This window comes from Taudactylus pleione, unplaced genomic scaffold, assembly GCF_031769625.1.
Source record: "Taudactylus pleione unplaced genomic scaffold, aTauple2 ptg000400l, whole genome shotgun sequence".
NCBI classification, from domain to species: Eukaryota; Metazoa; Chordata; class Amphibia; order Anura; family Myobatrachidae; genus Taudactylus; species Taudactylus pleione.
The window spans coordinates 6,541,838-6,660,510 of record NW_028284802.1 but is presented as its reverse complement, the minus strand read 5'-3'; the positions used below and the strand labels follow the sequence as shown (position 1 = coordinate 6,660,510).

The 118,673-nt window shown below is 43.9% G+C and overlaps 2 protein-coding genes across 4 annotated transcripts; one reads left to right on the top strand and one right to left on the bottom strand.

The window, feature by feature from the left end:
• The first annotated feature begins 7,140 nt into the window (after positions 1-7,140).
• NELFE (negative elongation factor complex member E) lies at positions 7,141-21,311 on the top strand. Of its 2 annotated transcripts, none has more exons than XM_088446700.1 (17): positions 7,141-7,245; positions 8,218-8,314; positions 8,624-8,693; positions 8,809-8,954; positions 9,077-9,151; positions 9,235-9,272; positions 9,424-9,599; positions 9,750-9,894; positions 9,986-10,040; positions 12,200-12,302; positions 12,597-12,735; positions 12,817-12,871; positions 14,090-14,192; positions 16,585-16,723; positions 16,809-16,863; positions 19,521-19,623; positions 20,940-21,311. In XM_088446700.1, the coding sequence occupies exons 2-17, from the start codon at positions 8,240-8,242 to the stop codon at positions 21,047-21,049; spliced, it is 1,587 nt and encodes a 528-aa protein (XP_088302826.1). In that variant the 5' UTR covers positions 7,141-7,245; positions 8,218-8,239; the 3' UTR covers positions 21,050-21,311. The 2 variants fall into 2 exon arrangements, with proteins under 2 accessions (XP_088302826.1, XP_088302825.1); XM_088446699.1 differs by lacking the exon at positions 7,141-7,245 and adding an exon at positions 7,260-7,346.
• A 3,618-nt stretch (positions 21,312-24,929) lies between these two features.
• LOC148506615 (complement C2-like) lies at positions 24,930-98,252 on the bottom strand. Of its 2 annotated transcripts, none has more exons than XM_088446579.1 (18): positions 98,152-98,252; positions 76,261-76,476; positions 68,193-68,375; positions 63,572-63,745; positions 63,037-63,123; positions 61,172-61,311; positions 59,767-59,908; positions 57,413-57,550; positions 49,125-49,214; positions 48,081-48,218; positions 41,570-41,661; positions 39,384-39,495; positions 38,581-38,728; positions 38,084-38,160; positions 33,817-33,926; positions 27,648-27,759; positions 25,794-25,849; positions 24,930-25,354 (listed from the first exon to the last, which is right to left on the bottom strand). In XM_088446579.1, the coding sequence occupies exons 1-18, from the start codon at positions 98,249-98,251 to the stop codon at positions 25,166-25,168; spliced, it is 2,304 nt and encodes a 767-aa protein (XP_088302705.1). In that variant the 5' UTR covers position 98,252; the 3' UTR covers positions 24,930-25,165. The 2 variants fall into 2 exon arrangements, with proteins under 2 accessions (XP_088302705.1, XP_088302706.1); XM_088446580.1 differs by having other exon boundaries at positions 76,261-76,473.
• Between the last annotated feature and the right edge of the window lie 20,421 nt (positions 98,253-118,673).

Here is a 118,673-nt window from a genome sequence, read left to right as displayed (position 1 = left end):
TTTTTAGCCTTAAAAAACTCTTTGGTTGCTTTTGCAGTATGCTTCGGGTCATTGTCCATCTGCACTGTGAAGCGCCGTCTAATGAGTTCTGAAGCATTTGACTGAATATGAGTATATAATATTGCCCGAAACACTTCAGAATTCATTATGCTGCTTTTGTCAGCAGTCACATCAATAAATACAAGGAAACCAGTTTCATTGGCAGCCATACATGCCCACGCCATGACACTACCACCACCATGCTTCACTGATGAGGTGGTATGTTTTGGATCATGAGCAGTTCCTTTCCTTCTCCATACTCTTCTCTTCCCATCACTCTGGTACAAGTTGATCTTTGTCTCATCTGTCCATAGGATGTTGTTCCAGAACTGTAATAGATTTTTTAGATGTTGTTTGGCAAACTCTAATCTGGTCTTCCTGTTTTTGAGGCTCACCAATGGTTTACATCTTGTGGTGAACCCTCTATATTCACTCTTGTGAAGTCTTCTCTTGATTGTTGACTTTGACACATATACACCTACCTCCTGGAGAGTGTTCTCGATTTGGCCAACTGTTGTGAAGGGGTTTTTCTTCACCAGGGAAATAATTCTTCTGTCATCCACCACAGTTATTTTCCGTGGTCTTCTGGGTCTTTTGGTGTTGCTGAGCTTTCCGGTGCGTTCTTGCTTTTTAAGAATGTTCCAAACAGTTGATTTGGCCACACCTAATGTTTTTGCTATCTCTCTGATGGGTTTGTTTTGATTTTTCAGCCTAATGATGGCTTGCTTCACTGATAGTGACAGCTCTTTGGATCTCATATTGAGAGTCGACAGCAACTGATTCCAAATGCAAATGTCACACCTAGAATCAACTCCAGACCTTTTACCTGCTTAATTGATAATGAAATAACGAGGGAATAGCCCACACCTGTCCATGAAATAGCTTTTGAGTTGATAGTCCCATTACTTTTGGCCCCTTCAAAAGTGGGAGGCACATATAGAAACCGTTGTAATTCCTACACCGTTCACCTGATTTGGATGTAATTACCTTCAAATTAAATTTGAAAGTCTGCAGTTAAAGCACATGTTGTTTGTTTCATTTCAAAGCCATTGTGGTGGTGAATAGAGGCCAAAATACGAAAATTATGTCAATGTCCCAATATTTATGCACCTGACTGTATCTGTAATGGGTGCAGGGTGTGCAGTACCCAGACCCCTGGGTCCAGGGGGGCCCACATCGTGTATCATGTCACTGCGGTTTTGTAGATTCTGATCAGGACCCTTGGGATTAGCTTTAATATTAGGAAAGTAGACAAAGCTTGAGGCCTTGATTAAGCTCTTTCTTATGCTACTAGTAGATGTATGGATGATTGTGAAAGAACAGATATGGATATAGACTATCCAGAGTGGAGACTGACACAGATATAGTATGTACAATTATACTGAATGGAGTGCCGGAAGCACTATGAGTACAGTATATGGATAATGCTGATCTAAGGACTGTAGTAGATTAGCAAATTGAATAACCGTGAAGTGCCTACAGTACTTGTGGAAGCCTGCAGAAGATGTTGACACTTGAGTGCTGCACACAACTGATAGCATGATCAGTTTTTATGATGGCAATTTGCATATACTCCAAAATGTCATGAAGAGTGATCAGATGAATTGCAATTAATTGCAAAGTCCCTCTTTGCCATGACAATGAACTTAATCCCAAAAACAACATTTCCACTGCATTTCAGCCCTGCCACAAAAGGACCAGCTGATACCATGTCCGTGATTCTCTCGTTAACACAGGTGAGAGTGTTGACGAGGACAAGGCTGGAGATCACTCTGTCATGCGGATTGAGTTAGAATAACAGACTGGAAGCTTTAAAAGGAGGGTGGAGCTTGAAATCATTGTTTTTCCTCTGTTAACCATGGTTACCTGCAAGGAAACACGTGCAGTCATTATTGCTTTGCACAAAAAGGGCTTCACAGGCAAGGATATTGCTGCTAGTAAGATTGCACCTAAATCAACCATTTATCGGATCAAGAACTTCAAGGAGATCGGTTCAATAGTTGTGAAGAAGGCTTCAGGGCGCCCAAGAACGTACAGCAAGCGACAGGACCGTCTCCTAAAGTTGATTCAGCTGCGTGATCGGGGCACCACCAGGGCAGAGCTTGCTCAGGAATGGCAGCAGGCAGGTGTGGGTGCATCTTCACGCACAGTGAGGCGAAGACTTTTGGAGCTCGTGTCAAGAAGGGCAACAAAGAATCCACTCCTCTCCAGGAAAAACATCAGGAACAGACTGATATTCTGCAAAAGGTACAGGGATTGGACTGCTAAGGACTGGGGTAAAGTTATTCTCTCTGATGAATCCCCTTTCGGATTGTTTGGGACATCTGGAAAAACGTTTGTCCAGAGAAGGAAAGGTGAGTGCTACCATCAGTCCTGTGTCATGCCATTAGTAAAGCATCCTGAGACCACTCGTGTGGGGTTGCTTCTCAGCCAAGGGAGTGGGATCACTCACAATTTTGTCTAAGAACACAGCCATGAATAAAGAATGGTACCAAAACATCCTCCAAGAGCAACTTCTCCCATCCATCCAAGAACAGTTTGGTGATGAACAATGCCTCTTCCAGCATGATGGAGCACCTTGCCATAAGGCAAAAGTGATAACTAAGTGGCTCGGGGAACAAAACATCTACATTTTGGGTCCATGGCCAGGAAACTCCCCAGACCTTAATCCCATTGAGAACTTGTGGTCAATCCTCAAAAGGCGGGTGGACAAACATAAACCCACAAATTCTGACAAACTCCAAGCATTGATTAGGCAAGAATGGGCGGCCATCAGTCAGTATGTGGCCCAGAAGTTGATTGACAGCATGCCAGGGCGAATTGCAGAGGTCTTGAAAAAGAAGGGTCAACACTGCAAATATTGACTCTTTGCATAAACGTAATGTAATTGTCAATAAAAGCCTTTGACACTTATGAAATGCTTAGTAGAAAAAGGAGGGGGATTTAACCCCCTATTGTACCTCAGCACACTGAATAATACCTGCAACAATATATGAAGACTATATGGTCATAGAAATTCAGAGATATTAGTTGCATGCATTTGCAAATACATGGGAGGCTGCTGGGCCACGTCACGGCTTCTCTGTTACCAGCAGTCCCTAACACTAAGGGGTTCACGTCCGGGGCGCAGTGCACCCCAAAAACTTATGAAATGCTTATGAAAGCCTGCAGAGCAGACTTTGTGAATACCAATACTTGTGTCATTCTCAAAACTTTTGGCCGTGGCTGTAGATAGATGCCCCTGCATGTAGTGCGACACTACTGGAATAGGTGCAAAGTGCAAAACAGCTCTGATGATAGATAACTGCCAGCACAGGTCGCAGGGATACCAGACGCGGCCAGGAGGGGTACCGATGGTGTGACACCGCCGGACCTGGTAACCTTGGTGTGTGACACCTTGTACTCGTTTAGTATACTTGCCTCTCCAGAGTCCCTTGTCGGTGCTGCAGAAATCACCAAGAAAATGGCACTGGTGCCATTTTCCCAGAGATTAGTGCATGCACACAGTACAGATATCACCGGGAACATGGAGGGAGCAGTAGAGTCTACGTGCAACCCTACACACAGGCCCGCTCCTTTCTTAATCATCCTATATCCACAAAGTTCATAAACTGCTAGTATACAGGTAATATAACTGAAATGTTTCAGGCAACATAGTTATGGGGTATAAATCTCACTGAAAAAAACCCCAAATGTTTAATTGTGTCTCATCCAAATTTTGAGGTTTATTTAGGGTTGAAAGCAGGATGGATGTAATTACACCGGTATCGCATGTGGATTTTCACCTGTATGCTGATCTGCAATTATCTATACACTTGCACCGCCCCAATCCATACGTTTGCTTAATTAGCTATGTACATTATCAGACTTATCTCGGCATATGCACAATTCTGCATAGCTCTCAATCCCATCAACTTGCCCTCACCAATATTCGCCTACATACGAATGCACCACTACCACCCTGTTGCACCTCTTCAGCTGTATGATGTGATGCGACTGAACGGCATGCTGTGCTCAGATCTGGAACACCAGATCAGTCCGCAAAGCTGACGTGCCTTCACTTCTGCGTCAGCCCATCTTTGGCACGCATGGCGTTGTTGGTATTTACTGCTCAAGTCTTTCTGTAACCTTTCAACTAGGTCTCGCAGTTATTTCTATACTTTGGCCAATTTACACGTACATGAACCTGTCAAGTTCATCTCCTAACCAGTCTGGAGACTGGAGAAGCCATGGCATGCTGGTCTTCTTGGACTCCCAATAGTTTCTGCTGGGTGCAGAAACCTTAAGGTTATAGTTACTAAAGTGCGGGTTTTTACTAAAGTGTGGGTTTTTAGAAGTGGAGACCAATCAGATTCTAGCTATTATCTTCTAGATCACTGTTGTCAAGCTCGGGTCATCCAGTTGCATTGGAACTATACATCCCAGCATGCCCTGCAACAGATTTAGCATGCCCTAAGAGCAAAACTGTGGCAGTGCATGCTGGGATGTGAAGTTCCACTGCAGCTGGATGGCCCGAGTTTGACACGATTGTTCTAGATGGTGCTAGATAAATGATTGATATAATCTGGTTGCTCTGGGCAACGATCCATTTCCTAAAACCAGCACTTTAGTAAATATACACCTTTCCTTACTTGGAGAGTGCAGCATTGTCTCTGCAGAATGCTGTATATCCTCCTTCTTGCAGAATCCGATCAAATATTCACAATCTCCAACCAGTCCCATCAAGTGGTAGCTCCAGAGCAGCCTCACCAACTGCCAGTGAGTCCCGGACGGCGATGTTTGGCAGTGTTTGGGATGACAGTTTGTGTGGCTCCCTTATTTGAATTTTGGACTTCGCAGCCCCCCCTCTGGAGCCGCCACTGGTCCCATTACACTCTGCTAGGAACTTCAAAATGGAGTCAGGGGCTGAGATTTTCGTGCTGTAGATCCCGTTCCAACGTTCTGAGGCCTTGTGAGAGGTTTTCTATGGACTCTACTTCTGATCATTCATGTTTCTTTAGTGATGTGCTGTAAGTCTTCTTTATACAGCATAGAGTTTTGAAGTATGTAACGGTAACAAAATGGGGATGGGAGCCCGTCACTCGGGATGCCGGCTGTCAAAAGACCGACAAGCGGCATCCCGATGCCGAGAATCCCGACAGGGGACACGTAAGTACCCTAACCCTCCCCTTTCGTGCCTAACCCCCCCTCCCCCTGTCCATAGCCTAACCCTAACCTCCCCCCTCCTGCAGCCTAACCCTAACCTCTCCCCTCCTGCAGCCTAACCCTAACCTCCCCCCTCCTGCAGCCTAACCCTAAACCCCACGGGTGTCTAAACCTAACTCCCCCCCCCCTCTTGGCTAGCCGCTAAGGGCGCCCACTGTACTTACCATCGTGGTGCCGGCTGTCGGGATCCCGGCATCTGCATCTCCCCTCATATCGGGATTCCGGTGCTGGTGTCCTGTCCGCGGTTTGGGAGTCCAGCGCTGGGATTTCATCAGTCGACGTCCCGATGGACGGCAATTTAATTACATCCCAACAGAATGGCCTGAGTGAAATCCTAATTATAATGTACAGGCCGTGACTTACAGAAGAAACAGGTAGCTAGAGACTGAGTCAAATGCAGAATGCACTTGGCAGTACAGGTACTGGAGAATGGAACAGAAGCTGGAAGCCACCGCAACCAGGATACTGATCTTTAATAACATATAGAAGATTAACTGAATAGGGCCTAATTCAGAGATGGATGTAAATGGAACAGCTGCAGCATTCTTGTATGCAGCAGGAGTGCGAAAATATGCAAGTACCACAGCTGCAGGGATATGTAGTGAGACGCACACCTGCGTCATCTCCGATACGCCGCTTGGGAACAAAAACATTGCTCATCACTTCTGAATAACCCAATGGCTGTCGCAACTGAGACGCCAGAGCCCCCACCTACGGAATCACAGTCGCAGGCTGAGACACGCCCCGAAAGCGGACGCAACAAGCCTACGTTTGAGTCCCAACCCCTCGTTGCCATCCACAAACAGTCCCTGCCTGGTAGGACCTTGGCGGCATGTGCAGAGTGTGACTTATACGCAGTGTCGGACTGGGGCATGAAGGGCCCACCGGGGGAATGCAGTGGTAGGGGCCCATGCTTAAGAGGTGTGGCTAGCCACCACAGATGCTTAGCTAACCAATAGGCAAGTCTTGGTGTAGTTCCTATAGAAAGGAACCAAGCACCCATATTGATCAGTGGTACTACTCCACCAGGTAACTGACCATCTAATAGAGTATCAATATATGATTGGATGTCTGGAACCTGACACCTAAAGGAGGGAGGTGGGCCCTCAGGCAGTGGGGCCCACCGGGGATTTCCCCTGTTTCCCTGTGGGCCAATCCAACCCTGCTTATACGCATATTCACTAGAAATAAAAATTGTCCATTTGTGAACACATCTGTATTGCGTCCGTCCCTGAATCTGGCCGATTGTTTGAAGTGTAACATCTGGGCAACGCAGTACTACAGAAAGGTCAGTGTTCTGCCTCCACTACTGCAGGACCTGGCTATCACTTTTCTATACGCTCGCCTCTTCAATCACCATAACCATTTTTTTCATCGCACATTCTCTTTACTTAGTATAATAACCTTCTTAAAAGTGCCCTGACCGCTGCAATGTCACACCGCCTGTGCTTACTGGAGTCACAGGTTGTCAGTTCTGCAGATAAAACAGCTGTTTGTTGCATTTGGTGAATACACCTAACACATTATTACTGTCAATACTGTGTATTGGTGGGCTGTCGGGTTTTTATGTTTCTGTTTGACTTTTGCAATACATGGATTAATCCTTTTAAGAGTCTAATCCATACTGCAGAGCTTTAGCAGGTATAAAGTGTGGGTACATGCTATGGTGCACTGTAAAGCAATGAGACTGAGAAAATACAGCACTGAGCATACACGGGTTCAGTCACAACACCACCAGCCAGGAGTCGTCGGTCACTACTACCTCTCAGCTAGCGACTGCTGATTGGTCAGGGGACATGAAGTGTGGCGGAAGTAACTCTTCTAGTTTGTAAGTAGAGACACGTGTGTCGGAGGTATGTGCCGGGAGAGTCATCGGGATTGGCTGTGCGGTTGCGGTGACGTCAGTGATTGGCAAACCCGGGATGAGTCCCGGCGCAGCTGGTTGGTAATGTAGGATCATTGCTGGTGACGTATTAAAAGCGCGACCAACATTTAAGAGAGGTAAATACTGCACCTTAGTTTGTTACAGTAGCATTTAGTGTGTATGACAGTTACATAAACCTTTCTATATGCGTGCACTGTGTCCGGCAGATCATGTTCCTGTAGGTATTAGCCTGCTTTTTATAGTGTGTTAGTGTTACTGTTCATCTACTGGCTTTATATCAGTATCATTATACATTATTCTACGTTAGATTATGTTGTAATTCTTCTGTGTGCCCGAAGAGATGCACATGTACAGTATGTGCACCTGCCAGGCTGATCCCCTTTCACTATGTGATGCAACTCTCTCTGCTTTCCCCACTTGTTTCCCAGGTATGGTAATGTGGGGGAGATGTACTAAGCCTTGGAGATAAAGTAGCAAACATTCAAACACAGCCTGTAACTTGACAGTTAGGAGCTGATTGGTTGGTACTTTATCTCTCCCCAAGGCTTTAGTACATCTCCCCCCTGTGCCCTGATGACTGCATTGAGGATAAATATACCTTTAGGTTTAGTATGGTCAGGCCCATATTATGGAACTGCAGAAACTGTATTATCAGACTAAAAGGGCTCCTATTGGCAGATATTATGCTGGTACGGGATCTACAATTTCTATGTATCGTGTTCAGTCATCTATTATATAATTATCATTAGCTATAAAATACCCTAATGCAGCATCCAGAATGCTAAAACAAGATACATTTTTATGTAGGCTTTCCATGTTGTAAAATATTTATAATGTTATGCAGGCATATACTGCTCTTGAACTGCCATTGATATGGATACAGCTATGCATAGGTAACAAAAGTATTAAAATGAGTAATATAATTATAAGAAAATAATATGTTATTATAAATGTTAATTCTCAGATTGTATGCGTGTGTGTGTGTGTTGTTTGTGTGTGTGTGTATGTATGTATATGTGTGTGTGTGTATATATATATATATATATATAAATATATATCTCTACCATCTCATGCCTCTTCTTTTTTAGGTGTCCACCTGCCTTTGGCATCATGGTCTTGCTACCCACCAGCTTGACAGAGGAAGAGGAAGCTCTGCAGAGGAAGTTTGCCAAGCTGAAGAAGAAGGTTGATTTAAGATTAGCGTGGGGTCATGAACCTACAATTGGGTCAAACCATACGTTTTCTCGACTGAATTGTTGTGCCAAATATTAAAAAGAAGCCTATAGAGGGCTATTTAAAAATGAATGGGTCAGTCAGGAGTGCGCAAGTTGTAAATTTCACAAAATCGTAGCCTCCTTTTGGTACTTAACAGATTTCAGCACATAATTCTGTTACTGATTATTGTATCACTAGCTGGCCGGAGTCCTCTCTGCAGATCTTCGGTTGCCATGTTGTAGAGTGTCCCTTAGTGTTTTCCCATCTGTCCCATTACAGAAGAAAGCGCTGCTTGCTCTGAAGAAGCAGACATCCACTAACCAGACCAGCCAGACTGGCATCAAGAGATGTGAGTGTTCCCTCCGACATCTCTCTTGTTGTATCTGACTTGGTTTACTGGGACTTGTGGTAATTGTAGAACTAACAGGAAACAATTTCCAATATTGTCTGTCTCCTCCTTCCAGCTCTCTCAGACCAGCCTATCGTAGACACCGCCACAGCTACAGAACAGGCCAAGATGCTGGTGAAGACTGGTGCTATTAGTGCTATTAAGTCTGGGACCAAAAACAGTGGATTCAAGCGCTCTCGGACACTAGAGGGCAAACTGAAGGTGCTCGCATAAATCACCCTGTGCGCCGCCATCACTGAGCCACATTCCAGTTTGTTGTACATCTAATTACATATGTATTCTATGGAGGGACTATGTTAAAACCTTTTTTCTCTTATTTTCAGGACCCAGACAAAGGGCCGGCACCTACTTTCCAACCTTTCCAGCGTAGTTTCTCTGTGGATGAGGACCAAGCCGAGGTAAAACATTTGGGTGAACGCTTGGATGGCACTTTAGGGTCAGAGCTAGCAGTCCAAACCGTTTCTTCTCTCACCCCTTCCAGGGCTCAAGGCGCACTCAAAGAAAGTCTCTTAATGAATGGTAATGTGGAGTTGTCCTGCCGTACTATTGTATATGTATCCTCTCCATTATGCCCTGTTTATCCCTCTTTCCGTGATCTTTTAGTGTTTTTTTCTTTTCCCCACTTGATTGTCCATGTAACTTCTTCCCGCTCATAGAATTACTCTCTCAGCTTTGTCAGCTCCAGTGACCGTATGCGGGATGCGGATAGAGACAACGATGATCGAGAGAGTGACAGAGAACCGCGTCGTGGAGGGGATAGGGAGCCTTATGACAGAGAGCGGGGGAGAGAGCGAGACCGCGACAGGGATAGAGAAAGGGAGCGAGATCGAAGCGACAGAGATCGAAGTGGGTGTTACCCTGATATATAGGCTAAGTCTTTCCTGGGTGACCCTGCAGAGATAGACGGGACATGAGTGGTCCTTATTGGCCAGAATTCCATGTAATGCTGTCTATCGATGAGCGAATACCCTGCTGACCTATACTTATTTTACTTAGAGTCCTCCTCTTTCTCTGACCGCCGCAAGCCCAGGAAAGGGAACACGTTGTACGTTCACGGCGTGGGCATGAAGAAGCCGTTGCTTAATGATGCCTTCGCCAAATTTGGGAAGATCATTGATCTTTCGACGGACCCATCACGGAAGTAAGAACTCACAGAGTGGATATTTGTATGTTTGGACGGTTCGTCAGTTAATTGGGTAAACCACGTGACCGTTGCATTTTTGTGCCTCCAGTTGCGCCTTTGTCACCTTTGAGAAGCTGGAAGCTGCTGACCAGGCAATTCAGGAGGTGAGATCTGTCACTCGTTTACCAACCAGCAAAGTGGCTGCATATGGAGATGACGCAAAGGATAAGTGAGCTTACAACGACTGTGTTTGTGTTGCCATTGATGGTACAGAGCTCACCAATGGTTTTTTTTTTTTTTTTCTTTCTACTTGGAGCCGGGACATTGAGCCTAACTCCACCCTCCGATGCAACCCACAAAGCCCCACCTCCACCTTTGATTGGCCCGATGATTATAGAGCAGGGATGACCATTGGTGGGTGAAACCATTGATGGTTTCCATGTTGATGGTTTTATACCATCGAGGTTAACTACCAATAGTACAATCAATGGTTAACCCACCAATGGCCATCTCTACTCCAAACCTGGAGCTGGTATAAGTAGAACCAGGGAATAAAGGTCACCAAATAAACTCTGGTATAATGGCGGAAACAGCAATGTGTGATCCAAATGGCTATATCCAGGCCTTACGCGTTTCATAGGTATTCAAAACTGCATCAGAGGTAATTGGCGCATAAGGCCTGGATATACCCATTTGGACTTCACGCTGCTGTTTGCCGTAACCAATTCCACATTCGGACTCGTGTTTATCTGGCAGACTTTGGGCCTAGCTCGGAGATGTACGCAATGCCGATATTTACGCAGACTAAACGACGGTTAGCTTATGTGTATGCGCCAATGCCGCACTGCGCATGTGCAGCATGTTGATTTGCGGTAATACATCCGTACAGAACATCCACTTACAAAGGGAGTACAGGTAGTCAGCGTTTGGTGGTGGTTTGAATAACGCAGGCGTGTCTGACCGTTTAAACGCAGTTTCATGGGCGTGCATAAATTAGCCATGGCGAACTTCTTCGCAGGATGAGAGCGCTCTGTGTGTCAAGAGAGACACCGTGTTTGAGACAGGTCAAACCTGCCGCAAGAGCTGAATGTATACATTAGTAATATTTAACATTCATGTATTCAGATTTTACATTCACTATTAAATAAATGTACGTTTGTTTTTTTTTCCATACTCAGTAGTTCTAATATTTTTGCATATGAATAGTTTGTAAGCTCACTTATCCTTTGTGCTAATCCTGTAGGTTTGTGTTGTTTCTGGGCAGGTTTATACCCTGTTGTTGACAGCTGCCTATATGTGTTGCTAATCTATAAACTGATACTTGACTCCTCTTAGAGGCACTGATAGGTGCTCCTATTTTTGATTTCTGTACCCCACCTTAATGCTATATGCATAGGAGAGGCTGTTAACTTTGGGAGGCTGGTCCCTGAGTCCATACAGGGAGGGCTTATGATTGCATAGGGGGAGTCTATTATTACAGTACCCAGACTCCTGTTGGTGAATCTTAACTATGGACTAACTTCTGTGCCCCCTGTTAAACTTCAGAGAATAGGAATCTGGTAAATTATTATGATGCTGGGTACAAACTCTGCAATATATTGCATGTTCTATTTGTGAACAATATATCACGAGTGCATCAGCGGGTGTTTAGCCCCAATATGTCTGTAGACGACATCATTCACAGACACATCGGGTCGGCCCTGCAGCACAGCCGATACTGATGTATCGGTGCATGTGTGTACAGGCGACCCAAGGACCGCTGTACACTGGCTACAGGGACCGCCGACACTGACATCACAACTGTGAGGGAAAATTTTAAATGCCCGCCCAGCTGTGATGTCGGCCCAGACACATCGAGCAGCCGATTGGTAAGTGTGTGTATAGCTTACTCCTTCTGTGTACCCAGCATGTGCTGTGTCCCCCATTATTATCCACTACCCTATTCAGCTCCGCTCAAAGTGAAGTGACAGGGAGTGAACAGCGCTTCTTTCGCTTCTAAATGGCAAGCATGCGACGGAGCTGGATGTTAGCGTATCTGAAGTATTACGGGTATTACACTTGGCGGCGAGAGCTGATTATGGTGAATATGTAAGAACTGAGGACCAGCTAATTCTGTTCTCATGAGCTGTAATTAGAGTGCGGTGAGGAGAAAATTCATTTTTAATGGAAGTTGCCCTGTAACTGAAGATTAAACGTGACCAGTGCTCCTGATGTGTACAATACTTCTGGTGTCTTTTTGTGCTTTGAGTTTAGTTTGCAGTCGTTCTCCTTTGTTCCTAGTAGACTTCAGTCTCTCCTCTGTCTGCCTTCTGTGTATTTCCAGCTTAATAACACGGCGATAGAGGATGTTACGGTGAAGGTCAGCATGGCTCGGAAGCAGCCCATGCTGGATGCTGCCTTAGAAAAATCAGCGTGGGGACAGCAGGGTGAGTTACTGGTGTCGATGTGCCGCCCAGTCTCTGGGCCTAATTCTGAATTGGGAGCAAAATGAGAAAAAAGTAAATAACTTTTTGCCTTGGTAAAACCATGTTGCACGACGGTAGTGGTGGTAAGGGGTGGGGGCTTTGAGTCACTAAATCTCTGAACCACTGTGTAATTATTGGGAAATGTATTTATTATAAATAGAACATATGAAATATATGAAGTTCTCAGTCATCCTCCTATTATTAATTGTCATTAATAGATTGAATTTTATGTCTCTCTTTTACTTGTACGGTCAGGTTCCTTCTCTGACCGCCGCGAGCCCAGGAAGGGGAACACGTTGTATGTTCACGGCGTGGGCATGAAGAAGCCGATGCTTAACGAGGCCTTCTCCAAATTTGGGAAGATTATTGACCTAGCGACGGACACATCCCGAAAGTAAGTGCTCACCGCGAGGGAACATTTTATTTGAGGGGTAAGTTGGGGAAATCACGTGACCGTTGCGTTTTGTGCCTCCAGTTGCGCCTTTATCACCTTTGAGAAGATGGAATCCGCTGACCAGGCAATTCAGGAGGTGAGATCTGTCCCTCGTTTACCGCCCGGCAAACTGGCCGCATGCATGTCGGTGGCCGGAAACTAGGGGGGTATTCTAATATTACCCACTTCAATAACATTATTCCATAATTGCACCCATATGATAATGTTTAGCTAATGGGTATTTTAATTCATATAAAGTTATTTTTAATTTTTCTTTCTTTTATTTTGGTTTAAGAAATCACTTTTCCAGTTATTTATTAATGAAAAACTTTTATTTTCTCATTTCCACAATTTTGCATCCTGTTGTACTAAATTTATTTTCTCACTCCTTCATAGTCTTTTATAGATCATTCTTAATGAAATTTACTCTTTAATATCTTTGCTCCTGCTCCCCCGTTCGCTTCTATTTAATTATGTTACTGTGGTGCCGCCTGGCTGTGATATCACACGGTGTTATAGTACAGTATTATATTATGTGACGTGTTATAGTACAGTCTTATAGTATGTGTTATAGTACAGTCTTATAGTATGTGTTTTAGTACGGTATTATAGTATGTGTTATAGTATGGTATTATAGTATGTGTTATAGTACGGTATTATAGTATGTGTTCTAGTACAGTCTTATAGTACAGTATTATAGTATGTGTTATAGTATGGTATTATAGTATGTGTTATAGTTCAGTCTTATAGTATGTGTTATAGTTCAGTATTATAGTATGTGTTATAGTTCAGTATTATAGTATGTGTTATAGTACAGTATTATAGTGTGTTATAGTACAGTCTTATAGTATGTTATAGTATGTCTTATAGTACAGTATTATATTATTGCTGTCAGTTGTAGCACATGATATTGACACAGGGACAGCTGGGCAGCACCTTGGAGGCACAAGCACCCGCACCCATGAATTGCTTGATAGGCAGAAGAGAGCCTTGTGCACTAAGCCTATAAAAAGAATCAATTGTAAATGCTAATCTGCTGGGAGAACATTTGTTTTTAATGGGAGTTACCCTTAACTGGAGACGAGAAGTCATAATAAATACTGGGAAAGATTAAATGTGCGCAGTGATTGAAACCTGGCAAATAGACCTCATTATTTTGTTTTGAATGTTCCTAATTCTGTTACACTCAGGGGTTGGGGGTGTGGGGTCCATAATCTGCTAATTTATACAAAGTTGTTTCTCTCTCTGCTTTTATGCATTTTTCTACTACTGAGTTTCAGTCGCTGTTGTGCCTGCTCTCTCTGTGTTCCCCCAGCTTAATAACACGATGATAGAGGACATTGCAGTGAAGGTCAGCATGGCATGGAAGCAGCCCATGCTGGACGCAGCCGTAGAAAAATCGGTGTGGAGTCCGCTGGGTGAGTTATCATTTCCTGTATGCCATGTGCCATGCAGTCTGTACGAATGGCTCTTAGTAATTATGTAGAGGAGACATGACATGTGATAGGACTGGGCACTGCTTTATAGATCGTACAGACGTAAAGGCCTACAACACCTACACAACCGTAATTTCACCTAGGCTAAACTGACACCCCCCCCCCCACCCTATATTTATTACTAGTTACAGCTATCTCCATGTAGCTGTAAAAGCCTGCAGAGATGCAGGTGGCTTTCCTGTCCTTGGTAGAAGAACCCTTCTCTCCTGAGTACAGCTAAGAATATGTGACCTTCAGCCCCTGCAAATTATATCCACAGAGTAGCGGTTATAGAAAAGTGAAGCAAGTAAATGGGGAGGGGTTTTATTTGGGGGATAAACCGATCCTGTTGAATCCAGTGCTAATGACTCAGTTCCTGTTTGGTGCTTGGGTCATGGTTCCACTTTTTTACATTTTTTTCCTCTTCTTTTATTTTTGCTTTTTTAAATGCATGGAGAACGTATAACCTTTCTGTACGGCTCAGCTCACTCTTGTCATGTGCTCAAGGTGCATCGCAGCACAACCTCCCCAGACCTGAACGTGTTTGACAGATTGTTTCGAAACCTGATTCAACTCTCATCCTTAAAAGTTAATTCCATGTAAAACTCGCCCCCGCCCAGTCGTCTTTTCCAGGAGTAAACAGCGGGACAGCGTAGGGATTGGCAATGTTGGCTCGCACACAAAAGCTGCCCACATGCCCTGCAATAGCCCTAATGATTCCGGGCATTTGACCCCCCCATGACAGAGTATGTGACCCAATTACGGCTGTGATGACCGATATCTGGTTCCATTTTAACTTATTTTTGTCTCTTTTGAGTCGCTGTGTGCTGACTACTCGCTCAGTTACTTGGATATAATCTAGATATGTATTATTTTATTTTTACAAGTATTATTTACTTTAATATTTTAGTCCCCAGTGTTCCGTTTTCTTTATCCCCTGGTAGACCGAGTTCTATACCATGGTGAAAACAGATTAGTGGTGGGTCCCTGAGCGCACACCCTATAAGCAGCTGGTGGTCACTAAGAGAGGGGTATCCCTTACCCCAAGGTATAAGGTCAAAATTAGAATATAGTGACACTAGCGCTTACGGGTATAATTGATCAAAACTTTCTCCAGTGTTCAGTGGTTTGCAGAGAGTAATTCAGTAAAAATAAAACAATATACATATATATCATAACAGTAGCATAGAACACAGGGCCTGATTCAGAGCCGGACGCTCTGAACGAGCGCCCGCTCTGTATCAGGGCGTTTTTTTGTTTGTTTGTTTTTTGCGGCCTCTTGGCCACTCGCACAGCTTATGCGAGCGTCGATGATGATGGTCGCGATGGTCAAGATCATCGCGACCATCGGGCCTGCGACGAGACCCTTGCGGTAGGGTCTCGTTGCCGCAAGCCCTGGAGTGCTTTTGGCTCTATCAGAGCCAAAAGCACTCCCAGTGACATCACTAGTGATGTCAGTGGGGCCGGCCCCAGATGGTAGGCGTTCCCATGGGAACGCCTCTGTCTGGGCAGACACGCCCCCGGCACGCCCACCGAAGGGGGCGTGCTGTCACTCAACATCGGCGGCACGCCCCCTTTGGTGCGAGACCTGGAGCGACGGCTTGCCCGTCGCAATCCGGGTCTCGCGCATGCGCACAACAGAGCCGGCTCCATTGTGCGCATGCGCACTGGGCAACCATCGACCCGCTGGCGAGCGCTCAGCGCTCGCGAGTGGGTCTGAATTAGGCCCACAGTTCCATAAAGTGCATACAGTATAGCAGCAAATAGCACTAGTTTAAAGTGCGTACATAGATAAAGCTGCAAAGTGCATGAAGTAAACCATAAATACAGTTACCATGGGACACCAGTACCATGGACAGATATGGTGCAATAAGTTCAAATTGTTTTTTTTTTTATATCATATAGGGTAAATAAGCCAATAGTCCATATTATATAATGGTGGTGAGTGTCAGTTTGGGTTAAGGAACAGTGGTTCTGGGTATCACCCTGGTCCAGACACTCACACGCTTAAAAGTTAGGTAGTGGTTAGTAAATATTGCACAACAGCGCCAAAAAAGCCAATAGTCCATACCATATAATGGAGGTGGGTGTCACTAGTGCTATTTGCTGCTATACTGTATGCACTTTATGGAACCGTGCTCTATGCTACTGTTATGATATAAATGTATATTGTTTTACTTTTATTGAATTACTCTTTGCAATAAATTAAAGTTTGCCACTGATCACTGGAGAACGTTTTGATCAGTTATAACCCGTAGGGCTAGTGTCACTATATTTTTATTTTGAGAGTCCCATACAATCCTGTCTTATGTTTCTCTTTTACTTGTACACTCAGGTGCTTTTTCTGACCACCGCGAGCCCAGGAAAGGTAACACGTTGTATGTTCATGGCGTGGGCTTGAAGAAGCAGATGCTTAATGACGCTTTCGCCAAATTTGGGAAAATTATTGATCTTTCAATGGACCCGTCACGAAAGTAAGGACTCACAGAGAGGAGATATTTATTGGGTTTTGGTAATTATTTGGGTAAATCGTGTGACCATTGTATCTTGTGCCTCTAGTTGCGCCTTTGTGACCTTTGAGAAGCTGGAATCTGCTGACCAGGCAATTCAGGAGGTGAGATCTTTTGTGTTTACCAATCGGCAAACTAGCCGCATGCATGTCGGTGGCTGGAAACTTGGGGGTTGGGGGGGGATCTTCAGTACTGTGCAAAAGTTTTAGGCAGGTGTGGGGGAAAAATGCTGGAAAGTAAGAATGCCTTCAAAAATAGAAGTGTTAATAGTTTTTATCAATTAACCGAATGGAAAGTGAATGAACAGAAGAGAAATCGAAATCAAATCAAAACAGCATCAATTCTTCTAGGTACACTTGCACACAGTTTTTGAAGGAACTCTGCAGGAAGGTTGTTCCCAACATCTTGGAGACCTAACCATAGTTCTTCTGTGGATGTGGGCTTGCTCCAATCCTTCTAGATGTTGGGAACAACCTCCCTGCTGAGTTCCTTCAAAAACTCTGTGCAAGTGTACCTAGAAGAATTGATGCCGTTTTGAAGGCAAAGGGTGGTCACACCAAATATTGATTTGATTTAGATTTCTCTTCTGTTCATTTACTTTGCATTTTGTTAATTGATACAATTAAACTTTTAACACTTCTATTTTTTGAAAGCATTCTTACTTTGCAGCATTTTTCCACACCTGCGTAACACTTTTGCACAGTATTGGATGCCCCATCTAACTAGCTAATTTTCATTAACATTATCCTGTAATGTAACTGATTGTAAATGTGTATTACTGTGACTTTTCTTCTTCAGTTATTTATAAGATTTTAAAAAAATAATAATAATCATATTTACAGCTATTTAACAATGAAACACTGTTGTTTTCTCATTTCCATATCTACGCATCCTTCCCCCTATAGTCACCTGCATTGTCCCCAACAAGTGTCATCCTACCACCTTATATAGGGGCAGATGTATGAAGCTCTAGGAAGTGATAAAGTGGAGAGTGATAAACGACCAACCAATCGGCTCCCAACTGTCATTTTTCAAACACAGCCTGTAACATGACAGTTAGGAGCTGAGTGGTTGGTCATTTATCACTCTGCACTTTATCACTTCCCAGAGCTTCATACATCTGCCCCTGTGTTTCATGTGTTTCCCTCGCCTACTAGATTGTAAGCTCATTTGGTAAAGGGACCTCTTTACCTTCTATGTCATGTCTATGTACAGCGCTGCGTAGTATAGCAATGCTTATCATTAAAAAAATAACTTATATAGTAGTACTTGTGCCCCCATATATACCTGTTCCAGCTGCCCGCCATGGAAAATATCAGGGGCGAGGGCATCCGTCCTACTTCTGCCTCACAACTAGTTCATGGCCCTGAACACTTATGTCTCCAAAGTGCTGCTCAGCTGCTCCTGCTTCAATATAAAGTGATATATGCTAAAACATGACGGTATAGTACAGTACATCGATCAACGCCTTACAGCCAATGGGTGACATTAGTGTTCTAGTATATCAAGGTGGTTAGGTGTAGGAGGACCGGATATGCTGCTGTCTACCCTGTTTGTTACATCACCACCAACGCTGGATATTTTGTAGATAGGTAATGGTGGGCACGGTTCATTATAGAATGAATTAAAGAATATGGGACGTGAAGAAATTAAATGTTACATAGCTAAATAAAATTGCTGCCAGTTACACAAATTTTACTAATAGATACTATAAGGGCTTTTAGTGTTCATTCTGGCACCCTGCACCTGTCACAGCCCGTGCAGTTCCTATTACCTGCCTGGGGGTGTCGCTCTGGTGCTGTTAGCGCGCTCTGGTCTGTATCTCTGCAGTTTGTTGCATCAGCTGAGTGTGCTAGAAGCACCAGAGCAGAGTCTCTTCAGGCAGGAAAGAAGAACTGCACGAGTTGTGACAGGTGCAGGGTACTAGAATGAATACTAAGCCTTTATTTACGAAGCAGCGTCGTGTTTAAGCTGCTTCTTTCTGACGGGCAGCATTCAGTGTAAAGCACGCCGGGCTTTACGCCGACTGCGGGTGCCGCTTTACACTTTGACCTGCAACCTACGGGGAACCGCCACTGCCTCGTAAATGAACCCCGAAGTGAATGCACTAAATGAAGGCCGGATGTATTTTACTTTACTTTCTTGTGTGCTCTGATTCCTCTCCGCCAATTTACTGTGCCCCAGTGGGGCTCTCAATCGCTGATGATCTGCAGATCACGTGTCACCTTAGTAGGATACGGAGGTCCACTTTATAGAATGTAGTCCCGTCGTGTCTGTCTATATGTGTTTTTAAGGTCAGCCTTTTTCTTTCAAGAGTATGTGAACACAGCCCAGAATGTTCATATAGAGTAAAGGACCAAGGACGGGTTACTTCTTGATAAGAGTGACTGTTTCTCAGTAAAATAAATAAAAGATTTCGAAAATCGTAAACGTTTTGGAGAACCATAAAAGAGATGAGATGTGGTGAGGGAATTGGACGATGTTCATAGAGCCAAAGGTCATGTCGTCACATAATATTGATTTAGTGCTTTGCATAGATCAATGCAGGGAAATGTATTGAAATAAGATCAGCTCGATGCTGCATAAAAAAAAATATACCATACATGTAATATAGGATACAGGCTGTGTTTTGAATAAAAGTTTCTTTTGAAGGTATTTACATATTCACGTCTCTGCTTCGCTTTGAGTATATTATGCCTTCTCCCTCCTTTTTCCTACTACGTTTTAGTCTCTCTTGTGTCTTTTCTCTCTTTTTCCCCAGCTTAATAACACGGTGATAGAGGACGTGACGGTGAAGGTCAGCATGGCTCGGAAACAGCCCATGCTGGATGCAGCCTTAGAGAAATCGTTGTGGGGCCAGCTGGGTGAGTTACCGGTGCCTGCGAGCCGGGCAGTCCCTGTACTGGCGCACCGCTGCACATTACTATAGATATGGTACAGCGAGGAATGCGCAAGAGAGAGTGAGCACTAGTACCCAGTCACGCCTAGTTACTGGACGGGGTTGGGTATGGCATTTCGGCAATCAGAATGTCGGCAGCGGGTTCCCGACAGTGAAAATGCCGGCAAATTTTGGTAAGAAACTCTCAGGCTAACCTTACCCTAACCCTCCCCTCCTGCAGCCTAACCCTTATACTTACCGTTACAAGTCGCTGGCATTCTAAGCTGTCGGGATCTCGCCGCCAAGATTCTGAATGCCGGGATGTCGACTTCATCCCACTGGACCATCACCGCTGTTGCTCGTGTCTAAGAGAGGATTTTGACATTTCCTTTTCTAGACAAGTCCAGTACAGGTTGAGTCTCCCATATCCAAGATGCTTGGGACCAGGGGTATTTTGGATATCGGAATATTCTGTATTTTGGAATATGTGCATACCATGTTATCTTGGGAAAGGGACCCAAATCTAAACACAGAATGCATTTATGTTTTATATACACCTTATACACACAGCCTGCAGGTAACTTATACAATAATTTTAATAATTTTGTGCCTTTTTAAATAAAGTTTGTGTACTTTGAACCACCAAAAAGCAAAGGTTTCGCTATCTAAGTCATACTAAAAACATTCCGTGTTTCGGGATATTTGGATGTGGGAGACTCAACCTGTAGTTTCAATTCTATAGACTTCAGGTCTTCTCTTCCAGAAAGGCTTTGACTTTAGTAAACCCCATTTACACTCCTTAAATTACTATAGTTGTCTTCCCCCTGGTAAATCACCAGGCGGAGGCGAATGGCATCAGTGCGGAAGGATATAACTCCTCCTGTGTATGCGACTGCTAGAATTGGGATGCGCGCATTTAATTACAGGTTTCATTACAGTCAGGGCCTACTCTCACTTCATACGTTCCATCCAGGTAATTTGAATCTCCAGCCCAGAGATGTATCAAGCTATGTAAAGTAGCAACAGCAACCAAACATTTTATATAGTGTATGTGATAAAGTAGCTGGTTGCTATGGACAACCTCTCCCCTCCTTTAGACGGTTTGATACATATCCCCATTAAAGAGAGATTTTGGGGTATGTTTACTAAACCCCAGTTTTACAAGCCGCCAGTTTTTCCACATATTTTGTGGCGGTTTGGCCGGCAGGACTGAAATCCCGTCAGCTCTCCTCATTTCTGTTTTACTGCTAGGAATACAGCCTGATATGCAGTAATGTAATATATACTCTCCCCTCTCTGCAGCTTTAGAGAACAACATGACGGGACCCCAGTTAGAAAAGGGTCCCCCAATTGTCTATTCAGAGGATTTCTTCAATATGAACCCACCTGCGGCAGAAGACAGTCCGGTGTAAGGAATGGAAGAGATCTCCCATGGGGGGCATAAGGCAGCGATGGCGGGAGTCTATTGGGCCTTTAGATTGGCGAGCAGCTTTCAGTGTAACCTGTATATGTTTAATGCTGTATAATAAATACTTGTTCTCGGTCAGTTTTGGGCGCTGGGGTCCTAGAATCGTCCGCTGGTGTGTTGCCTGCTAACGTATACTCCGCTCATTTACAGAGGAACTGACCTCTCTATATCTCCAGGGTCCTAATGAGTAAACTGTTACATGTTTATCTATTTGTCTGTATGAACTTTGTTTCCTATAGATGTGCATGTGACAAAGTAATCTTCTGCTAGGAATGTGACTGGAGCAGGACTCTGCTCCTTCCATTATCTGTTCTAACCTGCCGCCATTCCACGCCTTACATCCTAACACTGCCCTGTCTCACGGAGCCTTGTTCTCTCACAATCGCACGAAAGGTCACAGCCTCACAAAAGATTGGCACAAACCTCCTGACATACTCTGGGCTGCTGTGAGCACTTGCATGATTTGGTTGGTAAAACAAAAATAATATACTGGGGCACAGTATATAACTTTTATTCAATTTGTATTAGACAAGACTTATAAAAAAAAAATATAAAGTACCAACCAATCAGCTCCTCACGGTCATTTTTCAAACTAAGCTTTGGGGAGAGAGAGAGAGAGAGAGAACTTACCAACCAATCAGCTCCCAACTCACTTTACAGGCTGTATTTGAAAAATGACAGGAGCTGATTGGTTGGTACTTTATCGCTATGTACTTTCTCTCTCTCTCTCTCTCTCTCTCTCCAAGGTTTAGTACATAGACCCCACAGACTGTAAAGTGACTGACAGGAGCCAGGGGCGCTGAGAGGAGGGGGGGTAGCGGGTACTAATTACCCGGCCCCGGGCTTGCTGGAGGGGCACGGTGGCGCCCCGGGTCCGGCACTGGTCCCCCTCCCTCTTACATTACAGCAGCCCAGCATACGCTGCTGTGTGCTGGGCTGCACTGGGAGACTGCTCCTCGCGGCTGCTAAGAAGCAGTTACAGCCGTCTCCTATGCCTGTGGGGGGAGCGATCAAGCTAATCACGCCCCCACTGGTTATGCGCCGGGCTGAGGGGGCTCACTGCGCCCCCCTCGCCAGTGCGAAGCAAAACTTTTTTTTATTTTTCCTGTGATTAGGCCACGCCCCCTTTTACATGGCGTGGCTGTTGGTGGGCCTGACAGGAGCTGGTTGGTTGGTACTTTATCTCTATCAACTTTATTACCCTCCAAGGCTTAGTACAGTTGCCCCATAATAAGATATTAAAAAGGAATAATTATCACACTACTGTATGTTCCCAATGACTAAGGTTTGTGTGGAATAGGGAACGCATGTCTCCGTTCACATCACACTTGCTGGTATTAAGCAGTAATCTTATATTCAATATAATTTTACTTTTTTATTCTGAACATCACAAGAGCCTATTCATGTTGGACAAGAGTTAATGTTATGCTTCATTGATATTCACTTGTAGCGGGTCACCTATATGAGCCGCACTCATTCAGTGGTCCCTGTGTAAGCGAGCCTGCCCCACAATAGAACACTTCTCTTCTCCCTGTTTGATGATTTGCTAACTTGGTTCTAGGGAGCACCTCCCACAAGTGTATATTACAGTATTCTCATTTATATCATTGTCCTTGTATCTGGAATAGTGACTCAAGTTGAGTATACATTTTTTTTACTCTTGTGTGGTTTCTTCTCACATGATTTGGTTGGTATCGGGTCGTTCTAACCTTGCTGGTGGCAAGTAGAAGGTGAATGTTGATAGTAAATAGGTAGTCTGACCCTAGTTAAGTGCTCTTAAAAACAGTTATGTAGAAACCCAGCGTACTACTGGATATACATATTTATGTATAGATCACCCTCATTTTTTGCAGTTGTATTTAAATTCACAAAGTTTAAGGTCTCAGTGCACTCTGAAATGAAAGCATAGAACAAAGAAACAATTGGAGATAAAATATTATAGAATAATTTTGTTTGACAAATGGTCATCAAAATGTTTGACCCCTCGAAGTAGCCGCCTTTTTGCAGATACCCGCCGAGCACACACGTGGCATCTTTCTACAATGGAAATCAGATATAGTTTGGGAAGTTTTACTCAGCACTGTTGCAGCGGTTCCCACCAATGTGTTGCAGCTGTAGGTGGCTTTGACTTCACCCTTCTGGCCAGCGCATCCCAAACCAACTCAATGGGATTTAAGCCTGGAAACTGTGCTGGTCATTATATCATTGAAAGCCCATCTTGTTACTATCCTTTATGGTAATTCTGACACCGCCTGGAGGAATGTTTTGGGTCATTATCTTGCTGTGGGATGAACCCGTAACCAACTACGCGTAGACCAGAGGGTATTGCATGCCACTGCAAAATGCAGTTTTTTTTCCCTTATTGTTGAGTGCCTGTAACACTGTGCAAGTCACAGGTCCAGCAAAAGAGCCCCAGACCATCACACTTCCTCCTCCATGTTTGATAGTTGGTGTCACAGGGGTTTATTTACAAAAATTTGGGGTGTTTTGCTATTAAAAGCTTTGCCCTTTTAGATGGTGGGCTTATACACGCTGGGAAGCGGCTGCGGTGGCTTTTACAAAAATAAACCCCTGACACTAAGCAACTATCCTTTTGCCTATTCAACAACATACAAAAACCCTGCTTGATGAACCAAAGATTTTGATTCATGGGTCCATAAAACCTTCCAGTCTTTAGTAGACCACTGACCGTGGTTCATGGTCCAGGCAAGTCTCTTTGCCATTGCTGCTTTACGGTTGTAAGTTCTTAGCCCATCACTTTATATTCTATACTAATACATGCTTTATATATAGAGAGGGCCTCTGCTGGACAGAATGACATGAAGTATTAATAATATTGCAATAACTTTTGGAGAAAGTGTAGTATAACTTTACAGTGTTTTATAAATATTGTCATTGTGTTTGGCTATTTTCTGCACACTAAGAATCAGAAATTCGCCCACAAGTTAGCAACAGTGGAAGTTATTAATATTTACATTTTTTTTTACTAGAGAGGCGAAGATTCCATCCCCTATGCTCCTCTTGCTGTGTACAGTCAACCAACCTTGGGATGTGTGTGTGGACACCGGGGCAGGAGTACATACAAAGCTGCCATCACCCTTAGTAACCAGATTCTAATGAATTAACTTTTTCCGGTACGTTTTCCAAAATACTGGAAAAGAAAACTTGATTGGCTGCAGTTTGTATTACCCTAAACCTATCACTGGGAACCACTATAACCAATATTAGAAGGCAAGACGTCTTTTGGATTGGCTTCATTGTTCTGAATTTTGGTTCAGTCCATAAATGGCTGCCTGCTGGGAGGCCGGGAAACTGGTCACGCAGAATAGGCCTAGAACATAATGTGTATGGAACAAAATAACGGCCCCCTTTTCACAGGATAAAATCTAATAATGGGGTTTCCACCGTGTGATAAATTTCATTTGTTGGAGTGTACGTGCCCTCACTAAGGGACCTATGTATCAAAGATTGATGAGAGATAAAATTGTGAGAGAAAAAGTATTGACCAATCAGCTCCTAGCTGTCATTTTTCAAACACAGTCTCTTCAGTTAGAAGCTGGTTGGTTGGTGATTTATATCTCACAATTTTATCTCTCATCAAGCTTTGATACATAGGCCCCTAAATTTATTCCTTTATCTCTCTGATTTGTGTCTGCCATCCTCTGAACTTTTTTTTTTTGCTGAATTCCGATCCTATGACGATAACTTGATAATATAAAAGCATAGCACAAAACTATGAATATTGAAGCCAAAGGGACTTTTTTTCCGTGTTTTCTAGCATTCCCTACTCACTTTTTTGTTATAAAATAACTATTTATTCAGCGAGTAAGATAAGTAATCTGCACACAGAGGAAGCCGGTAGCCACTCTCATTAGACAAGATTAAGCATTTTCCTTCAGTCAAATAACAGAAAAATCTGCCCAATATAAAAAAATAAAAATAAAAGCTGCAAGATAATAAAGTACATCAGGCAGGATCATGTGACACGCTAAAGAATTTGATGTGTGCGGTTAACATATTGCGATCAGACATCAGGAACAGATCTGTGCCGCGCCGGGCTCTACTTGGGACAGACGATCTCCGCCTGGTCTGGTATTCCTGGTAGAAAATCCAGTTCTCCCGCAAGGTGTTTGCGCAGCCAGGGCAAGACCTCGATGACGTTAACATAGAAATCCCGGGCATTATCATTGTGTTTCCGCACTCCAGGTATTTTGCAGGGGTTATATATTCCAAAACTGAGAATCCCAACCTAAGAGATGAGGGAGGGGGGGAGTTACTGAGAGACCACGGAAAGTCACAAAGGTAAATGACTGGGGGATAGATTTACTAAACTTTCTAAAAATAAGTGGTATTCCCCATATCAACCAATCAGATTCTGACTATCATTTCTCTATTGCAGTCTAGAAAATTATAGAATCTGTATGGTTGCTATGGGCAACACCACTTCTTGTCTGTTCTACAAGCTGTAGTAAATCTAACCCCGAGTGAATGAAAATCCCCATAAGTTTTGAAAGTGCATTAAAAACAGTGCATGTGTCATGTTAACCTTAGCAACCAATCAAAAACTAGCTTTGAGAAGCAGTAGTGCAAATTTGAAAGCTAATATGGGATTGGTAGTTAGCACGTTTCTGTGCTTTCCATCATGTTACTGAAGTGTTTTGTCTGTCTTTCTCTCTCGTGTATCTCACCTGAAAGAATCTTTGCCTTTCCCTCAAGTCAACAAAGAGAGAGCCGCCTGATTCACCTGTTAGGGGAGGGAAATGGTGGACATGTCACATGGTTTATGGACAGATCGATTTGTTATACAATTAGGAACTTGTTCTGAGTCGGGCGCTGTGCCGCTATACACATACTGTAGAATAGCATTAATTTCAACTGCGCATGCGCCTCCGTGACGATAAAGCTGCACAGTACAAGTGTGAAAAGGTGTGCAAGAGCGTACAGAGCCACAGGATCGACCCGCAGGCTCTAAATTGTATTGCAAATGTAATGGGTGTTCCTGAGCGTTGACTGGGAGGTGTCTATTCAGACGCACATAGATGGTATTATTGGCGTGTCGCAGAGGTGATTATTGTCTATGAGACACAATCGCTTACATTGGAGGCCATACTCCGTCGGACAATCTGCAGCTAACATGGGGTCGGTGCGAGCTTTGACGATGCTGCCGGTGGGTGTGTCTAAAGAAGCTCAAAGTGGGCGTTCCAGTCTTTGCACTGGCATGCCCACAGCTATACCACAGGAAAGAGCTTATAGGGGTACTAGCATAAAGTCGAAGATGCGACTGCGGCACAAAGAGGCACACATGGACACAGCTGCTTTTGACTTAGAATCAACTCCTCAGTGAGGAATAAAACTAGAACAAAAAATAAAAACTTTTCAATAAATGATAGATTGGTTGATCCAGCAGAAATTAAACCAGCAACCCTAGAGGGTTCTTAAGTATTAAAAGAGAACACATGTAAGTTTTGTGTGAACTGTGTAGAAGTGAGTTAATCAGGTTAAATAGTTTAGGGAGGTTTATTGAGTGGTTGTGGAATTTGAAAAACTGCCTGTAGAGATACATTCAGGGCGATTCAATTCAGCGCGATGTGGAAAAGCCCCGGGGAAGGAGTTCCCGGAGCTATTTAATTGACCGCGATGTTAAGTCCAATGTGAATTGTTATGGAGCTACCATTGGGAGGTACCGGACCATCGTCTCTACAGCCCTGACCTGGCACAGAGTGATTTCCATCTCTTTGGACCATTGAAGAAGCTCCTGGGTGGAAGGTGATTCGCAACTGACGGTGAAATTCAGCAAGCCATCATGTCCTGGCCTCAGGCACTTGACACTGATTCTTCTATGCTGGGATAGATGCCTTGGTCTCCCGTTGGAACAAATGTATTGCGTCTATGTGTAAAAATAATCTGTACCAAGGCCACCCTATTGATTATACATATATGTACGAGTTGAATAGATTTGCGCAATGAGAGACCTTGTCACCTTATTTATTGAACCATCTTCATACAATTCATTAAAAATTTGCTGACGGGTTGCGGTTTTTACGGACATAGGGGGTGATTCGCCATAGGATGGAATTGCAAAGCCGCACACAAGCAGCTTTGCAATTCCATCCCTGCAAATATGCAAATTGAGTAGGAGGTGTCTGATACCCCCTGCTGCATTTACGATCACAGCACCGCAACCAATGTCGCAGGCTGGGATAACCATCGCGATCAATGTACGCAGACCTGCGTTGCCACTCCCGGAAAACTTCCGGGAACGCTGGCCATTCCCTCTCCCGCACCGCCCCATAAATGACCTTATGCAGGACCCATTCTGCACATGCACAGAAAGGGACCTGCACAAGCGCAGATTCCTGATAATCGGGAACCTGCGTTCAGCATTGCACCGCTGAATCAGCCACATAATTTGTTATGAACACAACCAGTATCAGCATATACTATACAACAATATCAGTGTCGCAAGGATTGTAAGTAAGGAGTGCAGTGATATATTAGGTCCATTTTATTTAGTCTCTTATTTCCGCAGGAAAAAAACTTACCCTTGCACGACATCTCCCCCTCTACACAGAAGTGTCGCGGTGACACCATGTCCTTGATGCTGATATTTTTAAATTGATCCCAGTTTCGAAGAGCCAATGTGCACCCATCTCTCTGGACAAAATAAAACAAACAAACAAACTGGTTGATAGACTGGATATAAAGTGACAATACAAACCGGTTAATGGAGAGAGGAGTAGTTGGAATATACAGTGGTGCTAGAAAGACTCTAGAATTTTTATTTTTTTTCTAAGAAATGAGACTGGTGAATAACATACAGACATAGAGGTAAGAGGGCCCTGCTCACAAGCTTACAGTCTATAGCAAAACAGGCATCTGATACACAAGGATAGGTGCTAATATTGTATAATGGTCCAGCCAGATTGCAGAGGCTCTTCGTGGGCTGTATGATCCAGTCACATAGGAATGTTGGCTTGGGGTCAGCAATATGTGAAAGTGAAGAAAGAGAACATATGTAAAGTTATGTGTGGACTGTAAAGAGGGGATATAATCGGGTAGGATAGCTTATGGAGGTTATATGGGTGGTTCTGGAATTGGATTAGCTGTCTGAAGAGGTGAGTTTTCAGGGAACGCTTGAAGGTTTGGAGACTAGAAGAAAGTCTTATTGTGCGTTGGAGGACATTCCACAGAGTGGGTGAAGCCCGAAAAAAGTCCTGTAACCGTGACTGGGAGCAGGCGATGCGCGTGGATGAAAGACGCAGATCTCGTGCAGAGAAATTTTGAGATGAGCAAAGAGATGTATGTCGGCGTAGTTTGGTTAATAGCCTTATGTGTAAGTATAAGTATTTTATATTGAACTAGCTGAAGAACCCGACGTTGCCTGGATTTAAATCTGCAAGTTATTAAGTATTATTATGTGATGTTGTCAAAATATATCCAGTGGAAGGCCCAAAACAGGCTCCCTTGGTCCAAGTTCTGCCCAGGGCACCCCACCATGAGGTCCGACCAGGACCCCAACCATGCCATTAGGCATCCCAGACCAATTGCCACCCCTCTGTGAAGTTTTCATCCAAATCCATCCAGTGGAAGGCCCAGAACAGGCTCCCTGGGTCAAAGTTCTGCCCAGCGTACACCAACGGGAGGTCCGACTGGGACCTCAACTCCCTAGTATGTCTTCTCTGATCCAATGTTACCACTCAGTGAAATTTCTGTCTAAATTATGTGATGTCCAAATCCATCCAGTGGAAGGCCCAGAACAAGGTTTTTTTGTTATATACAATTTGTGATTGCTTTTAATATGTTTTAAACGTTTGTATGTACATTTTTATTAAATACCAGACTATATAAATATCTGCGCTCCTTGTTATTATGAAATAACATAAGTCTTGGATTTTTCTGTGGAGTATATAAGAAATACTCAGTAGGAGCAGTAAACATTAAATATAAGAGGAAGAATATTCCATTCATTATATTTTCTAATTTAATTAATTGAAATCTTGAAGCGCCTGAATTTTATCTGAAGTATTGAAGGCCCAGAACAGGCTGCCCAAGTCAACGTTCTGCCCGGCACACTCTGATGTGATGTCCGACCAGGACCCCAACCACTCCATTAGGCATCACAGACCAATTGCCACCCCTGTGTGAAGTTTTCATTGAAATCCATCCAGTGGAAGGCCCAGAATAGGCTCCCCGGAGCAAAGTTCTGCCCAGCATTCCCGGGTCATCGTTCTGCCTAGCGTACACCAACAGGAGGTCCAACCAGGACCTCAACACCCTAGTATGTCTTCTGGGGTCCAATGTTACCACTGTGTAGTTTTCATCCAAATTATGTGGTGTCATCCAAATGCATCCAGTGGAAAGCCTAAAACAGGCTCCCTTGGTCAAAGTTCTGCCCAGCATACACCAACGCGAAGACCGATCCCAACCACTCCTTTAGGCATTACAGACCAATTGCCACCCCTCTGTGAAGTTTTCATTCAAATCCATCCAGTGGAAGGCCCAGAATAGGCTCCGCAGATCAAAGTTCTGCCTAGCGTACACCAACGCGAAGACTGACCGGGACCTTAACCCCCTAGTATGTCTTCTAGGATCCAATGTTATCACTCTGTGAAGTTTTCGTCCAAATCCATCTAATGGAAGGCTCAGTACAGGCCCCCGGGTCAAAGTTCTGAAAGCGTATATGAACGGGAGGTCCGACCGGGACACTGACTCCCCTAAAACCTGGACAGGATCCAAGTGAACCACCTCACATTGGTTTCATCCCAATCGATGCAGGGGTGTCCGAATGCATAACCGGACAGACAGACAAATCAATAAACAAACAGACCAATGAATTTTATATATAAGATTTGGTAGGATACAGGTAACCAATGGTGGGACTGACAGAGCGGGGCAGCAGCCAATGAACGTTTAGCGAGGAAAGATCATCCTTGCAGCTGCATTCAAGATGGATTGCAGGGGTGACAGTCTTGGGCAAGATCTTTAAGGAGACTATTGCAATAATCATGCGGGAGATGAGGAGTGCATGAATGAGAGTTTTTGCAGTGACTGGTGTAAGATATGTTTCTTTTTTGGATATTTTTTTTAGGTGTATGAAACATGATTTGGAAACAGATTGAATGTGGAACAAAGGACAGTTCAGAGTCAAGGATAACACATAGGCAGTGGGCTTATGGGGTACTGCAGGGCTGGTTATCGGGTTATCAACAATGATAGAGAAATCTGGTTGGTAACTGCTAGTGGAAATATTATTAATTCTGTTTTGGAAAGATATAGGGCCAAATGTAATCGGGTGAGAGTTTAGCAGTAAACTCTCACACTTTTTAAACTTGCCCAATGTAATGCGAGTCCGAGAACATGCAAACTCACATGTTTTTAGACTTAAGAAACTCTCACGATTTAAACTCTCATCCAGATGTTTTCACATTCAGAAGATAAAACTCGACCAATGGGAAAGTTTACTGCTAAACTCTCACCCTATTACATTTGGCCCTAAGTTTGAGCTTGCGAGATGACATCCAAGATGAAATGGCAGAAAGACATTCAGTGACATGGACCAACACAGATGGTGACATGTCTAGAGAGGATAGGTAGTTATTGCATACAAAAATACTGAAATCCAAAAGAGATGATAAATTTGCCAAGAGACGTCGTTTAGATAAAAAACAAACAGAGCACCTAGGACAGCCTTGCGGTACTCCAATTGATTGTGGTAGAGAAGACATTAGACATTGGGGCTGGATGTACTAACGGCAAAATGTGGTCACAAGTCTGAAAACTGATATTTTCTGAGCTTTGACTACATACAGTCAGGTGCATAAATATTGGGACATTGACAGAATTTTCATATTTTGGCCTCTATTCACAACCACAATGGCTTTGAGATGAAACAAACAAGATGTGCTTTAACTGCAGACTTTCAGATTTAATTTGAGGGTAATTACATCCAAATCAGGTGAACGGTGTAGGAATTACAACGGTTTCTATATGTGCCTCCCACTTTTTAAGGGGCCAAAAGTAATGGGACTATCAACTCAAAAGCTATTTCACGGACAGGTGTGGGCTATTCCCTCGTTATTTCATTATCAATTAAGCAGGTAAAATGTCTGGAGTTGATTCTAGGTGTGACATTTGCATTTGGAATCAGTTGCTGTCGACTCTCAATATGAGATTCAAAGAGCTGTCACTATCAGTGAAGCAAGCCATCATTAGGCTGAAAAATCAAAACAAACCCATTAGAGAGATAGCAAAAACATTAGGTGTGGCCAAATCAACTGTTTGGAACATTCTTAAAAAGAAGAACGCACCGGAGAGCTCAGCAACAGCAAAAGACCCGGAAGACCACGGAAAACAACTGTTGTGGATGGCAGAAGAATTATTTCCCTGGTGAAGAAAAACCCCTTCACAACAGTTGGCCAAATCAAGAACACTCTCCAGGAGGTAGGTGTATATGTGTCAAAGTCAAAAATCAAGAGAAGACTTCACAAGAGTGAGTGTAGAGGGTTCACCACAAAATGCAAACCATTGGTGAGCCACAAAAACAGGAAGACCAGATTAGAGTTTGCCAAACAACATCTAAAAAAGCCATTACAGTTCTGGAACAACATCCTATGGACGGATGAGACAAAGATCAACTTGTACCAGAGTGATGGGAAGAGAAGAGTATGGAGAAGGAAAGGAACTGCACATGATCCAAAACATACCACCTCATCAGTGAAGCATGGTGGTGGTAGTTTCATAGTGTGGGCATGTATGGCTGCCAATGGAACTGGTTCCCTTGTATTTATTGATGATGTGACTGCTGACAAAAGCAGCAGAATGAATTCTGAAGTGTTTTGGGCAATATTATATTCTCATATTCAGTCAAATGCTTCACAACTCATTGGACGGTGCTTCACAGTGCAGATGGACAATGACCCGAAGCATGCTGCAAAAGCAACCAGAGTTTTTTAAGGCTAAAAAGTGGAATGTTATGCAATGGCCAAGTCAATCCCCTGACCTGAATCCAATTGAGCATGCATTTCACTTGATGAAGACAAAACTGAAGGGAAAATGCCCCAAGAACAAGCAGAAACTGAAGACATTTGCAGTAGAGGCCTGGCAGAGCATCACCAGGGATGAAACCCAGCATCTGGTGATGTCTATGCATTCCAGACTTCAGGCTGTAATTGCCTGCAAAGGATTTGCAACAAAGTATTAAAAAGTGAAAGTTAGATTTAGGATTGTTTAGTTTGTCCCATTACTTTTGGCCCCTTAAAAAGTGGGAGGCACATATAGAAACCGTTGTAATTCCTACACCGTTCACCTGATTTGGATGTAATTACCCTCAAATAAAATCTGAAAGTCTGCAGTTAAAGCACATCTTGTTTGTTTAATTTCAGAGCCATTGTGGTGGTGAATAGAGGCCAAAATATGAAAATTCTGTCAATGTCCCAATATTTATGCACCTGACTGTATGTATCAAGCAACGGAAAGCAAAACTTTCAGGAGCTTTTACCAGATAGGCAATGCCATCAATCAGGCCCAGATAGGCAATGCCATCAATCAGGCCCAGATAGGCAATGCCATCAATCAGACCTACTGGCTGGTAGAAGATATGAAGGAGGAAAGAGAAAGTGACATTAGACTCTGGTTGATAGGAGGTATTGATGGGATCTGAAGTTCCATTAGACACTGGTTGATAAAAAAGATGGATGGACGACATATAACATGACATTGGTCTATAGAGAGAAGATGGATGATATATACAGTAAATTCACATTAGGGATATAATGGGATATGTGATTTTAGAAGTTTGTAGTGTTATTCCACCATGAGCAGGACTATAACTGAAACAGGGTTCACTCACCAGAGGCCCAGGATGCAGGCCCTGCTTCGGTTCTATAGTTTGGAGGGGGTCTAGTGCGTGAAAAAGAGTCCCCTATGAGCAGGGGCGTTTCTAGAGAGAAGGGGGCCCGTGTGCAGTCTCCATCAGGGGCCCCCTCCTCTCCGTACGGCGGCCGGCTGCGCACTGAGTGGGGCACGGCCAGCGCCACACTAATAGACTCTGGGCACTAGAGTGTGCCCAGAGTCTATAGCGCATGCGCAGGTCACCGGGAAAATGGCCGCGGCACCCATTTTCCCTGTACTGTGCATGCGCAAACGATGGGAAAATGGCCGTGGTGGCCATTTTCCAGCTGATTTTTTACAGCACAGACAACTGCACCGACGTGGGACTCCAGAGGGGTAAGTTTAATATGAGTGCAGGGTGTGCAGTGCGGGGCCCTCCTGGACCCAGGGACCCGTGTGCCACACACACCCTGCACCCATTATAAATGCGCCCCTGCCTATGAGAGAATTAGGTCGAGCAGGGGGGAAAGAGCAGAAAGATTGATCCTGGCAGTGCCATGCAAAATGTCCACGAGTACCACTAGTGTCAAGTGTGTCCTACACCCGGCATAGAACATGAAGTAATGGCACTCCTTATTGAAAGGTGCATAAACAATTTGTTAATTTAGCACAGGTGTAACATTTCAGGTCCATGTCCCTCTACCTCATGAGAAAGGGACAGAGCGACCTGATCTTTGCTAAATAAGCCAATTGTTATTCAGCTTTCAATGAGAAGTGCAGTCTTCATATTATCTTATATCTATCTAGATGTGAAGTGACAGAATGTTCTTAATAGCACTTACAAGCACAACCGCCCCAGTCAGTGACCTGTCCCTTACTCACCGCATTGTTAATCTTTATGGTGACCTGACTCTCCTCCAGCTCCTTTGGAACGTCCAGACTTTTTGACAGAAATCTAGCTGGCGTTTCATGGTTGCCCAATAAATGCTGACCTGAAGGAACACGGAGAACGTAATGGAGATGTTTACCGGCAGAGGTTGACAGAGTTAAGTAGACATTGCTCTTCCCGTTGCTATCCGGTTCAGTGTTGGTACCTTTTGTACCATAGATATGTCTGTTGTGTCTGGCCTTCTAGACTGATCCAGGCCTTATATGTTTTGATATCGCAACTTGTTATATGACTTTTGTTCAGTTTCTGCTATAGTAGGCTAGGCTCAGTCTCATCTACGTTTATCTGTTACCCTGAAATTTCTTCTTCTGTTACCACCTGAGGTGCGACCCTTCTGCCGGCCACCTTCATGGTCTACCCCCATCATTGGCAACAATTATATTTCACAACAACGTGTAATGCTTATTATTACACGTGGAACAGGAGATATTGTGTTAGAAGAGCAAACTGTAAATGATCAAATTGCACACAACACCTGTTTTTTTGCATTGTTATATATCATATAATTTGGTTTGAGAAAGTACAAAGCCAGATGGGTCAATCTACCAAAATGACCACATTGCTGCTAGCAAACTGCACTGGCACCCCCTTGGCACAGAATCTAATGGGCATCAGATACTAGTCGGGCATCTTTGCAAGAAGACACCCTAAGAGGGCAGCACCATTTTGGAGTTAGGGCATAGGTAAGAGGTAAGGGTGTGAGGCAGACTGGAGCGGTTATAAGTAGGCCGGGCTGGTAGTAGATGGTAAATCGCAATCAAAGGGGGCAATTCAATTCAGCGTGATTAGAATAGCGCCGGGAAGTTCCAGGAGCGATTCAATTGACCGCGCTGTTAAGTCTCACTAGAACCACTTAAGTCGGTTACCGTGCCTAATGCTAGGTGTTTAGTCGCACTAACCGGCATTTCCGACTAAAGTGCCGGCCACTAGGCTGTTAGAACCGCGCTAAGCATTGCGCACCGAAGTTAGATTTCTGCTCGCTCCTCAGAGGGTGTGAGAAGAAATTCCTGTAGTTGGACTTAACAGCACGGTCAATTGAATAGCTCTGGGATCCCCTTCCCGGGGCTATTCAACATCGCACTGAATTGAATCACCCCAAAGAACAGGAACAGAGATGGTTAGAGACAAGGCAGTTCCACATCATTACTCATAATGGCGGCCATATGTATTTTCTTCCGATCATTGCCTGCTTTGATATCATTGATATTGTATGCACCTCATAGATCAGGATTAGAAAAGACTGTGGTACCATAAGTTCAATCAAAAAGTTTTGAGATCAGTAGAAACAGGCACCATTTGTTATCGATGAAAGCGAAAACTGCATAGATCAGGGAAGCAGATTTCCAGATAATTCTTTTTTTGCAAATCTTCCATTAATGAAATATGAGATGGCTTTGCCTTCTGGAACTGAAAGAAGTTGCCTTAGAGCTCTGGGAGTAATGGTACCATTTACAGAAAGTTAGCAAATTCGGAATATTAATGGGGTCCGAGAGATGGAGATTTTAGCCTGCCAAGTGAAAAAAGTTTATATGAGACACTAGAGATGTGCACAGACCCCCATGTTTTGGTTCTAAATCATCATCGTGTTAAGGTTTTGGCAAAACCACCCTCAATTGTTTGGGTTTGTTTTCACTAATAGTTTTGGTTTTGGATTTCTTTAAAAAAATGATTAAAAATAACAGTTAAAATCATGTAACCTATAATAAAATCATGTATCCTATAATATTAATAACATCAATAACATTAACAACATTAACATCCAGTCAATTTTGACCACCTCACAGCACCTGAAATCATGAGGGGAGGGACTTAAATGCAATCCAAAATACGAGAGATCCTTTTTTTTGAGAAGACCTGAGCCGGGACTCTGTTCTACTTGGAACCCAGGGGCGTATCTATATTGGGTGCAGGGTGTGCGGGGTCCAGGGGGGCCACGCACCGCACACCCTGCACCCATAATATTACTTACCTATCCGGAGTCCCACGTCGGCGTGGGGGTCTGGCGCTGTAAAACGACTGGAAAATGACCACCGTGGCCATTTTCCCGGTGACCTGTGCATTCATTATAGACTCTGGGCACACTCTAGTGCCCAGAGTCTACAACTCCGGCGCTGGCCGCGCACAACTCAGTGCGCTGCCGGCCGCCGGGCGGAGAGGAGGGGGCCCGTGACGGAGACTGCACATGGGCCCCCTCCTCTCTAGAAATGCCCCTGTTGGAACCCCAAAGTGATCCCAACCGGGACTCTGTTTGACTCGGAACCCCAAAGTTCAGTTGTGTTTGGTTTTCAGCAAAACCAAATTTCTCACAAAATCATGCAATTTTTCTATTTTTATGTATTTAGGGAGACATTGGGGCTGATAGTGTAGAAGTGTACACTGGCCACACCCACACAGCACTGGACACAGCTCCTCCCCTTCTCAGTTTAGGCCATTGAACATTTTCAGCCCCAAAGCCATGTGGCCGTTAATCCAGCCCTGGAACCACCCCCTCTGTTCCGCAGTGATTTTTGAAAGTGATTTTAGATGCTTTACTGATTTCTGTTCTGTAAGTCAGGCTGCCCCATTCCAAATGGTATGAGAATACGCCTGCCTGAACTGCCATTTACTCCTAATTTGCATAGTTATCCAGGTTATAGATGAAGACAATGTAAAAAATTAAGGAAGTGGGTATCCCAGCTAGTTAATAATAAACTAGTGCCCCTTTAAAAAAAAAAAATTCCATTCACCCTTAAGGGGGTATTCAATTTGGAGCGAAAAGTCCGTGCTGGAGGTTTTGCAACGATAAAATATCGGGCGTGCGCCCGCTTTATCCCCGCATTCAATTAGAAAGCAGCGAAAACGGGACCCGAAAGGTAAGTATCGGGAAAAATAGGGAATTTTCAAGAATTCATCCTAGGACCCCCCTAATGATGTCCTGACATGGAGGATCACTGTGGGTACCCCCGTTTTTCCCTGCAGAAGGTAATTAGGGTTTTTAAATAGCCGCGGGAGGTGTTTGTTCACAACTTTGAAGAAGTGATGAAGAATAGCACTTCGTTTTTTGGGGGGCAAAAAATAACTATGCCCATCAAATTTGGGGTACATAAAAATGGGTGCAAGCATATTTTTAAGTCCCTAAAGTGCATTTTGAAAATTCTTCAAAAATGCACCTGCCGCTACCACCCAAATTATTTTAAACACCTGAAGCATACTTGGAACCCCCCTGAATTAATTTTGTTATTTAAAAACTTGTTCCTCATATATTTTTTTTTAACCCCAAATTTAAAATTATTTTTTTGGGATGTCCATTTTTTTTTTTTTTGATACAGTTCATTTTTAGGGGCTATTCCCAGGGGTGCAGGCTACTTTTTTTTTAAGCCTGCACCCCTAAACCCCAATTCTGCACTTTTTTTCGCCATGTAAAACATGGTGAAAACTTATCCCCGTTTTTTTTCTAAGACTTTTTGCACCGGCGAAAAGTCTTTGAAATTGAATTCGGGGATAATTCAAACATGCGAAAATTACATCATCCGCGATAAATTGACTTTTCGCAGCCTAATTGAATCTGGCCCTTAATATAAATAATAATAAAAAATTGCCGTCATAATAAAATACATAAAATACTGCTGGCATATTGATAAAAAAAAAAAAAGAAGTCCCTCTATTAAAAAAATAAAATAAAACTGTCACCTGAAAAAAAATCCCTAATTTACAGTAATACTTACCTGTTCCCTTGTTCCCGACTTAATCTGACATAGTCCAATGAGAATGCAACTTGCACCGTAGAGCCCCGTATGCGTAATAAGTTAAAAACAGATTATCATCAACAAAATAGTTACTGGGAGAAATAAATGTGAAAGGCGTTTGATCCAACACTACATGAGTCCCAAATTCGGACTTGGTCATCCACTCTCCCTATTATTGTAGGTCATAAGCCCACAGAGAAAGCATAGGTTGCAATATGTATAGACTGACAATAGCTGGTGTATTCAATGACATGATGCAAGTAGAACATAATTGTTCTAACGGTCCCCACAGCAACCAATCAGACATTAGTTTTTAGCTGTCTGACTAAATTTATAAAAGCTGAGATCTGATTGGGTGCTATGGATTACAGCACTTCATAACTCTTTGTACCAGGTTCATAAATAAGCTCCTTGGTGTATATGTACACTTTTTGATATTGTATAGGACAGACAAAAGCCACAGAGGAGAATTTACGGTGTTCATTGCAGTTTGTTCCAGCTCCTTTTTTCATGGCTCTGTTGGCTGGCTCCGTGCAGGGAATACAGATCGGCCTGACACACAGAAATACATTATCAGATCAGGCACACATTTATATATTTTATATTTATATAGCACCAATATTTTATGCAGAGCTATACATTCACATGAGTCCCGCCCCTGCAGAGCTGTACATTTACATGAGCCCTGCCCCTGCAGAGCTGTACATTTACATGAGTCTTGTCCCAGTGGAGCTTACAAACCAATTTTGTTAACACTGAGACTAAAAAAAACTACAGCCAATTCAGTCAGAAACCAGTTAGTCTACAGGAATGTTTTGGGGAAATGGGAGATAATTAAGGCCACCACAACCCGTGGGGTTTTGGGGAGAACATACAAACCCCACACAGATATAGTACCTTTACATTGATTTCAAGGCTCTAAGATAGCAATGTTTATCACTGTGCCATTGTGGAAATAGGACCATGTTCTACCTGGCAGTCTTTGAGAACGTTACTTTCTTAGACAGTTTTACAAGAGCCACATCATAGTCGTAATCTTCTTTTACTCCATTATTCACTTTCCGTCGCAGCTGGTAACAATCATGGATCTTAATTTGCTCTCCTGTGTAAGTTTCTCCCCCTGTAATAAATGAAATAGAGATAGGGGACCCTCGAGTATCCAGCACAATGCTTGGTGAATGGCTGATGTCATTCTACCATTCAGAGTGCTGAAAGCCATCTACAGAAGGAGGGGATTTATCAAACCTTGTATAGAGGACAGATGGAAAGTTGCCCATAGCGACCAATTAGATTATAGCTATAATTTTAAAGAATGTAAAAAATAAATGTTAGATAGGATCTCACTGGATCAATACTGAACATTCACATGTCCTCTTTAGAAGGATTCATGTATCCCCCAAGGGCGTATGAAAATCACTGGATCAAATCAAGGATTATACTATCTATTCGTCCATGGTAGGAACAACAGATAGATAGATAGATAGATAGATAGATAGATAGATAGATAGATAGATAGATAGATAGATAGATAGGACAGGGATAGATAGGACATAGATAGATAGATAGATAGATAGATAGATAGATATGAGATAGATAGATAGATAGATAGATAGATAGATAGATAGATAGATAGATAGATAGGACAGAGATAGATAGGACAGAGATAGATAGATAGATAGATAGATAGATAGATAGATAGATAGATAGATAGATATGAGATAGATAGATAGATAGACTAAGATAGTTTTGATGCTGCAATTGGCAAATGTTATTACCAATTTCAAACGTGTATGCATTCGGTGGCTGGTCTTCTTTAAAGCAATGAGCAGCAGAAAGGACCCAGGAACTGGAGATCAGAGACGCGAAGCAGGAGCTTGTAGATTGAGCCTGGAAAACAGGAACCGATAATGCAGAGGACAGCTCTCTCATACAGCAATGTATCAACATTCAAAATATCTTTTACAATGAAACTATAACTGCAATTACTTGAAACACTTTAATTCAACCCCAGTTAGATTTCGTATAACACATTGCAGGTATCCCTGATAAGGAAGAGGGGGGAGATTCCGCACAGCACCGGTTGCTCGTATAGCTAAATAGTATATATTCTAATGGACGCATATAATAATATAATATAATAGACATCATAAGCTGAGTTTTGTTGAAAAAGCCAACTGGTGGTGTAATTGGGGAGAGGAGAACCCTCACATTCACTGGGGTTGGTGGTGCTCCCAAGAGTCAAATGTATAAGCACTAATAAGGGGGGAGAAAAAGGGTCTCTCTGTTGAGCCACTCTTATTACTGAAGTAATTAAGGGGAAGATATATCAAGTTTTGGAGTGAGCTAAATTGGAGACATTGCCCAAACCCACCAATCAGCTTCCACTGTCATTTATCTAGAGCAGTCTCTGAAATGATAGTCAGGAGCTGATTGGTTGCTTTGGGCAATTTATCCACTTTCTCTCTCGCCAAGGCTTGATACATCTCCCGCTTATGTATTTTTTAAACATAACTTTTAATAATCCCATATAAAATAGCTGTATGATAAGACACATGGTTAGAAATCTTGTTAGTAACTTACAAGGCGAATGCAAGAAGACCCAAATGGATTCTAATTGGTGCTAGATCTCATAATCCAAGGAAAAATACAAATATAATTACTCCAAGTATAATGTAGCTGGAATGACAGCTAGTTTGTATTTCGCGGAACAGAAGCTTAGTAACATTTGCGCCTGTGCCTAGCGTCTCATATATATATATGCATTGCATACAAATATCTCACTCCAAAAAGTATACAAGCAACTTACTGTGAGACACATATTTCTTCATTAATATATAGCAGCCATTACCAAGCTACCATTCCATGAAATACCAACTACAGTAGTTCTCCTGCTACATTATACTTGGAATAATTTTATTTTTATTTCCCCATGGATTACAAGATCGGGCACCAATCAGAATCTATTTGATTTGCCTGATATTCGCCATGTCGCTACAAAGATCTCTAACCGTCTGTCTTACCATACAGGTATTTTATCTGGAATTATTAAAAGTTATAAAATACTTAGGGTAGGATGTACTACGAATCACATCATGGATGCAAAACATCCCGTCACTTATTGGATGCATATTGGAGTTAACAACGTTCAAGAGAGGAGGGGGCCTGGATGCAGTCTCTGTCCGGGATCCCCTCCTCTCTCTCCCATCGGCCGGCAGCACACTGAGCGCAGCGCCGCACCAAATGCGCATGCGTGTCGGCTATTTTCCAGGCGATTTTGACAGCGCTGATACCGGCACCGATGTGGGACTCCGGCCAGGGGCCCGTGTGCCCTGCACCCGTTAAAGAAATGACCCTGGCAGGTATGCACTTAGAATTTAGACGATAGTACTTCTGGGTTTATGGCCTGGGAGTCCTTCTGTGCATCCGCCAGGTGCCGTGCGCACCGCTGGGGACTATGGGAGGGATCTGATTGGAAACATTGTGAAGAGAATCCCATAGGCGTCTATAAGGCAGCGCCATCTATAGATGGCGTTGTCTGAAGGGCCCAAACTCCCGAAAGTATCGCATTCCAGAGCTTGGTACATATGGGGAACGTGGTACATATGGGTACATATGGGGAACGTGGTACATATGGGTACATATGGGGAACGTGGTACATATGGGGAATGTGGTACATATTGGTACATATGGGGAACGTGGTACATATGGGGAACTCGACCAAAATTTGGAAAACTGCAGCTTTAGGAGTTTTGGCTGCATTTTGCTTTAAGTACATCCGGTCCTTAATCATTTCAGTATGTGTTTATTTGTTTCACGTGTTATGTGTCAGCTAGGGAACGTCTCTGGGATATTATACTCTGCTGAATAAATTTGCATTAACGTTAATGATATTCCCCCTGTATGCTCATGTATATTAATATATCATTTACAATTCAGAAGTAACATCGATATTTCCACTCACTGTAATCAGCACATTCCAAGGATGGCGCTCGCTCTTCTCCGATTCCGATGTCTCCACGTTCAGACCACACATTTCCCCGTAATTCTTGATCTCTGTGGAGAAGCCATCAGCCTGTGTAACTATGTTTATTCATTTCACTAATTCGCTCTTCCCTATCTGTCTGACAATAATGGGCCTATTTATCATTAAATATTTGCAGCATATACCCTGTAAATACCCATTTTTGGGGATACCCTCATATATTTAGTAACACCCCAATGTATGAAGGAGGGACCGCAGCAAATTTCTCCGATATCTGCTGTGGTCCCTCCATTTACGACAGCAGCCGCAGCCTCTTTAGGTTTCTATAGGGGATGCAATGCTGTCACTCCGGAGTGTTGCGTCCGCAGTTTACGCCATCGGACTTTGGCATTGTGCTGCTATAGCCTGTGGGTTAGAGTTTGTAAATTTTGCTGGGAGATGGTTACCCCGGAAACCTGCCCAGCAATGGCCGCTGTGCATGTGTGGTCAGGAGACCCCCCAGGTGCTGGTCTGATGTGGTCTCTGCAATCTGAGCACATTGCAGGGACAAGATCCTTTCCGAGCCCCCGTCCCTGCATGTGCTTTTCAATGCATTCCGGTGCTAACACTGCATACTGCAATGCGATCATGGGTGCTAACATTGCATACTGCATTGTGATCATGGGTGCTAATACTACATACTGCAATGTGATCATGGGTGCTAATACTACATACTGCAATGCGATCATGGGTGCTAATACTGCATACTGCAATGCGATCATGGGTGCTAATACTGCATACTGCAATGCGATCATGGGTGCTAATACTGCATACTGCAATGTGATCATGGGTGCTAATACTGCATACTGCAATGCGATCATGGGTGCTAATACTGCATACTGCAATGCGATCATGGGTGCTAACATTGCATACTGCAATGCGATCATGGGTGCTAATACTGCATACTGCAATGCGATCATGGGTGCTAATACTGCATACTGCAATGTGATCATGGGTGCTAATACTACATACTGCAATGTGATCATGGGTGCTAATACTACATACTGCAATGCGATCATGGGTGCTAATACTACATACTGCAATGCGATCATGGGTGCTAATACTACAAACTGCAATGTGATCATGGGTGCTAATATTGCATATTGCAATGCAGAGCTGGATTTACACCTCATGGGGCCCTAGGCAGGATAGCAGATTGGGGCCCCACTCCCTCAAACTACCCTCGTCACAGCCCCTCATATCCTCTCCATCACAACCCCTCTCAATCCCCCTCATTACAGTCACATCCATCACAATTGCTCATATCCCCTCTTCACAGCGGACCTTCATCCTAGCTCACTCATTCCCCCACCCCCCATGGAGCCCCTCACAGCCCAGCACCACTCATCACAGCCCCTCACAGCACCCATCACCACAGCCCCAGTCATCACAGCCCCCCTCACTCCCCTTATCACAGCCCCCATATCCCCCTCATCACAGCCCTCCATCACATCTCAGTCCCCCTCATCATAGCCCCCCTCACTCCCCTTATCACAGCCTCCATATCCCCCTCATCACAGCCCTCCATCACATCTCAGTCCCCCTCATCATAGCCCCCCTCACTCTCCTTATCACAGCCCCCATATCCCCCTCATCACAGCCCTCCATCACATCTCAGTCCCCCTCATCACAGCCCCCTCCATCACAGCCCCTCCTCATAGCCCCTCCTCATAGCTCCCTCCATCACTGCCTCTCCTCATAGCCCCCTCCTCAAAGCCCCTCCTCAAAGCCCCCTCCCTCACAGCCCCTCCTCATAGCCCCCTCCATCACAGCCCCCTCCATCACAGCCCCTCATCATAGCCCCCTCCATCAGCCCCCTCCTTCACAGCCTCTCCTCATAGCCCCCTCCATCACAGCCCCTCCTCATAGGCCCCTCCATCACAGCCCCTCCTCATAGCCCCCTCCATCACATCCCCTCCTCATAGCCCCCTCCATCACAGCCCCTCCCCATAGCCCCCTCCATCACAGCCCCTCCCCATAGCCCCCTCCATCACAGCCCCCTCCATCACAGCCCACTCCCCATAGCCCCCTCCCTCACAGCCCCTCCTCATAGCCCCCTCCCTCACAGCCCCTCCTCATAGCCCCCTCCATCACAGCCCCCTCATCACAGCCCCTCCCCATAGCCCCCTCCATCACAGCCCCTCCCCATAGCCCCCTCCATCACAGCCCCTCCTCATAGGCCCCTCCATCACAGCCTCTCCTCATAGCCGCCTCCATCACAGCCCCATCACAGCCCCTCCCCATAGCCCCCTCCATCACAGCCCCTCCCCAAAGCCCCCTCCATCACAGCCCCTCCCCATAGCCCCCTACATTACAGCCTCTCCTCATAGCCCCCTCCATCACAGCCCCTCCTCATAGTCCCCTCCATCACAGCCCCCTCCATCACAGCCACTCCCCATAGCCCCCTCCATTACAGCCTCTCCTCATAGCCCCCTCCATCACAGCCCCCTCCATCACAGCCTCTCCTCATAGCCCCCTCCATCACAGCCCCTCCTCATAGTCCCCTCCATCACAGCCCCTCCCCATAGCCCCCTCCATTACAGCCTCTCCTCATAGCCCCCTCCATCACATCCCCTCCTCATAGCCCCCTCCATCACAGCCCCTCCCCATAGCCCCCTCCATCACAGCCCCTCCCCATAGCCCCCTCCATCACAGCCCCCTCCCCATAGCCCCCTCCATCACAGCACACTCCCCATAGCCCCCTCCCTCACAGCCCCTCCTCATAGCCCCCTCCATCACAGCCCCCTCATCACAGCCCCTCCCCATAGCCCCCTCCATCACAGCCCCTCCCCATAGCCCCCTCCATCACAGCCCCTCCTCATAGGCCCCTCCATCACAGCCTCTCCTCATAGCCGCCTCCACCACAGCCCCATCACAGCCCCTCCCCATAGCCCCCTCCATCACAGCCCCTCCTCAAAGCCCCCTCCATCACAGCCCCTCCCCATAGCCCCCTACATTACAGCCTCTCCTCATAGCCCCCTCCATTACAGCCCCTCCTCATAGTCCCCTCCATCACAGCCCCTCCCCATAGCCCCCTCCATTACAGCCTCTCCTCATAGCCCCCTCCATCACAGTCCCTCCCCATAGTCCTCTCCATCACAGCCCCTCCCCATAGCCTTCTCCATCACAGCCCCCTCCCCATAGCCCCCTCCATCACAGCCCCTCCTCATAGCCCCCTCCATCACAGCCCCTCCCCAAAGCCCCCTCCATCACAGCCCCTCCCCATAGCCCCCTCCATCACAGCCCCTCCTCATAGTCCCCTCCATCACAGCCCCTCCCCATAGCCCCCTCCATCACAGCCCCTCCCCATAGCCCCCTCCATCACAGCCCTCTCCCCATAGCCCCCTCCATCACAGCCCCTCCTCATAGCCCTCTCCATCATAGCCTCTCCTCATAGCCCCCTCCATCACAGCCCCTCCCCATAGCCCCCTCCCCATAGCCCCCTCCATTTCAGCCTCTCCTCATAGCCCCCTCCATCACAGCCCCCTCCATCACAGCCCCTCCTCATAGTCCCCTCCATCACAGCCCCCTCCATCACAGCCCCTCCCCATAGCCCCCTCCATCACAGCCCCTCCCCATAGCCTTCTCCATCACAGCCCCCTCCCCATAGCCCCCTCCATCACAGCCCCTCCTCATAGCCCCCTCCATCACAGCCTCTCCTCATAGCCCCCTCCATCACAGCCCCTCCCCATAGCCCCCTCCATCACAGCCCCTCCTCATAGTCCCCTCCATCACAGCCCCCTCCCCATAGCCCCCTCCATCACAGCCCCTCCTCATAGCCCCCTCCATCACAGCCTTTCTTCATAGCCCCCTCCATCACAGCCTCTCCTCATAGCCCCCTCCATCACAGCCCTCTCCTCATAGCTAAAATTGCATACTGCACTGCGATCATGGGTGCTAATACTGCATACTGCAATGTGATCATGGGTGCTAATACTGCATACTGCAATGCGATGATGGGTGCTAATACTGCATACTGCAATGCGATCATGGGTGCTAATACTGCATACTGCACTACGATCATGGGTGCTAATACTGCATACTGCAATGTGATCATGGGTGCTAATACTGCATACTGCACTGCGATCATGGGTGCTAATATTGCATACTGCACTACGATCATGGGTGCTAATACTGCATATGGCACTGCGATCATGGGTGCTAATACTGCAATGCGATCATGGGTGCTAATATTGTATACTGCACTGCGATCATGGGTGCTAATATTGTATACTGCACTGCGATCATGGCTGCTAATACTACATACTACAATGCGATCATGGGTGCTAATATTGCATACTGCACTGTGATCATGGGTGCTAATACTGCATTCTGCAATTTGATCATGGGTGCTAATACTGCATACTGCAATGCGATCATGGGTGCTAATACTGCATACTGCAATGCGATCATGGGTGCTAATACTGCATACTGCACTACGATCATGGGTGCTAATACTGCATACTGCAATGTGATCATGGGTGCTAATACTGCATACTGCAATGCGATCATGGGTGCTAATACTGCTTACTGCAATGCGATGATGGGTGCTAATACTGCATACTGCACTACGATCATGGGTGCTAATACTGCATACGGCACTGCGATCATGGGTGCTAATACTACATACTACAATGCGATCATGGGTGCTAATATTGTATACTGCACTGCGATCATGGGTGCTGCTAATATTGCATACTGCACTACGATCATGGGTGCTAATATTGCATACTGCACTGCGATCATGGGTGCTAATATTGCATACTGCACTACGATCATGGGTGCTAATACTGCATACGGCACTGCGATCATGGGTGCTCATACTACAATGCGATCATGGGTGCTAATATTGTATACTGCACTGCGATCATGGGTGCTGCTAATATTGCATACTGCACTACGATCATGGGTGCTAATATTGCATACTGCACTGCAATCATGGGTGCTAATATTGCATACTGCACTACGATCATGGGTGCTAATACTGCATACGGCACTGCGATCATGGGTGCTAATACTGCATACTGCACTATGATCATGGGTGCTAATACTGCAATGCGATCATGGGTGCTAATAATGCATACTACAATGCGATCATGGGTGCTAATACTGCATACTACAATGCGATCATGGGTGCTAATATTGCATACTACAATGCGATCATGGGTGCTAATACTGCATACTGCACTACGATCATGGGTGCTAATACTGCATACTACAATGCGATCATGGGTGCTAATACTGCATACTGCACTGCGATCATGGGTGCTAATATTGCATACTACAATGCGATCATGGGTGCTAATACTGCATACTGCACTACGATCATGGGTGCTAATACTGCATACTACAATGTGATCATGGGTGCTAATACTGCATACTACAATGCGATCATGGGTGCTAATTCTGCATACTACAATGCGATCATGAGTGCTAATACTGCATACTGCACTACGATCATGGGTGCTAATACTGCATACTACAATGCGATCATGAGTGCTAATACTGCATACTGCACTACGATCATGGGTGCTAATACTGCATACTACAATGTGATCATGGGTGCTAATACTGCATACTGCACTACGATCATGGGTGCTAATACTGCATACTACAATGTGATCATGGGTGCTAATACTGCATACTACAATGTGATCATGGGTGCTAATACTGCATACTACAATGCGATCATGGGTGCTAATACTGCAATGCGATCAAGGGTTCTAATATGGCGCCCAGATCACATTGCAAATGCGTTTTTTGATAAATGGGGCCCCAAGGGTGGGATGTACTAAAAGTTAATCTGGCCGCATTTCCCATATGTACCAAGCTCCGGAATGTGATACCATCCGGAGCTTGGACTAGTTAGGCAACACCATCTATATATGGCATTGCCTAATAGAAGCCTATGGGCTTCTCTTTACCATGTTCCCTGGGAGGGATCTAATCCGATCCCTCCCAGTGTCCCCCGGAGCACATGTGCTGAAGGACACCCAGGTCATAGACCTCTTTTTGGAAGAGCTGTCCTTTGCAATATTAATTGCAATTCTAAGTGCATAGCGGCATTATTAACACCATTATGAATCCAATAAGTGACAGGATGTATCACATCCAAAATGCGTTGCGTAGTACATCCCTCCCATAAATCAGATAGCCAGGTGAGTGTATTTCCAAGGCAGAGAAGGAGAAGGAGGTTAGATTTGAGGTGCCCATACACACACGTCCCATTTGCAGAGTTTGGCAAACTGCTGCAAACTCTCCAACGCTTGTAGAACTACACAGCAGGGCATGCTGGTAGCTATAGTCCCACAGCAGTCGGAGAGCCACATCGTGCCTATGCCTGCTACAGGAGATGTGTAAATCACCCTGCATTGGTACCAGTGACGAGCGAGGGATGAAGGAGAGTGAAACCAGAGAGGGCAGGAGAGAGGTTGGATCTGCAGCACAGTACTTGTAATTTCCTGGAACACATTCTTCATCTTTTCTGTATCCTCCAAGATAAACACATGTTTTTCTTTATCCTTCTGTGATGCAATGTCACTCAGCTCAGTCCTATCTATGTCACTGCCGATGCCAAAAGCATAGATGTCTAAGAGAGAGGGGAACGAGGATGGAAGAGACTGGCATAAATGTGAATAGATAGATAGATAGATAGATATTAGATAGATAGATAGATAGATAGATATGAGATAGATAGATAGATAGATAGATAGATAGATAGATAGGAGATAGATAGATATGACATAGATAGATAGATATGAGATAGATAGATATGACATAGATAGATAGATAGATATGACATAGATAGATATGAGACAGATAGATAGATATGACATAGATAGCTATGAGACAGATAGATAGATATGACATAGATAGATAGATATGACATAGATAGATATGAGACAGATAGATAGATAGATAGATAGATAGATAGATAGATAGATAGATAGATATGACATAGATAGATATGAGACAGATAGATAGATAGATAGATAGATAGATAGATAGATAGATAGATAGATAGATAGGAGATAGATAGATATGACATATATAGATAGATAGATAGATAGATAGATAGATAGATAGATATGAGATAGATAGATATGACATAGATAGATAGATAGATATGACATAGATAGATATGAGACAGATAGATAGATATGACATAGATAGATAGATAGATAGATAGATAGATAGATAGATAGATAGATAGATATGAGATAGATAGATATGAAATAGATAGATAGATAGATAGATAGATAGATAGATAGATATGAGATAGATAGATATGACATAGATAGATAGATAGATATGACATAGATAGATATGAGACAGATAGATAGATATGACATAGATAGATAGATAGATAGATAGATAGATAGATAGATAGATAGATAGATATGAGATAGATAGATATGAAATAGATAGATAGATAGATAGATAGATAGATAGATAGATAGATAGATAGATAGATAGATAGATAGATTTGTCTTACCCAGATAATCTTCCCTGCCTTGTTTGATTTCCAGGAACTCTTTAATTCTCTTTATCATGTCCAAAGGTCGACCGCCCATATTAGCTTTTCCTGCAGTTATACAATGGTCAGTGATTAGAGTGATCATGGTAAGCAGTTTGTGGTCAGCTCTCTGATGACTGTAATTTGCATGATCCTTAGAGACACAAGTGATGAAAGAACGGTCAGCCAATAGTCTCTGCAATTCTACCAGCATAGGGACATTTTGTGTATCCTGGGCTAAATTGGGTCACTTCTTTTAGGGGTCTATTTACTAAGCAGTGTTAGGAGACAGAGTGAAAAGTGATAAGAAAGTGATAAGGTGCCAGCCAATCAGCTCCCAACTGTCATCTCACAGGCTGTGTTTGAAAAAGGACAGTTTTTAGCTGATTGGCTGGCACCTTATCACTTTCTTATCAGTTTTCACTCTGTCTCCTAACACTGCTTAGTAAATAGACCCCTAAAACTAGCACCGCAGACTAGACCCATATCCCCATACCCTGATTTCCTGCTGCAGAAGTGACCGTGGCCTCACCATTTACAGGAGCTATTTCATTAACTGAGGATGGTGACTGCAGAGATCCTTATGCATGTAGTGTCAACATATATCACAGTGCTGTGAATGATCTATTCCTTGTAAACTACCCAATATACAGTCAGGTGCATAAATATTGGGACATTGACAGAATTTTCATATTTTGGCCTCTATTCACCACCACAATGGGTTTGAAATGAAACAAACAAGATGTGCTTTAACTGCAGACTTTCAGATTTAATTTGAGGGCAATTACAGCCTGAAGTCTGGAATGCATAGACATCACCAGATGCTGGGTTTCATCCCTGGTGATGCTCTGCCAGGCCTCTACTGCAAATGTGTTCAGTTCCTGCTTGTTCTTGGGGCATTTTCCCTTCAGTTTTGTCTTCATCAAGTGAAATGCATGCTCAATCGGATTCAGGTCAGGGGATTGACTTGGCCATTGCATATGTTTTGGATCATGAGCAGTTCCTTTCCTTCTCCATACTCTTCTCTTCCCATCACTCTGGTACAAGTTGATCTTTGTCTCATCTGTCCATAGGATGTTGTTCCAGAACTGTAATGGGTTTTTTAGTTGTTTTTTGGCAAACTCTAATCTGGTCTTCCTGTTTTTGTGGCTCATCAATGGTTTACATCTTGTGGTGAACCCTTTATATTCACTCTTGTGAAGTCTTCTCTTGATTGTTGACTTTGACACATATACACCTACCTCCTGGAGAGTGTTCTTGATTTGGCCAACTGTTGTGAAGAGGTTTTTCTTCACCAGGGAAATAATTCTTCTGTCATCCACCACAGTTGTTTTCCGTGGTCTTCCGGGTCTTTTGGTGTTGCTGAGCTCTCCAGTGCATTCTTTCTTTTTAAGAATGTTCCAAACAGTTGATTTGGCCACACCTAATGTTTTTGCTATCTCTCTGATGGGTTTGTTTTGATTTTTCAGCCTAATGATGTCTTGCTTCACTGATAGTGACAGCTCTTTGGATCTCATATTGAGAGTCGACAGCAACTGATTCCAAATGCACCATTTTGTCACCATTTTAGCATACGATAAACTTCCAGGAACAGTTTGTTTGTCCGATACCTTTGTTACCACACTCCCCCCACCCTCTCTCCTTCTTACATCATCACAAATAATTTTAACTGCCTCTGCAGCCCTGGCTGGTACAAGCATCTTATCTCCATAAACAGTTTCTATTACTTTAATCTGCTCCTCCAGCAGCCCAGTCTTTTCTAATGCAGGCATTCCTTGTGCAAATTGTCTTTCCTTTATGCGCCCTCCTAAACCAGTACCATGCGGCAACCTCCTTGTACCTATAACCTTCTCGCCCTGCACGTCTCCGGAAACAATCCAAAGAGCCTCCCCAGTAACAGGTAATTCACCTGCCACTGCAGATTCACCTGGAGATCCCCCCTCAGTGCCACTTTTCCGAAAAGCTTCCTCAAGCCTTAATTCCACCGGAACAACCTCCATTTGAGCCTGGAACACCGCGCCCTCTGTGTTCCTGGCTCCGCCGTCTGCCATCACTACAGGTGGAAATAGTCCATGCCGGGCACTGTCAGGCTCAGCCGTCACTGGCCACTTCTTACCTGCCTTACCCCCAGCACCAGGCACACTGTTACTCACCTGCAGGACAGCCGTCTCACCGAAAGCGCCCTTTTCCGCACCATCCTCCACCTCAGGCTCGCAAGACATCTCCACTGTGTCCCCCGCCACAGACTTCTCCTGGGAATCAGCAATCACAGCTTCAGACACCACCACCTCTGTCATAACTTTATCCTCCATATTTACTGCATCATCAGCTGTATTAGACTCAGCTACTGCTGCTGCCTCCAGCTGCATACACTCTGCCTGGACATCAGCTGTATTAGACTCAGCTACTGCTGCTGCCTCCAGCTGCATACACTCTGCCTGGACATCAGCTGTATTACACTCATCTACTGCTGCTGCATACACTCTGCCTGGACATCAGCTGTATTACACTCAGCTACTGCTGCTGCCTCCAGCTGCATACACTCTGCCTGGACATCAGCTGTATTAGACTCAGCTACTGCTGCTGCCTCCAGCTGCATACACTCTGCCTGGACATCAGCTGTATTAGACTCAGCTACTGCTGCTGCCTCCAGCTGCATACACTCTGCCTGGACATCAGCTGTATTACACTCATCTACTGCTGCTGCCTCCAGCTGCATACACTCTGCCTGGACATCAGCTGTATTACACTCAGCTACTGCTGCTGCCTCCAGCTGCATACACTCTGCCTGGACATCAGCTGTATTAGACTCTGCTACTGCTGCTGCCTCCAGCTGCATACACTCTGCCTGGACATCAGCTGTATTAGACTCAGCTACTGCTGCTGCCTCCAGCTGCATACACTCTGCCTGGACATCAGCTGTATTACACTCATCTACTGCTGCTGCCTCCAGCTGCATACACTCTGCCTGGACATCAGCTGTATTACACTCATCTACTGCTGCTGCCTCCAGCTGCATACACTCTGCCTGGACATCAGCTGTATTAGACTCAGCTACTGCTGCTGCCTCCAGCTGCATACACTCTGCCTGGACATCAGCTGTATTAGACTCAGCTACTGCTGCTGCCTCCAGCTGCATACACTCTGCCTGGACATCAGCTGTATTACACTCATCTACTGCTGCTGCCTCCAGCTGCATACACTCTGCCTGGACATCAGCTGTATTAGACTCAGCTACTGCTGCTGCCTCCAGCTGCATACACTCTGCCTGGACATCAGCTGTATTACACTCATCTACTGCTGCTGCCTCCAGCTGCATACACTCTGCCTGGACATCAGCTGTATTACACTCATCTACTGCTGCTGCCTCCAGCTGCATACACTCTGCCTGGACATCAGCTGTATTACACTCATCTACTGCTGCTGCCTCCAGCTGCATACACTCTGCCTGGACATCAGCTGTATTAGACTCAGCTACTGCTGCTGCCTCCAGCTGCATACACTCTGCCTGGACATCAGCTGTATTAGACTAATCTACTGCTGCTGCCTCCAGCTGCATACACTCTGCCTGGACATCAGCTGTATTACACTCATCTACTGCTGCTGCCTCCAGCTGCATACACTCTGCCTGGACATCAGCTGTATTAGACTCAGCTACTGCTGCTGCCTCCAGCTGCATACACTCTGCCTGGACATCAGCTGTATTAGACTCAGCTACTGCTGCTGCCTCCAGCTGCATACACTCTGCCTGGACATCAGCTGTATTACACTCATCTACTGCTGCTGCCTCCAGCTGCATACACTCTGCCTGGACATCAGCTGTATTAGACTCAGCTACTGCTGCTGCCTCCAGCTGCATACACTCTGCCTGGACATCAGCTGTATTACACTCATCTACTGCTGCTGCCTCCAGCTGCATACACTCTGCCTGGACATCAGCTGTATTACACTCATCTACTGCTGCTGCCTCCAGCTGCATACACTCTGCCTGGACATCAGCTGTATTAGACTCTGCTACTGCTGCTGCCTCCAGCTGCATACACTCTGCCTGGACATCAGCTGTATTAGACTAAGCTACTGCTGCTGCCTCCAGCTGCATACACTCTGCCTGGACATCAGCTGTATTAGACTCAGCTACTGCTGCTGCCTCCAGCTGCATACACTCTGCCTGGACATCAGCTGTATTACACTCATCTACTGCTGCTGCCTCCAGCTGCATACACTCTGCCTGGACATCAGCTGTATTAGACTCAGCTACTGCTGCTGCCTCCAGCTGCATACACTCTGCCTGGACATCAGCTGTATTACACTCATCTACTGCTGCTGCCTCCAGCTGCATACACTCTGCCTGGACATCAGCTGTATTAGACTCAGCTACTGCTGCTGCCTCCAGCTGCATACACTCTGCCTGGACATCAGCTGTATTACACTCAGCTACTGCTGCTGCCTCCAGCTGCATACACTCTGCCTGGACATCAGCTGTATTACACTCATCTACTGCTGCTGCCTCCAGCTGCATACACTCTGCCTGGACATCAGCTGTATTACACTCATCTACTGCTGCTGCCTCCAGCTGCATACACTCTGCCTGGACATCAGCTGTATTACACTCATCTACTGCTGCTGCCTCCAGCTGCATACACTCTGCCTGGACATCAGCTGTATTAGACTCTGCTACTGCTGCTGCCTCCAGCTGCATACACTCTGCCTGGACATCAGCTGTATTAGACTCTGCTACTGCTGCTGCCTCCAGCTGCATACATCCTCCTGGACATCAGCTGGTAGGTTTGTTTCACTTTCAGTTGCAGAAACAGGCTGTGGGGTGCTGCTGCTGCAATCACCAGATACACTTCCAACACCTGTTCCCATGGGTGTCGGCTTTAATTGTTTTATTTGCATCAACTGCTGCTTGCATCTGCTTTTCCTTTCTTTCCATGCGCTTTTCTTGCAATTTATTTTTAACCCTTTTAACACCGGTTTCTCCCATTTATGGCAGGTATTTATTTATTTTTTCTTATTATTAATTCTGGTTTGTATACGCTTTGCCTCTCTTTGTAATTCCTCAATAGAGAAGCTATCAAATGATTCCTCCTCCTCCTCCTCCTCATCTTCCTCTTCATCCCCAGTATCACCAGGGGATCCAGGAACATTCTCCAAAGCATCAAGGGACTTCACCCCCCCCCCCCCCCCACATACTTCACTGCCCCCTGGGCAGACAGTAGCTGCTGTCACTCCACCCTGTGTTACATCACACAGGGGAGCACCCCGGGAGAGTTTGTGGGAATCCGACTGTGGCTCCAGTTTCTTCACTGGGCCCACACCAACAGGGTTGGTAGCTTCCAGCACTGCTCGACCCTTTGTTCCATCACACAGGGGAGCACCCTCAGACATAGGGGGAACTAGCTGTGGTTCCAACTGCACAGAAGCCGGGCTAATGATATTGTCTCCACTGTCGCTCATGCTGCTTCCTGATGATCCGGACTGGCCTGCCGCACTAGTTATCCGGACACCAGGAGTCTTTGCTTTGGCTTTTGCTTTAGAGCCCAAGCCATGGGCTGAACGTCGGGAGCACTCTCCCCAGGAGGATCCATCTCCCTGGGGAAGCCAGCAGGGAGTCTCCCTGCAGACACGGGACACACCTGCAGCAGCTAGAGCTCTCCTCCACACAACCTCCTCACAGCTCAGACAGCACACACTGCAGAGTCTCCGCCCCCAGGATAGGTGGGAGTAGGGTAGGTGTGAGGGTGTATTAGTGTGGGTAGTATAGGGGAGTAGGGTAGGTGTGAGGGTGTATTAGTGTGGGTAGTATAGGTAGGAGTAGGGTAGGTGTGAGGGTGTATTAGTGTGGGTAGTATAGGTGGGAGTAGGGTAGGTGTGAGGAAGCATTATTGTAGGTAGGTTAGGGGGAGTAGGGCAGGTGTGAGCGTGTATGAGTGTGGGTAGTATAGGGGGAGTAGGGTAGGTGAGAGTGTATTAGTGTGGGTAGTATAGGTGGGAGTAAGGTAGGTTTGAGGGTGTATTAGTGTGGGTAGTATAGGGGGAGTAGGGTAGGTGTGAGGGTGTATGAGTGTGGGTAGTATAGGGGGAGTAGGGTAGGTGAGAGTGTATTAGTGTGGGTAGTATAGGTAGGAGTAGGGTAGGTGTGAGGGTGTATTAGTGTGGGTAGTATAGGTAGGAGTAGGGTAGGTGTGAGAGTATTAGTGTGAGTAGTATAGGTGGGAGTAGGGTAGGTGTGAGGATGCATTATTGTAGGCAGGTTAGGGGGAGTAGGGCAGGTGTGAGGGTGTATTAGTGTGGGTAGTATAGGGGAAGTAGGGTAGGTGTGAGGGTGTATTAGTGTGGGTAGTATAGGGGGAGTAGGGTAGGTGTGAGGGTGTATTAGTGTGGGTAGTATAGGGGAGTAGGGTAGGTGTGAGGGTGTATTAGTGTGGGTAGTATAGGGGGAGTAGGGTAGGTGTGAGGGTGTATTAGTGTGGGTAGTATAGGGGGAGTAGGGTAGGTGTGAGGGTGTATTAGTGTGGGTAGTATAGGGGAGTAGGGTAGGTGTGAGGGTGTATTAGTGTGGGTAGTATAGGGGAAGTAGGGTAGGTGTGAGGGTGTATTAATGTGGGTAGTATAGGGGGAGTAGGGTAGGTGTGAGGGTGTATTAGTGTGGGTAGTATAGGTGGGAGTAAGGTAGGTGTGAGGGTGTATTAGTGTGGGTAGTATAGGGGGAGTAGGGTAGGTGTGAGAGTGTATTAGTGTGGGTAGTATAGGTGGGAGTAGGGTAGGTGTGATGATGCATTATTGTAGGCAGGTTAGGGGGAGTAGTGCAGGTGTGAGGGTGTATTAGTGTGGGTAGTATAGGTGGGAGTAAGGTAGGTGTGAGGGTGTATTAGTGTGGTTAGTATAGGTAGGAGTAGGGAAGGTGTGAGGGTGTAAATTTCGGTCAAATAACTACAGCCCCACTTACATCCTCTTATATTATTTATTTCTAGTACATTTTTAATAAACCTAATAAAAGTAATGTCATGGATGAATAAATTAATCAATTATATGTATATATTATAAGAGGATTTGAGTGCACCCCCAGAATCTAATCTTTTCTCTCTCTAATTGATGATATTATATTAAAGTCAGAGGTAGCACCACCAGAGCACCTTGTATATTAAACTTAAAGTATCAAGTTTCTGTCAAAAGTTATTGCAATTATGGCAAAAGTCTAGTGTGACTCACATTTTCTCCCTATGGGGCTTATTCATCATGTTAATTATCAGGGGCCATTCGTGGGGCCCATAGGAAAGGAGCAGATGTGCGTGAGCAAACGCCGTCTGAAGATGGCGAACGCTCCCACAGTCAAGCTACGACATTATTGTATTTTTGGGGCTTGATGAATACAGCAGCCCACATCGGGGGCGGGATGCACTAACATAGTGCAATCATTACCGCCGGTCACCGCATTCCTACTGATCGCATATGCACTAACATATGCGTTCAGTAGCGCAAAGGACAGCTCTTCCGATAAGAGCTGTCCTTTGCGATCTGCCCTGCACCGTGGACTTCCTGGTTTATGACCCGGGAGTACATCTGCGCATGCGCAGATTGACGCGGCAGTCGCGGGGCATGCTGGGAGGGATCCAATTGGATCCCTCATAGCAGCACGATGCAGTAGAAGCCCATAGGCTTCTATAGGGTAACGCCAGCAATAGCTGGCATTACCCTCCGCGACAGAGACCTGGCGGCCACCCCATAGTGCATACGGAAAATGCGGTAAAACCCCGGAAACGGGGTTTTTACCACATTTTCCGTTTAGTACATCCAGCCCCGGGAGTGACAGGGAAACCGGAGATATCTGTGAGCGATCGCCTCTCTGCTAATTTATGCGAATGCCGCTACAAACTCCTTCCCATTCATCCGCATGTGCAAGGACTGATAGGCCCACTTTTATCATCCATGCACGCGGCAATACTGACTGGACTATCCTTATAGGCTACCATCGGTTTCACCATCGACACATGCGCTATGCCTGCGTCTGTGCATCTGGGAACGCGGTTGATTGCACTGACACGCCCATAACAAGCCCACCGATCAGATGATTTTTGCATGCACTACTGGCCACCCCCCAGTGCACTGCATCACTTTTCCGCAGCATTTCTGATGCCGTCTGATCGCAGCAGCACCTTTTGAGCGTGCACTCTGTGTAACACGGGGTTTTCAAAAATGCTTGCACATGTGCAGTTTTAAAGTTAATATCGTGTGTGCTCTGAATCAGGCCGTGTGTTTCTCACCATCGGTCAGCAGTACGATCACGTGACGAATTGATCTCCATTCTGTCTTGTTCTTGTATTTGTTCTCTTGGAATGACATCATGTCCAGCACTGCTTTCAGGGCAGCATAAATATTTGTTCCCGATTTGTCCTTATGGTCTAGAGTGAGAACACAGAATACTTTGTGTAGGTTATTGTTATGCTCTAGAGTGAGAACACAGAATACTTTGTGTAGGTTATTGTTATGCTGTAGAGCAGGGATCCCCAACCACGGTCCTCAAGGCACACTAACAGTCCAGGTCTTAAGGATAGCCATACTTGAGCACAGGTGTCTTAATTAGTACCTCAGTTATTTAGCGTTAACCATCTGTGCTCAATCATGGATATCACTAAAACCTGGACTGTTAGTGTGCCTTGAGGCCCGAGGTTGGGAAACACTGCTCTAGAGTGAGAACACAGAACACTGGGTAGGTCATTGTTATGCTCTAGAGTGAGAACACAGAACACTGGGTAGGTCATTGTTATGCTCTAGATTTAGAACATAGAACACTGTGTAGATCATTGTTATGCACTAGAATGAAAACATAGAACACTTTGTGTAGGTTATTGTTATGCTCTAGAGTGAGAACACATAACACTTTGTGTGGGTTATTGTTATGCTCTAGAGCACAGGTTCTCAAACTAGGTCCTCAGGACCCCAAACAGTGCATGTTTTGCAGGTCTCCTCACATAATTACTAATGAAATAATTAGCTGCACATGTGAATCTTTCAAAAATTGTCAGTGAGTAATGAATGCACCTGTGCACCTGCTAGTTGACCTGGAAAAAGTGAACTGTGTGGGGTCCTGAGGACCGAGTTTGAGAACCACTGCTCTAGAGTGAGAACATAGAATACTTTGTGTAGGTTATTGTTATGCTCTAGAGCAGGCCTGGCCAACCTGTGACTCTCCAGCGCTTGTAAACCACAAGTCTCAGCATTCCCTCCCACTGATCAATTTGTAAAGCATGCTGGGAATTGTAGTTTCACAACAGCTGGAGAGCCACAGGTTGGCCAGGCCTGCTCTAAAGTGAGAACATAGAACACTTTGTGTAGGTTATTGTTATGCTCTAGAGTGAGGACACAGAACACTTTGTATAGGTTATTGTTATGCTCTAGAGTGAGAACATAGAACACTTTGTATAGGTTATTGTTATGCTGTAGAGTGAGAACACAGAACACTTTGTATAGGTTATTGTTATGCTCTAGAGTGAGAACATAGAAGACTTTGTATAGGTTATTGTTATGCTCTAGAGTGAGAACATAGAAGACTTTGTGTAGGTTATTGTTATGCTCTAGAGTGAGAACATAGAACACTTTGTGTAGGTTATTGTTATGCTCTAGAGTGAGAACACAGAACACTTTGTATAGGTTATTGTTATGCTCTAGAGTGAGAACATAGAACACTTTGTGTAGGTTATTGTTATGCTCTAGAGTGAGAACATAGAACACTTTGTGTAGGTTATTGTTATGCTGTAGAGTGAGAACACAGAATACTTTGTGTGGGTTATTGTTATGCTCTAGAGTGAGGACACAGAACACTTTGTATAGGTTATTGTTATGCTCTAGAGTGAGAACATAGAACACTTTGTGTAGGTTATTGTTATGCTCTAGAGTGAGGACACAGAACACTTTGTATAGGTTATTGTTATGCTCTAGAGTGAGAACATAGAACACTTTGTGTAGGTTATTGTTATGCTGTAGAGTGAGAACACAGAATACTTTGTGTGGGTTATTGTTATGCTCTAGAGTGAGGACACAGAACACTTTGTATAGGTTATTGTTATGCTCTAGAGTGAGAACATAGAACACTTTGTGTAGGTTATTGTTATGCTCTAGAGTGAGAACACAGAACACTTTGTGTAGGTTATTGTTATGCTCTAGAGTGAGAACACAGAATACTTTGTGTGGGTTATTGTTATGCTGTAGAGTGAGAACACAGAACACTTTGTATAGGTTATTGTTATGCTCTAGAGTGAGAACACAGAACACTTTGTGTAGGTTATTGTTATGCTCTAGAGCAGGGGTAGCCAACCTCGGTCCTCGTGAGCTACCAACAGTTCACGTTTTCCAGACCTCCCAGCTGGTGCACAGGTGTATTCATTACTAACTAACACATTTGAAAAGATCCACAGGTGGAACTAATTATATCACTTGTGATTCTGTGAGGAGCCCTACAAAACATGCACCGTTGGTAGCTCTTGAGGACCAGGGTTGGCTACCACTGCTCTAGAGTGAGGACACAGAACACTTTGTGTAGGTTATCGACTTTTCCTACCACCTTTTCATCTCTCTAAAATTGACAGAAAAGATAAAAAAGCAGAGCAGTGGCTCTCACCTACATAATGGAGATTATTCTCGATCTGATCTAGCACTTCGTCAGGGTCGTCCGATAAATCGTCATAAATCCCCATGATACTTTTAGGCTCCGAAGCATAAGAGAGTATTCCAAATTCTATCTTCATATCAAACTCGCCAAGCTGGAGGCAACAAGAATAAGATGGGGGGGGGGGGGGGGCAGATGTAGCAACGAGGATAAGAGAAGGTAAATGGTTGGCAAGGATCATGATTTTGGAAATGGTTAGTAGAAAAAGTAATTTAATGTAAGACAGATAAAAAAGAATAATGAGATATAGGACCTGGGAGCTCATTCGGACCCGCTCGCTAAGCTACGGACGCTCGATTGCAAAAGGGGCCGGGTATGCACATCAAGCAATCGCACTTTGCGGTGTAAGGACACCCTCTATGTCCTAGAGAGCGATGGCAGTGAATGTATGCAGGACTATAAAACCTCCCACCTGTCACTCGCTGCACACATCATCTCCAGGAAGTGTGTATTTAATCGGGAACATCGAGGACCATCGGAGCTGCTCGCAGCGCTTGTGATAGACCCTACCCTCCTGCGAGCAGTTCAGGCTAAAAAACCACCAAGTGACGTGTTCAATGACGCTACTTTGCTAATTATCCACACCCATTAAACTCAGATTTGGCGCCCAGACACGCCTGCGTTCGCACATCCACACCCCCATTCACAAGCACCTTCCCTTGTTAACACCCACAGACGGCGCAATCTGTCACTCAAAGTAGCAGCCAGCCTGTGTGCAACAAGCGCTCGATTCCCGAAGACTGGCTTGCGCATGCGCATTGCAAATCATACGCATGCGCAGATGTGCGATTACCGGCAAGAGTGAGCGGCCGCTGCTTAGCGATCGGGTCTGAATGAGCTCCCTGATTCAAAGTCGCACACGCAGACACGGCCCTGGCTGTATCTTATGCTAATGTCACAGCCAATTCTCTTACTACTGAGACACCCACTTGCAGTGTCATGCAAAGATACAATTCCATCTCCATGTGTCTTTAAATGTACCATCGATGCAACATCGGACGCACCATCGAAACTTACATCAGTCCTATGGCAGGTACAGTATCTCTGGGCCTGATTCAGACCCGCTCGCGAGCGCTGAGCGCTCGCAGGCGGGTCGAAGTTGGCCCAGTGCGCATGCGCACGAGGGAGCCGGCTGTCGTGCGCATGCGCGAGACCCGGATAGTGACGGCCTGGGTCACGTGTATTTGTCCAAGTTTTATTTCATGGGATCATATACTCTAACTGCTCTTTTATAAATCTGGCTTTAGTTACTGTGGCAGAATAGGTGAGTGACCATTATTTATAAATCATCGCTCATCGTCACACCTGCTATAGGGCCTCAGATGCAGAAATAAAAGCATCAGAGGGTGACACAAACCTTTTGGACAAACTCCATTGTACAGTCCTTGGAGACCTTGAAGTTGACCTCACCGACACTCTGAGAGGCATCTAAGAGGATGTACACATTGAGAATGCCGTCCTTCTCTATCTTTATTGTGCGTCCAGCACCTTTTGGATCTGGAGAGGATGATATGAGAGATAATGAAGTTGTATGAGGCATTTCCAAAGCAAGCATGTATTGAAACGACAAAAAAACAACCCATACCATGTGAATACATATGACTTAATTTTATATTTCTAAAAATGTATAATGGTATCTATCCTTGATGATCACTGGTATTGGTGGGAGGGTAAGGGGGGCACCGTCCGGCTAAGTCATCTACAAATTTTAACCCTGGGTGCTGTGATCACCTGGCACTGGGGAAAGATCTCCGTAATACACCCCAGCCTTTGTCTTTTGGTCTGAGCTCCCAGCTCTGGGCTCTGTCGCAGAGCCTCTGTGATGTTGTGGACCAGAAGTGCCAGAAGTTGTGGACCACGACATCATGACATTGCGACGCAGAGGAGTCGAAGATTTAGGGGTCTACTGTATGTACTAAGCCTTGGGGAGAAATATAGTGGACATAGATAAAGCACTAACCAGTCAGCTCCTAACGGTCATTTTTCAAATACAGCCTGTAAAGTGACAGGAGCTGATTGGTTGGTACTTTATCTCCGTCAACTTTCTCTCTCTTCTAGGCTTAGTACATAGATCCCTTAGTCAGTCAAGTCTTTTATTTTGCCTGAGCCACCCGTTAGATACAATGCAGCTAATAGAGGTATATTGGTTGAGGACAGCTTGGAAAATGCCTGGGCATGATACATTTGACATGAAAAGGCCAATGCATACAATCCCGCATTAATTGATAGAGAAAGGGTCAGAGTTTAATGGCATGTAATTCATTGGGGACCATCCACTGCTGCGGCTCTAATCCACCCCTTTAGCCATTGTGGTGCACCTCACAATTCCACATAATCTGAAGAACCAAAAGTCACAATCCTCTGCTTGACCAGCTCCAGAGGACTTTAGTTTTTTATAGTTTGGTTCCCATTTGACGTTACCGCCATGTTGGCCTCTATCCAAGGTCCCCCAGAAGTCTAAACTTACATGAATCTGGAACACTGCAGGTTTCATGGAGAGCTCATAAGAGACATTTATCTATGTATTGTATTATTAAAAAGGTGTACATAACAATTCCTCCAGTTTGAAAAAAGAAATAAAAATAGGACGTAATTGAACAGAATTAATTTTGTTGCCACATTTTTATTCATAGCACAAAATAGAATATGGTGGAAAAATCTTCACTTCAGTGATCAGACAACTACCGAAACAGGTCTAGATAACCGGCATCTTTCCACCCGTTCTAGTGGACAGGACATACTGCTACTGTAGTCCCACAATGTAAGGAGAGCCGCAGGTTGCCTACACATGGGGTCGTATTCAAATTGAAGCGTGTTTTTGGCGAAAACTTTTCGCCGATGACGTTTGGGTTTTACTCCGTATTCAAGTTGAAAGACTTTCCGCCTAGGCGGAAAGTCAATGCAATGTGATAGGCGAAAAAGTTTCGCCTATGAATAGCAGGCGGAAAAAAGTATCGCGGATCTGCTGTAATGGACTACGGCTCATGGTCGGTGTAAGCAGTCATTATCTGATAGAATACAGCGCTCTAGGCTTTTAGCTGTTGTGTTCCCTAGCTGCTCCATATATAGAGGTATCCCAGCTTCTCAATAAGTATAGAAATGGGTAAAGGAATGTGGTGCGCTCTGGGGCCCTGTTCTAAAATCCTTAATTTATATCCCAACTAAGCAGTCACCAATGATTGTGTGGGAGCTGCGGCTCTGTGTGCGCAATCAACAAATTACCTTTCTTTTCTTTGGTGCTCAAGATCCCAGAAAGTGACCCCGCAAAATGCTCTCCCACTTCTTCAGGTAGGTCAAATGAATAGGGGTCTAAGAGGAAGTAAGAGTTCCAGCCATTATTACGGTAGATACAAGTAACAGGGCGGATAGATGAGCAGATACAGGACTTTAAAATCATGAGTGCTAGAAAGTAGCGGTAGAATGAATGTGCTAAGAGTCAGTGGGTTGAACACAGGAATCGTAGAGGGCGGGGGGCGGGGGTCTATTTACTATGCCTTGGATGAAGATAAAGCGGACGGAGATAAAGTAAAAGTCAACCAGCTCCTAACTGTCATTTTTTATGGCAGTTAGGAGCTGATTGTCTGGTACTTTATCCCCGAACACTTTATCTCTACCCAAGGCTTAGTAAATAGACCCCTAGATACAGAGAAAAATATCAGAATAAAATAGAAGGTGACAAGGTGGAAATGAGAGCATAGCGCATCGCATAGAGCTTGCAAAATGAGAAGAAGTGTTAGCACCTGGGTCCAGGACTCACATTGACAGCTGACTTCAGTCCCGCTCCAGCGCCTGCTCTCTAAACACGTTCTCTGCGCTGACCCCATCAGAGAAAGGCCACCGGCACACCTGTATGAGACGCTCTCATCCACATCATATCGGACCCCTGTTTTTACTGCTCCGGGAGGTGCCCCCGGGTCAGGGCAGTGACCAGCTGTCAGGTACAGCGCGTACAGTTGTGAATAAACGTAACAAAAAAACAGCAACAATGTAATATCTAAACAAACTAGCTAATAAAAATACAATAAAGGACAATAACAAACAACAAAATGATAAATAAATTACACTGTAGTACGCTGTACAACTCTGAGGAAGTTGCTGAAAAGCAATGAAATGCATTAGCCATATAGTAGATATATTGGGGGATCCTCTGCATGCAGTACAGAAAACATTAAAATTGGGATTTTATGAATATGTAATTTTTGGTATATTCACTACTTTGGCAGTATATGTGAGTGTAGAAGGGTAAAAGATTCCATCAGAAAGTACAGACAATAGTAATGGTCATCAGTACAGGGGCGTATCTATAATGGGCGCAGGGTGTGCGGTGCACAAGGGCACACCCTGCACCCATATTATCTAACACTTACCTCTCCGAGGTCCCGCGTCGGGTGTCTCAGCGCCGCACAAAACATAGAAAATCGCTGGGAAAATGGTGGCCCCGCCATTTCCCCGGCGATCTGCGCATGCACAGTAGACTCTGGGCACACTCTAGTGCCCAGAGTCTACTGATGTTGCGGTGGCCGGCCAGCTGCGTCAGTCGGCTGCCAGCTATCCGGGCGAGAGGAGGGGGCAGCGGACCGGGAATGCACACGGGCCCCCTCCTTTCTTAAGATGCCCCTGCATCAATAACAAGTATTAGCATTAAACAGAGGGCCTGATTCAGGTCCAGACGGTAAATCAATGCAGCACGCAGAGTTTCCGATGTTTGGAAAACTTTGCATGCACAGGAAATGAACTGCGCAAGTGACGGTAGGGTCCTGCGTCCTCACACACAATACGGTTGCAGACGTCAAGTGAGTGACAGTCTGCTGCTTTTTGTGGGTGGGGGGGCAGCGCCAGCCTATGTTCCTGGAAATGGGGGCGTGTCTCCCCTGTTTGCCTGGCAGTGCCGAGGTCACGGTCTGCGTTGTTGGACTCAGATTTCCTGGCCTCGCAAGAAGGTTGAGTAAGCTTCGGCTTCTGCAGCCTGACCAAAGCAGCAAACACGATGGTGATCAAAGGAAGCGTCTACGGACGCTGCACTCGGATAGCAGTTGCATGCGGGAGGTGTCTATTTCCTACAGACACCTCCTGATGCATTTTAATTTATGTGGACGCTATTGCGCAGCCGTATCCTTGTGATTGTGCGAGACCGTCCATATCTGAATCAGGCCCAAGGTCCATTAGGCCCAAGGTCCATTGCTCTCATGTATGACTGGACACCATTGGAATTAAATGTCCTGTGAATAGTGAACTGTTTATTTAAGACTGATCAGATTCATAACTATATGGTCACCATTAGTGGCGGCTCCATAGGTGAGGCTGCAGCACAGTTCAAAAGTCAAATAGGGGAGCCACACCAACTGCCACCCCAAACACTGCCAAACATCACTGGCTGGGACTCACTGGCAGTTGGGTGACTCCCCTATTTGAATTTTAGACTGTGCTGCAGTCCCACCTATGGAGCCGCCTCTGTTCCCCATATTGGCCTTTACCTAATGAGATTTTTTACTTCCATCTTCTGTGACTTAGATATATTGCCTCCGATCCCTGTGTTGTTCCTGCATCAGTCCTGCCTGTGTGTAACAATCGTGATAAATCAGACTATTAGGGGCCTGTTTATCATTAACGCAACAATGTTTGGGCTAATGAACTTTCTGTATCACATGTCTTCTGAATTTATCATGGTTTCCCAGGAAGAAGAACGGCTTCAAAAACCTGATGTCCAAGTGAAGTTGTAGATTGCACTGTGTAACGTATAGTTGTAGATTTGAAAAACTTCACGGTTTTATTTGGAGATGTGCCGAATTAAAATGGGCATGCACACTGAGTTTAAACAGTGCCGATGAAGCAGAGCCCGCCCTAGGCATAGACAAACTAAGCAAATGCCTAGGGGCACCCAAGCCTGCCTAGGGCCCGCAGAGGTTTGGGGCAGGCACAGCCGGGGCACCTGCTGCTGGCTGGGCAGAGTCTATGGCAGCTGTTACTGTCACTGTGCCGCGTCCATGATCGGAGTTCAGCTGACAGCTCTGATCAGGCCTGGCAGCAGCGAAGAGTGAGCGGGCAGCAGTTGTTTGCAGGGATGGGGGACCTGGACGATGGCTAGTGGTTAGCGCGGGTGCTGTGCTGGGAGAGGGGTTATGGCTGCTGTGCTGGGAGAGGTGGCATGTGCTGGGACAGAGGTGCTGGGTGAGGAATACTGTGCTGGTAGAAGGGTGCTGTACTGTGATCTGTGCTGGGTGATGGGTGCTGGGAGCGCAGCACAAAGGGGAAGAGCAACACTACAGTGAGACTACGCCCCTTCTGTGAGGCCACACACTTTTTCAGGATTCTATGGGGGGGCACCACCCAAATTCTTGCCTAGGGCACTAATTTGACTAGGGCTGGCTCTGCGATGAAGCCCACGATGTGAAAGGGATGATCGAGACCTGCTGATATTAGTCATAACCATAGGCACATGCAGGGGGGGGGGGGGGGGGTTCCCAGTTGCCTGGAAACCCTGCTCCCTAGCCCACAACATGATGACCACAACAGAAATAGCATATAATACTAAAGTTGCATGTTTTGAAGATTGCGTCAGTGTCACAAATAAAATAATTAGCACTACAGTACGTTTTGAGCTATTAAAATGTGTCTGTCAGTAATGAATACACCTGTGCACCAACTAGGAGATCTGGAAAACATGCACTGTTAGGGGTACACTGAAATAGACCAATTATAGGGTCAGTTATTAATACTGTATAATAATACACTATCCAGTACATAAGGAGACCAATCTGTACATCTATGTCCAGGGCAGTGCAAGGTTCATATTCTGCAATCACGCGCTGTGTAGGTCAATGTCTTGTTCAAAGTTTATACAACTGGCGGCAATACAAATGAAAAACTGGAAATATACCAAGGAAAACCCATTTGTGTTGTCCAGTATTATCAGATTTGTCTACAAACTTCAAAATGAGACTTCCTGGCTCTCAATTATTCCAGCTACTTAATCCTCTATATGTTACTATGGCCCTCATTCAGAGCCGTTCGCTATTTGCATTCGTTCGTTCAAAAACAAGGGGTGGCTATTCAAATGATCCGTTCGCACATTGCAGTCTGTTCACACCTCTAAGTCTGAACGAGCGTGCAAAACATACGCTCTTTTATTTCTTAAAAACGCCCCCTGGCCGCTCGCACCATACGTCATGTCCGCTATTTATTAGATTAATCGAGTACATCGAACAGGATATGAACTGCTCGCTATTCTTGTGGTTGGTTTTTTCAACCGCTATTTTGCGAGCAGTTCTGAGTTAAAAAAACCCAAATTACGTGGTCATTGACGCTGCTATATTAATTATGCACACCCATAAAACGCCCGTTTTGACCTTTAAGCACGCCTGCGTTCTGATCTCCACTCCCTGTTTTCAAGCACCTTCCCCTGTTACCACCCACATACGCCTCATTCTGTCACTCAAAATAGCAGGCACTCGCTATATTGCGTACAAACGATTTTCGGCCGCACTGACTGGTTCGCGCATGCGTACTAAAAACCGTACGCATGCGCAGATGTGCGAACATCGCTCGGAACGAGCGTACTGCCGCTAGCGAGTGGCTCTGAATGAGGGCCTATATTCACTTCTCTGTATATCTACTATACAGGTCTAAAGCCAGGTACACACTAGACGACCTTGTGTACCCGTCCGACGGAAGATGCGATGAAAGACATATCTTGCGGTCCGTACACACCACATTATCAGGTGAACAAACGCACAATATGTCATTCCTCCTCTGCATCCATATGCATGGGATAGTCAGTCGCATCCTAACATTGAGAAGGATGTACGGCAGATCTGAGGATGCGACGAACGCTGCCGCCGGAGCGAGCATAGTGCGTACGCACTGGACGATATGATGCTCCGATCCGTCGGAATACAACAAATCATTAAAAAAAAATTGTCTAGTGTGTACCCAGCTTAAGTTTATTTTAATGGTTCATTGTATGAGATAGGTGAATGTTTAACCCTCTCAAAACCCCTATGATCCTGGTGACTGTCGGATAAGTGGAGCAGTTACGAATTGTCCAAAGCTGCAATCCTGATGGAATGTAATATGATCTGTGGGAACCTATTACAATATGGAAGCATAACAGTTGGATCAACTATCTTTGGTTACATTTAGAATTCTGCATTTGATCAATCCTCTTACTTAATTGAATCAGCATCTATATGTATTAATCTGGTCTATTGATCCCAGCTGGAGTAGAAGTGGTCCTTCCTTGGCCATTTGAGTGATTACTTGCTTTGAAGCGGACTTCTATGGTGATCACCAATAGCTACACTCCCCTGGACTATCGTGATTTGAATACTGTAGGTAGCACTCGCCTTTCCATAAACAGGTCAGTAAAATCGGCTGCTCACCTCCATCATCACAGACTGCGGTCCCTCCACTCCACTTTCCATTTATCTTACACGTTCTTTTGATGGATCCTCTGGAAATATACCCATCGTCACACATGAAGGTGATATTCATTCCTACCAGGTAAGGCCCCCTGGGGTAAAAGCCTCCGTTTTCAAATACCAGAGGTTCAGGACATCTAATTTCTGAAAACAGAATAGAGAGATTCCAGGCAGCTGATATAACGGTACAGGATACATTTACACTCATTCTTACAGCCACAGCATTAAATGTAAATGTCAGTTGCCATAAGTGGTAAATTTCCATTACCAACAGGTGCCCATTACCATCCCTCTTTGGTACTTCTTACCATCACTAGTAAATACCTATTACCACACCCAGAGAGCACCTATTACAGTACCCAGTCATACATATTACCATACCAAGTAAGTACTAATTCCCATCACTAATAAACACCTATTACCGTACACAGTAAGTACGTATTACCATACCCTTACCATAACTAGTAAGTACCTATTACCATACCCTTACCATAACTAGTAAGTACCTATTACCATACCCTTACCATAACTAGTAAGTACCTATTACCATACCCTTACCATAACTAGTAAGTACCTATTACCATAGCCTTACCATAAATAGTAAGTACCTATTACCATACCCTTACCATAAATAGTAAGTAAGTACCTATTACCATACCCAGTAAAGACCTATTGCTATAACCAGTAAGTGTTCATCATCAGCCCTAGAAAATTACTTTTATTGAGCAGGATACACTATTGCGTTTTTTTGCGGCCAAACCCCAGAAAATTAAGTTTTTGGAGGTTTGGCCACTTAACGCCTACGCACCAAGCCACGGAGTGCAATACATTTGATGGCATTTCCCAATAGAAACCTATGGGCTTCTATTCGTGACTCCCCCCTGGTTAGGGATCCAATCGGATTGCTCCCAGCATCCCACCCCCCGCAGCGCATGTATTCTTCTGCACATGCCCAGAAGGATGCCAGAGAGACTTCTGGGTCATAAACCCAGAAGTGCTTCTATCTCATAGGACAACGGACAACTCTTACCGGGAGAGCTGTGCTTTGTGATTTTATTCATTCATACCGGCGTTATTTACATCGGCATGCATGCGATGAATGGCAGGATGCATCCAGCCCATTATCCTAACACTATTACATTTCATTGCCATCTGCAGCAATGTCCCCCCTAATTTTGGGGCAAATTATTTTTCTGGTGAGAAAAGGTCTTTAAGTTTATTGTAATTAAAGATTGACAAGCGCTGAGCCACATATTAGAGCGTGAGGGTTCATCAGAGGATAGTGGGTAGGGATCCAAGTTCTAAGTGAAATAGTGCCCTCAGTTAATTGGCAGCGGCTGCATTGTATTGCAATAACATCGGTGGCCATAATAAAATGTTACAACACTAACCGCAATTGTTAAACAATAGCAGTTCTAAAATATTTTGTGTTACATCTAAACCAGACTCCTCTTAATCATTCTTAGAAAGAATGATGATACCATTACTAAAAAATATATAAAGGTGTAACATACAATACAATGGTTACTCCATAAGGACTGGAGTGCTAACGTTCATCCTAAAATAGATTATGATCCAACCAATGGACCTCTCAATACAATCCTATATGAATATTCATAGATCATGAAAATTAGGATGAGGGAGGGGCAAAAGGAAAGCAATGATCTCAAACCTCAATCAGCTCCAGTCATTTTTCAAACATAGCCTGTAAAATGACAGTTAGGAGCTGATCGGTTGGTACTTTACATTGGTTCTGTTCCTTCCATGCTCTAAAAATCTACTATTGATCATTCTTGTTGTTCTACCAACATACTGCAGATGACACCCGCATTCTACTACATAGATAACATAAGTTGTGTTACAGTTGATAAAAGTGTTGATAGGAGATTGTTCTACTGTAATATTAGATTATACCATCTTAATCCTTTTGGACATCTGTGAGCAAGTCAAACATCTTGTGGCTCCACATTTATAACAATATTTTGGGTGTATATTGAGCCAAGAGTCATTCTTTAAAGCCACTAAATCTTCTAGTTTTAAAATGTATTGGAGCTAGACTGGTCTTCAAACTTTCCGTCCGTTTAAAAACAACAATAGGTTTATTGGGAATAGAGCCCTGTAATAGATTATCTGTTAAAAGGACAGATTTTTTTTTTTATTATTTACAGTTCTAATTTTGACTGCCACCACAACTGCCAGCCACCTGTTGCACAGATACCACCCACAACTGTCAGTCACCTGTTGCACAGATACCACCCACAACTACCAGCCACCTGTTGCACAGATACCCCCCACAACTGTCAGTCACCTGTTGCACAGATACCATGTACAACTGCCAGGCACCTGTTGCACAGATACCACCTGCAACTATCAGTCACCTGTTGCACAGATACCATGCACAACTGCCAGGCACCTGTTGCACAGATACCACCTGCAACTATCAGTCACCTGTTGCACAGTTACCATCCACAACTGCCAGCCACCTGTTGCACAGATACCACTCACCACTGTTAGACACCTGTTGCACAGATACCACCCACAACTACCAGCCACCTGTTGCACAGGTACCATCCACAACTGCCAGCCACCTGTTGCACAGATACCCCCCACAACTGTCAGTCACCTGTTGCACAGATACCACCCACAACTACCAGCCACCTGTTGCACAGATACCACCCACAACTGTCAGTCACCTGTTGCACAGATACCACCCACAACTACCAGCCACCTGTTGCACAGATACCCCCCACAACTGTCAGTCACCTGTTGCACAGATACCATGTACAACTGCCAGGCACCTGTTGCACAGATACCACCTGCAACTATCAGTCACCTGTTGCACAGATACCATGCACAACTGCCAGCCACCTGTTGCACAGATACCACTCACCACTGTTAGACACCTGTTGCACAGATACCACCCACAACTACCAGCCACCTGTTGCACAGGTACCATCCACAACTGCCAGCCACCTGTTGCACAGATACCCCCCACAACTGTCAGTCACCTGTTGCACAGATACCATGCACAACTGCCAGCCACCTGTTGCACAGATACCACTCACCACTGTTAGACACCTGTTGCACAGATACCACCCACAACTACCAGCCACCTGTTGCACAGGTACCATCCACAACTGCCAGCCACCTGTTGCACAGATGCCACCCTTAACTGCCAGCCACCTGTTGCACAGATACCACCCACAACTGGCAGCCAGCTGTTGCACAGGTACCATCCACAACTGCCAGCCACCTGTTGCACAGATGCCACCCTTAACTGCCAGCCACCTGTTGCACAGATACCGCCCACAACTGTCAGATACCTGTTGCATAGAGATATCACCTACAACGTCCAGCCACCTGTTGCACAGATACCACCCACAACTGCCAGCCACCTGTTGCACAGATACCACCCTTAACTGCCAGCCACCTGTTCCACAGATATCACCCACAACTGTCAGAAACCTGTTGCATAGAGATATCACCTACAACGTCCAGCCACCTGTTGCACAGATACCACCCGCAACTGTCAGTCACCTGTTGCACAGATACCTTGCACCACTGCCAGCCACCTGTTGCACAGATACCACTCACCACTGTTAGACACCTGTTGCACAGATACCACCCACAACTGCCAGCCACCTGTTGCACAGATACCACCCACAACTGCCAGCTACTTGTTGCAGAAATACCACCCACAACTGTTAGACACCTGTTGCACAGGTACCATCCACAACTGCCAGCCACCTGTTGCACAGATACCACCCACAACTACCAGCCACCTGTTGCACAGATACCGCCCACAACTGTCAGAAACCTGTTGCATAGAGATATCACCTACAACGTCCAGCCACCTGTTGCACAGATACCACCCGCAACTGTCAGTCACCTGTTGCACAGATACCTTGCACCACTGCCAGCCACCTGTTGCACAGATACCACTCACCACTGTTAGACACCTGTTGCACAGATACCACCCACAACTGCCAGCCACCTGTTGCACAGATACCACCCACAACTGCCAGCTACTTGTTGCACAAATACCACCCACAACTGTTAGACACCTGTTGCACAGGTACCATCCACAACTGCCAGCCACCTGTTGCACAGATACCACCCACAACTACCAGCCACCTGTTGCACAGATACCACCCACAACTGTCAGTCACCTGTTGCACAGATACCATGTACAACTGCCAGGCACCTGTTGCACAGATACCACTCACCACTGTTAGACACCTGTTGCACAGATACCACCCACAACTACCAGCCACCTGTTGCACAGGTACCATCCACAACTGCCAGCCACCTGTTGCACAGATGCCACCCTTAACTGCCAGCCACCTGTTGCACAGACACCACCCACAACTGGCAGCCAGCTGTTGCACAGATACCGCCCACAACTGTCAGATACCTGTTGCATAGAGATATCACCTACAACGTCCAGCCACCTGTTGCACAGATACCAACCACAACTGCCAGCCACCTCTTGCACAGATACCACCCACAACTGCCAGCCACCTGTTGCACAGATACCACCCTTAACTGCCAGCCACCTGTTGCACAGATATCACCCACAACTGGCAGTCACCTGTTGCACAGATAACGCCCACAACTGTCAGAAACCTGTTGCATAGAGATATCACCTACAACATCCAGCCACCTGTTGCACAGATACCACCCGCAACTGTCAGTCACCTGTTGCACAGATACCTTGCACCACTGCCAGCCACCTGTTGCACAGATACCACTCACCACTGTTAGACACCTGTTGCACAGATACCACCCACAACTGCCAGCCACCTGTTGCACAGATACCACCCACAACTGCCAGCTACTTGTTGCACAAATACCACCCACAACTGTTAGACACCTGTTGCACAGGTACCATCCACAACTGCCAGCCACCTGTTGCACAGATACCACCCACAACTGTCAGTCACCTGTTGCACAGATACCATGTACAACTGCCAGGCACCTGTTGCACAGATACCACCTGCAACTATCAGTCACCTGTTGCACAGATACCACCCACAACTACCAGCCACCTGTTGCACAGATACCACCCACAACTGTCAGTCACCTGTTGCACAGATACCATGCACAACTGCCAGCCACCTGTTGCACAGATACCACTCACCACTGTTAGACACCTGTTGCACAGATACCACCCACAACTACCAGCCACCTGTTGCACAGGTACCATCCACAACTGCCAGCCACCTGATGCACAGATGCCACCCTTAACTGCCAGCCACCTGTTGCACAGACACCACCCACAACTGGCAGCCAGCTGTTGCACAGATACCGCCCACAACTGTCAGATAACTGTTGCATAGAGATATCATGTACAACGTCCAGCCACCTGTTGCACAGATACCAACCACAACTGCCAGCCACCTCTTGCACAGATACCACCCACAACTGCCAGCCACCTGTTGCACAGATACCACCCTTAACTGCCAGCCACCTGTTGCACAGATATCACCCACAACTGGCAGTCACCTGTTGCACAGATAACGCCCACAACTGTCAGAAACCTGCTGCATAGAGATATCACCTACAACGTCCAGCCACCTGTTGCACAGATACCACCTGCAACTATCAGTCACCTGTTGCACAGATACCACCCACAACTACCAGCCACCTGTTGCACAGATACCACCCACAACTGTCAGTCACCTGTTGCACAGATACCATGCACAACTGCCAGCCACCTGTTGCACAGATACCACTCACCACTGTTAGACACCTGTTGCACAGATACCACCCACAACTACCAGCCACCTGTTGCACAGGTACCATCCACAACTGCCAGCCACCTATTGCACAGATGCCACCCTTAACTGCCAGCCACCTGTTGCACAGACACCACCCACAACTGGCAGCCAGCTGTTACACAGATACCGCCCACAACTGTCAGATACCTGTTGCATAGAGATATCACCTACAACGTCCAGCCACCTGTTGCACAGATACCAACCACAACTGCCAGCCACCTCTTGCACAGATACCACCCACAACTGCCAGCCACCTGTTGCACAGATACCACCCTTAACTGCCAGCCACCTGTTGCACAGATATCACCCACAACTGGCAGTCACCTGTTGCACAGATAACGCCCACAACTGTCAGAAACCTGCTGCATAGAGATATCACCTACAACGTCCAGCCACCTGTTGCACAGATACCACCCGCAACTGTCAGTCACCTGTTGCACAGATACCTTGCACCACTGCCAGCCACCTGTTGCACAGATACCACCCACAACTGCCAGCCACCTGTTGCACAGATACCACCCACAACTGCCAGCTACTTGTTGCACAAATACCACCCACAACTGCCAGCCACCTGTTGCACAGATACCACCCACAACTGCCAGCCACCTGTTGCACAGATACCACCCACAACTGCCAGCTACTTGTTGCACAAATACCACTCACAACTGTCAGATACCTGTTGCATAGAGATATCACCTACAACGTCCAGCCACCTGTTGCACAGATACCAACCACAACTGCCAGCCACCTCTTGCACAGATACCACCCACAACTGCCAGCCACCTGTTGCACAGATACCACCCTTAACTGCCAGCCACCTGTTGCACAGATATCACCCACAACTGGCAGTCACCTGTTGCACAGATAACGCCCACAACTGTCAGAAACCTGCTGCATAGAGATATCACCTACAACGTCCAGCCACCTGTTGCACAGATACCACCCACAACTGCCAGCTACTTGTTGCACAAATACCACCCACAACTGTTAGACACCTGTTGCACAGGTACCATCCACAACTGCCAGCCACCTGTTGCACAGATACCACCCTTAACTGCCAGCCACCTGTTGCACAGATACCACCCACAACTGGCAGTCAGCTGTTGCACAGATACCGCCCACAACTGTCAGAAACCTGTTGCATAGAGATCACCTACAACGTCCAGCCACCTGTTGCACAAATACCAACCACAACTGCCAGCCACCTCTTGCATAGATATCACCTACAACTTCCTGCCACCTGTTGCACAGATACCACCAACTACTGTTAGACACCTGTTGCACAGATACCACCCACACTGTTAGACACCTGGCAGGCACTGGTTTCAAAATATCCAACTATGTAGCAACAATCTGTGGCTGCATAGACTTACAGCGACCCCCCTCTCCTGGTGCCTACGTGTTGCACTCCATATGCTTTATGGTCAGTAAATGCTATGAGTGAATGCTTATTGGTCTTACAACTAGAACACAGGTTCTCAAACTCGTTCCTCAGGACCCCAAACAGTGCATGTTTTCCAGTTCTCCTCACAGAAGGTGAAATAATTAGCACCATCTGTGGATCTTTTAAAATGTGTCAGTGAGTAATGAATACACCTGTGCACCTGCTGGATGACCTGGAAAACGTGACCTGTGTGGGGTCCTGAGAACCGAGTTTGAGAACCTCTGAGCTAGAAGCAGTGTGAAGTGCTAGACGCACTCCTGAGTCATATAGATCCAGTAACCTAAGCTATGGATGACTATGGACATCACCTGCATTAACCTGCCATCCTAACTGGGCACTAAAGGGGGTTTCCACCTCCAGATGATGAATGGCCTGTAATGTCCTCTTGCAACTTTTATTAAATGCATTGCTATATATATCTGATTATTTCACTTGCTGAAATAGTCTGAGCTGCTGTCAACATTACACTTCAATTGGTTATTCTGTGAAGATACCAATGACCTGTTTGATTAATAAACCAGGTGCATAATACTTATACGTGCCTAATTTTAGGAGCAACACACCAACTGTAGCATGTGATTGTGGTATAAAAGGGAATAAATATAGTGGTTATTATTTTACACCATTGTAAGGACAATGTAACTCTCCTATTTTTATAGAATGTCCCCTGGCTAACTCTCAGTAATAATACTTCATCTTCACCCCTGAGCCTTGAACCTGGCAGTGAGTTCTATACCCCCACCCTTGGCAATGACTGGACTCACACACTGTCACACATCATTCATACCCAAATATGACTACACACTTCTGCAAGAGATTCTGTTAAAATTCCTCCCAGTGGTGGATCTCATTGCACTCCATTGCCCATTGGCTTGGCATGTCCGGCTGCTAGCGGGCCACGAGTACTCTGCTGAAGGGCACAGAAATTTTGCAGTGCTTCCCACATTCAGTCCATCGGTTAGGTGTGTCAGCCCATTTGGGTACCCTGCTTCTGGAGGACACGTCACTGGTGATTCACCTGCTGTGAAAGGAACATGAGAAATGGAGAAGGAAGAGAACAAGGTAAATCATACTTGCCAACATTCTAAGGGGTCTATTTACTAAGCAGTGTTAGGAGACAAAGTGAAAAGTGAGAAGGTGCCAGCCAATCAGCTCCCAACTGCCACATCACAGGCTGTGTTTGAAAAATGACAGTTAGGAGCTGATTGGCTGGCACCTTATCACTTTTCACTCTGTCTCTTAACACTGCTTAGTAAATAGACCCCTAAATCACCTCCCCGGGAGAAGCCCTACAGAGGAGATTCTTCTGTGACATCTTTGGGGGCAGGGCCAGACTGTATACTTCATTAGGCCCCGTCCCACCACCGGAAAAAGGCTGCGATTCGCGGGTACGTGAGCAGGGGGTGGGGCTAAATGATGCAAGTTGTTTTAGCCCCGCCTCCTACTCACAGACCTGGAAATTCCCTGCAAAATCTCCCATCCTGCCCACTTCACTAGGAAGTGTGCGAGTTGCGGGAGATATGCTTACTCTTCCGGGGGTGCGGGGGCTTACCCGAAAAATTGGGAGCCTCCCGCGACTACCGGGAGAGTAGGCATGTATGAGGTAAATTAGCAGTTTGTTATAAAAACCCCTAGTAAAGTTCCAGGACCTTGTTTACCTCTGTGTGTGTCTACGAGCTTTGTATTATTTTATAATAATGTAATAGTATTGTTATTGCACAGTCTGTAGCAGTGGCACTGTATATGGAAATTAAGTCATCATATCTATTGTAGGTTTGACGCATAGTCATGAGAATTCACTAGCAACCAGTTAGGTCACTGTGGTAGGAAGCCAATGAGGCAGCCATTTTGTGTGATAAGCTAACAACAATAGCTAAACTGGAAGTCTAGAGACTGCTTTAGGCAAGGCCAGCTGTAATTGCTTAACTTCTAACAATGGTGCTGAAACCTAATGATTTATTTGCATTTATTCTCCCTGTAGGTACAGTATAAGTATTAAGACGGAGTATACTGTATGCAACACCAAATCAAATTCTTTATGGTCAATGTAATGTTAATATGTGGACAAACAGAAGCGCAAACCTCTCCACCACTGCGTAACTGACCCTAAGGATGACAGGTCAGCACAATTTACTTCACTTTACTACATTTTTTTCTGAATTTCTCAATAACAAACTTTTGGCCTGGGGGGTGCCGTGAAAACAATGCCGATACTCTAGGGCGCCATGATTCAAAAAAGTTTGGGAACCTCTGGGTTAGCCTATAGGAGGGATGCAAGGGGGTGGGGTTTTAGGGCCATTTCAGAAAGTTCTGTAGAAGCCATTTTAGGGATATCTTTCTGGCCGGTTTGTTACCCGCCCTCCCTCCCTGTTTGTGTTGAATAGCTTAGTGTCAGCTTTGGTGGTTGGCGGGAAAGAACATTTTCAGTCACCATCTGCCTATGGAGCTTGAGCTGCTCTCCCCACCAATACATGGCTTAGGCTGAGTCTTCTCTACTGGGGTCAGCGGCACCATCGTCCCTGGTGGGCCTCATATTGTGTCATTGGGGTGGGAGGTGGATACCTTGGGTGTGGTAATGGGCTGGCTGGTCGCCTCCCATTTTGAATGGGTGGAGTATGGAGTGGCAGTTGGTGGATCTTGCATTTTTGGGCCGTTCCTTTGCTGCCACCATATTTTGTCTTTCTTTCCTTCTTCTTGGATTACTTAGTGATTCATTTTCTGTTAGTTTAATTAGTTTTAATTAATAATAGTTTAACTAGATTAAATAAATAAAGCTGACCTTCCTTTCCCCTTACGCAAGTCTCAGTGTCGTAATTTCAAAATTGTTATAGTTTATTGGTTTTACAGTACACTGGGAGTGGGGAGGACATATATCTGGCGATGGGGATAAGCGCTTGACATATTTTCGATACACAGGTTAGGATGGAAAAAAAGACATCAGGTGTGGGCTGAGGGGAGGTTGAGAGCATCTATACAGTTCAATCAGACATTACATGAACCTGCTTATGCTGCTATTTGACTGATATAATTTGGAAAAGACATAAACCACAGTGCATTCTGTTACTATGGGCTCTATTTATTAACAATATTTTTACTAAAATAAAGTGAAAAAGGGTGTTTTCACACCCTCTTCACATTATTTTAGTATCACCTACAGTTACTATAGGGCAATTGGAGTAGAATTCGTAAAATTCTACTCCAACCCCTAAGTATCATGGAAGACACCACCGGAGGCCAGCTCATGCAGGTAAGTGTAATTAAGGGGGAGAGGGGGGGGTAGAGGGGGGGTCGCGGGGGGAGGGGCTTAATGACAGGAGCTGGGCTTAGCGCCGGGGGGTAGCAGCGGCGGCCGGTCTGCGCATGCCCTGGGCACTGGTCACTGTATTTTTTGCGAAAATACCGTGACTAGTGTGCGGAGGGGATTCGCAGGGACAGAGCTTTCTCGCACGCTCTGTCCCTGCAAGGGATTTGTAGTGAATCCCTGCGATATTGCCTGAATTCGCAATGCGAATTCAGTCGGTAATATCATACTACAATCTGCATTCCCAATGCGGATTGTAGTAAATAGAGCCCTAATTGAGCTCAATATATTTAGCATCAGTCACTTTGGCTCTATTCAGCAATCAAATTTTTACTCAAATAATGCGTAAACAAGCGTTTCCGCATTTTTTAAGCATTCCCGCTATTCAGCAAAGGGTTAACAGAGCAGATAAGACAAATTTCTTCTCTATTATTAATACCCAGTTCGCACAGTATCGGACTGTAGAGAGCAAGTCATTGCTCTTTACAGCTTTGGCGTTTTTTGTTATGGCAAGCATGAAAATGTAAAAAAAAATCAGAATGGCATTATATGAAGAGAAATCCTTAGTACAGCTGAAAACTGCAGGGACAGAGGGCCTGATTCAGAGCCGGACGCTATTTGCGCTCACTCGTTCAGAAATAGGGGCCGGATATTTAAATAGAGCGCTCGCTCTTTGCGGTCTGTTGACGCCTCTATGTCTGAACGAGCGAACGAAACATGCGCTCACTATTTTATAAAGACGCCCCCTGGCCGCTCGCATCCTACGTCATCTCCGCTATTTATTAGATTAATCGAGTACATCGAAAGGCGTCTGAACTGCTCGCAGTGCTTGTGGTAGCATTTTCCTACCGCAATCATGCGAGCAGTTCAGGCTAAAAGACAACCAAGTGACGTGGTCGATGATGCTGCTTTGTTAATTATGCACACCCTTAAAACGCCCGTTTTGACCGTTTGGCACGCCTGCGTTTGGATCTCCACTCCCCGTTTTCAAGCACTTTCCCCTGTTACCACCCACAAACGCCTCATCCTGTCACTCAAATTAGCAGGCATTCGCTATTTTGCAAGCACACAATTTCCGACCGCAATGACTGGTTGGTGCATGCGCATTACAACCCATACGCATGCGCAGTTGTGCGAACATTGCTCGGAGCGAACGAGCAGCCGCTTACAAGCGGCTCTGAATCAGGCCCAGAGTGATCTCGTTCAATCAGCCCCTGCAGCCAGCTGAGACCCTGCCCTTCCATTCTGGGCCTGATTCAGAGCCGCTCTTTGGCAGCCTGTAGGGCCCACTTTGGATCTTGATATCTTGTCACTCAATGTGTTTCATCATAAATGACTTCCTCAGGGATGCTGCAATGGTGTATGTGTTAATCCCAGTTGGGCTTCAGACAATTGTATGCCTCCAAACTGGTAATCTCAATTGTGGTGCAATCCTGGATACCACTTGATAGTGACTGGTTATTTACTTCTACATATCCATATCCACCAGGAAAATCTATTTAAGGATGGTGACAATGTAAGCTATTAGCATAGGATCAAACAATCAGTCTCTCAGCCAGTCCGTCTTGTTAGCAACTGGTTATCTACTTCTACCGGAGACTTAAATCCACCAGCAAGGTAAGCTTTTAGCCTAGACTCAAAATGTCAGTCTCAGTAGTCTGGATATAAATTTAATTCCCAAACTGACGACGGGGTGACTCCCGAAACGTTGAAAGCTTAATAAAGGACCACTTTATATTAGGGATGTGCAGGCTCGGATAGGTTCGAGTTTGCACGTGGAGTTCGGATTTTTCCCTTCAAAAAAACGGAACTCAGAAAGAGGCAAAACGTCATCTTACATGGACGAACATCCAGGAATGATGATGTTCGTCCATGTAAGATGACGTTTTGCCTCTTTCTGAGTTCCGTTTATTTGGAGGGAAAAATCCGAACTCCACGTGCAAACTCGAACCTATCCGAGCCTGCACATCCCTACTTTATATCTACCTAAAAAAGACTAAAGAGTTCCTCCCGCTTAGGATTTATGTGTGTGTATATATATTATATATATATATATATATATATATATATACACACCACACAGGGATGGAGCATGTGCAGACCAGGCAGTCCTGCAGCAGGGACAACACAACATGTCAATGCAACCACTGCCCCTAAGAAGTTTTTTCCTGAATGGCGGGGAAAAAATATATATATATTGTACCAATGTTGTCCGAAACTATTCGGAACAATTTTGCCACTGTTGCTGAATACTGCCTTTTATATGTAATCAGACCAGGTATAGGGGGAGGCGGAGACTGAGGTGATTCGGTACATGCTGGGTCCATTATACTAGTTAAAAGTATAAATATATTATATTTTATTATAATAGGATAACCAGGCAATTTTATTACAGGGCAATTGGAGTAGAATTCGTAAAATTCTACTCCAACCCCTAAGTATCACTTATTTTTAGTAAGCAGATTGCATTTCCCATAATTGTAATGGGAAATGTGATCTGTCTGGTAGTTACTAATAATAATTTGTGAAAAAAATACCTAGGTAGGCCCTGTGATAATAACGCCAAAATTAACTTATCTGACTCCATGGACCGGTGATCGGGGCTCCGGTGATGTTCTCCCTCCGGTCAGCTGGTCTCCCATACTACACTGCGGCCCGGTCAGGTGATCGGGTCCCAGTGCAGTATGGGAGACCAGCTGACCGGAGGCATGGAAGACATCACCAGAGGCCCGGATCATGCAGGTAAGTGTAATTAAGGGAGAGGGGGGGTCTGCGATTGTGGGGGGTGGGGCTTAGCACCGGGGGGGGTAGCAGCGGCGGCCGGTCGGCACATGCGCGGGCACATTGTCACGGTATTTTTTCCGAAAATACCGTGACTAGTGTGCGGAAGGGATTCGCAGGGACAGAGCTTTCTCGCAAGCTCTGTCCCTGCAAGGGATTTGTAGTAAATCCCTGTGATATTGCCTGAATTCGCAATGCGAATTCAGTCGTTAATATCACACTACAATCTGCATTCAATATGCGGATAGTAGTAAATAAAGCCCTTAGGGCTCTATTTATTAACATTATTTTTACCTTATTAAAGTGAAAAAGGGTGTTTTCACACCCTTTTCACATTATTTTAGTATCACCTACAGTTACTAAAGGGCAATTGGAGTAGAATTCGTAAAAATTCTACTCCAACCCCTAAGTATCACTTATTTTTACTTTTTTAGTAATCAGATGGCATTTCCCATACTTGTAATGGGAAATGTGATCTGTCTGGTAGTTTCTAAATATAAATAGTGAAGAAAATACCAGGGGAGGCCCTGTGATATCCAGGGTCTCCCCCAGTTACTGGACTCCTGCTCTGCTGTAACGGGCAGAGCAGAGCCTGGAGCTGGGGCGAGTGATCAGCTGTGTGGTCTAAACAGACCGCAAGCTGATCTCTGCTAAAAAAAAAAAAAAAAAAATTTACTTACCTGACTCCATAGACCGGTGGTCGGGGCTCCGGTGATGTTCTCCCTCTGGTCAGCTGATCTCCCATGCTGCACTGCAGCCCGGTCATCAGGTGATCGGGTCCCAGTGCAGTATGGGATATCAGCTGACCGGAGGCATGGAATACATCAACGGAGCACCGATGACTGCAGGTAAGTGCTATTAAGGGAGGGGGGGTCCGCAATCGTGGGGGCGGGGCTTAATGGTGGGGCCGGGGCTTAGCACCAGGGGGGTAGCAGCGGTGGCCAGTTGGCGCATGCGCGGGGCACTAGTCACAGTATTTTTTGGCGAGTGTGCAGAGGGGATTCACAGGGACATAGCTTTCTCGCAAGCTCTGTCCCTGCAAGGGATTTGTAGTAAATCCCTGTGATATTGCCTGAATTCGCAATGTGAGTTCAGTCGATAATATCACACTACAATCTGCATTACAAATGCGGATAGTAGTAAATAGAGCCCTTAGAAGCCTCTCTCATTTTGCTATCACAATTTGCAGTAAGCATAACCAGACACATGAGGCCGGGAAGCTGCACTTCCCATAGACTGTTCTTGTAAGCTGTACGACAATGGAGCAGAGAGAGCAAGTGATTGTGGCCTGCGGACGTTTTAAAACGTTAGCAGCCGTCTCAGTGTCGCCAGATCGTAGGGTAGACAATGGCTGCCTTCCGAATGGTTTCCTCATTTTATGACAGCTGTAACTTACAACTGTCATAAAACGAGTTACCAAACACGAGATAAAGGGGCTCCAGGTCCTATAGTAGTCCTTGGCATTTTGCGCCCCCCCCCCATAAAAATTCTGTTCTGACGCCCCTGCAGGTGGGCACTGGTATGTAACATCTCCCAGGGTCAGCATACTCTGGGAGAAACACAATCCAGTACTTAATGCATCAGCCAGTTTGGCATCTGGCAGAGAGAGGGGCGGAACTAGTGGCGGTGCAGCTGGTGTATTGCACTGGCACCCGCCTCAATGAAAGGGCCTGCAGCTCCTTCAAATGGGGTGTATTAAAAAGAGCAAACATGATCTGGGGAAATTACCCTCTGCCTCTCCCTGTCATCCTTTGCCCATCACCCACTGCATCTCCCTGTTACCCTCTGCCTCTCCATAACCCTATGCCCATCACCCACTGCCTCTCCTTGTCACCCATTGCATCTCCCTCTCACCCACTGCCTCTCCCCGTCACCCACTGCTTCTCCATTACCCTCTGCCTGTCACCCACTGCCTCTCCCTGTCATCCTCTGCCTTTACCTGTCCCCCTCTGCCCGTCACCCACTGCCTTTCCTTGTCACCCTCTACCCATCACCCTCTGCCTCTCCCTGTCATCTTTTACCTGTCACCCCCTGCCAGTCACCCACTGCCTCTCCCTGTCACCCTCTGCCTCTCCCTGTCAACCTCTGCCTGTCATCCACTGCCTCTCCTTGTCACCCTCCTCCTCTCCCTATCACCCTCTGCCCGTCATCCACTGCCTCTCCCTGTCACCCTCTGCCCGTCATCCACTGCCTCTCCCTGTCACCCTCTGCCCGTCATCCACTGCCTCTCCTTGTAACCCTCCTCCTCTCCCTGTCACCCTCTGCCCGTCATCCACTGCCTCTCCTTGTCACCCTCCTCCTCTCCCTGTCACCCCCTGCCAGTCACCCACTGCCTCTCCCTGTCACCCTCTGCCTCTCCCTGTCACCCTCTGCCTCTCCCTGCCCATCACCCACTGTATCTCCCTTTCACCCTCTGCACATGATTCTCCCTCTCACCCTCTGCCTGTCACTCTCTCCTCGTCACCCACTGCCTTTTCCTGGCACCCACTGCTTCTCTCCGACACCCTCTGCCTTTCCCCATCACCCTCTACCTCTTCCTGTCGCCCACTGCCATGTGGAATATTATGTACTGTTGGTGGGGCGGAGGAGGGGGACCCAAATATATTTTTGCACCTGGGTTCATCACTCACAATTTCCGCCACTGGACAGAGACATGTGCCCTGATCAGGTGTTATCTGTGCACCCCTCTCAGCTTTGTCTACATCAGGTGACTGAGGCATTGCACAATACTGAGGTAGTATACCTTACTGAGGGGGAGATGTACCAAACCTGAAAGAGAGATAAAGTAGAAAAATCACCCATGGCAACGAATCAGCTTCTAGCTATCATTTCTTTAGCACAGTCTAAAAAATAGCAGTTAGAAGATGATTGGTTGCTATGGGCAACTTCACTTTATCTCTCTTTAAGGTTTGATACATCTTCCCATGAAATGTTAGAGGTAAACCAGGTTAATTTAGATCATGTGTGTTGAACAAAGAAACACAAGTCACCTTTGGGGCCTGATTCAGAAGTGGACGGAGATGCGGGCGCTTCTACTGGCGGTCACCAGTCTGCGACTTAATGGTAATGCATTCCTGATGTCCATCCGTGCATCCAACTGTAAAAGGACTGAGGGACTAATTCAGAGATTTACGTAAATCTCCGATATTCGCAGTTCTGTGCATGCACAGGAGACGCACGGCGTATGTGCAGGTCTGTTTCTGTGATGTCGGTTGCAGTACCCCAAACCTGCAGCATAATTGACATGCTGCTGGGTTTGGGGGTGGCGACAGGGAGCATTCCAGAAAACATAAGCGTGTCGTCCCCATTTTTGGGGCGTGCCGAAGCCAGTGGCTGCGTCCTGGACACAGCTTCACTGGCCCCAGCAACGGGGTTTTGCTGCACATACTGCGTAACCTGAGGGTTACTCAGATAATCGATGTTCATGTATCTTATCTGATGCTGCGCCCATCTCTGAATCAGGCCCTGAGACGCCCACTGTAAGCACGTGTAGGCGCTGAAATACAGAATGGTGCGTCTTTAGCAGGTGCAGTTTCTCCATCCATGTATGGCATCCTATGTAAGCAGCTGAGCATCTGTGCATGTAGCCAATTTGAACATTGACCTTGCGTGTGGCTCTGAACCAGGCTCTTAGAGCACCATCCATTAAGAGCACCAGAGCTGGCTAATGCCCATTACATTACATTCTTCTTCCTCCCCATTGAGAGTAGCTGAGGGAGTCATTAGTAAACAAGCTGGTGTAGAGAATCCTAGAACCACGATTCTCTAACCATCACTAACCGTCACCATCATCACAAACCGCCACCACCATCACAAACCAACAACACCCTCGCTAACCATCTACAGCATTGCTAACCATCACCACCATCATTTACCGAAACACCATCACTAACCATCGATACTATCACTTACCATAATTACATCACTACCCATCGACACCATCATTAACCATCACCACCATTACTAACCATCACCACTATCACCACCATCACTAACAATCACACCATCACTAACCATCACCAAGCATTGATACCATCACTATCACTAACTATCGACACCATCACCATAATCATTAACTGTTACACCATCACTAACCATCACCACCAAGCCGTATTTACCTTTAAAATGACTGGCAATTTAAAAATTAGGGAAAACTCGCAGATCACACCCTATTACATAAGCCCTAAAGACTTAATGACTATAATTAACCTGAGGCACACATATTGTGCATGTAAGAACATATACGAATACATAAACAGAATATTATCCATCTCTTAGCAACTGACTTCAGTTGGCATCATAATAGATGATGAAGGGGTTGCTGTGCAAATGCTGCAAAATGTTATGCAAGATTACAACATCTTGGAAGTAGCGTTAGAGTTAAGTACTATGAATTAGACCACAAAGATTGCACGAGCTAAATGTTTGCAGTTTGAAGAGAGCATATCTACAGAAATGAATACTGAGAATTCTGACTGACTGTATAAATATTCAAAACACAAAAAAACTTAAGATTAGAAGATTCAAGTGTCACAAATTGGAATATAAGGTCTCAGAATACAGATCAAATGTATCAAGTTGCTAATCATCACTTAAGTTTGTCAGGTGGAAAGAGTGCATACCTACTGAAAGAAATACTGAGAATTCTGTTCTGTTGTCTAAAAGCTCGAAGCACAGAAAGTCTAAGGACAAATGTTTCAAGTGTCACAAATTGCTGTTCAAATGTTGCAGATAGCCACTGTCAGTTCTGCTGGCATATGGACTCAGGAGCTACTAGACATTTCAGCTGTAATGAAAGTTGGCTCAAGTCATTATAAGCCATGTGAGTCAGTCAAAGGGGGATATCCAATTGACAGTGCTGCTAATTGATCGCAGCGGGGGCTATCCAATTAGCCCCGAAGTGCCGAAGGACACCGACACTTATCGTGGCTATTTTTAGGGACCTGGTGTGTCCCTAAAAATAATCCATGATAAGTGCCATTTTTTCATCACCTAAATGGCGAAAACACATACAGTACGTCCCTGAGCTTATCGCGGGTCCTATGTGTTTTTGGAAGAACTATCCTATTATTTCAACAAAAGTAATAGGATAGGGTGAAAAAAAACATTGTTGAAAAACAGGAATAATCAGCGAAAAAATCCCCATTTTTCGCCAAACGCAGCTATCCATTAGCGCCCGAACAATGTACAGGGCTAATTGGATAGCCCCCAAAGTCTGTGGTATAGGATGCAAGGTCCTAATTGCACCAAAGTTAGGACAATTACACTATGTTTAAGATCGAGAGGCAAGGAAGTTGTCACTGATGTGGAAGATGTACTATTTGTACCTGACCTAGAAACTACTTAATTGTCATAAACGTTCTTGAAAGAAGAGGATACAGAGTCCAATTTGCAGAGTCAGTGTATTGTGCACAGCCAAAGAGGAACTCTTATTGCTGCAGCAACCTGGTTCTAACAACTATATACCATAGACACTGTGGAGTGCCGTGCAATGGTCACTGAGGAATCTACCCAATCAATGGAACTATGGCACAGGCAGCTAGAACACCTAAGCTATGACAATATACTGAAGCTTCAAAATAGTATTGTGACTGGGATGTCAATAAACAGTCCTATAAGACCAGCATGTGTGAGCTGTGTGAGGGGCAAGCAAACACGATGTACCTTTGGAAGCGTGGACTTCTAAAAAGCCAAATATCTAAACATATTTGGAAGTATAGCTTAGGCTCACATACTTTACCTAAAGAGAGAAGACACAAACTTGATGTCAAGTCCATCAAGTGCATCATGCTAAGATACTGTAATCAGACAAAAGGTTACCGTCTATGGGACCCTAACAACAGGAAGCTGATGTTATCACGTTGTATTTCACAGGACTACTTACAGTAAGTTAGTGTTAAAAATATGAGATATGGTAAGAACTTACCCTTGTTATCTCTATTTCTACGAAGTCCATAGGGTTCCACAGGATACCTTGGGGTATAGGTGTGACGTCAGTCGCAAGGCACCAAAGAGTTAAGCTTTCAGCCTCCCAGGATGCACTAGGTCCCCCTCCTATACCCCGCCCCCGGGCCAAGGCACCTCAGTTAGTTACCAAGCCATAGGCCGGAGGAGGAGAAGGAAGAGAGAGAACAAAGATCTGGACACATACAAGAATCACATTCTCACCAGAGGGAGACGGAAAACCGGTGACCAGAGCAAAGCCCATCTGCAGCACAGGTGCGACAGGGCGGGAGTCCTGTGGAACCCTATGGACTTCGTAGAAATAGAGATAACAAGGGTAAGTTCTTACCATATCTCATATTTTCTACTTCAGGGTCCATAGGGTATCCACAGGATACCTTGGGGATGTCCCAAAGCAGTATCCTTTAAGGGTGGGGACGCTCCTGTGCAGAAAGGAGAATCCGCCGCCCGAAGGAAGCATCCTGAGAGGCGAAGGTGTCAAACCTGTAATACCTCACGAAGGTATGGACAGAAGACCACGTAGCAGCCTTGCAGATCTGAATCGCCGAGGCACCACGTCGAGCTGCCCACGAAGGACCCACAGACCTAGTGGAATGAGCCTTCAGAGAAGGAGGGACCGGTAGGCCTTCATGAAGATAAGCTTCAGAAATAGCCATACGGATCCAGGCTGCCAAAGTTTGCTTTGAAGCAGGCCAACCCTTTTTACAGAAGCCATAGAGGACAACAAAGCGTCCGACTTCCTAAACGAAGAAGTGCGGTCAACATAAGTCCTTAAGGCCCGCACAACATCCAAAGAGGCCTCACCCACGGAAAGACCCGGTGAGTTAAAGGCCGGAACAACTATTTCCTCGTTAACATGAAACTGGGAAACAACTTTGGGAAGAAACTCGGGCCGAGTGCGGAGCACTGCCCTGTTCCCATGAAAAACCAAGAAAGGGGGTCTACAAGAAAGAGCCCCTAACTCAGAAACACGTCTGGCTGAAGCAACGGCCAGAAGGAAAACAGTCTTAGCTGTTAGCCATTTAATATCCACTGAGCCCAGTGGTTCAAACGGCGGTCCTTGGAGAGCCCTCAGGACCACAGCCAAATCCCAAGGCGCCACAGGTGGAACAAAGGGCGGCTGAATACGGAGAACACCTTGCATAAAGGTGCGCACAACCGGGACTGTAGCAATCCTACGGTGAAACCAGACAGATAGGGCCGAAACCTGTACCTTCAAAGAAGCAAGGCGAAGCCCATGATCTAGTCCCGCTTGCAGGAAGGCGAGAATCCGAGACAGACGAAACTCCCGCGGTGCATAACCTCTCGGTCGACACCACTGGAAGAACGTATGCCACACGCGATGGTATATCCTCGCGGAAGACGGTTTCCGAGCTCGTAACATGGTACGCACCACAGAGCTGGAAAACCCCCGGGACCTCAGCATGGCCGTCTCAACAGCCACGCCGCCAAAGACAGCCGAGTCAGGTCCGGGTGAAGACAAGGACCCTGAGACAGAAGGTCCGGTCGTAGCGGCAACCGCAGAGGACTGTCCACGGACAGACCCTGAAGGTCTGAGAACCAGTGCCGTCTGGGCCACGCGGGAGCTATCAACAGGAGCGTCCCTCCTTCCTGTTTGAATTTCCGGATCACCCGTGGAAGAAGGGAGACCGGAGGGAACAGGTATGCGAACCTGAACGTCCACCGGACGGACAGAGCATCCACCAGAGACGCCCCTTCGTCTCTTGTGCGAGACCCGTACACCGGCAACTTGTTGTTGTGCCGGGACGCCATGAGGTCGATTTCTGGAAGACCCCACCTGTCCACCAGTAGTTGAAAAACGTCCGGGTGCAGGGACCATTCCCCTGGATGAACGTCCTGGCGACTTAGAAAGTCTGCTTCCCAATTTAGCACTCCCGGGATGAAGACCGCTGATATGGCCGGAAGATTGCGCTCCGCCCAAACCAGGATCCGAGAGACCTCTACGAGAGCCGCCCGACTGAGAGTTCCTCCTTGCCTGTTTATGTAGGCCACGGTGGTAGCATTGTCCGACTGGACCTGCACCGGGTGACCCCGGAGAAACCGCTGTGCCTGCAGGAGAGCATTGAAGACCGCACGGAGTTCCAAGATATTTATTGGAAACTCCGCTTCTGTCGGCGTCCACCTGCCCTGGAACAAGTGTGGACCCGAGACGGGATTAGAGTGGACTTCTGCCAGTTGATTAGCCAGCCGTGCCGTTGCAGCAGTGCAATGGTCAGGTCCAAGTGGTGTAACAGGAGCTCTGAAGATCCTGCCACCAATAACAGGTCGTCCAAGTACGGCAACATGCGGACTCCTTGCAGCCGCAGAGAAGCCGCCATGACCGCCATCACCTTGGTGAAAACACGTGGTGCTGTCGCCAGGCCAAAAGGTAACGCCCGAAACTGGAAGTGGTCGCTGCGGATTGCAAACCGAAGGAACTCTTGATGGCGCAAAAGAATAGGGACATGCAGGTAAGCGTCCTGTATGTCCAATGACACCATGTAGTCCCCAGGTTCCAGCGCCAGAATGATGGACCGTAGGGTCTCCATCCGAAACTTCGGGACCCGCAAAGACTTGTTGAGTGCTTTGAGGTTGAGAATCGGACGATATGACCCATTGGGTTTCTGTACCAAAAATAGATTTGAATAGAAACCCTGGCCCCTCTGGGAGAATGGAACAGGCACTATAACTCCAGCCTGGAGCATAGTGTGCAATACCTTCCGCAGCTCCGTAGCCTTGTTCCGGTCTGATGGTAGACCCGTGGTGAAGAATCGAGCCGGGGGTCTGTGCCGGAAGGAGAGGGCGTACCCGTGGGAGACCACCTCCAGAACCCAAGTGTCTGTCGTAGTGAACGACCAACACCGGGAGAACTGCAGCAGGCGGCCTCCCACCCTGGGATCCCCCAAGGGGAGACCCGGACCGTCAGGCCGCAGGCTTGTCATCTGGCTTGGGGGCCGGACGTCTGGTACTCCATGCCTGTTTCCGGGGCTTGACCGATTTCTTAGGGCCAGCCTGTCGAGGAAACGACTGTGGTTTGGGGCTGCCCTGGGCCCTAGATGACCGAAAGGACGATGGTCCAGAACCAGAAGGAGCAGCGGCCGACGGGAGACAAGCAGATTTGGCTGCCGCCAGCGTGGCCACAATCTTATCCAGATCCGGACCGAAGAGAACTTCTCCGGTAAACGGCAACGCTTCCAGACCTTTCTTAGAATCTGCGTCCGCCTTCCAGGATCGCAGCCACAAGGTGCGACGAGCAGCTACCGCTGCTGTACTAATGTCTAGAGCCGCCTCGTTGATGTAGGTGGCCGAATCACGGAGATTGCCAATCAACTCCACCTGTTCGGCCGGACAGTCGGATTCAAAAGAAGCCTCTAATGAATCCGCCCAGCGCTCCATCGCTCTGGCAACCCAGCAAATGGCCATAGCCGGCCGTGCTGCCCCCCCTGCAAGGGAATAAGCGGACTTCAGGCAGATTTCTACCTTGCGGTCCGTAGCATCCTTAAGGGAGGACATGGATGGCATCGGCAATGTGGCACTACGGACAAGACGGGTCACGTGAGAATCCACCTGTGGAGGGGATTCCCACTTAGCAAAATAATTATCCGCGAACGGATAAGCCACCGCCAGGCGTCTCTGCGGCTGGTATCTTTTGCCAGGTTGTTTCCACGCCTCCTCTAAATGGTCCACCAACTGACCCGAAAGAGGAAAGACTGTGGCATCGCCCTTCACATCTTTGAAAAAGGCATACTTAGATTTAGCCGCTGGGGGAACTTCGTCCTTAATCACCAAGGCTGTGCGGACCGCCCGAATAAGTCCAGGAATATATACTTTGGACTTAGCATCAGCGTCCTTAGTATGGAGAGGTTCCTGATCGTAAGGATCCAGAATCTCCCCATCATCAGACGTCCCTTCGTCATCCTCATAAGGAGCGGACAGAGACGCCACCGGCCTTTTATGAGACCGCATCACAGACTCCCCTTGCAACACATCCGACAAGTGCTGTACAGAACTCGTCAGGGAGTTAACCCACGCTGGCTCCTGAGAACCCGGGAGCGGGGAAATAGGGAGACTGTGGGGTACCACCAATTGTCGTGGGAACCCCTGCATGGGTGACGACACCACAGACTGCTGGGACAAACCCATCGGAGTAAACGCGGGCTGCGGAGCTAACTGGCCCACTAAAGCTGTTAACGCCTGAGCGAAACAAGCCCAGGGCGGCTCCTGTACCGGTGCTGTAACCGTAATAGGCCGCGCCATGGACAAACACTGCCGGCAAAGGCCCTCCGCGCTACCCTCCCCCTCCGCTAACGGTACTTTGCACGTGGTACACTGTAGCCGGAGGGGAAAATCACTTTCAGACATGATGGCACCACGTATGTGACCTCTCTCACCAATTAAGTATTAAATAGGCGAGAGACCACCCTGCAGCACCGCACCGCAAGGGCTTTAGCAGAAAGAACAGGGACAGTAATAAAGCTGACAGTTTAGAGAAGAAAAGTTACAGGCAGCGCTAGCACAGTCACATACAATGCAGAGAAATAACAATTCCTGCACTAACAGCGCTGATCACTCAACTACACAGACACAGGGCCTGGTAGGACACAGCGCTGCATACACAGACCTGAGCCACAGCGGAGGAGAGGTATGCGGGGGGACCCAGACCACGATGCTTCCTTCCAGACTTCCAGCAGCGTTCACCATGCGTTGCAGAGAAGATGGCCGCCGAGGAGCAGAGAGAAGCTGGCCTGGGGGAGGAGCGCTGACACAGGACCAGTCAGCACAGTGCAGAGAGGGCTGTGTGCAGCGGGGGAGGCGCCGGCTGTGAGACAGGGAAGGCACGCTCCCCTGGCATGCATTTAACCCCTGGGACGCCGCAGCGCTACCGCTCTGCTGCGGTCCGCTGTCCCAGGGGGTAGTGGAAGCGCAGGTTGGTCGCCTGGCTCCACGCTGCAGCCAGTCCCCAGGGAGCCCCCTGCCTGGGGACTTAGGACCATGTGATAAGCGGGGACCCACCGTGGGACCCCGCTGCTTACCTCTGTCCCCCTTGAATCCGGCCATGGTCCGGAGCATCTGGGGTCACCGCTAGCTGTGACCCCAGACGCCCACCAGCATCCCCGGATCAGTACCGGCGTTCTGGTACCGGCGGGGTGTAGGGAAGACAGCATGGACGTCAGGACTGACTGTCCATGCTGTTCATCCAGATGTGCAGCCACAGCTGCATGAAGAAAAAGCTTCAGGGGCTCTTCTAGCCCCCACTCCAACAGATGCACCCGACTCCGGCCGGGCACCAAACTAAACTGAGGTGCCTTGGCCCGGGGGCGGGGTATAGGAGGGGGACCTAGTGCATCCTGGGAGGCTGAAAGCTTAACTCTTTGGTGCCCTGCGACTGACGTCACACCTATACCCCAAGGTATCCTGTGGATACCCTATGGACCCTGAAGTAGAAAGATGTATCATACAGCCACAGAGACTTGTGTTGCTGGATATGCCTGAAGCTGAAATCGTGTCAGAAAGTGAAATAACAAAGGTAAAACAACCATTTGGGGGAACAGGAGTTCCATGAGAAGCAACAAGAGGAAACAAACCTCAGAGAGAGTTTAGAGAGGAGTTTGCTGGACTTGTTCACTGTTAACTCAGACACTCCATGATCCTAAACCAAGTTTTGATTGGCAAGAGTGGAAATCTACTATAGATCATGAGATCTAAGACAATTGTCCAAGGAACATGAAGGCATCAAGTGTTGTGTACACAACTGCAAAGGAAGGAAGTGAAAGAGTACCTTCAGTTGCTTTTCTTACGTCTAGGACTAAGGGCCCTATTTATCAATTTGTGATATGCTTGTTATCACTTGTTACTAATCTTAAATGGTGCTCCCACCAATCAGCTCCTAACTGTCATTTTTCAATCACAGCCTGAAAAGTGACAGATAGGAGCTGATTGGATGGAGCACCATTTAAGATTAGTAAACAGTGATAACACGCATATCATTTGTTGATAAATCAGGCCCTAAGTGTAATTTGAATGCACCTAATTCAGAGAGGGCTATCAACATTGCTATTAAACTTCGCTTTTATGAGGGATCTGATACAGAATGCTTTAGCTAGTGCAGTCTATGTATCCAGCAAAATGTTGACCAAAAGTCTGATTTCCCATGCTCAGAGTCTTTTCTTACAGGAATATGGACTGGGACATATTTGAAATGTTGATGATTTATTTGCTGAATGTCTTTGCCTAACAATTCATGTTTTTCATTGTAGGACAGACATCAAATGTTGCATGATACATCATGTTATGTCCTGTGATGGAAGGCAGTCTTGAGCGAGGAGGAGTGTTGGAAGGAGAGCGCTCCTGCGCTGCCTTCTAACCAGTACCCTGCAAGGTCAGCTGTGGTGGTATGCAATCGGGAAGCCGACTGCCTAAATACCGGCAGCCGGCTTTCCGACTGTCATATCCCGGCAAGGGTGAAATGCCGGGCGTCTAGATGTAGACGCCCGGCATTTCCCCGACGCCGGGAGACCGGCGCCCGGCATCCCGATCATAGCGATGCCGGGCGCCGCGAGCGGACAGCCGCGGGGGAGGGGAGGGTTAGGTTTAGGACTCCCGGGGGGGGACTTAGGGTTAGGCACCCCCCCAAGGGACTTAGATTTAGGCAGCGGGGAAGGGGATGGTTAGGGTTAGGCACTTGGGGGGGAGGTTAGGGTTAGGCACCCCTAAGGAGGGTTAGGGTTAGGGGGTTAGGTTAGTAGATACTCACCTATCCACGATCGGGATTTCCAGTGCTGTCGGGCTTCCGCTGCTCGGATCTCTGCTGATGTCGGGCTACCGCTGCCAATTCCACTGTGGCTCAGCAGTCACTAGGACCTACCAGGGCTCAGCCAGATAGGTCCGACCTCTGATATACAATACTGCACATGTGCAGCGTCTCAGTGCAACTTTCCTCCCTGGTGTTCCATGAGACTCATCAGCCACAGAGACATACAGAGCCTACACTGGGCACAGCAAGTACACTGTATCACCACAGCTATAGTGGGGGGCATCTGTGTGTTTACTGCTATCACACATGGAGCACTACAATGCCCAGCAACACCCTAAGCTCCAGGCTGCTCATATATATATATATATATATACATACACATACATACTGCCAGGGCCGTAACTAGGGTGGTGCGACCTGTGCCATGGGCACCGCAGGGCAGGGGGCGCTGTTTGGGCCTGTAATTTTTCCTGTCTGTTATCATTCTCACTTGTAGCTTCCACTTCTTTTATCCCCCGCATCTCCTGGCCTCCCCTATCTCTTCCCTGGCCCTTCCCCAGGAGGCCATGGGCCTTTTTCAGGTGCACTATCTTATGTCCCTATTTATCCCCAGCATCTCCTGGCCTCCCCTATCTCTTCCCTGGCCCTTCCCCAGGAGTCCATGGGCCTTTTTCAGGTGCACTATCTTATGTCCCTATTTATCCCCAGCATCTCCTGGCCTCCCCTATCTCTTCCCTGGCCCTTCCCCAGGAGGCCATGGGCCTTTTTCAGGTGCACTATCTTATGTCCCTATTTATCCCCAGCATCTCCTGGCCTCCCCTATCTCTTCCCTGGCCCTTCCCCAGGAGGCCATGGGCCTTTTTCAGGTGCACTATCTTATGTCCCTATTTATCCCCAGCATCTCCTGGCCTCCCCTATCTCTTCCCTGGCCCTTCCCCAGGAGGCCATGGGCCTTTTTCAGGTGCACTATCTTATGTCCCTATTTGAAAAATTATGGCTGGCGCCAATGCTCTCTCTGGCACAGGGCACTAAAAAGTCTGGTTACGGCTGTGGTACTGCGGTTACACCTGTGAATATTCCTGTGTCTTATGCTACTTGTTGTTCTACCTGATTCAGTAAAGTACTAGATAAGCTGTCCCACGGGCGAACTAACCGCCACCATCACCAACAACTGAGTTACATTTTTAACACATTTGCCGTGGCCAAGTAAATTAGATCCTGGCATAGCAATCTGTCTGGAGGACTACTGTACCCAGCATGTCCGCTCACACTTCACTCTCCAATAACATGTTATAGGCTCACACATAAATCCGCTAATACAAATCAGGAGGGATGTTCCTGACCTGTCCATACAGCATAATGTACATAGGTGCTTCCAGGGCCGGGCCCATAGGCAAACGCAGGGGGGGGTTCTGTCTGCCTGGAAACCCCCCTCCCCAGCCCACACCATGACCACAATAGAAATAGTAATATAATGGAATTTTACTAGTTCTTCTCAGTATCATAAATGAAATAAATGGCACCACCTGTGGATCTTTTAACATGTATCAACCAGTAATAAATAACCTGCGCACTAATTAGAGGATTTGGAAAACATACATTGTTAGGGATGCACTGCTATAGAGCCCTATATGTACATATATGTCCAGGGCAGTGCTAGGTTCTTCTGCTGCTCCCCCAGACACCCGGACTTGCTCCCGTGCTCTGGAATGGTGCCCACATCTAAAATAAAAACATTCAGCTCAGGCAGGATGGCCCTACTGCCGCATGTAATGGCTTACTGTGATCTCTCTGGTCCTGTATATGCTGGAATTATGACACACAATATACTTTGTATGACGCATATTAAAGCTGAATAAGTGCTAATTATACCCTCTTCATGGACTGGCCACATTCACTCTAAAATCAAGCATTTGGAAACCCCCCTCTAGAAATCCTGCGTTTGCCACTGGGGCCAGTGGCTTGGCATGTTAAGACTCTTTGGGCCCCATGTATCAATGCACTCGATAATTGGGTGATGTCATCCTTTCAATATTTATGCCATCTTTACTTGGCGAGAGCGTCACGGTCCCAATTGCAATGGGGATCCTGCAGCACTGCTTACGGTTGGAAAATCCAAACGTGGCCTAAATCAAATCTGCTGATACAAGCCGGGGACTAGATCACAACTGAGGGCGTTGGCTCAGTACAGAAGGGTTGGTAGCCAGGGGCACATTAAGACTGCAGGGGATATCTGTGTGCAGATGTCCATGTGCCCCCTCACCCTTTAAAATTCAAATATTGTAGCACATGCGTTGAAATGCACATAGACGCCGGCAAATGTGCTATAGGGATGTAGTTACATTGTCGACAGTCAGAATGTCAGCAGTAAGAAGGGGGCAGTGCTATGTCGAACAGGGCATGCCGACATGGCAGTAATGCGATGACGTAACGCTGTCCCCCTTCTAATTCTGAGCGTTGATAACACATACCGATCCCGCGCTGTATTCCAAATATTTCCAGTGATTACTACAGAAATATGGCGTTGGTGCCATATTTCTATACACAGCACCATAGTAATAGATCAGGCAGTAGTTTGGACAGTCTGACGGGCAGGAAAGCAGGTAAATCAATGCGACAATGGGTCCAGGGTGTGTAGTATGGGCGTCCCTTGACCCAGGAACTAGTGAACGTTCACACTGCACCCATTATAGATACTCAATTTTACTACTGGAAGATTAGCTGTTCCTTGGAAAAAGATAAAATTGAGAAGTTGCCCATAACAACCAATCAGCGTTTAACTGGCATTTCAGAGACTGTGCAAGATAAATGACCGCTAGACGTTGGTTGCTTTTGGCAAATTCTCCACTTTATCTCTCTCCTAGCCTTGATACATCTCCCCTATGTGAGATTATTCAAATTCATACATACAGGTGTTCATTTCACCCACAATGTCAAAACCTATTATGCATGCTTTAATGCTGATAGTCACACTAAGAATATAAGCAAATGCCCCTAAGCACAACAAGACCATAGGTGCCTACTCTAATGGAATGACCGAAGACTTCTGAATTGGGGGTCTATTTACTAAGCAGTGTTAGGAGACAGAGTGAAAAGTGATAAGGTGCCAGCCAATAAGCTCCCAACTGTCATCTCACAGGCTGTGTTTGCAAAATGACAGTTGAGAGCTGATTGGCTGGCACCTTATCACTTTTCACTCTGTCTCCTAACACTGCTTAGTAAATAGACCTCTTGGTCACCCTTCCGATTCCCACCTAGAGATGTGAGCAAGGCCTTGATGATACAATTCAATGCAATTCACTTAATCACAGCTGTGTCCCAGTTGCGCAAGTCACATCGCAGAATCGCCCAATGTTGGGCGGTGCTTTGATGATGTAGATCGAGTAATCATGTCCCTGAATTTGCAGCTTTGTCCGTCAGTGGGTTCCAAAGGGGAGGTCGAAAAAGTAGCCAAGTTCTTTTGTCTTTGCTTTGTGTTTTAGCGTTGCCTGCATTGCCTGGATCGCTCGCGCTAATTCTTGGTACAGTATAATGATGTTTTGGCGAAACGTTCATTATACAGTATACATGGCTTACTATGCTGCAAGGAAGCATCTAACTCCCCATTAATAGCAAGGACCAGGGCATTGCTACTCTTTTGCACTGTTTGCCAACACTTGTAAATAAGAGCCCTTAGAGACAATCAAAGGTTAATCCTGTCTCTGTGGCAGGTTTGTGATAAGGACACATAATGTAAAGAAACAGGAGGAGGTAGATAACAGATTGATGAGACATGAAATAGATAAAAGATGAAATGTACAAATACTATAAAGATTAAGTATATGTGTGTGAGTGACAGAGGGAAAAGATCATTCCAGAGATATGAACATCAGGTCTGTGTATTTTTTTTTACCTACCTACTGCAAGTATTGGCAATAGGAGGAGGGTAATGGTGAGAAATCCCCAGGTCTTCTTCCTCTGTGTGCCCATTCTGTGCCCCATCGCAGCCTGTGGCATTCCTCAGCACACAGCTCTGCTCCCAGGACAGTGACCTGACCAGCGTGCAGACCAGGGAACACCCTCAGGGAGGGGAGAACCCGGAGAGGGGTGTGTAACAACTAACAAGTGGCCACAAAGTTGCTGTAAGAATTAATTTGCAGGAACTGAGTAAAGAAGAGAGATTGGGCAATATTCTTCCTCCAAGTCCTCTCATGTCTGTCTGTGTAAAGTTGTCATTCTGTGCCTATGGATTTATTTAGTAGCTGAGTTTTCCTTTATTAGGGTGTGTATTGTTTATTACTGTATAAAACACAAATAATGAAAACGTATGTAATTATGCATAAACTCCTATAGGATCTACAGATAAAGTGGACAGAGCTAAAGTACCAACCAATCATCTCCTAACTGTCACTTTACAGACTGTGGGGGGTTCTATGTACTAAGCCTTGGATGGAGATAAAGTGAACGGGGATAAAGTACCAACCAAACCAGCTCCTAACTGTCATTTTTCAAACACAGCCTATGACATGACAGTTAGGAGCTGGTTGGCTGGTACTTCATCTCCGTTCACTTTATCTCCATCAAGGGCTTAGTAAATAGACCCCACAGTCTGTAAAGTGACCGTTAGGAGCTGATTGGTTGGTACTTTATCCCTCTCCAAGACTTACATAGACCCCTGTGTTTAAAAAGTGAGTTAGGAGCTGATTGGTTGGTACTTTGGGGTCTATTTACTAAGCCTTGGATGGAGACAAAGTGAAAGGAGATAAGGTACCAGCTAATCACATCCTAACTGCCATGTCACAGGCTGTGTTAAAAATATTACAGGAGCTGATTGGCTGGTACTTTATCTCCATCCACTTTATCTCCATCCAAGGGTTAGTACATAGGACAGTGACCTCCGACGCAGTGCTGGGTTCGCAAATGCAGCAGAGGGTGTTATACACCTCCTGCTGCATTACCATATCTGCAAGGATCGCATTGTAAAGCTGCCTGCATGCATACATCATATATCTATAGCCTGCGTGCATACATCATATATCTATAGCCTGCGTGTATACATCATATATCTATAGCCTGCGTGCATACATCATATATCTATAGCCTGCGTGCATGCATCATATCTATAGCCTGCGTGTATACATCATATATTTATAGCCTGCGTGTATACATCATATATCTATAGCCTGCGTGCATACATCATATATCTATAGTCTGCATGCATACATCATATATCTATAGCCTGCGTGCATATATCATATATCTATAGCCAGCGTGCATACATCATATATCTATAGCCTGCGTGCATACATCATATATCTATAGCCTGCATGCCTACATCATATATCTATAGCCTGCGTGCATACATCATATATCTATAGCCTGCATGCATACATCATATATCTATAGCCTGCGTGCATACATCATATAGCTATAGCCTGCGTGCATACATCATATATCTATAGCCTGCATGCCTACATCAAATATCTATAGCCTGCGTGCATACATCATATATCTATAGCCTGCGTGCAGCTTTGCAATTGCGATCCTTGCTGAATGAGGCCCATAGACCCTGTGTTTGAAAAGTGTCAGTTAGGAGCTGATGCATTGGTACTTTATGTTTTTTTTAAATATAGGACCGATACTGAGTCTGATGCATCAGCAGCTGCTTTTCTGTCCAGACACCTGCTTGGTACCATATGCGAATGCCAGTATCCCCCGTGTATGCCAAATATCCATCTGTTTTCGTGAGGATGGCCAGGCCACCCATCCATCATCATTAACATCGGAACTTACATCCTCTCCATGCTGGGTACTGGGTAGGACCATGGATGGCCCTTGGTGCTTGGTTCTTTTCCATAGAATCTGCACCAAGATTCGCCCTCCTGCCAATAGAGGTGGGTGGTCACAACACAACCCTGTCCCCTCCTCTTGTTAGCTGTGGACTTTATTACAATGAACACAATTATTCACTAACCTGCAACTAAGGGCCTGATTCAGCAAGGGACGCATGTGAGAGATCGCACGCACTTGGCCGCTACGTGTATATGCTATTCGATGCATCCGCACGCAACAGCAGCGCTAGAAAGCAGATGCCCAGCACTACGCAATGATCAATCAGTACGCATGACAGCGCAAACATCGAGAACCATCGAACCCATACGCACAATAGAGGATGACCTGACCTTGCTCAGGATTTTAGACGGTCGCTGTGTGTAATGAGACATCTGGCTGCGTACGTCACCGTACAGCCTTAATTATGTACGCCCCTGCAACAGCGTCAGAATGCACAGGCACGCCTGCGTTCGTCTGACCAACCCCCCGTCACCACCCACAAACGACACTTCCTGTCAATCAACATCGGCAGGGTCTCAGTGCACATTGCGTATGCCGTGTGTCCTCTACCCCGCCGCAGTTAATGGTTCATGCACTTGCACTGCGTTTTATACGCATGCGCAGAACAAAATAATCGGCCGAGTGTGTGCGTTCTCCCTCTCTCGCCCCTTAATGAATCAGGCCCTATGTCATCCCAGAGCTAAGAGCTTAGAGTGTTGATTTTTATTTTACAATGGCATGTACTTCTCCTTTACTAGACCGTAGGAGTAAATTTACTAAGATGGGAGTTCTGTTTAAGAAGTGATGTTGCCCATAGCAACCAATCAGATTCTACTTCTCATTTATCTAGCGCCTTCTAGAAGATAATACCTGGAATCTGATTGGTTGCTATGGGCAACATCACTTCTTAGTAGAACTCCCATCTTAGTAAATTTACCCCTTAGACTCTGGCTTGTCAGTACCGGGGACCCCAATCACATGTACAGGGCATTAATGTGGTATATATAGACAGGATCACCATCATGTGCTTAATTATTATACATATGTTACATTATACTGCAATTCCCAGGACTATGGTATATTCATTATAGTGCATTGCTATGAATGCTTGGCTTATTGGTGACTTATCACGTTACTATGGAAACTTCAGAGTTCTGTTGGCTGCTGGTAAGACTGACACCCATACATCAACTTTCACCATTTTGGATAAGGATATTGACATGCTATTATTAATACAATACAAGCTTCCAAGTGCCAAACTGTGAAAGTGTGAGATCACTGGTAGCAGGAAGGTATGGAGCTGTGGTTGAGGGATGTGGCCATTTGTGTGCCTCAGGCATTTGGTTTTAGCTGATCTCTGAGCTGTGATTGGAGACCTGCAGTTTCATTTAGAATCTCTATTGCCATTGCTACCACAGGAAGCGTAAACCAGGCTGAGGTCTTTTGGGCACAGTGTTATGCCTCCTCTCTGCATATATGTTTAATTTCATGTTATTTTAGGTGTAATAAAGTTATTTTTAAAAGAAGATGAAGATTCCTTTTTTCATTGGATAACAGAAGGGGGATGAGGCTGAGGATCAGGAGGTCAAATACTATTTTGTAACATTATAATCCATCTGTTCCCAAGGAGGCACGAGGGCGGACATTTTGTAGACTGAACTGAAACAGTGCTGGATGCCCCAGTGATGCCACTAGTGCATTAATATGCCACTTCCTTAAGGCGGGTATCCTCTACCCGATTACACATGACATCGTAGTCGTGCAATTGCTCAGTAATCGTTCACAAATTGGGCATGAAAACGTTGGAAACGACCAGCGATGCACGCTCCCGCTGGTCGTTTCCAACATCAATCATCGCCCGAACATGCTGGTTGATCTGCGGATAACGACAGATCATAGGCAAACGCAGTGGGGGTTTCCATCTTCCTGGAAACCTCCCTCCCCAGCACATACCATGACCACAGTAGAAATAGTAATATAATAGAATGTTACTAGTGCTACATGTTCTTCTCTGTATTACAAATGAAATAATTAGCACCACCTGTGGATCTTTTAACATGTATCAGCCAGTAATAAATAATCCGTGCACCAACTAGGAGATCTGGAAAACATGCAATGTTAGGGATGCACTGCTATAGAGCCCAATATGTACATATATATCCAGGGAAGCGCTAGGTTCTTCTGCTGCTCCCCCAGACTCCCGACTTGCTCCCATGCCCTGGAATGGTGCCCACATCTAAAATAAAAACATTCAGCTCAGGCAGGATGGCTTACTGCCGCATCTAATGGTTTACTGTGATCCTGTATATGCTGGAATTATGACAATTACACATTACAATCATACTTGCCGACATTCAGCTCCCTCCTTCCGGGAGGGGGCTGAATGTCAGCTTACAGCAGAGGGCGTGGGCGCACGATAACGCCGTTGCGGGGGCGTGGCCAGTGCAGGCCGGGGGTGTGGCCGCGTCATCGCGGCCCCGCCCCCTCATCACAATGCCGGAGTAAATGGCATTGTAAAGCGGGGGGCGGGGCCACGATGACGCGATTCAGCGCGTATCGGGTCACCGGGCCTCCCCACTGCTGGGGTTTCCCTAGTAACTCTGCAGGGGGGTAGGGAGGGATGGCGGCTTGCGGGAGGCTTGCCTTCCTTCCCGGGGGGCCAGGAGCGGCACCCGAAAATCGGGAGACTCCCGGCCAAATCGGGAGGGTAGGCAAGCCTGATTACAGTACACATTGTATGATGCATATTAAAGCTGGATAAGTACCAATTCTGCCCTCTTCATGGACTGGCCACACTCACTCTAAAATCAAGCATTCGGAACCCCCTCTAGAAATCCTGCGTTTGCCAATGCAGATTGGCCATGTTCGGGGATGAGGGAGGGTGCCTACACTGAATGACTGATCGCTCAGTGTAGGCACAGCACAGACTGTGAAATGACTGCACGATTACAATGTCGTAATCGTGCAGTCATTTCACAGCCTGCTAGTGGATATGCACCTTTAAGGTGCATACACACTACACGATATGCTCCCTGAGCGATATCGTCTAGTGTGTCCCCGGCAGGCTGTGCTCAATGTCGTTCATGACATTGAGCACAGCCGCTGAACAATATCATTAGCGATATCGTTCAGCGCCGGGCTCTCTCACCCATTCCCTGACATGCAGCAACCTGACGAGGTCGTCAGGTTGGCCTGCATGTCAGCCCGATGAACGAGGATGACGAACGACCCGCGGGAACGCGCGTCGTCGTCATCGTTCATCTTTTTTGTGTTAAAAATGGACGATAAAGTGGAGGACTGAACGATATCGTTATCGTTCAGTCGTCCACTTTAATCGCCCAGTGTGTACGCACCATTAGTCATTTTCATGAATATGGGTTTAGCCACACAATAAAAACACGCATAAAATTCCCAAAGTGTTTTCAAAAGGTTTTTTCATATTAAAAACAACAGGTAATAATTGATGCTCATAAAATAGGATACAGAAAGAGTTAAAATGAATGGGGTCTGAATGAGCCATTACACAGTCTTACTTAGTACTGGAAATTTCTGATGTCTATTTTTGTAAATGCTGGTTGGTCTCACTTTCGTTTCTGATTCTTGCCTCATCTGGGCCTCAGATGTCGGTGTTTATCTTCTTCTGTCAATATTGGCCAATAACATGACATTTACTGGAATTGTTTATGCAGAAGAAGGACCACGGGTCATAGGTCCGACAGTATTAATCTGGATGGTGACCAAGGCATGGGTGCAGAGATCAAGCAGACACCCTGTTACATTTAATTGTGGAAAACTATGGGGGAGATTTATCAAAGCATGGAGAGAGATAAAGTGGAGCGTGATAAACAACCAACCAATCAGCTCCTAGCTGTCATTTTTCAAAACACAGCCTGTAAGACGACAGTTAGGAGTTGAGTGGCTGGTCGTTTATTACTCTCCAATTTACCACTTCCCAGAGCTGTCCCTGTGTTTGAAAAAAGGACAGGAGCTGATTATTACTTTATCCCCACTTTATCTCTCTCCAAGATTTGAGACATCTCCCCCTATATCTTCAGGGATTTTTTTTCAGGATTAAGAGGCAGCTGGCACATATAAATAATATGTAACAGGGTTACATTCATCAAACCTTCTAAAGAGGACAAACGGAGGTGGTGCCCTTAGCAACCAGTCAGCCTCTAGCTTTCATTTAATAGACTGTACTTGATAAATGATAGCTAGAAGCTGATTGGCCTCCACTTGCCCTCTTTACATAGGAATATAGGGCCTGATTCAGAGCTGGATGCTCTGAACGAGCGCCCGCTCTGAATCAGGGCGTTTTTTTTTATTTTTATTGTTGCAGCCTCTTGGCCGCTCGCATAGCTGTGGGTTACCACCCACAGCTTATGCGAGCGGCCATGATAATGGTCGCGATGTTCAAGACCATCGCGACCATCGGGCTTGCGATGAGACCGTTGCGGTAGGGTCTCGTTGCCGCAAGCCCAAGAGTGCTTTTGGCTCTAACAGAGCCAAAAGCACTCCCACTGACATCACTTGTGATGTCAGTGGGACCGGCCCCAGACGGTAGGCGTTCGCATGGGAACGCCTCCGTCTGGGCAGCCACGCCCCCGGCCCGCCCACCAAAGGGGGCGTGCTGTCACTCAACATCGACAGCACGCCCCCTTTGGTACGAGACCCGAAGCGACGGCTTGGCCGTCGCTATCCGGGTCTCGCACATGCGCACGACGGAGCCGGCTCCGTCGTGCACATGCGCACTGGGCCACCATCGACCCGCTTGTGAGCGCTTAACGCTCGCGAGCAGGTCTGAATCAGGCCCATAGATAATTGAGGCCACATGGGCCATAATCAGATTAAGGGCACATATTTCCGAATCTGTTTTTTTTTTACATTTTGAATGTTTAATTTTTATTTTTCTTCATCACTGTCGCCAAGGGACGGGATCTGCCTACCGTGTGACTGCACATGGGCCTGATTCTGTCGGATGCAGCGGCAATGTCGGGCGCAGTGAAGCAATTTATTTCTTCTGTGCATGCGTCTAAGCCACACTGCACATGTGACCAGATAGCGTGCGCACAGAGGGGGGGATTCAGCAGTGGACGGAATTGCAAAGCTGCACTTTGGCAGCTGTATGACACCCTGCTGCTGTATTTGCGATCCCAGCACTAAAATCGTCTGTTAGTAAATGTGTGATTCAGCCCCAGAAACACAGCATCGATGTGAAACTTTTTTTAATTGATTTTAAATTGATCAAAATCGATTAAAATCGACCTTTGGTAAATATACCCCTAATAGTGTACAAAAGGAGATGTAAATTACAGACTGTGGGCCTGATTCAGACCCGCTCGCGAGCACACAACGCTCGCAAGGGGGTCGATGGTCAGGTCGTGCGCGAGCCCTGGAGCGAGTGAGAACTTCACTCGCTCGGAGCTCGCAGCAAAACGGGGTGGCTGTCGATGTTGATCGACAGCTTGCCCCGTTTTGTAGGCGGCTCGGGGGGGGGGTGGCTGCACAAACGGAGGCGTTCCCGAAGGAACCCCATGGCGTTTGTGGGTGACCCTACTGACATCACACATGATGTCAGTAGTGAACTTCCTGCTCTATTAGAGCAGGACGTTCACTGGGGCTTGTGGTGGATGAGACCCTACCACAAGGGTCTTGTCGCAAGCCCGATGGTCGCGACCATCGCCAGGCCGCCCACACAAGCGGCCTGGAGGCGAATTTTTTATTTAAAAATCCGCCCTGATTCAGAGCGAGCGGCTTTGAATCAGGACCTGTGTTACAATATCGCCTTTTGTATTATTGTGTATTTAAAAGGATCTTCTCATTATAGAGAAGTAACATATGAAACCTTGGTTTGTATTTTTTTTTTACAGGAAGCTTAAATGATTTAATTCTTGCGTGATATAGGGAGGCCATATAGTAACTGAGGCGTTTGTTTTATTCCTTGAACTTTCCAAACGGAGTCTTAAAACATAGACAGTCAAAATTTTCCAATTTTACCTCTTTATTCATTACTAAGAATTTCCAATAGGTCTTCTGATAAAGTCCATGGGCCTGATTCAGCAAGGAACGCAAAGGAGAGAACGCACGCACTCTGCCGATGGTTCCGCACTGCTTTCGTATGCATCGCAATGCGCGTGCGCGAACCATCAACTGCGATGGGAACTGCGTGAGCAGAGGCTACGCAGACCCAAGGCAGAGTGATTGACAGGAAGTGCCATTTGTGGATGGTAACGGGGGAGTGGTCGGGCGAATGCAGGCGTGCCTGTGCGTTGGGACGTAGTTACAGGGGGCGTGCATAATTAAGGCAGTGCGGCGGCATACTCAGCCATACCGTGAGCTCTACGCAGGAAGCGGACAAAACCCTGCGGCAGGTCAGGTCATCCACTAATATGCTAATGGGTCAGATGGTTCTCGATGTTACCGATGTTTACGTTATCTTGCGTACTGATCAGGCATTGAGTAAAGGGAGATGGGCGGCTTAATGTGGGGCTGGGTGTCTGCATCTTGTGCTGCAGTCTCCGTGCGTATGCGTTGATTAGCATATTCTCGCAGCGGACGGGTGCGTGAGTTCTCTCTTTTGCGTTGCTTGCAGAATCAGGCTCCATGTGTAATCTTATTTGTGTTATTTTATAAACAGAGGAATAGACTTGTTATATTGCTATATTATTGCTATTATGACTAGTTATATTATTGGTAAAGTAATCTTTATTATGACTAGTTATATTATTGGTACAGTAACCTTCATTATGACTTGTTATATTATTGGTACAGTAACCTTTATTATGACTTGTTATATTATTGGTAAAGTAACCTTATTATGACTAGTTATATTATTGGTACAGTAACCTTTATTATAACTAGTTATATTATTGGTACAGTAACCTTTATTATAACTAGTTATATTATTGGTAAAGTAACCTTTATTATAACTAGTTATATTATTGGTAAAGTAACCTTATTATGACTAGTTATATTATTGGTACAGTAACCTTTATTATAACTAGTTATATTATTGGTACAGTAACCTTTATTATAACTAGTTATATTATTGATAAAGTAACCTTTATTATGACTAGTTATATTATTGGTACAGTAACCTTTATTATAACTAGTTATATTATTGGTACAGTAACCTTTATTATAACTAGTTATATTATTGGTAAAGTAACCTTTATTGTAACTAGTTATATTATTGGTAATGTAACCTTATTATGACTAGTTATATTATTGCTAAAGTAACCTTTATTATGACTAGTTATATTATTGGTACAGTAACCTTTATTATATAACTAGTTATATTATTGGTAAGTAACCTTTATTATGCTGCTGTGTTTGTCATTCAGTCTCTCAGGTTATTGGTAATGTAACCTTTATTATGATTAGCTATATTATTGGTAAAGTAACCTTATTATGACTAGTTATATTATTGCTAAAGTAACCTTTATTATCACTAGTTATATTATTCGTAAAGTAACCTTATTATGACTAGCTATATTATTGGTAAAGTAATCTTTATTATGACTAGTTATATTATTGGTAAAGTAACCTTATTATGACTAGCTATATTATTGGTACAGTAACCTTTATTATGACTAGCTATATTATTGGTACAGTAACCTTATTATGACTAGTTATATTATTGGTAAAGTAACCTTTATTATGACTAGTTATATTATTGGTAAAGTAACCTTATTATGACTAGCTATATTATTGGTACAGTAAACTTATTATGACTAGTTATATTATTGGTACAGTAACCTTATTATGACTAGCTATATTATTGGTACAGTAACCTTATTATGACTAGTTATATTATTGGTACAGTAACCTTATTATGACTAGTTATATTATTGGAACAGTAACCTTATTATGACTAGCTATATTATTGGTACAGTAACCTTATTATGACTAGTTATATTATTGGTAAAGTAACCTTTATTATGACTAGTCATATTATTGGTAAAGTAACCTTATTATGACTAGCTATATTATTGGTAAAGTAATCTTTATTATGACTAGTTATATTATTGGTACAGTAACCTTATTATGACTAGCTATATTATTGGTACAGTAACCTTTATTATGACTAGCTATATTATTGGTACAGTAACCTTATTATGACTAGCTATATTATTGGTAAAGTAACCTTTATTATGACTAGCTATATTATTGGTAAAGTAATCTTTATTATGACTAGCTATATTATTGGTAAAGTAATCTTTATTATGACTAGTTATATTATTGGTAAAGTAACCTTATTATGACTAGCTATATTATTGGTGCAGTAACCTTATTATGATTAGTTATATTATTGGTAAAGTAACCTTATTATGACTAGTTATATTATTGGTAAAGTAACCTTATTATGATTAGCTATATTATTGGTAAAGTAATCTTTATTATGACTAGTTATATTATTGGTAAAGTAACCTTATTATGACTAGCTATATTATTGGTAAAGTAACCTTTATTATGACTAGTTATATTATTGGTAAAGTAACCTTTATTATGACTAGTTATATTATTGTAAAGTAACCTTTATTATAACTAGTTATATTATTGGTACAGTAACCATATTATGACTAGTTATATTATTGGTACAGTAACCTTTATTATAACTAGTTATATTATTGGTACAGTAACCTTATTATGACTAGTTATATTATTGGTAAAGTAACCTTTATTATGACTAGTTATATTATTGGTACAGTAACCTTTATTATAACTAGTTATATTATTGGTACAGTAACCTTTATTATAACTAGTTATATTATTGGTACAATAACCTTTATTATAACTAGTTATATTATTGGTAATGTAACCTTATTATGACTAGTTATATTATTGCTAAAGTAACCTTTATTATGACTAGTTATATTATTGGTACAGTAACCTTTATTATATAACTAGTTATATTATTGGTAAAGTAACCTTTATTATGCTGCTGTGTTTGTCATTCAGTCTCTCAGGTTATTGGTAATGTAACCTTTATTATGATTAGCTATATTATTGGTAAAGTAACCTTATTATGACTAGTTATATTATTGCTAAAGTAACCTTTATTATGACTAGTTATATTATTGGTAAAGTAACCTTATTATGACTAGCTATATTATTGGTAAAGTAATCTTTATTATGACTAGTTATATTATTGGTAAAGTAACCTTATTATGACTAGCTATATTATTGGTACAGTAACCTTTATTATGACTAGCTATATTATTGGTACAGTAATGACTAGTTATATTATTGGTAAAGTAACCTTTATTATGACTAGTTATATTATTGGTAAAGTAACCTTATTATGACTAGCTATATTATTGGTACAGTAACCTTATTATGACTAGTTATATTATTGGTACAGTAACCTTATTATGACTAGCTATATTATTGGTACAGTAACCTTATTATGACTAGTTATATTATTGGTACAGTAACCTTATTATGACTAGCTATATTATTGGTACAGTAACCTTATTATGACTAGTTATATTATTGGTAAAGTAACCTTTATTATGACTAGTTATATTATTGGTAAAGTAACCTTATTATGACTAGCTATATTATTGGTAAAGTAATCTTTATTATGACTAGTTATATTATTGGTACAGTAACCTTATTATGACTAGCTATATTATTGGTACAGTAACCTTTATTATGACTAGCTATATTATTGGTACAGTAACATTATTATGACTAGCTATATTATTGGTAAAGTAACCTTTATTATGACTAGCTATATTATTGGTAAAGTAATCTTTATTATGACTAGCTATATTATTGGTAAAGTAATCTTTATTATGACTAGTTATATTATTGGTAAAGTAACCTTATTATGACTAGCTATATTATTGGTACAGTAACCTTATTATGATTAGTTATATTATTGGTAAAGTAACCTTATTATGACTAGTTATATTATTGGTAAAGTAACCTTTATTATAACTAGTTATATTATTGGTACAGTAACCTTATTATGACTAGTTATATTATTGGTAAAGTAACCTTATTATGACTAGCTATATTATTGGTACAGTAACCTTATTATGACTTGTTATATTATTGGTACAGTAACCTTATTATGACTAGTTATATTATTGGTACAGTAACCTTATTATGACTAGCTATATTATTGGTACAGTAACCTTATTATGACTAGTTATATTATTGGTAAAGTAACCTTTATTATGACTAGTTATATTATTGGTAAAGTAACCTTATTATGACTAGCTATATTATTGGTAAAGTAATCTTTATTATGACTAGTTATATTATTGGTACAGTAACCTTATTATGACTAGCTATATTATTGGTACAGTTACCTTTATTACGACTAGCTATATTATTGGTACAGTAACCTTATTATGACTAGCTATATTATTGGTACAGTAACCTTATTATGACTAGCTATATTATTGGTAAAGTAACCTTTATTATGACTAGCTATATTATTGGTAAAGTAATCTTTATTATGACTAGCTATATTATTGGTAAAGTAATCTTTATTATGACTAGTTATATTATTGGTAAAGTAACCTTATTATGACTAGCTATATTATTGGTACAGTAACCTTATTATGATTAGTTATATTATTGGTAAAGTAACCTTATTATGACTAGTTATATTATTGGTAAAGTAATCTTATTATGATTAGCTATATTATTGGTAAAGTAATCTTTATTATGACTAGTTATATTATTGGTAAAGTAACCTTAATATGACTTGCTATATTATTGGTAAAGTAACCTTTATTATGACTAGTTATATTATTGGTAAATTAACCTTTATTATGACTAGTTATATTATTGTAAAGTAACCTTTATTATAACTAGTTATATTATTGGTACAGTAACCTTATTATGACTAGTTATATTATTGGTAAAGTAACCTTATTATGACTAGCTATATTATTGGTACAGTAACCTTATTATGATTAGTTATATTATTGGTAAAGTAACCTTATTTTGACTAGTTATATTATTGGTAAAGTAACCTTATTATGATTAGCTATATTATTGGTAAAGTAATCTTTATTCTGACTAGTTATATTATTGGTAAAGTAACCTTATTATGACTTGCTATATTATTGGTAAAGTAACCTTTATTATGACTAGTTATATTATTGGTAAAGTAACCTTTATTATGACTAGTTATATTATTGTAAAGTAACCTTTATTATAACTAGTTATATTATTGGTACAGTAACCTTATTATGACTAATTATATTATTGGTACAATAACCTTTATTATAACTAGTTATATTATTGGTAAAGTAACCTTTATTATAACTAGTTATATTATTGGTAAAGTAACCTTTATTATGCTGCTGTGTTTGTCATTCAGTCTCTCAGGTTATTGGTAATGTAACCTTTATTGTGATTAGCTATATTATTGGTAAAGTAACCTTTATTATGACAAGTTATATTATTGGTACAGTAACCTTTATTATGACTAGTTATATTATTGGTACAGTAACCTTTATTATGATTAGCTATATTATTGGTAAAGTAACCTTGTTATGACTAGTTATATTATTGGTACAGTAACCTTTATTATGACTAGTTATATTATTGGTAAAGTAACCTTATTATGACTTGCTATATTATTGGTAAAGTAACCTTTATTATGACTAGTTATATTATTGGTAAAGTAACCTTTATTATGACTAGTTATATTATTGTAAAGTAACCTTTATTATAACTAGTTATATTATTGGTACAGTAACCTTATTATGACTAATTATATTATTGGTACAGTAACCTTTATTATAACTAGTTATATTATTGGTAAAGTAACCTTTATTATAACTAGTTATATTATTGGTAAAGTAACCTTTATTATGCTGCTGTGTTTGTCATTCAGTCTCTCGGGTTATTGGTAATGTAACCTTTATTATGATTAGCTATATTATTGGTAAAGTAACCTTTATTATGACTAGTTATATTATTGCAAAGTAACCTTTATTATAACTAGTTATATTATTGGTACAGTAACCTTATTATGACTAGTTATATTATTGGTACAGAAACCTTTATTATGACTAGTTATATTATTGGTAAAGTAACCTTTATTATGACTAGTTATATTATTGGTAAAGTAACCTTATTATGACTAGCTATATTATTGGTAAAGTAATCTTTATTATGACTAGTTATATTATTGGTACAGTAACCTTATTATGACTAGCTATATTATTGGTACAGTAACCTTTATTATGACTAGCTATATTATTGGTACAGTAACCTTATTATGACTAGCTATATTATTGGTACAGTAACCTTATTATGACTAGCTATATTATTGGTAAAGTAATCTTTATTATGACTAGCTATATTATTGGTAAAGTAATCTTTATTATGACTAGTTATATTATTGGTAAAGTAACCTTATTATGACTAGCTATATTATTGGTACAGTAACCTTATTATGATTAGTTATATTATTGGTAAAGTAACCTTATTATGACTGGTTATATTATTGGTAAAGTAACCTTATTATGATTAGCTATATTATTGGTAAAGTAATCTTTATTATGACTAGTTATATTATTGGTAAAGTAACCTTATTATGACTAGCTATATTATTGGTAAAGTAACCTTTATTATGACTAGTTATATTATTGGTAAAGTAACCTTTATTATGACTAGTTATATTATTGTAAAGTAACCTTTATTATAACTAGTTATATTATTGGTACAGTAACCTTATTAAGACTAGTTATATTATTGGTACAGTAACCTTTATTATAACTAGTTATATTATTGGTACAGTAACCTTATTATGACTAGTTATATTATTGGTAAAGTAACCTTTATTATGACTAGTTATATTATTGGTACAGTAACCTTTATTATAACTAGTTATATTATTGGTACAGTAACCTATATTATAACTAGTTATATTATTGGTAATGTAACCTTATTATGACTAGTTATATTATTGCTAAAGTAACCTTTATTATGACTAGTTATATTATTGGTACAGTAACCTTTATTATATAACTAGTTATATTATTGGTAAAGTAACCTTTATTATGCTGCTGTGTTTGTCATTCAGTCTCTCAGGTTATTGGTAATGTAACCTTTATTATGATTAGCTATATTATTGGTAAAGTAACCTTATTATGACTAGATATATTATTGCTAAAGTAACCTTTATTATGACTAGTTATATTATTGGTAAAGTAACCTTATTATGACTAGCTATATTATTGGTAAAGTAATCTTTATTATGACTAGTTATATTATTGGTAAAGTAACCTTATTATGACTAGCTATATTATTGGTACAGTAACCTTTATTATGACTAGCTATATTATTGGTACAGTAACCTTATTATGACTAGTTATATTATTGGTAAAGTAACCTTTATTATGACTAGTTATATTATTGGTAAAGTAACCTTATTATGACTAGCTATATTATTGGTACAGTAACCTTATTATGACTAGTTATATTATTGGTACAGTAACCTTATTATGACTAGCTATATTATTGGTACAGTAACCTTATTATGACTAGTTATATTATTGGTACAGTAACCTTATTATGACTAGCTATATTATTGGTACAGTAACCTTATTATGACTAGTTATATTATTGGTAAAGTAACCTTTATTATGACTAGTTATATTATTGGTAAAGTAACCTTATTATGACTAGCTATATTATTGGTAAAGTAATCTTTATTATGACTAGTTATATTATTGGTAAAGTAACCTTTATTATGACTAGCTATATTATTGGTACAGTAACCTTATTATGATTAGTTATATTATTGGTAACGTAACCTTATTTTGACTAGTTATATTATTGGTAAAGTAACCTTATTATGATTAGCTATATTATTGGTAAAGTAATCTTTATTCTGACTAGTTATATTATTGGTAAAGTAACCTTATTATGACTTGCTATATTATTGGTAAAGTAACCTTTATTATGACTAGTTATATTATTGGTAAAGTAACCTTTATTATGACTAGTTATATTATTGTAAAGTAACCTTTATTATAACTAGTTATATTATTGGTACAGTAACCTTATTATGACTAATTATATTATTGGTACAGTAACCTTTATTATAACTAGTTATATTATTGGTAAAGTAACCTTTATTATAACTAGTTATATTATTGGTAAAGTAACCTTTATTATGCTGCTGTGTTTGTCATTCAGTCTCTCAGGTTATTGGTAATGTAACCTTTATTGTGATTAGCTATATTATTGGTAAAGTAACCTTTATTATGACAAGTTATATTATTGGTACAGTAACCTTTATTATGACTAGTTATATTATTGGTACAGTAACCTTTATTATGATTAGCTATATTATTGGTAAAGTAACCTTGTTATGACTAGTTATATTATTGGTACAGTAACCTTTATTATGACTAGTTATATTATTGGTAAAGTAACCTTATTATGACTTGCTATATTATTGGTAAAGTAACCTTTATTATGACTAGTTATATTATTGGTAAAGTAACCTTTATTATGACTAGTTATATTATTGTAAAGTAACCTTTATTATAACTAGTTATATTATTGGTACAGTAACCTTATTATGACTAATTATATTATTGGTACAGTAACCTTTATTATAACTAGTTATATTATTGGTAAAGTAACCTTTATTATAACTAGTTATATTATTGGTAAAGTAACCTTTATTATGCTGCTGTGTTTGTCATTCAGTCTCTCAGGTTATTGGTAATGTAACCTTTATTATGATTAGCTATATTATTGGTAAAGTAACCTTTATTATGACAAGTTATATTATTGGTACAGTAACCTTTATTATGACTAGTTATATTATTGGTACAGTAACCTTTATTATGATTAGCTATATTATTGGTAAAGTAACCTTATTATGACTAGTTATATTATTGGTACAGTAACCTTTATTATGACTAGTTATATTATTGGTAAAGTAACCTTTATTATGACTAGTTATATTATTGGTAAAGTAACCTTATTATGACTAGCTATATTATTGGTAAAGTAATCTTTATTATGACTAGTTATATTATTGGTACAGTAACCTTATTATGACTAGCTATATTATTGGTACAGTAACCTTTATTATGACTAGCTATATTATTGGTACAGTAACCTTATTATGACTAGCTATATTATTGGTACAGTAACCTTATTATGACTAGCTATATTATTGGTAAAGTAATCTTTATTATGACTAGCTATATTATTGGTAAAGTAATCTTTATTATGACTAGTTATATTATTGGTAAAGTAACCTTATTATGACTAGCTATATTATTGGTACAGTAACCTTATTATGATTAGTTATATTATTGGTAAAGTAACCTTATTATGACTGGTTATATTATTGGTAAAGTAACCTTATTATGATTAGCTATATTATTGGTAAAGTAATCTTTATTATGACTAGTTATATTATTGGTAAAGTAACCTTATTATGACTAGCTATATTATTGGTAAAGTAACCTTTATTATGACTAGTTATATTATTGGTAATGTAACCTTTATTATGACTAGTTATATTATTGTAAAGTAACCTTTATTATAACTAGTTATATTATTGGTACAGTAACCTTATTAAGACTAGTTATATTATTGGTACAGTAACCTTTATTATAACTAGTTATATTATTGGTACAGTAACCTTATTATGACTAGTTATATTATTGGTAAAGTAACCTTTATTATGACTAGTTACATTATTGGTACAGTAACCTTTATTATAACTAGTTATATTATTGGTACAGTAACCTTTATTATAACTAGTTATATTATTGGTAATGTAACCTTATTATGACTAGTTATATTATTGCTAAAGTAACCTTTATTATGACTAGTTATATTATTGGTACAGTAACCTTTATTATATAACTAGTTATATTATTGGTAAAGTAACCTTTATTATGCTGCTGTGTTTGTCATTCAGTCTCTCAGGTTATTGGTAATGTAACCTTTATTATGATTAGCTATATTATTGGTAAAGTAACCTTATTATGACTAGTTATATTATTGCTAAAGTAACCTTTATTATGACTAGTTATATTATTGGTAAAGTAACCTTATTATGACTAGCTATATTATTGGTAAATTAATCTTTATTATGACTAGTTATATTATTGGTAAAGTAACCTTATTATGACTAGCTATATTATTGGTACAGTAACCTTTATTATGACTAGCTATATTATTGGTACAGTAACCTTATTATGACTAGTTATATTATTGGTAAAGTAACCTTTATTATGACTAGTTATATTATTGGTAAAGTAACCTTATTATGACTAGCTATATTATTGGTACAGTAACCTTATTATGACTAGTTATATTATTGGTACAGTAACCTTATTATGACTAGCTATATTATTGGTACAGTAACCTTATTATGACTAGTTATATTATTGGTACAGTAACCTTATTATGACTAGCTATATTATTGGTACAGTAACCTTATTATGACTAGTTATATTATTGGTAAAGTAACCTTTATTATGACTAGTTATATTATTGGTAAAGTAACCTTATTATGACTAGCTATATTATTGGTAAAGTAATCTTTATTATGACTAGTTATATTATTGGTACAGTAACCTTATTATGACTAGCTATATTATTGGTACAGTAACCTTTATTATGACTAGCTATATTATTGGTACAGTAACCTTATTATGACTAGCTATATTATTGGTACAGTAACCTTATTATGACTAGCTATATTATTGGTAAAGTAACCTTTATTATGACTAGCTATATTATTGGTAAAGTAATCTTTATTATGACTAGCTATATTATTGGTAAAGTAATCTTTATTATGACTAGTTATATTATTGGTAAAGTAACCTTATTATGACTAGCTATATTATTGGTACAGTAACCTTATTATGATTAGTTATATTATTGGTAAAGTAACCTTATTATGACTAGTTATATTATTGGTAAAGTAACCTTATTATGATTAGCTATATTATTGGTAAAGTAATCTTTATTATGACTAGTTATATTATTGGTAAAGTAACCTTAATATGACTTGCTATATTATTGGTAAAGTAACCTTTATTATGACTAGTTATATTATTGGTAAAGTAACCTTTATTATGACTAGTTATATTATTGTAAAGTAACTTTTATTATATCTAGTTATATTATTGGTACAGTAACCTTATTATGACTAGTTATATTATTGGTAAAGTAACCTTATTATGACTAGCTATATTATTGGTACAGTAACCTTATTATGATTAGTTATATTATTGGTAAAGTAACCTTATTTTGACTAGTTATATTATTGGTAAAGTAACCTTATTATGATTAGCTATATTATTGGTAAAGTAATCTTTATTCTGACTAGTTATATTATTGGTAAAGTAACCTTATTATGACTTGCTATATTATTGGTAAAGTAACCTTTATTATGACTAGTTATATTATTGGTAAAGTAACCTTTATTATGACTAGTTATATTATTGTAAAGTAACCTTTATTATAACTAGTTATATTATTGGTACAGTAACCTTATTATGACTAATTATATTATTGGTACAGTAACCTTTATTATAACTAGTTATATTATTGGTAAAGTAACCTTTATTATAACTAGTTATATTATTGGTAAAGTAACCTTTATTATGCTGCTGTGTTTGTCATTCAGTCTCTCAGGTTATTGGTAATGTAACCTTTATTATGATTAGCTATATTATTGGTAAAGTAACCTTTATTATGACAAGTTATATTATTGGTACAGTAACCTTTATTATGACTAGTTATATTATTGGTACAGTAACCTTTATTATGATTAGCTATATTATTGGTACAGTAACCTTATTATGATTAGCTATATTATTGGTAAAGTAACCTTATTATGACTAGTTATATTATTGGTACAGTAACCTTTATTATGATTAGCTATATTATTGGTAAAGTAACCTTTATTATGACTAGTTATATTATTGGTAAAGTAACCTTTATTATGACTAATTATATTATTGGTAAAGTAACCTTTATTATGACTAGTTATATTATTGGTAAAGTAACCTTTATTATGACTAGTTATATTATTGGTACAGTAACCTTTATTATGATTAGCTATATTATTGGTAAAGTAACCTTATTATAACTAGTTATAATAAAGGTTACTTTACAAATAATATGACTAGTTATATTATTGGTAAAGTAACCTTTATTATGACTAGTTATATTATTGTAAAGTAACATTTATTATAACTAGTTATATTATTGGTACAGTAACCTTATTATGACTAATTATATTATTGGTACAGTAACCTTTATTATAACTAGTTATATTATTGGTAAAGTAACCTTTATTATAACTAGTTATATTATTGGTAAAGTAACCTTTATTATGCTGCTGTGTTTGTCATTCAGTCTCTCAGGTTATTGGTAATGTAACCTTTATTATGATTAGCTATATTATTGGTAAAGTAACCTTTATTATGACAAGTTATATTATTGGTACAGTAACCTTTATTATGACTAGTTATATTATTGGTACAGTAACCTTTATTATGATTAGCTATATTATTGGTACAGTAACCTTATTATGATTAGCTATATTATTGGTAAAGTAACCTTATTATGACTAGTTATATTATTG

What these genes read in the sequence shown, in the direction of transcription:
- NELFE (XM_088446699.1), top strand. An exon ending in GCGACGGACACATCCCGAAA is followed by an intron (nt 12,736 to 12,816) that starts GTAAGTGCTCAC and finishes TTGTGCCTCCAG; the next exon opens with TTGCGCCTTTATCACCTTTG. An exon ending in ATCGTTGTGGGGCCAGCTGG is followed by an intron (nt 19,624 to 20,939) that starts GTGAGTTACCGG and finishes CCCTCTCTGCAG; the next exon opens with CTTTAGAGAACAACATGACG.
- LOC148506615 (XM_088446579.1), bottom strand. Translation starts at nt 98,251, where the DNA reads ATGCCACAGGCTGCGATGGGGCACAGAATGGGCACACAGAGGAAGAAG. An exon ending in CAATGGAGTTTGTCCAAAAG is followed by an intron (nt 59,909 to 61,171) that starts GTTTGTGTCACC and finishes TGTTGCCTCCAG; the next exon opens with CTTGGCGAGTTTGATATGAA. An exon ending in CTTGGAATGTGCTGATTACA is followed by an intron (nt 39,496 to 41,569) that starts GTGAGTGGAAAT and finishes CCTGTTTTCCAG; the next exon opens with GCTCAATCTACAAGCTCCTG.